Source organism: Enoplosus armatus, chromosome 2, assembly GCF_043641665.1.
Source record: "Enoplosus armatus isolate fEnoArm2 chromosome 2, fEnoArm2.hap1, whole genome shotgun sequence".
Taxonomy (NCBI): Eukaryota; Metazoa; Chordata; class Actinopteri; order Centrarchiformes; family Enoplosidae; genus Enoplosus; species Enoplosus armatus.
Genome location: NC_092181.1, coordinates 3,921,237 through 4,063,673, shown reverse-complemented (window position 1 = coordinate 4,063,673; position 142,437 = coordinate 3,921,237). Strand labels below are relative to the sequence as shown.

The following is a 142,437-nucleotide window of genomic DNA, read 5'->3' as shown; positions in this document are numbered from 1 at the left end:
TGTGAATACTTGGAAGGAATTGAATAAAAGGTATAAAGTGTATTTTTTGGCCAAATGGAAGTTATCACTATATTGATGATACACACTTGTGATTCCAGTGAATATAAATTGTTGAACTGATTAATGAAGGATTATCATGATATATTGGCTAAACAGGTACACATGTACTTGATTACTATGTAAAGGTGGATTCATATAGAATATAGCTACACAAAATGTGGTGCTTTTGTTTTCTCCCAGCAATTTTAGATGCAAAGCCTCTCTCTGAGCTGTACGTGAAACTCACTCACGGGATCACGGTGTCCATGTGTCCAATACACACAATAGACACGTGATTCTGATGACGCTCAAAATTCAGGATGAGGCAGGAAGTGAAAGGCAGAATGGACGAGATGGAGGAAAGCCTGTACTGTGCTCGTCATTGTGTTGTCCCAGTCAACATGTGTGTGAAATCTGGAATCACCCAATTCATTCTTAAATTATGGCAAAAAAAATCTATTTTGAGGTCACAATGACCTTTAAGTCAAAAGTGTCTCCTATTCAGTGTCCAACCAACTGTGAGATATGGTCACAATCTCCTCTTCTGTTCCTGAGTTATGGTGTTGAATAATGGCCAAAAAAAGTTTATGACGTCACAGTGAAGTTGACCTTTGACCTTTTGAGTAAAACCACCTCATCGTTGTATCCCATTAAACATCTTGTCGTAATCACCGCATCAATCCTTGAGTTATGGCTAAAAACATGGTTATGCGCCAGAGTTTTATCAATCTATTTGGAATTGATGTGGTTTCACTTGCTAATTTTATTTAGACAGAAGTTAACAATTATTAATTACACACTAATTTGTCAGTAATGAATAGCAATTAAGATATGGAGCTCTAATATTTGTTATGGCCATTTGGGAGCAGCATAAACAAGCTCTCTTCATATTTCCACGGTTGATATGACGAACAGTTGTCTATCTACACATCCAGCAGACATCATTCATTTTGAGTTATGCTTGAGGGAAATGTCTGGCTCTTTAGCTACACTATGTTCACCAGCTAGTCGCTAACTTTGTCTTCCCCGAAAACAGCCAGAGACAATGCTAGGAGAGCAGTGCGAGTGAACCAGAACAGTAAAGTCTATAAAAAAACAACAACAAATAGCTAAATAGACGAAAGACGCTAAATTGCTCCTAGTCCTGAGGGGAACTGCAAAGTTGGTAATAATTCTCTGTGGGTCTCTCAGCTCTTTCACTTTCACATAGTCATTTGATCCATGGTTCATGTAAAAATATTAATTAGGTTAATATGGGAGTTTCCCCTCACAATTTTACTGACTGATCAGTCTTGCAACATTAAATCCACTCACATCATTCAACTCTCAAATCAGAAATACTCCTGTATGTCCTGTAAAGCAATGTTGTAAAAAAACAAAACTCTGGAGGAAAGTACGCTGGGAGTGTTATGCCCCCTTTGTTTTTCCTGTAAAGAATGAATCACACGCATGAGTGCCAAATGAGAGCAAATCAAGCTGATGATGAATTCCATGTGAGGAAAGACCTGTGTGTTGCAGCAGGGTAAAAACTCACCACCACCATTTTCCACCACAGATAAATGAGGCTAAATGAGGATCGAGAGTCACTTGAATAGATGGTATTGATTGTCTGCATAATGTCTAAATGTTTTACTGTAACTGTGGAATGAAGGACTAGTTAGTGTGTTTTCTACAGAGGTAAGAAGAGAAGGAGGAAGACAGGGCTGTAATTTTCATTATCTTGCCACATAATACTCCTAATAACACCACATCTTATTTATAAAACTATTTGGCACTGCCACAGTAGGACATGTTCGTCTCTGGGCCATTTTAATCAATGCATATTTCTTTCAGGGAGTGGTTTTGGTTGCACAGATGAATTGGCTCAAAAGTGCAGATCAAGCTTCTTTTCTTTTTTTTCTCTCTCTCTCTACAACTGCGATTGATTTGTATTGACTGCAGTCCAATAACTGTTAACTGAAGAGAGGAATTTAACAAACAAAATCAATCATACTGCCCATTTTCATTTAAGAGGAAGCCATGTAAGCACTTGCAGTTGTTGTAGGTCATTTCTCAGGAACACGTGTGTATAGTTCAGGCTTTGGTTGCTTTGTTTCACTCACTGGAGAGGATAATACTGAGCTACCTACAGGATAACAAAACAGAATTTCTTAAATTAGCTGCCATGCCTAAATAGCCCACGGTTGCTTTTCTGCTTTGAGTTTAGAACACAACCTTTATACCAGCACATTAAGGCCAGAGAAATGATTTTCCCCTTTCCTCTCTGTCAGAACGGGAACAGGATTGATGATTGAGCAAAATAAAAACATTCTGTGGCATTAAATTGGAGGCATGAGACGGAGCCAGGGCAGATTGCTAGTCCATCCCAGTGCTAACACAGATGGACACATACAATATGACTCACATTCATATTCATGCTTGTGTGGAATATAGAGAGAAGGGACATGGCACAGCACCAAATTTCCTCTTTCAAGAAATAAGTGCTTGGCAAAAAAACACTATTATATATATAGAAAAATGCCACAGGAAGGGGAAAGCAGCAACTCTTTTATATGTAAGTAGTTTCAGGTGATTCTGTGTAGAATATAGAGACTCCAATCCACCTGACTTGTGGTCTAAGTATAGGCCCTATTTGTTGCGTCAAGTTGACCATATAAACACGTGTTGCCAGAAATATTGGGCCCCCTGACAACAGGTCCCTGCAGCTTTGACACAATAAATATCTTCTGTGTAATTCTGGACATTTTCCAGGCCCCCTGTCCAGCTCTGAGTCTTGGACTCCAGATGTATTCATGGTTTTCCTCCCCTCCACATTAACCACGCACAGTGTGAACGGGCCCATGGAGAATACTACATTTCAGATGAATGAACTGAGAGATCTTTGAAATTCAAAGCTAATCATCAACGTCCCTGAATTTCCATCCACTATAGTTCAGCCTTTCCTCCCCTCCCGACACCGTATCACCTTACATGAACCATTTTTAACTTGGTAAGATACTGTGACAGGACGCAGGCAGACACTGTAGCTCTGCTCATTACAGAGGAGCATCTTGGCCAAACAAAGTCTGCTCCAAACCAGAGTGGCTCCTGTAATGTGGGAAACAGTGTGCAATTAGGTGTAAGCCATGCAAAATGGATATTTCACTTCCAGTCCCAAAAACTGGGTCTATTTAGCGAGAGGTTTTATGTTACTGTCAGAAGAGATGAACCCATGTGCTTTGTTGACTTTGGCTTAACTTTCTCATTGTTTTGGGCCCTACAGAGCCCACTGCTGTATGTGTAAAAAATGATAATAATAATAATAATAATAATAATAATGGCAAAATCAACTTTTTAAAAATGTCTTCTGACCACAATATCTAGAAAAGATGAAAACTCATTCACAGATGAATAAATGTACAGTATGTTACCCTACATAGGGATGTTACTTCTGTGTTTGGGGTCATTTAAATCCTACAAAGGTCTAACATTTATAGACCACTTACATTTCCGATAAGACAACCCCAAATAGACTAATCTTGGATTTGAGAGGGGAAACAGTACTGTCAGCACCAATCACAGAGGTCTTCGATGAAATAAGGCAGGCTTTATTGATCCCACACAGGGGAATTAAGGGTCAAGTCGCAGAAGTACAATAACTGAGAAGTAACTCAAAAACCTTTAAAAACTACAATATTATATATTCTGAACATCTACTATATACAAATGAATGAAAATAAATGGTACAAAGTACTAGATAGACTGGCATAAAGAGTATTTATGAAGAGAACTATATAAAAAGAACTATAAAGCATATTAAGACAAAAATAGTCGCAAACAAAGTGACAAGACATGGAAGTTGCAATAAAAGACAAAAAATTACACTTGAGAGAATGAAATTGAAAGGTGGATAAAGTGTCTTGTGTCTGCAGATGTTAGCAGCTTTAAGTGTTAGCAGTGTTGTATGTGTATGTCTTATGATACAAGACAGCAGTTCTCCAGTCTGTTGAAAGCAGAGGGAGTAAAATAAGTCAAACTTGAGACAGCTGATGACACAATGAAATGCTGCAGATTTGTTTTTCCAGGTGATTTTCCAGGTTGGCCCGGCCTGTTCACGAGTATTTATATCTGGGTTGACATACAGTATGATGTCCTGCTATTTATACTTTGTAGATTAAAATCCACAGGGCTGTGTCGTGCACTGTGCCGCCTCTGCCTGTAACTGATGCAAACTGAGCTTCTTTTGACTCCACAGAAGCAGTGAACTCTACACACTGACTCAAGCAAGTGATGCAAGTAAATTCCAGGAAGGTACAGTACAGCTGGGGGCTGTGACTGTTAGACCTGATAGTTTTACCTCTTTCACTCATCAACACTTCTGTATGGTTCATCTGAGTCAGCAGAGAGACATACAGCCATTCGAGAAGGTCCAGACTCAGTCAATGAAAAGTGAGTCAGGCAGTGTAACAGTGACATACACACATGCTGTATATTGAGGTGAAGACCCAGCCTGAAATTTGATTGGTGCCTGAATGTTTAACTTGGAAAGTAAACACTTCATTATATTCAAAATGCAACACCCAATTTATTTACAAGTCAAATATAACAGAAACAGACAAACATCAGCACAGTGTTATGCTAATCCCATATTCTATACACGCCTTATACACCAGAAATACATGCAGCACTATTTATAACACATCAGATAACAGTCACCTTATGCGAAAGTTAGCATTAACCGTACTTTCCTGAATAATAACAACCTTGTGTGACATATTTGTAAGTCTCACGTAATTTGCTGCACAGAGCAGTGATAGTATACATTTGGGGTTTGCACAGAACATTCAGTGAGTCTTCATTGTGTCACATAAACACATGACTCGTCCGCGGTGCTGTGAGGCTCAGCAGGGCAGCGCAAGCTCCAAATATGGAACCAAAAATATTGGGGGAGCGACCAAAATCTCTAAAAGCTGGCTGTATGATTTTATTTGTGTGGTGTTTATACTGATGCCTCCCTCTGCAGCGAGCGTGGGCTGATGTAGCCGTCTGCCTCGTCCTGATCCCGCTGAGGGAACAAGCGGAGTTTGGCTCCCGAGCAGCGGTTGACTCATGTTGTTTCATAACGGATTGTTCCCTCTCCTCTTCGATTTGTCTCACCGCGTTCCACTTCTGCTCTCTGTGTGGCGATCGACCTCAGAAGGAGATCCTTAAAAATAAATGAAAGCGTGTTAAAGTTGACAACTTAACAACAGACACAATATGCTTTACGTTTGATGTATTTCTTCCGTTAACAGCTTTATTTTCCATTGCATGAGTAAACAAACCAATTGTGTAGCACTGAAACCAACACAGAGGGATGCTAATTCATACCATACATATCTCACTGCCACCAACTACACGATAAATCGTTTGAGGCCCCCAGAGGTTGCAGACGGACACTAATGACCTTTTCATGATGAATCTTGTTTACTCCAAGACATATTGGCAGACCTGTTGATGGAGTGTAATTTCCGTGCCTCAGTGGCAGATAAGAAACGGATCAATCTGAACAGACTTTGTTTTAACTGTGTGAAAGGGAGAAGAAACTGTATTCACAAACAAACAAGGTGGCAAACAGGCATTTTCTGTCAGTGTCACCGCAGTCACACACACTCCTCTGCCTGTGTGATGCGTCTTTAGCTGCTACCCTTCAAATCTCTCATGCGCTGTTTATAGACGGTCATGGAAGTCAGCCAGCAGACTCCACCCGCTCCCTTTGTGACCAGATGACACCAGTCCAGTAATCCAGTGTCCCCTCCACCCACAGTACACAGAGGTCAGTCAACACACCTCTATCATATCCTCGAGCTGGAAAGAACAGCCACCCCATTTCTGGCCTGCATATAGTGTCTAATGTATATAGTATATACTGTTTTTGATGTATGCTAAATTTGCTAGTGTAAATTTCACATAAATTCACACAATGGCCACTTCAGGACACGTTGCACCTCCCGACCTGCAAATGCTAAAAATATGGATGTGTAATGATTTATAAAAACTGACCCACCCAGACTAATTCCAGCAAGAACCCACAGAAAAAGAGAGAAAACATGATCTGAAATTGCCACACTGCAGATCTCATGTGGATTGCTAAAGAACAGAATAGAGAGTGCAGCCAATAAGTCGGACAAACCGCCAAAATGAATGTACTATACAAGAAGTCCATGATTTTCAGCTTCACAGCCACTGGATCAACCCTCCATGCAGTTTCTCGATTCTCATCACCCCTTTCACCTCTCTGCTTCCTTTTCCCTCTCCTTCTCTCCGTTCGGACCTGTGATTCATGGGTTCAAGCATTTCAGAAGCCCGTGGAGAGTCGAGGTCTAGGGTAAAGTCATCAATGTAGTTGAGCAATACAATGCTGTGCTGCTGCTGCCTCGGGGGTGAAATATTCTTGTTGAGATTACGGAGGACTGAAAATTCCCAGTAAGACAGAACAAAGTACATTCCATCCCTGTTGCACCTGCTGCTCATGTCAGTTCAACTGGAGTTGGGGTGTTTTCAGAAGGGGTTTGGGATCAAAAATGACTGTTCGCTAAGCCCTGCCCCCCTCACTTACCATTGCTACACCTCGCAAGGCCAATGAAAACAGTGGCAGATTATTTTAACATTGACAGGTAGACCAAAGCAGGCTTTTAATTTCTAGCTGGTGACAGTCAATATCAGCCGTAGCTAATTAAGCTAACATTAACGTGACATGTCCGGCTGACATGTTTCAAGCTGACTCAGTCCCATAAGTATGATAAGAAAAATAGTTATGATCAGAGTGGTGTTTTGTTCTAACATAACCAATGATAATGATGTGCTCCTTAGCCTTGGAAGTAATGCTGGGTTGCTTGTAAAGGTAGTAAGCATGTTTAATCTATTCCCCACAGTTTGGAGAGTGGGGGTAATGGGGGTATTGGGTGTCGAGTATCGATCTTATTACAGCCCAATGGACACCGCCTGAACATGTGGAGAAATTCAAAGCTGTCATTTAGCAAGTGTGCGTGCCTAGTTACAGTTTCTAAATTTGGATTGGACCTAACACTGTTTATGGGAGGGGTTTAGCAAACGGTCAGTTGCATAATGAGGATGGTTTAGGTATAGAAGGGCACATCTGTAATGATCTTTAACTTCTAGTTCAGTCTCAAAGGTTGTCAACACAGTCACCATGTGACAATTACTATATATCAGTAAGGATTTAGCATCTGATAGACTCATCATATAATATCTAATGGGTTTTCAAGGGTTTTGCAATAGTTTGGATATCCAGTAAATGTGAGCCAGAAACCAACTCCATTTCCTGATTGGTTGTAACTGCAGAGTCCAACAGTTGGTCCATTCATTTCTCAATTAGCTTCATTTGGATTCCAGATTTTCTTTTTAAATAAAACCAGACAGGCACAAGAAAATACAAAAATAGCCAGCATTAGCCCTACAGGTTATTTCCTGCTCTAATAGATGATTACTGGGAGGGTGATGGGTTTGCCCTCTGAGGCTTGTTTTTGTTTTTTCACACTCCATATGAACACCAGAGCAACAAGACGGGCCTGAGTTCAAAGGGAAAAGAATCTGGTAGGAAAGTAATGTAATGGTGTACAGATGCATATGACACAGCTGAGTTCAAAGGTCTGCCAAATGTCAAAGTCAACATTGTTCAGTTCGAGTTCTTGAGAATTATATTTTGTGTTTCTTTGGTGTTTATTTAAACACTGTCTTGACAGCAACCATAAACATATAAAGATGTGAACACATGAAGCCATTTGTTTTTAAAGTAGATTTCAAAAGAAAGTACTGGAAAAGGGCAGGGGGGGAAAAGGGTTGAGTGCAGTTTGTTGTTGCATGTTGACCTCCTCTACTGCACTGGCCTCCAATCATTTCTGTCTTCAGCCGTAATCGATTCAGCAGCATTTAATCAGCCACAGTGAATGACCTTCCACGCCAACACATTGTTCATTTAACGGGAACTCAGACTGGTTTGGCTCACCTGTGTCGAAAGGAGTATGTCAGCCCTTGACCTACTTCGGACTGGCCTGAACTTCACAGAGAATTGCAGACTGACAGCTGGCACAAAGGAACTATTAATCGCAACACCAAGATTCACCGAAGTGCTTTTACGAAAGACATTAGCATTTAATGTGATTACACTAATGGTAAAAACGGGCCCTCAATATTTCCAGGTTTTTGTTTGAAATGGAGCTGTCAACATGGGACTGATCATGTGCTCAGCAGCTCCAGGAAGACCTTGAGGACTCATCATAACCACACAGTTGGTTGGAATAACCCAAAATAATTTTAATAATAATAATAATAATAATTAATTAATTAATAATTTAAAATTCAAAAGTTTGACGTGAGCATCGTGCAGGATTTGATAAGGATCAAGATACTTAATTGTGATGTATCCACATAGTTTAAGTTTAAATGCAAAGAGTGTCTCTGCATGTGGAGAAAAGCTTGAGGCCATATAATTTGGGCTGCATCTTTTTTTCTGTTTGTTGTTGCAAATATTTTCCCTCCAAAAACCATTTGGCCTCCAGCATGAACACATTTCAGCATGACCAGATTCATTACAAATGCTAATTCAATAGCAGAGATGATAACAAGACCATTTATTATCATATTCTGGCAGAAAGTTGGCGTCTGTCGAGTCACTGGCCGTATCTGGTTTGGACTGCAACGTCTGAGTCAGCAGTACAGATGTGCTCTTTTCATCTGTTCTTGTTCTTTTGCACTTGTAGCCTGTTTTAAACAAAGAATCGATTTTATTTCTACATTTCCTTTGTACCACGTTCATTTTGGCAGGAAATATTTCAGCTAAGCATTAGGCATCCAATAATCGTGACAAATACGGTAATATAATCACAAACTTCAGCAATAATGTTGCAATCTACCAGTATGATTGAATCAGAATCAGAATCAGAATCAGAATCAGAAACTGTTTATTGCCAAGTAACATACATTACAAGGAATTTGCCGTGGTCTGATGGTGCTATTGTTTCGATAACAAATAAGTAGAATATAAAAGGTAAAATAAGAATAAAAATAAAAATAAGATAAATAACAAACAGTGCAGTGACCAGAATAAAGTAAAGTGTCCAGATAAAGTGTCCAGTAGGGGGTGGGTGCGTTAATGTAACGCAGTGGGGACAGGGGTGATGTACGTTAATATAACGTATAACTTGTGTTTGTGTTCTGGGGGGGGGGGTCAGTGTGAGTTTGTCAGGTTGACTGCAGAGGGGAAGAAACTGTTTTTGTGGCGGGAGGTTTTGGTCCTGATGGACCGCAGCCTCCTGCCAGAGGGGAGGGGGTCGAACAGATGGTGTCCGGGGTGGGAGGGGTCGGCAGCGATCTTCCCTGCTCTCCTCAGGGTCCTGGAGGAGTACAGGTCCTGAAGAGATGGGAGGTTGCAGCCGATCACCCTCTCTGCAGAGCGGATGATACGCTGCAGTCTGCGTCTGTCCTTGATGCTGATGTTCAGCTCCCACCGGAGGTCCTGGCTGATGATGGAGCCCAGGAAACGGAAGGACTCCACAGTGTCCACTGGAGAGTCACACAGGGTGATGGGGGCGGGTGGGGCTGCGCTCTTCCTAAAGTCAACAACCATCGCCACTGTCTTTGAAGCGTTAAGCTCCAGGTTGTTGCTGTTGCACCAGGTCACCAGATGGTCAATCTCCCACCTGTAGGCAGACTCATCCTCTCCAGAGATGAGTCCAATGAGGGCGGTGTCATCCGCGAACTTCAGGAGCTTGACAGACTGGTGACTGGAGGTGCAGCTGTTGGTGTAGAGGGAGAAGAGTAGAGGAGAAAGAACGCAGCCTTGAGGGGAGCCGGTGCTGACCGTTCGCGAGTCTGAGACGTGTTTCCCCAGCTTCACGTGCTGCCATGTGGCAGTAATGCCACCATTACTGACTTTCTTAAAACCTCTCCCAAAAAATATGAACCGTACACAGGGATGTAACTAAAGATTGTAATAAAGATTGGATTTTGCCTGCATTATAGCAACGATATGGATGGATGAAGGGAATGAGTAATGGGACTGGGGCAGTGAAATCCTAAAAGACCATTCAAAGCTGCAGGAAGGCCCCAGCCTCCAGTCAAAACAGCCAGAGGAAAGAAAGGTCCTCTCAGACTGAGTTAAAATACATTGCTGTGTTTTCCTTTGAAATGCTGCCAAATGGTACACAATACACACAGTACAAGGTGATGTAGAAAGGACAAATGGAGGTGGAGTGACAGTCACCTGATACACCACTCATCTTCATCATGGTTTGTGAATCAAGAAATGTCAAAGTTCATGTTGTGATTGTTTGACCTTTGTGACTGTGTTTGATCTACTATCCATTCTAATATGTATTTGTCTCTCACACCTGCTCACAGTATGTGTGAAATGTGAAAAATCTCAAATCTTGTCCAGATCTTGTAGGAACACGTAAGTGTTATTTGTTCCAGATGTTTTGAAGTCTGGATCACCGCTCTGTGCTTTGAACAACCTGGACCCGCAGCTTTGTGTGATTCAAAAAACACCTGTCATCCACTCAAATACTGTGTTTATCCTGACCTATGGGAAAAGGTATTTGGCGTAATTTAAGATTTACATTTTCTTAATTTGTTGCTTATTACAGTAATACCATCCTATGACTAACAGAGTTAATCTCTGCTGAAACAACTTCTTAACCTCATAAATTGTGCCTTGCACTACGCTTACATGGATATAGCAGTGATTGGCTCAGAGTTTGGTTGTGGTGAGCAGCAGGCTGTGCCGAGTGTGGTTTAGGTTTAGTGTGTGAGGATGCCAGGCCACACCGACATCCTCTAACTCTAACACAGACATATAGAGTACTAAACGCCCTACTGAAGTGTTCTTCACTGATATTTTACTGAGTTTAGTCTGCTGTTTTGAGTTCCCAGTGCAAGAAAGACAAAACGACTATCTAAACTTGACTTTCAAATGGATTAAGTGAAAATCAAAAAATGCACAAAGTCAAATCACTCTTCTCTTCTATGCTGACAAAATCTTACTGCCAGTGGATTTACATCTGGCAGCTGTTCTGTTTCTATTGCAAAGGCAATAATCGTTTTATTCTGCAATGGATGTGATTTTAAATGTACAAAATGTACTGTACGTATTAAAAGTACAATTACTGACTTTAAGATGCTATAAAGAAATAGTTTGACATTTTGGGAAATACACTTAACTTGCTTTCTTTCTGAGAGTTAGATGGGAAGATTGACACCACTCCCATGCCTGTATGGTAAATAAGAACCTACAGCCAGCAGCTGTTAGCTTAGCTTGGCATAAAGACTGGAAACAGGGGGAAACAGCTAGCCTGGCTAGCCAATGGACAGATATGTTGAACAATTGCTATAAAAAGTGCATAAAAGTTACTAATTTACAGAATCACAAGTGAATCTTTCAGTTTCATTAAACATACAACACAAACATAGTAACTTGCTCCATGTTTTCCATCAAGCTGCAGCCCTTGCATTCTTTACAGTAGGTATTGTAATAATTTGGCAGAGGCTGCTTCAGGCCACCTACACAGAACTGGCTACACTTTGCCAAAGTGATAATTACACACTGCAGCAAATTTACATCATTCAGACAAAGTAATGACAAAGTAATGGAACAAATGAGCTTTGAGCTATGCCAAAGCTCAATTTAAGAGTGTGTGGATGGATTTGTCTTTGAGTGTTTTTGTGAATTAATACATTGGTGTGTGTGTATGTGTGTGTGTGTTTGGTCAAACCCTGTATGCATGTGTGTGTATGTTCAAGAGCTTGCCAACAACAAAACATGTTTAGGTCCTTAAAGTTTAGGAGGTCCTAGCTGATATTTGGCCTTTTGTAGTTTTAGAACAGAGGACTATAAAACAGGATTATGTCAAAACAATGAGATGTATATTGGCATTTAAGAGTCAACAGTTTTTATGATGCCTAGATTTATTTACAGGTTAAATATTAGTGTTTTATCTCATCATTCCTAATTCCCTGCATGACATAATGTTCCTGCTGTAAAACCTTTTATAGAAACGTCTAACCACATTGTTTATCATCAGCTAAAGTGTCTCCTTTTGGCTCATAAAACCCTCTTTCATACAGATCTTGTTTTTTAGTTTTTTTATTTATTTTTTGACCCTGAAGTAACAAACTAAATTCAGAAAAAAATCAGTGGTTGGCTATGAAACTGTATGTCAGAAATCTCAAGCGGACACACCACTGGAAAAGCAGAAGCAAAAACTGCCACTTTTTTATTTCTTGGCTATTTAACAATGGCTGTATATGTTTTAATGGCTCTATATTACAATAAACATAACAAAATTGAATGTACAAATGAAACATGAATATACACCAAACAACAACAACAGAAATTGAATCACATCGTACCACATGCAATGAAGATGTTATCTAAAGGCAATGACAGCAACAACAAACAAGAGTTGAAACAAATTACTTAAAGTGTTTCCAAGGACACAACCAAGTTGAACTTCAGAAGATGTTTTTAGTCTCTTGTACATAAGCTACAGGGAACATGGAGCACTAACCGACCCAGTAAGTGAGTGTGTTGCACTACGTTGAAGATAAGACTGCAAAGTTTCTGGAAACAGATTCAGTCACATTCAACTGCGTTCCCCAAATCACACTCGAGGTCATGTTTATCTTTGTTACTTTTACTTCATTTGAACCCGAGGTGCCATCACGTCAGTTTGAGCCTGGAGTGCAGAGGTGCTGTCGGAACAAGGCTCAGCGATGAGCCTTTGATCCTCTCATGAAGCCTCAACAGGTTCCTGAAATAAGGGCAGCATGCTGACTGATTCTGTTCCTGTCGCTCTGGTACCACAAGAAAGGCTGAAACAGGATCCTCAGGCACCAGCAAGTAATGAGGAAACAGTATCACAGTTTTAGGTGGTTTATTCATGTATTTGTCAACAACTATAACTCCTATGAAGCATCCATAACTCATGTATAATTAGATGATGAATGATAGCTATAACTATAACACAGCTGTATTTATATAAAACATATTCATATCCATTATATTCATTAATGAAGCACTTGTTGTAATCATATATATATATATATATATATATATATACATATATATATATATATATATATTAATGAGGTATGTATTAGTTAATAGATACTTCTTCTCCATGTTATATGACAACTGAGCAAACATCCGCTGATAAAAGCCACAAGTCGAGAAATGTTGTATGCATATCTGTTTATAATTGTGTTATGGTGTGTTATGAACAATGTATTAATTGATTATATACTGCTTATTGATGCTAAATGGGGGTGATTTTATTTGTGCTATTAAGAATAATTGTCTCACTTTTTGGGTTGATTGAACTGATGATCTATTTTCACAAATGAAATGTGCCTCAATTTAGAGAATCAATTTTGACATTCGGTAGAGTCATTAGAGTTTCGAGCCTCTCTGTCAAATTGCCTAATAGAAAAAAAAAGTCCTTCATACTGTGAGTAGAGAAGGTCAGATTGGGAGTAAACACAGCATGATTACTATCGGCAGTATTACCAAAATCAGTGAGCTGGCATGTTACTTTCACTGTGTCACCACAGTACAGTATGTACCTTGAAGAGAACTATGCTGAGCAAGTTCAGTGTCGTGAACGCAGCAGAAGTTTTAAGGTCAGGAGTGTGAGTCTCCTGCAACGTCACACAGCTGTGTGCGGCCTGCACTAAATCAGTCATACAGTACTGTACACTCAGCCCTGCATAACCGTTCAGGCTGAAGACAGACGGAGGGGAAGTAACGGGAGGCAAGTGTCCAGCTTCTTATGCAAACCTTTTCCTAACCAGGCAAACCCCACTGGGCCATTTATTATTGAGTATGAGGAACATTTTACTGTTAGTGTTTGAGTTCAGTACGTTATGTGAGGAAGCACATTTTGATTTTTGAGGTATGATGAGAGCTGCTTCAATAACACTTGAGTCCAAATGAATCCCATTGATTTCAGCCCTCAAGCTGCAGAGTACCGCCACTGACATTTCATCATGGCTGTGAGACTGATGATGAAATGGAAATGAAATGGAGGGAGGGAGCTGGAGATGGATGGCTTCAAAATCCCAACCAGCCCACTGCTATAACTGCTCCCATTGTAGCTGGGTACGGTAAATCTTTTAGTGTGCAGAGCATTTTAAAGGAGTAACATCAACATTTAATTGTGGTGCTCCCTCAGTCTCTAAGGTTAATTGCTAGCTGATCAATAACCATCTGCCCGTCTTCAAACTGGTCACTTGTAACTATCCATAAACAGTGACCTGCCATTAAAATCAATCTAAACTGTGCTAAAGAGGTTCATTAAAGGTGCTACAGTGATGCTTAAATGGTAGGCATGGTTAGTTGTTTAAAACTCAATTTGATGCCTGCATAATCAGAGAGAACTGACAGCTTATATTTGTATCTTTTTTGTTTATATTTAGAAATAAGAAGAAAAATGAGAAAAAATGTGTGGTGCAACTGGCCACAGTATTGCTCCAAATTAAATGAGGGTGGTTGAAAATCATTTCTTTATCTGTCTGGTCACACATTTCCCACTGTTTGGTTTTGACAGATGAAAGATATGATGAGCATGAATTTAGCCAGAGATGGAGAAAAATCTGCTAACATTTGTGCGCTATTTAATGCCATTTAGCATTTTTTTTTTACAAGGCTGATGAGAGTTAAATGTTCCCACTTGCTTCAGTGGCACAAGTCAGAAATAGAAAAGAAAGAAGAAAACAGAGACTAATGGCCCTTGTTTCATTTCCTGGCATGGCTCACTACCATACAGCTCTGTGGATCCGCTAATGGTTTCAGTGTTTCGGGCTAGATACAGTTTGTCTTCATTAGATGTTGTTTCATGCTCTCTAAGCTTCTCCTGCACTTTTGAGCCCTCAATTAATAAATAACATGAACACCTGTCTGTGATCAATAACAACCTTCTCTGAGCAAATTGACAGCATTCTTTTTGAAAATACTACATAATAGCACTAAGTAAATCATATTAAATGGAATAAACAGTTTAATACTTTTTGTTTCTGAGGACATTTGAAACACAAGTTGGTGGTTCCAGGTTAACGCGTGTGACTGAATATGTGATGGAGTACTTTCCTGTTTGTGTGTGGGTTGATAGGTGGTTGGGTGCTTGTGTCACCATCTACTGTACTATTAATAACATCTCTGCTGATTTGATTAGCAGTCTGTGGTCCTTAAATCTTGCTCTGTCGCAGACCCACTTTAATTACCACTTCCCCTCTTTTATTCACACTGACAGGACCTCTCATTAATCACAACACAGAGGCGAGCCCTTCAGTTTTATTACCGCAGACATCAGCAAAGCAACTAAATGCACAACCCATGTGGGATGATGGTAGGCGCTGTCATGGATCCGATCGTTCCCCGTGCTCAGATATGTTGAGTCTCCCTGCAATGTTTCTGCTCATTTCTTCTAAACTGCCTAAACTGCATTGAAAATGTATTTGTCTTCCTGGAATGGGAATGTGGAAGTCACATTTGTCAAGTACCACAATAAAAGTAATACCCTTCAACCCAGAATTTATGTTTTTCATTGCCATTCGTCCATTTAAATTCTATGTCTAGGCAGATAACCATCCAATTTAAACCATTCAACAAGCCAAGCACAGCAGCCAGCACAGCTGGAGACCGTCAGAGCCCCCTTATAGATGTATTCAGATATTGACTAAACATGGGTTTAGTTTGGCTGAGGCAGTGTAGGGAGAATTTGATCTGATGTAGACCATTAAACACTGATATGGAAAATGGTCATTGGCTTTCACTATGAAAAAAAGATTTATGAGAAAAAAAACCCACAGGAATGTTACGGTTTTACTTTTTGCAAAGACGAGGAAGGAAGGAAGTTTTCATGAATTCCTCTTCTCAGGAGATCCTGTACTGGATGTATTTCCCGGCACCTGCAGACTTTCAAGTTGCTGAATTACATCATGTCATTGGATTGAAGGTTAACTACAAAAGGAAACACAGAAAGTCTTTTCTGTCTTTTTGAAAAAGGTCACAGCGTTCCTTCTGTGATCTTGGGGAATATACTGCGTGAACAATTAGCGAAATTAGAATCCCGAGATCTTCGACTGTTCTGTACATAAAGTTTCACTAGGCTGATGTTTGATTTTTTTTCTTGAGCTCCCAAATGTGTGTGACTTCCAAAGCATATTATCATATTCAGAAAAATAGTAGCACAAAGCTTTTGTCTAATATATTACAAATAGAGCAGTTGTGGGAATAAATGGAGGGCATAATAGAAGATGGTTTGTGACAGGGAAAGTGAATGGGAAAACTCTGTCTAAAGCAAGCCAAGCAGTAGAGACACTGCCAGTACTTGTACATGTGCTAAAACAGCATGCTTGTGTGTGCTTGGATAGCCACAGAGACAGGCGTCCTCAATCACTGTAATGTTTTACAGTTATTTCATGACACCACTTTGTTCTGCTGTCCTGACTGGAGCGCCCCTCTCCCTCCAGCTCCCTAAACCCCAACAATTAAATCCTGACACAGATCATATATTTTTACAAAATAGGCTCATCGTGTTTGTTTTGCTAGTATCCAGTTACTGTGACATACTGCTCCTTTTAGAAAGCCTTTTGTCAGTGGCATCCGCTCTGGAGGCAGTTATTGCAGATGCCTTGTGTTGAAGGTCCCATATTCTGCTCAATTCAGCTCTATATCTTTATTCTGGGACTCCACTAGAGTAGCTTTGCATGATTCACAGTTCAGAAAAGTCCTTATTTATCTTCTACTGGCCCTTCATGTAGCCCTCATGTAGTTCACCCTCTGTCTGAAACAAGCCGTTTTAGACAAGCTGAACAACCTCCAAAAACCTGAAGAGTAGTCCTGATCAGAGCGCTCCAATAACTTAGACAGACTGAGCGGGTGGATGCATGTCTCTGCACTTGGTGGGCGTGCTGTGATTGGAGCAGATGCCCTGCTGGGGGCGTGGCTTAGTGCAGTGACTGTATAGTTGTGGCATCACAACCTTACGGAAGTCCTGACGGCTCGTTTAAAGGCACAGTGTCTGAATAAGGGCTGTGTGCATTTCTCTGTGGACTGAGTGTCTTGATACTTTCACAGTATTTATACAGAACCTAGACCTGCTTTATAATCAAACGAGACATGGAAATCAAATTTTCTACAATATGGGACCTTTAAGTCACTGCCTTTGCTGTGCTGTTTTACTTTACTGGCCAGTGGGTCAAATTAATGTGGTAAAAGAAACAGAGATAAAGAAAGGAATTTTGTAATCTTGTATTACGGCCCAAGATCGTTTCAGAAAGACAAACAACACCACATGCATTTACATATTTCACTGCACACAATAAGTGTCAGCTCCTTAGGGAATCTTTAGGGACATGCAGTAGACCCAACATGGTGATGGACTTATAATAGAGGGAGAAAGCTGTCGTCAATCAAAAAGGAATTTAATTTGACCTCATACGCCTCATTTGACAGCTAAGTACTGAAAACAGAAAAAGATATCATTGATTTGCTTGTGAATATTGAGCCATGTGAACTTTAGAACCATTCTCCAATTACATATTATATGATGTAACAATATCTGATCGCAGCTATAAACAGAGAGATGTGTTTAACCTGAGAAAGATGCATCATCATTTCTATTTTGTGGCATTATGTTGTAGGTAGTTATCAATAGACACAGAAATCTGGCAGCCAAAGCGGTATCTATCTCTTGTTTACATCTCTGATAAAGTGACTGAGTAGATTCAACACCACTGACATATAAAAGAAGAAAATCTGTTGGTCTATCAATTGGTCAGTAAACAAGATGAAAGGTCTACAGCCACACTAGCGGCTTGTGAGGCTTAGTGCTTGGGCTCAGTGGTACTTTGAGCTAAATGCCAATGTTAGCATGCTAACACGCGCGCAGTGACAATGCTACATGCTGATGTTTAGCAGGTAATGTTCACCATGTTATGCCAAAAGTTTACAAAAGCACGCACATCCAAATTTGATGAATAGTAGTTTACGGACGGAAGTACATGTGAAAAAGAGTCCGCACACTGCATAATGCTCCCATGAACATTTATTACTGTAATACATGGTGGTATACTAATATTCACCATGTTGACCATCACGCTAATTAGCACTAAACACAAAGAACAGTTGAGGCTGATGGAAATGTCATCAGTTTGGCAGGTATTCGACCACCCAGCAGGAACTTCTGGTCCCCTTACAAAATGTTGTGCCAACCCATCAATCAGATGTTGAGATATTTCACTGTCAGTGGGCTTCTTAGGGAACATGAATGTCTTCCATGGCAATCCATACAATAGTTTTTATTATATTATATATATATTTCAGTCTGGAACAAAGTGGTGGACCAACTGACTGAAGTATATTGCCATCGGTAGAGAATGATATAAATAAAATGCAGATACTTTTGGTGTTATCATACATATCAGACATCTTTTAGTTTATTGTAGAAAACACTGACAAGGCCCTCCATCCCGAACAACTGTGGGAGAAATGATCTGTAATAGAGATGGATTAAAAGTTAAAGGCAGAATTTGGCTTTGCTTTTTGTAACATTTCACACCTGTCATTTGAGCATTTTCACACGAGAAGCAGAAAAGACAAAGTATCATGAGACAGTACATCATAGAACAGATCATCATAAGAAGAAAAATAACAGCATACATTTCTATTACACAACCAATCTTGTTCTCAGTCTCGTTTGTTGTGTTATTTCTTGCATTATTGTTATAGCTGTTGTACAATATTAACCAGTACTCAGAAGGCACAGCTAATGCCTAGAATGGATGACAGCTGTGAGTAATTGTTGATTTCACCATATCCAGATTTTGCTATTTCTCTTGGCACAGTGAGCACACCCTCCCATCTTTGTTTGCGACATACAGTAGGCAAAACAGTAACCGAATATTAGAAATGACCTCTGGGTCCCAGCCAGACAGTCAGACAGCAGTTTTTAAACAATTTGCACTACAAGGAGTGTGCGTTTCGTCAGAGAAAAGTGGCTGAACTTGTGTCTGTCTTTGACAGCATGTTTGTCTCCTCTTCTCTTGGCTGAATATTCTCATGCAAACATTCCTTTGTTTCATTTTTGGGCAGTAGTTTCTGCGGCGCCCAGACAGATAGCGTGTGGCTTTCCACTCATAATAGCCAGCATCTCCTTAAAATGTCAATGAGGAATGCACAAGCACGTGACCCCTTGGTTACCGTTGCCACACTGAATGCACTTACATGATGTCACATTGTTTGACTGACACTAGCACATTACAATTGTAAAAAAAATGAGTGCCATAGGCCTGACTTTCCTTGCTGTAAAAAGAAAAACATATTTCAATTTCATGCTACTAGCAAGCCAAACTCTTGACAGCTTCAAAGTTACTCAAATGGTAAGAAATACTCAATCTCTCTGACATACAGGCATGTGCTCTGCAGAAAGTTTTGGCAAAATGGGCGATGAGAAGAACCGTTGAACAGTTAGGAGTTTTGAGTCTTGAAGCCAAGATGGAATACTTTTGTACACATGCAGCAAGAAAACTCACTGCTTTTTCTTCAATATAACATTTCAAACTTCAAGAAAAGACAGAGATCTTGCTCTAAACCTTTCCAATCTGAAGAGCTCCTCCAACCTATAGTGCTTCAAAGATCATCAGGTATGCAGTCAGTGGGTTTTTTCACTCTGTGGTCAGTGGAAGGGGAAAGGGTGTAGAAGGAGCCTCAAACCCATAAACCCCAGACTTAGTATTGGAAAAGCCAGTGGGCTGCAGAGGCCAGATGGCACCATTTGTAAGAGAAAATAGGGGGAGAAAATGGGGGCAACAGGGTCTCCTTTCAGAGCTGGAGGAAAGACACACATGGCGGCCAAACTCTTGATTGTTGCGTTTACAGTCTAAATGGGCACTGAAAGGAAGTCAATCAGACATAAACGATTGACTCTTTAGTCCAAGACCAGCACACACTGAAACATGCCTACTCTGATGTGCTAATAAGACATATGAAGCCAACAAAAAAGAAAGAATTCAGCATTGACTTGCCAATATGCCGTGTCTACTCGATCCAAATTCACTTTTCTCCCAGCTGGATTATCGAGCACAGACATTCATGTTCCCCAGAGAATGAATCCTAATGACTTTGATGATTCTTTGACTTTCCTCTACCGCCACCAGATTTTTACCCAGTATTTTTTGGCATTTTATGCCTTCATTGGAGAGTGGACAGCAAGAGAGAGACATGGGGAACGACATGCAATCAAATTTGGGGGTTTTACTGAAATCCTTGATTGGACAGATAGCTGTGAAATTTGGTATAAGGTTGATGTTCCTCAGGATGAACTGTAATAACTATTGTCATCCCTTAACTTTTCACCCACCATCCAATCTGCAACACTCCCATCAGCCTCAGCTGTACTTTCTGTTTAGTGTTAGTTAGTAAATGTTGGCATGCTAATAATGGTGGACATGGTAAACATCATACCTGCTAAATGTTGATGTTAGCATTTAGCTCAAAGCTCTGCAGTACTCAAGTACAGCCTCGCAGAGCCACTAACATGGCTGTAGACTCTTGTTTAGTCAAAGTAAAGATCAGAAAAGTGGTTCAATGTCCAAACCAAATATGTTTTTTATTAAGTGTTGTGGTGAATCCCTGCGTGCCTCCTGCTGCAGTGTTTGTATTTCTCACCCCGTAAACCTCACTTTCAACTGAAGAGCTCTCACCTTACAAATGAACAATGTTTCCCTACTAGACAGTTTTGATATTTTGTCAGTTTAACATGCGGTCACATCCTATAATGTATCATCAAAAGACACCTGTCAGTTCACAGACTTATTACACTGCTGCCAACCAGTAGGACCTTTTCTCCAGGTGCCTCTCTTTAAAAAAACAAAACATTTAAACCAATTGATGTGTCAGTGCCCTCCTTTGCTCCCTTTCCTGTGAACCAGCAGCAAATTTGAGATGTTGCTTTTACCCTGTTTCCAAACCACAACTTGTGCAAGTATGTGTCCAGCTGGGTTGCCAGGTCCCTGTAAAATTAAAACAAACATGACCACCTGTCCGCAGTATGCAGCGAGAGGACCAACATCTGAAATACTTAATGCCTCCTCATAGTTTTCCCTCTCAGAGTGTCAAACAGAAGAAAATGTTATGTCAGGACTAACATCAGACTCCTTGAGGAACACCTGGATCTTTCATGAGGGCAAATATGACTTTTCCACATTGTTCCTACGACTTTCCATAACATCTAGGTATTTGGATCCAAAATACAAATGCAAAACCTCATCTTTTTATTTCAGTCTAAATGATAGACCTATACCTCCTTTGCACTGAGGTCATTTATTCAAGGAACTGAAATAGAAAACCCTGTCTCAGCAAACTGATAAACAGCACATCCACCAGATAACTGATAACTGATACCTCACAGGTTATTTTGAGCACAGAGCTGCTGCATTAAACAGCAAAAAAAAAAAAGTGGTCTATGACACTGAGTCCGTTCACATCGATCCAGGCTCCAGAAAACAAAAGGCTGAAACAGTGTCTTTACCACCACAACTGGTCACAAGTGAAATCCAGTCCTAACCTTGTGAACAGTTTCAGTCCGCACATTTAAATGTCCATCTAAGCAGCTTAGGTGTACATACTGTGCTGCCTGAAGATTAAAAAGACCTGTTTGGGATAATTTCTCAGAAATGTAGGTGACACACATAAAGTGAGTAACGACATTAAAGTGTGCTTACTGGCCGCACATTCAACGTAAACAGAAAGTGCAGCAGAGGGATGAGACGTGAACTTGACAGCAGCAGCAGAGACGCCCACTCAGACAGACTGAAGGACTGCAGGCTCTAAAAAACCGGGACCCGGTATTTGATCGTCAGTGGGGGATCCTTCACACCCTTCAAGACACCATGAAACAGCCACACGGACTCAGACATGGAAAATACTCCGCAAAGGACGTCGATTCCGTGGACTTTGTCAGAAGGAGACACGATTGCTGATCTTAAGAAGAACACATTTCTTCATCTGTTGGTGGACTTTGCTGAGATTCTTTAATAGACTTTGTCTGTGGAGTCTGTCTATCTTCTGGTTGCTCAGCTGAGAAGGATATCTGAACTATATAATGGTGAGATATTTCTTCATTTTAAATCTAATAATAAAAAAGAATGAAGTAGACCCCCGATAGATAGATAGATAGCCTAAATTTAAAATTTGAATAACATTTATATTGTTCTATCACTTGTTTTTAATTTTCCTCGTCATGCTTTTTTTACACTCTGCAAAACCGCACAACATTCTGCAAACGGATGCAAATCCACCATCTAGTGGCATTTCGTCCACAACTGACAAACTGTTCAGTGAGTTATAACTAGAAGACCTTACTCTGATATCTAGCTACAGATAACATGATCTGTTCAGGTACAGAAACTCAGCTACTAGGTTGATTTACATCACATTGGACTCCATGATAATCAGATCTGAAACGTCAGCAGTTGATATTCTCAAAAAAATCTGAACTCATTCAAGGAGAAAGCCCCGCAATTTATATGGGGATTCTTCATATTAAAAAAAAACGTATCTATATGGTTATGATAAAAGATATACCATATTGCTCCGCCATATTGCTCAGCCCTTGTGTGTTTAATTGCTTTTTGTTAGTGTGTTGTTGGGAGGACTGTCCTGTTTGTGACCTCTGTTTGACCTCCAGCCAAACTGAAGTCCACTCTCCATTATGGCGTCTAGACAGATCTTTAGTCACCTATGAAGAGTTTGTAATAGAGGAGTACGTGTATAACTCTTTTAGTTATTTGATGTCCCCAAGGAAACGTACATATGGGTTACAAATGAAATGAAAAGACAACATCAAGTTTCTTAGTATGATGTTGAGCCGCCACGAGCTGCCAGAACGGCTTCAGTGCTCCTTGTCACAACTTCTGCAAGTGTGTGGAGGGATTGAACACCATTCTTTCAAAAGATATTCCCTCATTTGGTGTTGTGATAATGGTGGTGGAGAGCGCTGTCCAACATGTTGCTCATAGCATGTGATTCATATCATTTTAATTTGCATCAAAGCATTCAGTGACCCCCTTGTGCCCTGTATGGAAACATCTGCATTCGTTATGTTTCTTCACTCATCAGTGAGGTTTTAGTGTGTGTTCAGCTGTATGTGTGTGTAACTTTTATTGTTTTGTCAAATCAACAGTGTTTGACTTATGGTGATCCGCAGCTCATCTGCTCTATACAAATTTCATCTTCTTTCTCTTGCAGCCTCCCCTAACTATGGACCTCATGAGCTTCAGGGTTCAGTGATGTTAGCGTTGAGCCACTACAACTCCTCAGCCTCCCCGCTCCTCCCTCGTTTCTCTAATGGTAGTGGAGGGAAGGTGGAGGCCAGTGTGACTGTTGAAGGGCTGTCGCAGCAGGGGAACCTCACCTTGGTGCAGCCCACCACCAGTGGCGTCATTGTCGTCGTGTTGTCCATGACACTGGGCATCATCTCCAACATCGTGGCCCTCTTCATCCTGGCCAATGCCTACTCCCTCCAGCGTCGGCGCACCAAAGCCACATTCCTTTTGTTTGCCACTTCACTGGTGGTGACAGACTTCATCGGCCACGTGATCCCTGGTGCCCTGGTTCTCCGACTCTACCTCTCCGGAGGTGTGCACCCCGAGGACTTCAACTCCTCTGACAGGATGTGTCAGTTCCTGGGTGGTAGCATGGTGTTCTTTGGGCTGTGCCCACTCTTTATGGGCTGTGCCATGGCTGCAGAGCGCTGCCTGGGTGTCACGAAGCCGCTGCTGCACTCATCCCTGGTCACCAAGACCCGCACAAAGATCTGCCTGTCTGTTATCTGGCTGGCAGCTCTGTGTGTGGCCATGCTGCCATGCTTTCAGCTGGGCTCTTACACCTATCAGGACCCAGGGACCTGGTGTTTCATTAAAGTTCTCAGTGACACAGAGGAGGTGGACGTGGCGTTTGTGGTGCTGTTCTCTGCACTAGGTCTGACCTCGCTAGCCGTGGCGCTGGTGTGTAACACCATCAGTGGACTGACGCTGGTGCTCGCTCGGCTCAGGAGGCAGCCCGGCTCCCATCACTCGGCCAAATCCCATGACATAGAGATGGTGGTGCAGCTGGTCGGCATCATGGTCACCTCATGTATCTGCTGGAGCCCTCTGCTGGTGAGTGTGAGGAAGTACAATGAGAGGGACACATGCAGTGTGGTCATAAAAAAGTATACCATTAGTACAGCCCAGCTATATTACAATTTTTACTTTCAGCACTTCCACATCAATAATTCACTCACACTGGGGTTTTCACTTATGTTGCCTGATTAGAGCTCTCCGCAGGACTGTGGGCTTGATTGACAGCTCCCTCTCTGTCTTGCCAGTTTTGTTGCACCTGTTAGGCATATAGTTTGGTGACAGCATGTAATTCCCAGCATGGCTCCACCCAACTCCAACCTGACCAGAGTTCAAATGAACCATATTTCTGGAGTGTTTTTTTTTTTCTTCATATGAATGTAAAATCAGCAACAGATTAAAAATATCAGAAACAGGTTTATTGGCAAATAGGTTTTCACGTACAAGGAAATTTGACTTGGTATTGTGGCGCATAACAGTCAACAATTACTGCAAAAGTCAAGTAAACAAAAATAGAAAATAGAAATGTACATTCAAAATATGTAATGTATGTATATTCTTAATTGAAAAGAGTTGTCAGTGTTGTGCAAAATTGTGTAATGTTACATGTAAGGTTAGGTGTGGAGACTTTACGTTAATGTAACGGGTCCACTGGGCAGGATAAGAGTCAGTGTCAGTGGGGGACCCGGGCCTTGTTGATGAGGTCAGCTGCAGTAAATCATCTGTTCTAATGAATGGCAGTTCAATAGGAAAACAGTAATAACGCTAACAAATATTGATAACTTAGACAAATAATGCATCCAGTGTACAGTCAACAGGAAGAGAGGGACTACTAACAAACACTGATGGCAGATTCTGCTGCATGCTCCTTCACACAGGGGTGGGCAGATCAATACCCACAGTATTAATGCTACCACAAAGTCCTCTTCTGAGTATCAGTTTTAGCTTCCATAAAAACTTGATCCATCTCACATTAGATCACCTTCTGGGCACATGAACACTCTCCTTGGTGCATGCACTCTTTACCTCTCTACAGCTGTTGTGTTTGCAGCGATCACCTCGTCAGTTCAGGGAATTCACACAATAAACACGGTGAAAAATGTCTTGTGTTTTAACATGCATACGAATGCAACAATAATATTTAATCTGATAATGCAAAAACAATATTGGTGTATTCACGTCACAAAGAATACCAAAATAAGAGTGTGTATCCAGAGCATTCATTTGTTGTGTTCTTATCAAATAAACAGGATCACTTTAAGAACAGTTTTTACTGCTAAGCTGTTCTTTTTTAGTTATTTTCAATGCAGTCGTTTTGCTCTTTCATCACGTAATAATTCCAAGCTTGTGTTTCATATCTGCAGATCTATGGCCTGATGTCCGTGATCCGCTCCTACACAGGATCTATTGGAGAGGACCTGTCCAACTACAAAACCCTAATGGTGATGGGCGTGAGGCTGGCCACCTGGAACCAGATCCTCGACCCCTGGGTCTACATTCTGCTGCGCCGCACCGTCCTCCGCAAGATCTACCTCATCGCTAAGTGCCAGGCGGGCCTGAGGGGTAACATAATAGGCCGCTGGGAGCCAACCTCTTTTCCCAGCTCAGAGAAGAAAGAAGTCAACCAAGTTTGAGCTGAGAGAATGTCTGATACAGTACTTTGTGTCACAAGGTCACTGAACACATGAAGAACTCGGCGTACAAGGACGTTTAGAAGGGGACATAGTAGCATGTGGAAGGAACTAACTGCCGATCAGAGTAGACATTTCTCGGCTGGTCCACTTTAGAAATGTTTAATGGATTCGATCAAAATATCTCGTCATACTCCATCAAAGTTTACCAGCGAGTTTCATTGTCTGACCTTACAAATGGAAGCTAGCTAATGCTATGATTTTGCACAAAATATAATACTCATAATAGGTGAACATTCCTTTGTTATTATTACATTCTCATTTGGGAAGTCATGGCCACAGTATTTGAACGCAGTGCTAACCACGCTCTGTCCTCAGAGACTTTGAGAGGTTTTCAGGACTGATACTTACAGAGGGACTAAGTATTATTTGGTTTTATTTCTCAACCTCATTTTCACTTTCGCTTTGAAAATAAATTGCACAGTGACTTGCTCCTCCATTAGACAAAGGTGGAAGAATTGAGCTGTGTCGGTATCACCATCAGAGGGAGCTCCAGAGTAAAAGTATTTAGACTGTATTCCTAATGTTAATTAATCTGCTGAATGTATTTCATAAAGGAATATTCAGATACTGTGGAGTTTACGTTTAAATATGCTTTCCATGTGTTTATATAGTGCTTTGTGTGAAATAATGTAAGATTGTATAAGTTAATACTTGAATTGTACCCTCAATTTACTGAGGATATGTAAAGAACTTTCAGTTGAATGTAAATAAAACAATGCAATGTGACCTTACTCTTAATGTTTGCGTTTCTGTTTGACTAATTGTCTCTTCAATGATTTTCCTAACAGCTAGGCCTGTATTGGGAAGGAGGTTATTTGTGTGGTTAATAAATATGCTACACTGCGTGCCGTGGTATAGATAGCAAACTGTTATATATATCATAGATTATTATATATGATTCTTCTAAACAGTGTACGTTGGACTCCTATAAACACTGGCTATTTGATCAGTTTTAGAGTGAAATTACAACAGACAGTTTTGTATTGCTGTACTTCAGTATTCTCTCAGAGCAGACCGCTATTCGTGATATACTGACTGAGACTGTGCTGTTAAGAATTTATCCTGAGGATGATGTGATCACTTTCCATAGATGACAAAGATGACAAATCGAAAAGCATTATCCACAAAGGTCATGCGGATAATAACATATTAAATCATGAAGGTTGTTGAGCAAATCTTTTTGATTCAGCTGCCATTTCCTGCGAGCTGCTTCTTTACTAGGGCAAGTGTCCAGGAAGGTAGTCTGGCTCTGATGTGAGTAAACTTAACATGAGGCGCAGTGCTTCAATGAAATACTATTATTACCAGCTTCCTATTTTATCTGATTCCTCCCCTGTATCAACTCTTTCCAACCACATTCATGTGGTCTCCAGCTGCAGCTCCAGCATTTTTTCCTTCTTATTTCACAGGCCTGCCCGATAATCCTTTCTGCCTGTGCTGGTCTGTAATCAGCACAAAAAAAACCTACATTATGTACACCATCTGAAATATGTAATAATAATAATAAATTACTACAATATAAATAAACAACTATATATGAAAAACATATAAGTGAGTAACTGACGACATCTATTACTTGCAGTCAGTTCCACCAGATGACATTAACTTCGGTCTTGATGATTAGTTCACGTAAAACGTAATGGCTCCTATTCTCTAAACCTTGTGCAGCAATGCTGGAATGTAACTAAGAACATTTACTCAAGTACTGTACATATGTACAAATTTGAGGTACTTTACTTGGGTCTTCATGCCAATTTCTACTTCTACTCCACTATATCTCAGAGGGAAATGTTGCACTTTTTCCTACACTACATTTATCTGACAGCTTCAGTTACTAGTTACTTTACAAATTAAGATTTTTGCATTCAAAACATATTAAGAGCTTATAAAATGCAATGTTTTGAAAATAACTTTAATCAATTGTTTTATAATTTTGAGGTTTGGACCGTTGGCTGGACAAAACAAGCATTGTGAAGGTGTCACTTTGGGCTCTGGGTAATAGTGACAGCATTTCTCACTATTTTCAAAATAATAGCTTTTATTGACAGATTTTCCCCCACATTTTTAAAGGTCGTGTAGTGACGTCATCTTCAGGGGACCCTTCGCTGGTTGTCAGGAAGAAGGTGGCTAACGGTACCGCGAAAAGGTCTACAGCTGTTTATTCGCTCGTTGACAAAGGTAAACCCTAACTGCACAGCCGAGACCTAGACAGAAGTCAGCGGTTTTGCGCGGAATCGACACCTCTAATGGCAAATGGACAAAAAACGGCAGTGGCATGCTGGCCAGCGTTAGCTAGCTCGCTAACATCAAGTGGGCCGGGTCAATGCTACAAACATCAACGTTAGCTAACCAGCTTAGCTAACTAGCTAGCTGTCACAGCTTATCGCAGTGCCTTCGCTCGACATAGGATGGGAGGGTAAATTACATGAACACTGGACAGCTGTATTAGTTCATGTGTGTTTAGTTGGCGCCGAACTCAATTACTAACACACACGCTGCTAATTTTGCAATCAGACGAGCTGTTTAACCTGCTGAGCAAGTTTCCTGCGTAACGTTAGCTCTCAGCTGTCAGCAGAGCATGCATGTTCTCAATCTTATTCATTACATTTGATTTGATTGGTCTTAAACTGCCAGTTCTCTGCCAGCTGTCTCACAGTGTTTTTTCCTTCTAAAACAGGTGGTAGCTTCGGTCGGGGAGTCGTGACAGCATGGCGGCCGCTGCAGCGCCAATGTGGGACGAGCACCAGGCGTATGAGGAGCTGCTGTACTGGGACAGCCTGATACAGCAGGGCCACCGGCTCCTCCCACATGATTTTGACAGGTACAGGTTAACTGCATAGTACTAAACGAAATCAAAGATAAAATGACACTGAGATAAAGGCAAGGCTATTTAATTTGTGTAGCACATTTCATTTTAAGTTAAAAAAGATGTAAAATGTACATTACATTCACACAACGTACAGTAGCATGTAGAATGCAACTAATATGTTTTAAAAGTTCAATAATAACAAAATAATAAAAAAATAAATAAAAAAAACACCGCAAACATATTCTACAGACACACATACAGAAATTCACCATATGCCATTTTGATAGACACTAGACATTTTGAATGTGTCTCACAGTTGTGACAGATCAGGTAAAGTAAGAGTTTGCCAGTGAGCTGATCAGTAAATGCTGCATTTCCCTTTCAGTGCTGAAATCACTTTTGTTGTCACAGCCTGTTGAATTAAATGTAGAATTATATCGTAAAGCACAGTGGGGAGATCATGCCTTATAGGAGCTTGCTAAATGTTCAAAGTGTCAATGAAAAACATTGCTTGTGGTGGTACTTGGCACTCCATTTCACACTTATGTCTTGTTGTAGCTCCTGTTTTCGACTTGCATGCTGGAGCTTGTCCTCACGGCTATCCTCATTTCCACCTTCCAGATACGAGGATCTGCGTTACTGGTATGACTGCCTGTGCTACGAGGAGGAGCTGAGACAATACCACGACTACATCGCTGCTATCGAGGAGATTGAGGATGAGCGGCATCATGAGGTTCTTGTTTCAGCAGCTAAATCATCCCCCAAAGACTTGATGATCCATAGACTTTTTCATTTGAGCCCTTTTTAAACCTGCTTCTTCAAGTCTCCGCATGACCTCTGAACATCTAATGTTTTCCGTCACCTTTTTGTTTCTTTTGTTCTTAAAAAAGATTTCTCTTCCTCTTTTACGAAAACTGTATCTGGTGCATGTGGATGTTTTTTTTTTAATCATGCACTTCCTGACTATTACTACTGATATTATACTTCCCAGTTCTATCTTTACTTTACACACTGAATGAGATTGCTATTTCACTGTAATACATCAAAGTAGCGATAAACTGGATGAGGAATGCAAGAACTGCTTTTAATTAATAATCTATTCATTACAAAACAGATTTATTAATATGTTATCACGCTATAAAAACTAAAGATGCATTTGGTCTCATTGACACTATGTTGTTCTTTTCTCCAACATAAACCTCAGTTTTTCTGATTTTCCCAATTAAGGAAGCTGCAGCCCCCCAGGTGCACACGGGGCCATATGATCGCCACGTAATGGCCAAACACTCTGAGGTGTATCCCTCACCAGAGGAGCTGGAGGCGGTGCAGACAATCGTCTCCCATGTGGAGTGTGCTCTTAAGATTGTGTCCGACCAGATAGATATTCCGAAAGATGACAAAGAAAACACAGAGGCAGCGAGGTAAGCGTCCAAATGGTCAGTTCTCCCAATGATTAAGAAGCATATCAAGTGGCTTTTAAAATTAGTCTTTTATCTCAATTGTTGTTATTATTCTTTTTTCCTCTTCACAATGCAAGTGGTACTTCACAAGAGCGTGTCCTGCGTGGGGTTATGAGGGTCGGCCTGGTGTCCAAGGGACTCCTGCTGAAGGGAGACAAGGACCTGGAGCTGGTGCTGCTTTGCTCGAACAAGCCCACTATCACTCTGCTTAAACAAGTGGCTGAAAAGTTGATTGCACAGTTAGAGGTAGAACTGAGTACCGACAGTTGCTTTACACGATTCTCCATAAAAACGACTCACAGGTTTTAGAATGAGGTTATTTTTGTGTCTTAGATATTAGGAGTCCCTCTTTGCCTTCCTAACGCTTTGTTCCTCTTTTTCATAGGCGAGTTCAGTGGGGACGTATGCAGTAAGCCAGTGTCCAGAGGACGCAGCCATTGTTGTAACAAGCACCAAGGAGTCAGTCCTGACCCTCACCATCCACCTGACTTCACCGCTCGTCAGGACGGAGCAAGAGAGTAAAACTGAAGAAGAAGAAGGTACGTATGTTGGTCCTGCCTCCAACTAGAGATCAGCTACCACAGGCCTGATCTGTGTGTTCTCAGTATGCAGACACTGTACTGCTCCACTGATCTGTAACTCTGCACTGACAGTTGAAACGCCACACACGTTGTCCATCTTCATCTCATTGAACCTCAGTGGAGCTTGTACAGTGACTGTCTCAGACCGATGCCAGTGAACAACCAATCACTGTTGGCTCTTCACTCGCTCGAGAGTCCTGTCGTCGTCTTGTGACAAACTGGCGTTTGCCAGCACTGTATTTACTCTGTAGTCACTGATACATTCTGCACATGTTGTTGAGTGCAATGCCAGTCATAAAAACAACTTTGTTTATTCTTGTTGAATTGTTTTCATGTTTTAAAGTGAAGGCTTTTCAAGAATAACAAGTTAAAGCGCGCATTGCATGTACTTGATGCTGAAGATGTGCATTTGGCACCAGCTGCAGCAAAACTGATCTGCAATAAGGACATTTCTGTGGCTTCTCTTAAGAGAGTTTAAATTCAACCAGACAGGGTTAAAAATCGAAACAACTAAGTCATTGTTTGTTTATAGATGAATGTGTTGGTTGGTGGAGTGTTGGTCGAGCTTCTGTGTTGATCAGCATGAGCTGTATTTACATGGGAGTCTAAAGTTTCAGTGAGTTCACTTAAAGGTCAGGGCCCCCCAAATACAGAACCATACCAGTCTCAGTGCAGTTTTAGTCCATCTTGTACACTGCACACTGGGGCTGCACAACTCATGATGTAATTACAGCAAATGATGTAATGATTGTGATTGTGATTTTACCTTCCATGATCATTCAGTCGATCAGGTGCAGTATTGACACTTGAAGGGCGTACTCTGGTGCATCGAATCAAGCACTCCCCAATCACTGTCTGACCAGTCAGGTGTTTGTTATGAGTAGTGTCCCACAGAAGAGCAGTTGATGGTACAAATACGTCTTTTGAATAAACCGTGTGAACTTATTGTCCTGTTAGCTCGAACAGCTTCATTTTCCCTCTTCAACAAAATGATGTGCAATGGAGAACAAAAGGCCAGGGGTCACCAAGCTTCTGCCCCAATGTGGCAGATACATATTTAATTAACATTGCAAATGAATAAAAATATTGGATCTTGATTGAGACATCCCTGATTTAGACAACTGTATCTGCATCTTCTGAATTAATAATGAATATTTGATAACTTTACATTACTCTGGTGACTTTGTTATTAGTATTTTTTAATTTAGCATTATTTAATCTAATTATATTTAGTGGTATGTTTTTTTCCTAAATAAGGATGCATATCCCAGATAATTATCATTTCAGTGAAATATTATTGTGATTGTAATTTTGGCTATTATCATGCAGCCCAGTTAGAAGCATACTTTACTGCTACATCAGTTCAGTTCTTAATCTGTCCTATCTTTCATGCAACCATTCATTGTGGCACAGCATGGAAATCAACATACAGAAGCCTAAAACTCGCTGGGGATTGATTAGTTGCATTGTGTTTGTAGTGTAGAAAATGAGCTAAACCCTGCACAAAGCTGGTATGGCCCTTTCGTGTTTGTGATCTTTCTGCTTAAGCCACTTTTGGGTCAGGGACTCCATCAGTTTTGCTGCAGTGTGGGGCAGACGTGAAGATTCTCTAAATGCTTGTGATTTACAACTGATTCCCTTTTAGTTTGTCAAGTTTTTTAGGATCGCTGGACCTTTGACCAACTGGACACACTGTCTCAGAAGGGGGGGAAAGCAGCAAACCCAAGCCGAGGGGCTGAGGGAAGGGGGCATTTATGGTTTACACACTGCATACATTAACAACATGCTATGCAATGTTGTAAACACTATTGTGTCTTTATGACAGTCTTTACCTCCACTTTCACACACTGTGGAAAAGTTAGCTTGGATCTGTGACAGGTGATTATTATGCTTGTTGGGACCAAAGATTTACACATTAGGTACTTGGAGACCCCCTTTCCCTGCTACTGGTGGTTTGGGGAAAGCTGCTACTCCCTGAGCTGCAAGACAGAGCCGACCCCCTTGGTCAAACTGTACCTTTTCTTCTTACCCCACCTCGTCAATAGAAACGCGAACAGTCAACGATCCGCCGGACGTTCTGGACAGGCAGAAATGCCTATCTGCCTTGGCGTCTCTCCGCCACGCCAAGTGGTTTCAGGTTTGCATTCACGTCCTTATTTGTACGTAAGGTTGAACTGTTTCTTTGAATGGTCTCTTTATTATTTTCTCTCCATTTAGAGACAGTAACACTTTTTAACTGTGCTCTCAGTTGTTGTTGATGTAGTCCATAATCTTATGAAAGGGGAAGGTGTGTCGGAAGTTTAAGAGTTCTACTTATTAACTCATGAAGAGCGACGTGCTGATCCATACCATTGACAGATTTGGATAAATCATTGGTATTGACACCAGCATATAATTTGATTGATCAAAATGTCCTCTGTCAATATGAACTCCACTACTGTTGTGAAAAGGGTTTGTTTTGAGCACAACAAACAGCACGTGGACATAAATGTGTAATAATGTGTATTAGTCTTGGCAGTTGTTGATTTGGAGTTGGCTCGGTTGTTCTGACCTTTCTGTGCTTTGTTTTTTCGGGTTCGTTTTGTGGAAACTCAGAGAGCACAGGGTTGAGGTGAGGTCAGAGGCAGCAGCTCCTCTGACTGAACTGGCTTTTGTTTGTGTCTCCAGGCCAAAGTCAACGACCTGAGTTCTGCCGTCGTCGTGATCCGGATCATGAGAGACTTGTGTAACCGCGTTCCTACCTGGACGCCACTCTCAGGATGGGTGAGGAAACCCTATTTCTTTTTTTAAATAGGGCAGCATCTTGATAAGTAGTGTCTATACTCTGTGCTTTCATCTCCGTACAGCCTCTTGAGCTGCTGGTAGAAAAGGCTATTGGTACATCTGAGAGACCAATGGGAGCAGGAGAGTCATTGCGCAGGGTTTTGGAGTGTGTTGCATCTGGAATCCTCTTGGAAGGTGAACCTTTTTATTGAGTTGTCAAAACAACATGGATGTTTATACACTGGAATTAACATTAATACTCTAATTTAACTGTATCTGTGTAAAGACGGTCCTGGAATGAAAGATCCATGCGAGAAGGAAAGTGTCGACGCCACTGCAAATCTGGCTCCGCAGCAGCGGGAAGACATCACGCAGAGTGCTCAGGTAAGATGAGGCTGCTAATACATCCAGGCACACTCGTGTTTTTGAACCCTGGAAATAGTACCTAACATTTATATTTTCCTTAGTTTGCCTTGAGGCTGTGTGCGTTTGGACAGATGCACAAGGTGTTGGGGATGGACTTCAAACCTATAAAGCCACGGAAATCAGTGGGAGCCAGCTGCAAAGATGGCACAGGTACCTTATGATCTGTGTCCTCTCCCCTTTCTGTGCAGTTCACTTTACACTTTCATGAAAGGATCTGTTCTCAGGCTTGTTTCTGTTGTTTCATGCAGCCCAGATACCACCTGCTGGACACTTCAGCCTGCCAGCTAAGAGACCTTACACTGAGGTGGAGACGGAAGAGGAGGAGCCCCATCTCAACAGCAAACAGAGGAAGTCTCTTAAGTTCCAGAAGCGCTTTCAGAGGAAATCATGTTAGTATGAATGTCAGAGGCCTTGTTATAGGCTGAGCCTTTTAACTGTTAACATGAACCACTTTAACTGTGGATACGTGACCTTGCGGACATAATGTAAATGTTTCATGAAAATGATTCTTATTGAAGTCTTTACCTTCAACTCCATGACAAAACATGAACCTGACATTGTAGAGCTGTTAATATACATATACATACACATATATAGGTTCCACTGGGATTCTTTAAAAGACACTGTGCTGTACGCTTTCTATCTTCCATCTAATTTAATGTTAATTGTGACACTTTTCACAAATACACCATATACATGCATCTACATGCACCGAGGTGCCAGTTCATTATGTACACGTTGCAAAATCTAAAGCAATCTAATACCTCTACCTAATAAAATGTCAAGATTACTGAAAAAAGTATTGCAGAGCAGTAGGTTTTTATATTTTTGTATTTTGTCAAGCAAATTGCTGAGAAGCCATCATCTAATGATTAGAGTTAATTATGCTTTTGTTGAAAAATTCCCCAAATTGTTGTAGTGTTGTTTTTCATTAAACCAAATCAGGAATATTTTGACTCTGCGAATAAAAAACTTGTATTAACACAAACCTATCTTCTGTAAATGTGCCTAAGAAATGTGGAGTTCAAGGTTACCAGTTTTGGGGAATACGAGTAATGAAATGAGAAAATGCTGCAAAATATTTTTGTTACTCATTTATTCAAATTGCTCATTTTCTCTTTCTGCCTTCTCTCTGCCCCTTCCTTTCCCCTGCAGTCACAGATGATTTTAGCATGAACGCTGTGATGCGTCTGAACCAGTACAGACCTGGCCTGGAGTACCGACTTACATCTCAGACCGGTCCAGTCCACGAGCCGGTCTTCACAATGGCTGTGGACTTGAATGGGAAGACCTACGAGGCAACGGGGCCCTCCAAACGAGCTGCCAAGCTTAATGTAGCCACCAAGGCAAGACTTTTGTATTGCTGTCTACATAAGTTTCCTTTAATTTGCTTTATTATAAAAGTGAGTCTCCTAAGTAGCCTGCATGGCTGCTCACTTATAGGCGACAGTGACAAACCCAAATCAACAGTTAACACTAAACTTATCTAAAACGTCTTTTGTCATTCACAGGTCCTGCAGGATCTCGGCCTTCCGACAGGCTTGGAGAATAAGCCAGAGTCCAGTGGTGACGTTGAAGGAACGCTGGAATCAGTAAAAGCTGCTTCCACGGCCTCTACTACATCAGAAGACGTATGTACCTCAGTCTCTCCCTCTGGAGTGGTGTATTATGTAACATATAAGTTTATAAGTGATATACAGTAACTCCTATACAGCAAAACCATGTCAACATTTGCTTTCCTCAGAGAGAAAAAAAAGTGATGTGAGATGTTTTTGAGTAAAGGGTTTATAGCCATGTATTTAACATTTGTCCACTTGCTATGAACAGAGCGGTCAGGGTCCTATCTTGACCAAAAATGGCAAGAACCCTGTGATGGAGCTGAATGAGAAGCGCCGCAGCCTGAAGTACGAGCTGTCTGCAGAGACGGGAGGCTCGCATGAAAAGTGCTTTGTCATGGAGGTGAGTCAGCAGTATCAAATGCAGAACACAAGAGTATCCTTTGCTTTCCGAATGATGTTCGCAGTTCTTGGATCTGCCCTGCATCACAGCTTTGATGTCTGATGTGCATCACAGCTTTCTATAGACCACTGTAGAGTCCACTAAAGATTTTCACATTTGTGTAGTGTAGTAAAGCTTGTGACTTTGCCAATTCCCAATGGTAGAATCACATAAGAATAAAGTTTTAAAAGGGCGAAAACTTTGATGTGTCATCTTTGTCCCGTGTATCAGGTGGAGGTTGATGGGCAGAAGTTCAAGGGGAGAGGCTCCAATAAGAAGGAGGCAAAGGCCTACGCTGCCCTCGCTGCTCTGGAGAAGCTGTTCCCAGAAGACAATGGAGTTTCAACCCCAAATAGAAATACTTCAAAGAAGAAGGTCACCTACACAGACATGGTAATTTATCTAGTTAATGAGCTGATCTATGATTTATCTAGTTAACATAGCTGACCTTGAAGACCCAAACCAGTCAGTGTACATTTCTATTCGAGTGTACATGCTCTGTATTTGGATGTGGACCATTTTTGGTGAAGATGGCTCCGTCACACATTTCCACTCTTGTAGCTGTTTTATTTGCAGAGCTGTTTTAGTGTAAGCACCTCCTTCAACTCAGTGTGGTACTGACACGTTTGTACAGCTTTTAAATGTATTAATTTGAATAAAACATTCAGTTCTTCAGTTGAATATCAAAATTGTCACACCCCTCAAGAATACATGCTCACTTAGAGATGCATTTATACATTTAGACAAAAAGTAACAACTCCCTGACACATTAGCTACTGCATGCACATCTCCTCAAAAGCATACCCTCTTGCCTAAAAGCGTATGTTCTTCTGCCATTTCCTGTTCCACAGCACATCCCAGGGTTCGGCACTATCCGTGGCATCCCTTCAGACTCTGGGTCTCGTGGCTGGGGTCCCAACAGAGGTCGAGGCAGGGGCAGAGGCAAACCGTTTCCTCCAGGACCCAGCTATAACAAGAGTAAGGGATTTTACACTCACTAGGAGTCGGCCTAGTGAATGAACAAGCACATCTCTGACAAACTCAACTAAATACTAATTTCTTTCCTTTATTTCAAAAGCTAACTACAGTTATGAAAGCAGCACTGGCACAGGCTATCGTAAGTATGCACTCTGTGCAGACTGACTTTAGATTGTTGTGGTGTTTTTGTTTTGCTACTGAGTAACACAAAATAGGAATCATTGCCATCTACAAATACATTATTCCTGTTTTATTTTGAAGAAGTTGAGTAAGTAAAACTTCCAATGGACTATACTTGGGGGGGCGGGGGGGGGGGCAATCCTTAAAGTCCAGGAGAAGCTTTACTTACTTTACAGAGGTGTTGAAATTCAAAACACACCTATATCCCTAAAAAGAAATACAGCTTGATTCCTTGTTGTCATCCTCATATACAAGAAAGAAAAAGTCAACATTTTTGTGCTTTTACGTGTCTCAAGTTATACTGCTGCCACTCCACTCGTGTTCATTTTAGTTTGTACCAAGCATGGGCTAGGGTTAGAAAAAGTGTTGGAAACAAATGATTTTACATAACCGTGATGTTGCTCTTGTTTCCACTGTCTTTTAGATAAACTGTATGGTAATAATGCAGCAAGCATCACAGCCAAAGGCACTGGCCCCACTGGATCAGGCAGCAGCATTGGCTACGGCACCTTTTACCCGGAGAGCGGCACCTACTCCTCCCCACCCATCTCCAGCTCCGACTCCAGTACCATGAAGGGAGAAAGCTACCAGACGATGCCTCCTCCCGCTGACCAGGAGAGCCCATACAGCTACGGGTATGGAGATGAGAAGAAGAAGATGCTGACCCAAGGTCAGAATGAGGGCCAAGGAGGAGACTACTCTATGTACAGCACAGCTTACCCTAGCTCGGTGACGGGTGGCCAAGTGTATAATAATTATGGTGAGTAAAGCCGTAGCAAATCCACCCCTGCAATCAAATAACAACTGCCCGTCTCTAGTGCTTTTTTTGATATTAATATACAGATGATCTCTTGCTGCATTTATGCCGCGTTTCAATATCCTGTTTTAAGAGAAAATGTACATAAAAGAAATAACACCTTCTGGTGTGATCTCACTCCACAGGCTGGGGAAACCAGCAGGGGTATGGCGTGTACCAGGGTTTCGGAGGAGAAAACCAGGGTTCATACTCTGGATACAGCGACATGAATTACTAATCATCACACATCGTGTACAGCCTTTCTCACCTCACCATGCCATCTTTTGACTCTGACTGTATCCACCCTCGATGATGATCCTGGGATACCACTTCTGAAAACGAAAAAAAAGTGCTTGTGTTTTCTTTGAAACTGGAATTTAGCTGTTTTTTATTTTTTATTTTGTTTTCACCTCACTTGTTAGTTCTCGGACATCTGGTAAAAACAATCGTCGGTGACAGATGCAGGCTTATCTTTTGATTAAAGTCTACCTGTTTTCTTTTTAACTACTACATGCCTCATCATGTCTGTGTTGACATGAGTGTAAAAAAAATACCTGGTTTATCATTTTGTCTTGTTTTTAGGGTTGTTGTATTCTTAAATCGAGTGTACTGGTTCTGTATCAGTATGTTATGGTTTTTATTCAAAGCTGCTTGTAGTTTTGAACAGAAGATTCATTTGTTTCTGTGTTACATAAAATGCTCTAATCTTTCTTGTAAAATAAATAACTTTTATTTTGGAGCAAAGTTTCAGACCATCAGTTTGCTGATTCACAGACAAGCACAACATTTAAGAACTTACGTTTTCAGTCACTGTGATGGAGGAAGCTCTGGTATTGAATGTGACAATTCAGGTCAGAGTTGGGCTACCATTTGTTGGAACATGAATTCTGCCTTCAAAGCCATTAAAACCGGTCAATTTGAGCTTCGCTTAAAAATACCAAAGATTCACTTCACTCCACTGTTACTGGGAATGTTTTGCAACAGCCACGAGTGCTGCGAATGGCCTCTGCAGGGCTTGCAGACGCTTCACAGTATCATGTAGCATACGAGGTCTGTTTGTACAGCTATATGGCTGCTAAAGATGAGACAAAGCCTCATTGACCCCTGTGAGGAAATTAGGTCACTGTAGTAAGTTACTCGGGTTCCCCAGGGAGAAACTAATGAGAGCACACCAATGTAATGTACAAATGGTAGGTGTAGAACAAGCTGTAATAAACATGTTAAAATACAGAAATGGTTTTGTGTAAACGCATACTGCCACTGTTTTCAGCAGTAAGTAATCTGAATGCAACTACACCAGAGCCCTAAAGCTTGCAAATCTGAATAAATATTTTAGATTGTGACACAGATTACAAAGCAACAAAGGCTGAGATATACTGACTTTTACTCCCTAGTAGAGCTCCAAAAACACTGGATCCTACATTTCCCATGATGCCTCTCGCCAGGCAGCTTTTGTTAGACTTTCCTGCCTAATGAACAAGCACATCTTTCAAACTCCCAGTTTGTAACCCAGGCTTTCGGATGAAAAAGTCCAATCTGAGATAACCCTGATGACAACATTATGACATCAGTTTATTTATTTATTCAAACTTTTAAAAGCTCCCTCCTGTTTACTGAGCTGTATAATAAAAAAAAGGTGGAGTGCCTCTTTAATCAGGCCTGCAAGTGTGAGCAGAAAAATAATGTGTAGATTTTGACCGCTGCTATCACCTGCATCTCACATGCTAGTTGCTCTTCATCTGGCCATGTAAAAATTGTCTTCTATTGATAGCTTGACTTAGGTCAGAAAAAAGCAAATTCACAGTTTATAATGCACTGACAATGGCCTTCTAGCTTTTCAACAGGCAATTGTGTGTTTGCATCAAAGTGAGAAGAGTGGAAATAGAGAAAGGGGCTGTGGAACCCAAGTTTAATAAGACAAAAAACAAAGTACAAGACAGCATTCTGTGAGACTATAATGTGGCCATGCCTTCAACGTTCATTGTGCTAGTAAATGTTTACTCAGTAGGCTACATTTCTTATTCCCAAATTATCTGAAAAGATGGAAGCACGGGGATGCAAAAACAAAATGAAGAAGGAAAATCAGTGATTAACACTGAAGTGGAAAAAGTGGTGTCTGGACACCAGCTATAATAACCATTGCAGATCACATGTGGCCCAGATGACCCTCCAGTCCTGAGACTGAGTCAGGGTGTGAGCAATGTTCATGCCCCTGCGGCGCGTGCGGAGGCTGGTCCTCCTGCAGCCTCTCCTCCGGGAATGCTGTTAAAAGGCGGGTAGGAAGAGCGCTGCGAGGACGGAGTGTCCCGTCAGGTCATCCTGAGCACACCTCACCAGTTATCAGCTGTGAGTGTTTTTTTTATCTTTGGGCTCTGACACTGTTATCTCTGCACGCTGACACCTACTCTTGACAAGTTGTTTTTCTTGTCAGGCAGCTTTGTTTTCTTTTTGATGGGAGAGCATTGAGGCATTAGATACTGTCTCTGCTGAGGCTGATGAAGGTCATTTGATCTGTGTGTTTCATAAACAGCAGAGTTTCTTATTTAAAAGAAGCAGAGATGCAATGATATGCTTTGAAAGACAAGAAATTGTGACCTTTGACCCTTGGAGCCTCATAGACATGGCTGCTTTCATTAGCTTCTATTAGCTCCAGCTGGGACATGTCAGCTTCAGGCTGCAGCCAATCACAAGTCGCCTTTAGGCATAAAAGCAAGAGATCATGTTGGTGTTTGGTGAGATAGGAGGGAGAGAGGAAGCATAGGCTTACATGGTGAGCAAGCAGCTGCAGTTGTGGTTTGTTATGTTCGTCATCTTCCTCTTCCGGGTTCTATGTGTAGGCGAGCGTTTACATTCACTTTTGGTTATGGCTAAATGTCATGTTCTCCTTTTGTGCTGTTTAGTTTCGCTGTTAACTGAAGATCTGATTGCTTGTTTTTGTTCTTTCTTTAAAGATGGCACTTGCTCTGCTATCCATCTTAATTGCTGCCGTCTCTGTGGCCTACTGCTATCCTACTGTCTTCCAAGACCTGGAGGAAACTAGCAGTAAGTGTCACTTCACTTGGGCTTTTATGGGCAACTTTCGGTTTGAGGTCTTGCTCCTCAGACTGTCGGCTCCAAAAAAAAAACCCAATGTATTTTGTTCTCTTACAGAAAACAGAACCTCCATTAAGTTCCTGGCTGTAGGAGACTGGGGGGGAGTGCCCTATCCCCCCTACATCACCGCCGTACAGAAGGCTACTGCTCGAGAAATGAGCAAAGTAGCAGAGCAGATGGGAGCTGACTTTGTTCTGGCCCTTGGCGACAACTTCTACTACAAAGGGGTGGACAGTGTGGATTCTCCTCGGTTTAAGGTCAGTCGAGTAAACTTGTGTTCTAAAATGACTAAATAAAAAAAAAAAATAATGTTAAAGCAACATTGTGGAAGTGAAAACCCTGGTTTCTCTACTGAATTTATCAGGACACTTTTGAGTCTGTGTACACTGCGAAGTCTCTCAAAGTCCCCTGGTATGTGCTTGCTGGGAATCATGACCATGGAGGGAATGTCAAAGCCCAGATCGACTACAGCCACAAATCTGACAGATGGTAAAGAGCAAATTAAAGTTGTATCTGAAGTTGAGCCATCCTTAAGTCTTAAACTGATGATAAACTTAGTCAAGACTTTGCTCTCTTCATTGTTAGGAAGTTCCCTTCATACTATTATGAGCTGAACTTCCACATCCCCAACACTGGGAAGACCTTGACCATCATCATGCTCGACACTGTAATGCTGTGTGGCAACTCTGACGACTACGTGGATGAGAAGCCCAGAGGCCCCCTGCGTGCGGTGGATGCCAACCGTCAGCTGGCGTGGCTGCAGGAGAGACTGGCCCGGTCAAAGGCAGACTTCCTGTTGGTGGCCGGCCACTACCCTGTGTGGTCCGTGTCTGAACACGGGCCCACAGAGTGTCTCCTGCACAGGCTTCATCCTCTGCTCATCAAATACAAGGCCACCGCTTACCTCTGCGGTCATGACCACAATCTGCAGGTTAGTTTGTGCAATATGTGAACACTTTCTGTATAAATCTGCAGGGCTGCTTTGCCTTCAATCCCTCCTTGTCTTTGTCCCCTTCAGTACATCGAAGAATCTGGTGTGGGCTATGTGGTGAGTGGCGCTGGAAACTTTCTGGATCCTGATGTCCGTCACTGGCACCATGTTCCCAAAGGTTCTGTGAAATTCTTCACTGGCAAAGCTTCAACACTGGGAGGCTTCGTACATGCAGAAGTCACAAAGAACAAGATGATCGTAACCTTCTTCCAGGCGAAAGGCACTTCTCTCTATCGCACTGTCCTCTCTCAAAGGAGCTTTGAGTAGACTCGCAACCACAGGAACAATCAAGTTTACATGCAGCATTAGTCTGCAGTGTAGCTTTGAGATCAAAGTAATGGCTGTTAATCCTGTGTTTTTAAAGTTTGGCATTAATATTTCAAAAGCAATTGTATGTTTTTAAAAGAATCAACTTGTTTTACATGTAAATTTATTGTGTGAGAAGAATAAATGGTTTGTAAAGAATGCTTCGTTAGACTTGTGGAACTAGGTTTCTACCACAGACTTTGCTGACAAATCATTTGCTTGATGTAGAAGGGTTAAAATCTTGGTTTTTTTTGTTGTTTTTTTTAAATGTGGTTTATGAAAGTGCTCAGTCTGTCTGAAAATGGATCTGCTTAGTGTGACTGAAGAAGCAGTTTCTGTGCAAAAATGAGGAAATTCCACATGAGGCAGGACTTCATGGCTTGTATACTAACAGTTTTGACCAATGCATTATCTTTCCTTACCAGGTCTGGTATGATTCACAAGCAACTTCAGCCTACATTCAGACCAGTCAGAAACACCCGGTAGCTGCACTTCCTGTCTCAAACGCTTAAGTTTGACTATAAATGCCTTCACATTTTTCAAGGTTACGGGCTAATCTAAGTTTGCGCTTCCTTATCTGAACTTGATACTCGGAACACTTAAAATGCTGCATGTACACACACTTCTCAGCAAAAACAAAACATTGCTGGATCCATAAAGAGGATGGAATGTGAAGTACATTTATTTGGGCCTAGTTTGCACACGAGGAGAATGTATGATAAGTTTGCAGTCTAGTCAGTAGCATTGGTCTACCAGTATTGTAAATATGACTGGACAAACAGTGGCTGCTTTGTTCTGTTCTTGGTCAATCAGGTGACTGCTTATTAATAAGCATATGCCATGAACTTGCAGTTATGCACATCTAAGTTGTTCAAATGCCTAAAGCTTGTATTCCCCAAGATTACTTGCTAATTCTGTAGTTGTACAACTTCATCTGGAGCAAGTAAATCACTAATTGGTTTAGAGTTGAGTAGACCTAATTGCAAGACTTATTATGGTGCAAAAATTTTCTTTCACTTTTATAGTATATGCTTACATTTATATGGTGTTAAAACCACCCATTCACTTGTTTTCTGACATTGCCTAATTTTCTTATGAATTAGTGAAAACCATGATGCAGGGGTGAGAAAGGCATGCTGTTATGAGAGCCGTATTTTAGAATTCACTTCAGTGTACACATTTTCATCGCTTCATTTGTCTTAAATACAAGAACTATTGTAACAAATTTGGATCCTACCTGGCAGCCCTGGCTGGCTGTTGCTGAAGGACAGCAGAGGTCAAGACTTCCACACCGCTCTTTGTCCGTCACAGAGAACCACCTGGCCTGCCAGCAGAGGATTAGGCTGAATGACGGCAGATTGGCAGCGGCTGCGACCAGGATAAACTCAGCCAACCAATGACAAGTAACCTGGGAGAGCAGGGAGCAGAGACCCAGAACAGATGGGTTCTTATTTTTTCTCCCTCCTTCTGCTGACATGTTAATTTGCTGAGCTTTATTGCCTTTAATGTCTGTATGATTTGGATCTCACCTTTTTATTCTGCATCAAGAAAATAAATGTATGTACAATTTATGCAAATTACCACTGTATGTTGGTTAATAGGTTCACAAATCCCAAAACAGGGCACGCTGTAATTATATAATCTTATCATATTATGTAATGAAATGCCATATGGATTTTTTCCTTGTGTTTTTCTTATCGTAACCTCCGTCTGGCTACTATAACGTTACTGACTCTTAAGCTGTGTTTTCATCAAACAGTCCACCAATGGTTATTTTTGTGTTTCCATTGACAAAAGTTGTAGATGGCGCCAATAGAAACACTCTGTTATGGGGTTTTTTTTCATTACCCCTCTGTTGAGGTACCTGGCACAGTGACCCAGGTGGAGCTAGAAACACTGCAGTCCATTGACTGGTCAACAGAATCGTCATTTCCTGCACAACAAAGGACTCAGTGCACAAATCCTCCATTTCTCTTGTTTTTTTTTTGCCTACCTACATTTAAGAGTACTGTCTGCCGTGGAAATGCAAAACAGATCTAGGGTTTAGGTACATGTAGGTATGGGTTAGGTAGGGGTTTCATCGGTAATATACTGAAAGTGTTTGGTGGAAACGCAGCTATAATGTGTGGTGTCCTGATCCAATTAGGAGTTACAGTCTGCTGATGTCATGCATCGTCAGACCGTGAGCTGGACTGACAGAACCGAGTCAATGCCAATATAAGAAACTGGCCAAGGATAAGCTGTCACCTGAGGATAAAGGACAGATAAGGATCACTTAACCCTGGCTGGCTTGCTTCAGAGTTAGGTCAGACAGACTGATGATTCGACACTATCCGAATTTACAGTATAGTGCAGTGCCGATTGAAAACTTGCCTGTTTGGAAAGGGCCGGTTGCTTCAAGACTGTGCTACAGTATAACGTCTCCAGTCTCTCGGTTTCTCTTTCCTCATCTGTTCTTGAATGTCCTGTAGCGAGCAACAGAGAGCGAGCTGTACCCAACATGCCGCTTGGTGGCGTAACAGTTAATAGGGGTCCCCTTAAAACACACTACACAGTATGTACTTCTGGCGGTAGTAAAGCATTACTTATAAATATGTCCTGTAGATCAGACAGACAGGGACTCTTTCCATTTTAGTTAGATTATGTGCATTTATGTGTTGATCTCTCACCTGCAGGGGTCCTCAGTGGGTGCCCCAAGAGGTTTGCAGCAAGTATGAAAAAACATTTATTCATGATTTAAACAGCTAAAATATGTATTTTTGTAATAACCACGTATCAAATGACAATGTGAAAAACACTTGAAAGGGGTCACTCATAGTGATGAGTCATGGCTTTATGGAGCTTTAGAGCGAGTTTCAGCTCATTGTTTAGCAGGAAGCTGTTTTCAGAGAAAAAGCTCTGAACACCCACTGAACACTACCTGCCCAGCACTAAACAGCAGACAGACACATTTAGAGACAAGCTGGTGAGCACAGTGGAGCATTCAGCATTTTAAGAGACAGATGTGTCCCTCAGCAGTTGGTGGAGACCAAAAACAGAGCTAAAAGAGAGTGAATATTGGGCTTACATTCAGGTGGCCAGACACACGACTCCAAATGAATGATAATGTTGCTCTGTAGCTGCTGGATTTGTAAGAATAAATGATAAAAAAGTTCACAGTCAACTTAGAAAGTGATGTGTCAGTGTTGTGTTCACAACTTGTTTCTGCTGCCCCCAAAGTTGCCCAAAAAATCAGGTTTAAATGTGAAAACTACTATCATAAAATAGCAGCAGTGTTTGCAATGGTTATTTAGCTACTTCATTTTTATGATCATCTATTTTGTTTATCCTCTGTAACTTAATCAGCTAATAATGCTGAATTTCTCAAATTTGGCTGATGCACTTTTTTTGTGACCATGTTTTTCAGCAGCGGCCAAACTCTCAGTCACAGGTGTAGATTCAGTTGATATGTAGCTACATGTTTTAGGTTTTCCCACCTGCCACCAAAAGTCCACAAGTGCAGCGTAGTAATCCTGGGCTCACATGTTCCACTTCAAATCCAGACAACAGCTAATCCTAAAATGTCTCTTGACAGTGGTGAGCAGGAATAAAAGGCTGATTTCACAAGCAGTTAGACTCCATGTTAATGTTCACATTTACTTGTTGATCAGACTGCTCATTACGCTGTCACACCACGTGGAGTTATTATTATTCCAGGATGGGATATATGCAGGATATATACAGGTAGGTCCTGAGCTTTGCTTGCTTTGATTTACCTCAATATAACCTCTTTCTAAACTCTGCACTCAACCCTAGGCAAGCATTGTGTCACATCATTTTCGGAAGGAAGCAGAACTTTCAAAAACCTGCAAGATTGCTTTTAATATGGAAAATGAAACATTTTAAACTAGGGTCAACAAGCACAGTGGGGAATCCTGCAACCCAAATACCCAGGGTCTGAAGCTACCCTTGAAATGAAATAAAAGTTGTGTGAAATGTGACATTATTACCCAGGTTTAAAGTCATACACCAGAGGGTCTGGAACCTTCTGGTGTGTCACTTCCTCACAGTCTGAACTTCTTTGAGTCTTAACTGGCTCCACCTTAAGCCCTAACTCCTTTGCGCCAATTAGAGAGCTCCTGTGCCACCATTGCATCTCCCACAGTGTCAATGTAGTTTAGAGTGCTCTAATCTAAAAGAAGAAAATAGGATTAGCAAACCTTCTATCTTCCCTCAAGTCAGAACTGAAAAGTTACATTTAAATTTGTAACTTGTTGATTTCCTAAGTAAGAACTAATGGGAGATTTATGGGAGAGTTATTGGTATTAAAGCCCCTGAAAACTGACTTTCAACAATCAAATTTAAAATTAGGGGAGAAAAAAACATCCTCCAGAGGCAGCCTTTCAACTGGTAGGAGTTTCAAAATGCTGCTAGTTTTATGAAAGTGGAGACAGGTTTACTTTTTCATAATTCTATTGATCTACACACCCTTTTCTAACTAAACCTTTTGTGTGAGTTTTCATTCTCCTGTGGTTTTATCTGTCACGGGTCGCGGCCCTCCTCCACCTGCTCCTTCTGTCTTTTTACGCTCCATCATGAGGCTGCATCCTTGCACCCCACAATTTGTACCACTGACTTTCAACTCTGCATCTGTGCATTTGTTTTCACCTCAGGTTGTTGCAAACATCAGCTCTTGCCCATCAGATAAAACAAGTTGGATGTCTCTGTCATACAGTGCTGCTGTTCCCCTTTGTTGACCAATCCCACCATGTGAAACACCAACACCAACATACAGACCTCTGCCCAGGCTGCAAATGCTGTTATGCAACACTCAAATCTCACACACAAGTCAATCGCACTGCCTTGGTCTTAAATCAGATCCACTCTGCTGCACTGAGCTCTTCCATCCCCATTCATCACGACTCCACACTTCCTTTCTCTTCACTCCCTTTTGAAACTCTATTGTTGGCTGTTTCTGCACACCCTGCATCCCATGAATCCTGTCACACAACCAGAATAATAATGTAAGTTTCTGAGGTTCGTCTAAGATTGGGCTGCTGTTGTCCGATTATCTAATTCCATGGCTCAAAAGTAATAAAAGGGATGTTGTATTAAAGGCTAAGCTGCTCATCTAATCTTCTCTCCCTAATCTCCATCCCTCACTCAATACAGGCACTCTGGGTTTCACAGATGGAGTGAGCAATGTTAACTCAATGAGAGTTGCCCAAAATGATCTAATATAAAAAAGACAATGTTAATACTGGTAAGTGCAGAGAGAGACCTCAAAGGTGGAATAATCTCCTTTTTAGAGAGAAAATGAGTAATGAATGAAAGGGCTGATACTGTGCAAATGTGTGTGTTTGTGATGTCACAGCCTTTGTGTGCCTTTAATATTTCTGCATCTCAGCCAGTATCCTGCTTAAAATGGACCCTGAAATCTGTCTGTTTGAGTTGTGTAACAGTGCGTGTGTTTAGTGATGCCAACAAGCAAAAATAGAGAGGGCTGTATGCCTTCTGCAGTTACACCCTAAACACATGCTATCAGTTTAACAGATATGACTGGAATGAATCATATACCCATGACATACATATGTCACACTTGTGCTACTTTGCATTTTTACCAATTTAACACCATTCACTTACAAGTACCCAGACTCTTAAAAATTTGGATTTTATTGCTGGATTTATTGTAGTTCTAATTACTTTGCTGAAATGTTTAAGTAGATATGATCACTCTATTTCTGAGGCTTCCAGTTTTCTTACGCATACCGCATATCGTTACAAGGTATCACGCAGTCACGTGAACATGGTCACCTCCACTAACTGAATTAACTTCACCCTATTAGTTAGTACATTAGGCCAATCCTCCTAGGGACCTGAAATATATTTAGAATCAGAATAAGATTGAGACACAAGTGTTAGCAAACATTACCTTAGTAGACACCAGTCTTAACCTTTATTTATTTATAACACCTGTCTCCCTGTTCATGGCCAAAACTAATTACACATTTGGATTATTTCATGTTGAACATGTTCACAAGCTCCTCACATCTCAGCTCCATTTGAAGTTTGCTGAATCACGTAAAGGGCCTACATAAAAACGAATGTAACAGCAGGGACTGATGTGACAAGTGAGTCTGGCAGGAGAAGGTAAATAGTCAAGAAGCTAGCTTGGCACAAATCCACAGGGAAGAGTGAAGGCCGTCCCACTGAGTGTCCCAGGCTCTGATCCTGAGAAAAATTGCTTGGTCAAGTAGACACACCAGTTAATCCGACAGAAGTAAATCCATGCGTCCAGGTTGGCCTTGATCACTGCTTGTGTGTGATTCCAGTCAGATGCGGAAAATATTAAAAAGTCTTAATGCATAGTTTGCATGTCTCTGCAGGTCAATACAATGTTGCTGGATTTGTAACACTCACTGATTTTCATGAGATCTTCCCTGAAATGGCTATTTGTTTGTAGATAGATTGGGGTAAAATATGTTTCAAAGGTGGAAACAAGGAGCTTAAAGAAGCTCATCTAAAGATGAAAAAAAAGCAAGAGGGGAGATGCACCATAAGAAAGGTGTCTTGGATCCTTTACGCTGCCTCATGCATCACTCTCCTTGGGGATTGGCTGATTGTAGGACGGGCTGTTATTGATGCTAAGGGAGGCGGGAAGAAATGAAGGTATGTACGGGATGACGGTCATCAGAGGGCTGGTCAGCGGGCTCCCATCTGGGTGAGTCATGGGGATGATGACGTCGTCCTGGTCCCACACATGGAAGGCATTTGGGTGGGAGAGGCTGAGGGCAGGCGGCATGTGCAGAGGGCTGCCTTTTTCCACCTCTCCCTCTTTCTTCAGGTCCTCATCGACTGGGCCCAGCAAACAGTCTGTGGACGCATGAAAGACGAGGGATGAGAACGCAACAATTTATTCCCACCTTGCCCATCCCAAAAAAAGTCCTTCAGTCTTTCATTTAATTTAAGCTCACTGTTGTAGAAATCCCACTAACACCACGTTTGCTTAATTACTGCTGCACTTTTGCTTAATCTCAGAGGGAAATTACTTATTGAAAAACTGCTTTCCAATAAGGAATTTCAAGGATTAATTACAAGGAAATATTTGGTATAGAGACATAATAATATATAGTAATTTATTAGGGGTATGATCCTCAAAATTGTCATATGAATTTTAACACAATGCACACATATTCACTGAAGCAAAATTAAAGAGTGCCTGATAACCTCCCCATATATACAGACGTCACATTTATTTAATAGTCAATGCCGATGTCTTGATGGTAGATGGTGGCTCAGATCACATTACCATACACCACAGCTCAACAAGTTTATTTTTTGCCCTCACTGGTTGGTCAAAAAGAGTTCTGACATACAATTAATGCTTAGACGGCTACCTCTAACAGATTTGAGTACCTGTTACGTCCAGCATGAGATCTTTGATGAGGTGACCCACTATAGCATAAGCCACAGCAACCACAACCAGAGCGGCCATCAGGATGTAGAGAACAGATTTAGGTAGCTGGATGAGGTCCCTGGGAGGAGGCTTGTACTCCTTGTACAGAGGCTCTGCATTATGAGCCAAGTACTGGAATGAAAGTCCACCACCTTCTGTGTAGTTAAAGCTGTCCATATTAACAGAGTAGGAGCCTCCACCTAGTCCAGCGAGTTGTATTATTCCATTATATTCAAAGTGAAAATGTTCCCAAGTTGATTTATCCACATGCTAGGGTGTCACACCCTAAAATGCAGAGAGGCAGAGTCAAAGTCTACTGCTTACAGTAAGTAAGCAATAATGTTAATATCTTACAGTTTAATTAACTTTAATATAAGGCAGATGGAAGAGTGAGATGCAAATATATTCAAATAGCCATATGAATTTACCTTTTTATTTACTTTTTAAGGTATAAAGTCTACTTTTAAGCAACCTTTTAACCAACATGAAAAAAAGGCCAGTGAATAAATTCACCCACCTGTCAAGACCAAGTTTTTGCAGCTTCCAGATTAAATTTGGATCTTTGGAGGGCCGTTTCACCAACATGTTCCACACAGCATTTAATTACTGCCATTAGTTTTCATGTTGTCATCACCAGTTCATCCTCCACCAGACATCAGGACATTCCAGATTTCAGACAGCCTCTGCGCCTCTCTGCTCTGTGCTGTGACCTCTGTGCTGAAATAATCCTGACTGTGGGCGGGGACTCAGAGAGGCAGAGAGAGAGTGAGAGAGAGAGAGAGGGATTACACGTCCTATCACAGCAGATCAATCAATCCCTCATCCCATCCTATCCTATCCCACACAGATTACTTCATCCGCCAGAAACAATCACACACACACACACACACACACACACACACACACACTTACATCCATACATCAACATACAACAAACATATTGACACCACCTTGGTCCAATGATAATTTACAAATGCCACCTTCAGTTCTCTACCACTGTATTGTCTAGCCATAGATTCATAATTGCATACAGTAGCATATTAGAAAAGAAATTACAACATGCAAATTGATAACTACTTTTAAAACCTTTTCAAAACAGTCCAAATTTACAGAAAAAAGCAATGTGGGTTTTAAATCGTTACTTTCAAATTAACTTGATAATAATTAGAGGCAAAATGATCAGCAGAGTTTTTATAGTGAAATGTGATCGCTAGGATCAAAGCTTCTGGGAAGAAGTTGCCAGCTCCACGTCAGATAAGTAAGGAACATGTTAATTAAAGTGTGTTCACTACAGCAGGTCTTGAGACATAAGATCCAAGGCCAGTGGTGGAAGAAGTACTCAGATCTTATACTCAAGTAAAAGCAGTAATACCACAGTGTAGGCATACTCGTAAAACATACAAGTAAAAGTCCTGCATTTAACATTTTACTCAATATAAAAGTACAAAAGTACTAGCATCAAAATATACTAAAAGTATACCAAAAGTAAAAAGTACTCGTTATGCAGAATGGCCCATTTCAGAAAAATGTATATTATATTATGCTATTATAATTATTAATGCATTCATATGTACATCACTTTAATATCGCAGCTGGTAAAGGTGGGGCTGGTGTTTTTACTATATGAACTCACTGGTAGCTTGAGAATTTCACCAAGGGATCAATAACGTTTACCTTTATCCATAATAACACATCATCATTTATCTGGTATGGCTAACCACATATTTGACAAACTAACAGCTTTGTCAGCTAACTACATGTTTCCACTGTGTGTCGCCCTTGGATTTCCATTTAGCTGCCATCTGCTGACAGAGACCATTAATCTGTTGCTGGACCTGCAGTTATATCATGAACATTTTTCATCAAGTTTAATTCAGTCCAATTCAACTTTTATTTATATAGCGCCAAATCACAACAGTAGTTATCTCCTGACACTTTCCCTATAGAGCAGGTCTAGACTATAATATTATTTACAGAGACCCAACAATTCCCACCATGAGGGGAAAACTTCCTTCTAACGGGCAGAAACCGGGCTCTCGGTGGGCGGCCATCTGCTTTGACCGGTTGTTGTGAAGTTTAACGACGATAAATAAGAATAAGAAAAAAATGCCATTAATCTAAAAATAATCTAATTCAGCGAAATTATGGAGAATAATTCGATCCAGTATGTTACAATAATTCAAAATGAGTGACGGAAATTATTGTAAAACCTGCTTCACATTAAATAATCTTTTTTTAAAAATCAAATGAATAAATAAATACTGTAAATACTGACGTTAATGGCGAGACGACGTTAGGATTCTATGGTTGCTATGGACTTCATATATAAATCGGAGGAGCTCTTCGTCGTCACCATGTCACTGCTGACCTTGACGAGAGACGCATCTACCCGACAGCATCAGAATTAAAAAGTGACTTGGCAACCTAAACGCTCAACAGAAGAAGCAGAACCCCTAAGAACCAGGCAGCTGACTGACTGAGTTTTTCTTAAGGCTTCTATATGGAATAAGTAAGAATATGAATCCCTTAAAACATTTTAAAACTTTTAAAGTAGCTAGCTAGTTAGCTAGTTAGTAGTTAGCTAGGTTGTTAGCTAACATTAGCCGATGACAGTCGAAAGTTTAAATTAATGGAAACAAGTATCAGATTTCAGTGTAAATAATTAAGATTGCCTTAGATAAAGTTAAGTCTTTCAAACCCTTTTAAAGTGTTTATGAGTCTTTTTATTCGACGTTGTGTGTGCCTTTGAAGCTAGAAAACTGGAGTTCAGAATTTAGTGCAGAAGTTAGCTAACTAAATAACTAGTTAGCTATAGTCATTTCACTTTAACTAGACCTTAAATAACTGAAATTTGACAAAAACAAAAATAACCATGCGAATTAATGAACTGAACAAGGAAACTGACTTTTGTAAACACTGTTTGGGGCAAAAAAAATTGAAGAGGAATAGACTGTGTAATACCATATATTTATAGAATATGTGCCTTGTAGTGTCTGGTGAGGACCAAAGGCAGGCAATCAGACAAGACAAACTGAGGGAGTGTGGGTACACCACTAAAGTAACTTACAAATTACAACGCGATTAGTTACTGCTCTGTTCTATATTGATGAGTTCAATTTGACACCAAACAAAGCTTTATCTACCTCTGCAGTCTGAAAGAGATTTAACTGAACATGGTTGACTTAATTCCTTCTTTTTTTCCCACTGTCCATCTCTCTAACAGGAAAACAACAAGAGGAAGAGGGAGCAGGAGAGGAGCTCCAGCCCCCAGCCTTCCACCTCTGGCTCACAGGTGACCCCTGTCCAGCCAGAGAGAAGTACCAGCCCCCAGCTATCCACCTCTGGACCACAAGATGAAAGACTGCAGGCCCTTGCCCAGCAGTGGGTGAGTAGTCCACCCCAAACACTGTACTGAAATATATACACACAGAGAACTAGCTTCTGGGGAGGTTGCCTATAGTAGTGTTGGAAAATACAGCAAATCCATAAGTGAAGAATCCCAGTAGTCATTTTGAGAGCACAGCATGTAACAATAAGAGAAAATGTAACTGACTTGTGAATGGTGTGGTGACCTCCATGATCTCCCTCAACCCAGGTGACCCCTGTGCAGCCAGAGAGGAGCCCCCAGCCATCCTCTTCTGGGTCACAGCGGGCAGGACTACAGGCCCTTTCCCAGCAGCGGGTGAGTAGTCCACTCCAAACACTGACAACTGACTTGTGAATGGTCGTTGTGTTTCTGTTGGCAGAGTGACCTCTACGATCTCCCTCAACCCAAATAACTTGTGTCATTCTTCTGACTGAACTAGTTTGACCTGTTTCTTCCTTTTTGTCCCCTGTCCATCTCTCCAACAGGCTCAGGAACGGCGGCGGTGGTGGAGGCAGAGGCAGCAGGAGGCGAGGCGCAGCTGTCTACGCGAGGGGTACTTCGCTGTGGAGGTCGTGTTCAGCGGACCCAGGCCCTCCGTTCGCATGCCCCGTTGGGTCCCACCTGCCACTGCCCTGGAGGCAATGGCAGAGGTGTTGGCATGGTGGGACAACTCTCCACTCAGCCCGGAGATGTAAGTATGACCCCTCACAGGTAAAGGGGCCGGGCTGAGCAGGTACAGTATAGTTAATGGCGATTCCACCGCCACTCACACACGTTCTAAATCTTTCTTTCCAACTCTCTCTTTTCCCTCTTTTGAAAAACTAAAAAAAAAAAAAACCTTTAGTGATAAGTTTAGCATATTGTTAAGTCATAAGTTTAGGTTATAGTTAAGTAGTATCAAGTTGAGTATATAGATAAGTAATTATAAGGCTTCTTCTCTTTTAAATTGCAAAAAGAAAAAAAAATGGTGTGTAGGCAAAGTATTGATTGAAGTAATAATAGGTCCACCACCTTTTAAAATGTATTTAAATAAGTAAATTTCGAAAATTGTAAAAGAAGTAAAGGGCTTTAAGAGCGTCTCAAGGAAATGTTCCATTCAAATAATTTTTTCCTGCTGTGTTTAGGTTTTGATGAGAGAGAAAAAATATGAATCTGTTTTCATTATTTGGTTATTTTATTAATTCATGTCTCAGTATATTAACTGATGAGCAGTTGAATTTAACTGCAAGATTTTATCGACCAGTGTTAGATTTCTTGTTAAATTAGTGTCTTATTATATCATTACATTGCAGTCTGAACAGCAGTTGGTCTTTTCTTGAGATCTGTTTACAGTAAGACAATACATATAATATCAGCAGGCTAATTATCTTAAAATATAAAACAAAGAGTTTAAATGAAGGAAAGGGCTTTAAGAGGGTCTTTTGGCAATGCTTTCAAATCCTGTTTAATTAGTATTAATGTCATTAAAATAAGTTCCCATTCTGCAGCAAACTGTAGTTGTGTGTGATACAATGTTAGACTGATTTCGGCCACAAGAGGTCAGGCATGCACTGGTCTAAAAGGTTGGTCTTATCTGAATGTATTAATGTCACAGTCTGCACTCAGCTTGTCAAAGTCTGAGCCAATCTTTCATTTCTAGCTGTTTTTAGTAGTGAGTGTCATCTGAGGCTCCAAGCATCGTCAACCCCAGTCATTATCACAGGTCAGTAGTTCAGACAGTGTAAGCAAACAAAACAGGAAGTCAGTCATCTAAACATTGCTCTATATAGTATAGTAAAATAAGGTGTACTATATGAACTATATGAAACATAATTAAAAGAGCATTATGAAGTAATGCAGAAAGTATCAAGAGTAGTGATATGAGCAGTGGCAGCAGTGAGATTAGCAGCAGTTGTGTCAGTAGTATTCAGCTGTAGCAGTAAAGTTAAAGAATCAAAAACAATCCAACTTTATTGTCCACTGACATGGAACATTGTCTTTGGCTCATCTAGCGGTTTATCAAAACATCCAAACACCCTCCTCCTCCCTCCTCTGCTTGGTTTGCTTGGTCTCTTTTTTCGTCCCCTCTCAGGAAGAAGCCGAGCAGAGTGGAGGGCGTCATGAAGGGAGGCTGCTGGGCTGGGAAGCCTTCAAACAGGGTTCATACAAAGTCTTGAAAGTTTGGAAAATCCTTACTTTTAACCAAGGTTAGGAATATGCTTGAATTTGAATATATTCCATGAAAAATCCTGGATTTTCAACATAATCTGGTGTTTCATCTACACTCTTTTAATATTTGAAATGAAACAATCCCTTCGTCATATTTGTTTGTTGTCTCTTAGGGGAGCAAGATTGACTGACTTGGGCGTCTTGTGTGAATATGGATATGGAATTTTACTCTTAAAAAGCTGTTTAAAGCCGGCCTACTCGGTCCCTCTCTCTTTCTCTCAACTAATGCATGGTCCCCTTTGTTTGTTTGGTGTGCTTTGATAGTTTTCAACATTCAACATCATCTTCAACAACTTCATCACTGAGGTTTCTGTAACTCCGTCAGCTGGGCCTCAGAAGCTACCTGCCCAAAGACAGCTGTACCCAAAGCCTCCAGCTGCAGGACCTGTCTTTGTCTACCCTCAGCCCTCCACTCTTGTCCCGACAGCCCCGTCCACATTCATGCTTCCAGCTTAATTTCTCCCCAAAGCCCCCTCTTCTGTCTCCTGTTCAGCAGTTCAGCATTGCACCTCTCTCCATTCACATTCAAAGTCATAGTTACAGTACAATTTCCCCCCGGGGATCAATAAAGTATTTCTGATTCTGATTCTGACAGTAGTAATGTAGCTGAAGCTGTTGTAGCAACAGGTGCAGGCGTTGGGGAAGCTGCTCTTTCAATGTAATAAAACAAATAATGTAATTCACAATTCTTCGTTATTTTGCCTTTTAGTCACAAATAATAAAATGTATTGATCCAAATACATACAGATGGATGACAACTTAAACACTTGTTTTTAGGGTCACTTGGTTTCCTATAATGTCCAAGAAAGGAACTGATATGTAACTAAATTCTTAGAAAAGTACTTGGTAAAGATTTTTAATAAATTTAGTCTTCATTGTAGAAAAAATTACAGAAATTGATGAGTTATGCACTTTAATTAATTAAATTATTTACTATTAATTTCTAGTCCTTTAGTCAGCCAAAAATGTAAAATGTGTCTACAGGCAAGCAAACAGTTACTATGTAGAGAATAGTTTCCAACTCTTCATGAACAATGATTGAATATTTACTTTTAAATGGAATGAAATATAAATGACTTACATCTCTAGTTACATTCAGTATTCTCCGGCTTTGATTGCAGCTCATACTTTTTGATTTGACTTTGAAACTTTGATGAGGTCTGTACAGTGTGTGCTTCTTACTAACAACACATGTTAGCTGGGCATGGAGACCCGCCCACTGACTCTGCATTAGCTGGATGTCATGTTATGTTCTCTGTAACTATTGGCTGAATTAAATCACTCAACGAGCCAAACAAAGTAAAATTAAAATACTCACTGTTATCTAATTGTATTTTCCAGTTGCAGTCGAGCATCGTGAGTACATTTATTTTAATTAACTTACTTTTTTTTCAACATCCCATTAACAATATACAAGCATTGTATCTGTATATAACAGTTAAACAGGAGTTTCTAAGCAGCAGTAAGCTAAGTAAATTGCACCTTTGCACCTACCCAACCAAATCTTATAATATAAACTATATTTAAAATAACATAAAACAACACTCTTAAAGTGGCTGTTAAGGGACTGCTTGATGAGCATTTATTCTGAAATACGAGACTTTTAATGTTACTCGTAATGGACACCTGACTGTAATTGTGTGGTGTTGCTAACATTAGCCAGGTGAGCAAACATCTCCTTTTAACCATAGACTGTATATAATATATTTACACACACACACACACACATATATATATATATATATATACATATATATAAAGAATATAAGAAGACTTGGCTCGTTTAACATAAACATAACAAGGAAACCAGGGACTAACGTTAGCTAACGAAATATAGTACGTTAGCATTTAACACAAGCTAGTAAGTGCAGATAGCTAACGTAATAGCTGACGCGCCAGCATTTGTTTGCAATATGCTATATACTGTAGCTACATAATTATATTCATTATGATGTTTGCAAGTGTGAAGATAAAGGTAATGTCACATTTTACAGTCAAGAGGAGGGGTTAGCTAAATCTAGGGATGGTCTGTAAGTTAGCTAGCTGTAAGTGAAAATTAAGCCATTTCCCTTTGCTAACATTACATTATACTCAGAAACGTAATTCTATTCAAATGTAAACGATGTTTTCAGTAACATTATATGTGTATTTTTAACAGTTGTGTCTTTTTATTCAATTCAAATTAAGCCCCTGCAGAAATGGATTGTTTCTTTGACGACCTACCATCCACCTCACAGTTCACTCCTGGAAGTGGACATGAAGATTCACAGATGGTAACATGGGATCATATAACGCTGGTATAATCATATAAGACCCCGGAGTCGCCAAATATTGTGACAGCAAGATATTAAGCTGTGTGATCTCAAATATTAAGCTGTGTGATCTCAATACTCCTGACAATAGTTTGTGTGAACAAGTTTCTACCTTCTGAGAACAGGATGTATGTTTTGTTTCAACCATAAAGGGATGTCATGATGACTAAAAATAGAAAAAAGAAAAATAGACCTTACAATAGAAACTTCACACAGCATTAACCAAGTTAACATTGTGATTAGAAGATTAAAATACATTTTTATGTGGACTGGTTGAAATAATATTTGTACAGTAAATGATGAATTATGAGTTAAGCTGTTTTTTCATTGTCCTTGGCCATGCAGGCAGAAGACACAGACCATGATTCATTAAGAGGGAAGTCCTCAAGTGAGAGCATGACGGAGGTTCAAGACCAGCAAACCAGGTACAGAATAACTTGTACAGTCCAATTCATTCACTGAAGTGATCGTTCGTGTAGTAGCTACTTTTTCCTGAGCAGTGCTGTCCACTTGCCCCAGGATGAACAGAACTATATAGTTCCACAATGAATAAGACGTTTAGGTTAAAGCCACAGTCAACCTGCGAGTATGTCAATGTCTGTTGTAGCTCAATCATAGATGACATCAGCAGGAGAGCACAGGATCTGGTAGAAAAGATTAACGACAGCCGCACCAGTGACCTGAAATTGATTGACAGCTTTCAAGAGAAGTTGATAGAGAAGGTACAAAATCGTGATTTAGTCCACCGCTATATACATACATACTCCTTTCATGATTTTTATGTTTGGCCTGAATGCACTTTGGATTGATACATATTTTCTGTTGTTCACTGTGTCCCTAGGTGACAGAGATGTGCCAGCAGATGAAGGAACACATGTACACGGTCTATGAAGAGAACAGTAATGTGATGCAGGTGACGCTGCAGGAGTTGTCAGAGGTGCTGGAGAGCTGCACTAAGCTCGACAAGGAGCTCATGGAGGCCAGCCAGGCGCTGGCAGGTCTCAGAGAGGCCCTGGCCATTAGCCAGACCTCAGAACCCTTATAAACTAGTTATTGTTCAACTATTTTGAACTAATTCATGTGTTTTTCTGAATCACTGTTCTTTTGTTTGTTATTATAGTGAGAATTCAGAATAGTTTACCTTGTTTAAATTATTCCTTTTGGTTTCCTCTTTTTCCAAGAACACACAGTAGACTGTGCCTTTGTTTTTAGGACAGTAGTTCAGGTTACAGCTCATGATTGCTGTCAAAAACAAGCTGAAGCCATGTTTTACTTATGCTCACTTTCAGTATTTGTTGATTCAATAAATAAAACTAACTAACAAGAACAATTGTGTCTGTAGTAACTGTATGTCACCAAAACTTATATGCGTCCGCACCGAGACGCAGTTCAGTAACTAACATATGATAACAATAGAAGATAATTTAATTTGAACTGGGCACACAGAATCTCAGCTACATTCGCTCATATCTTCCCACTCATTCAAATCTGTTTATTTACATTTTATTCAATTATCACAAAATAAACTGACTCATAATGCCACAACTTAAACATGCACCATGGCTGGTCAGTGGCTTACATATATTTTAGGCATCTTAACTGTGCAAATGTCATCACAGTTGGACCCAATGGTTTGTTAGGTTGACCTTGCATATTCACCAAAGATACCAAACAGAGGCAGTAATGGAGTGCTCCCATCACTATTCTGGAAACATAGAAATGTAATGAGGTATTAGTGATTTATCCCACCAGGCAAAGCTCCTGATGTGAGGCAGGTTGAGCGCACCTCGTGTCTCCACACATACAAGTGTTTTCTCAGAGGGCAGATGAACAGGTAGTACAGTACAAATCCACGTCAAGTCCTTTTCAAGAAGATGGTGGAGAACCTTTAATGTCCAACAGTGAAAGACTGCAGTCCAGTGATGGCTCTGCCCAGGATCAGGGCATGAATGTCATGAGTTCCTAAAAAGAACAATGAAAAAACATCATAAAATAGTTGTTTTCACATGAAGATAGTTTGAGTTGTCAGTAAAAAAAAAAAATTCTTGTCACAAGTTGATAGATTTGGCTAAATTAAAACAGGGTGGTTCATATTCACCTTAACCATGTGCTTTGCATGAATTTGATCACAAGTGGGCAGAGTTCTGAGAAGTGTATGTATATGTGTCAACCTGTAACAATCTGCTGACCTCTGGTGGTGGACGTACATAATTGCAGCTAACATTTTAAATCCTTTTCACTACAATACATACTCCCGTTGTTGACAATCAAGACTGGATGTATCCACTGGTGCGTGCCTACCCTCGTATGTGTTGACGGCCTCCAGGTTCATGACGTGACGGATAATGTGGTACTCATCTGCGATGCCATTTCCTCCCAGCATGTCTCTGGCTTGTCTGGCAATATCCAAAGCTTTGCCACAGCTATTCCTCTTTAGCAGGGAGATCATCTCTGGAGCGGATCTATCAGGATAAGAACACACACATTAAAGGGAAACTGTTTAAGCAGAAGAGGGCCGGTGGCTAACAGAGGCCAAAACAAACGTGAAAGAAAGACTGACTTCTTCTCATCAATCAGTCTTCCCAGGGCCAGACATGACTGCAGCCCAAGGGTGATCTCTGTCAGCATGTCGGCCATTTTCTTCTGCATCAGCTGGTTCCTGGCCAGTGGCACCCCAAACTGGATCCTGATTGGAGGGTAGAAAGACATGAAAACCAATCCTTCTCGAAAAAAGCTGAGGCTGGCATAACTCACAGAGACAATCTGGATAGTATAGACCGTGGTGATGCTAATGTTCACACTTTTTTCCACTGGATTTGGATTTTGTTATGTCTATAAAGGTCCTGTGACCTTGACTTTAGCGAACACACATACTGTAGACAGAATATCATGTACCTGTCCAGGGTGTACTGTCGGGCAGCGTGGAAGCAGAATTCAGCAGCTCCCAGAGCACCCCATGCAATGCCGTACCGGGCGTTGTTCAGACAGCCAAAGGGACCCTGGTCACAAAGGTCAACGACAAAAGAAATGTAAGATATTAGCATGCAGTAATATTCATGTTGTAAAATTAAAATGAAATTAATTTTGCTTCCTTAAGAGTTCAACTTGATCTTGATCTAAGTAAGCAGCCACTTACAGCTAGACCAGAGACGTTGGGCAGTAGGTTCTCCTGGGGAACTTCCACTTCATCCATCAGGATCATGCCAGTGGCGGACGCCCTCAGTGAGAACTTGCCCTCAATCTTGGGGGTGGCGAAACCCTTCATTCCACGCTCCAAGATGAAACCCCGCACCCTGCCATCTTCACACTTGGCCCACACCACTGCGATGTCTGCCACGGGGGAATTTGTGATCCTAGCGGAGGAAGGAGAGAGTGTAACAAGAAAAAGGAAGTTACAACATTATTATTAGTAGTATTCCACATAGGGCCTGACACTTGGTACAGACCCAAGTTTCATTTAAAGGACTGGGGTCAGTATCTTCATGTTTGTCTCATTCTACGTCAATGCTTTGTGTATGTGTCTGTCTACCTACCAGGTCTTGGCTCCACTGATGGAGAAGGTGCCACTGGCTGGGTTGTATTTGGCCTTGGTCTCCATACCGCTGGGATCACTGCCGTGGTTGGGCTCTGTCAAGCCAAAACAGCCCAGGATTTCTCCACGAGCTGCGAGACAAATGAAAATGAGAGGGACAATCTTGAGACCGGCCCTTTTGTCGTTTTTAAAATGTCATGTACAAGTGCAGAAAATGTCACTCTCACCAAGCCGGGGCAGGTACTTCTCCTTCTGGGCCTCTGTGCCGTAAGCATTGATGGGGTGCATGACCAGCGAAGACTGGACACTCATGACTGACCGATACCCACTGTCCACTCTCTCAACCTCCCTGGCAATCAAGCCGTATGCCACATAACTAGTGCCTGCACAGCCGTACCCTGCAGGGAAAGTAAAACAGTGTTAAATCCTACTAATCCTAATCCAAACATTTTGAAGAAGCTGGCAGAACAAAATGTCATAGAAAACACATGTCAAGGCACATAATGATCTTCAAAATACTGCAGAACAAAGGCTTCAATTAGGCTCACATTCTGTAGGACAAAACAGTGATCAAGCTGTCTTTGCTTCTGTTTACCTTTAATAGTTGGGCCTAAAACGCCCAACTCTCCCATCTCTGAGACAATCTCACGGTGGAAATCTGTAGCACAGTGCATGTTGGGAAAATAGAAAGTGACAATCAAATATTTATCAGACAATAAACACTTTGTGCAACATAACTAAACCGTTGAAACTCCAGATGTGAGTAAAAAGCCCAAAACTGAATTAGTCTGAGCTAAGTGATAATTTTCTGCATATTCTACATTATGAGAGATTTAATAAGACAGTAGACTACGCATAGTAAACAAAAGCTTCAGTTCGGGTTCTTGGAGCTAAACATAAGTTAGTCCATATAGTCCAACAGAGACATCGCTCCTCTGTGCGCTCTGATCGAGGGTGTGTGCCTTGCTTACGTTCATGTCTATTGGCCATGAGGATGCGGGGCATGAGTTTCTCCTGGCAGTAGTCGCGGAAGGAGTCCCGGATCATGATCTCCTCCTCAGTCAGCTGACCCTCCAGATTCAGAGCGTCCCGCCAGTTGAATGGCACCTTGGCTGAGGGTCAAAACATGTACACACACACACACAGTGGTTATGTCACTCTGGCATGTCGTAACAGAACGTGTGAAGAAATCTGAACAGACCAGGTTCTACTTCACTTACGTGCCTTCACCGGCTTTTCGATTTCAGCATCTAAAGGAAGAAAAATACCAGTGTTGATTCCTGATTACACATCATCTTACACCAACTTAAACAACGTATTTCGGTTTTCACCTTCTCAGTGTTCTTTTACTTTTTGGACAAAAATGAAGACGGTGTTCCCTACATCGAGGAACTTTAGGTATCACCCTAAAGACCGTCACTCCAAACTTCATCTTACTGATCTTTCTGAACGTTTAAAGAATTAATATCAAATTTGGAATGTACCTTTGGGAGCTGCAGCAGCTGTGCCCTGAGCTCTGGACACTGTGACGACAGCACATTTTTGGCTGTTTGAGAGCAGACGGGTGACAGCGCCTCTGAGAGCCATTTGTTTACTGAACATAGAGGAAAAAGAGATGAAATATATATTAAAGTTGTGATATTTCTAATATCTATAAACAGAGTGTAAGCACATTTCCCAGTTCATGACACATTGTTATGTAACAGTGTTGGAGGTCGAGTTGCCAGACCAGTAAAAATCAGGAAAGTTTGTCAAAATATAATACACATTACAATTTCCTTAATCACCTATGTAAAGTGCTTTTTAAAGGCCCATAAACACACCTTTTGTTTTTCTTATTATTGCATTATTATCACTCCATGCAGGACAGAATATAGTGGTCTGGGTACTGATTAAGCACTGGGTTAAAATACTATTTCAAAGGAAAAATAATTCTGTAGCCTGTTTATAATGTCTGACATTTATCAGAACGAAGTAGCATGCTGCCCCCTCATGAGCAATGTTACCTTAAATACCTTAAATCAACTTGTCTATGCAGCAATGTAAACATCTAGTGACTTGTTTTAGTCTAAACATCCAGTTGTACACTACCTTTTTTCCTCTCGGTGGGTTTATCTGATGATCCGATGACTTCTTCGCGGAGATGTGAGCGATAAAAGTTGCTTAAATAATATTTGGCCCGGTGCAACGTCACAGGGATACATAACGTCAAACATGGGAGCTCTTTTCCTCCATGACAGGTGAGGCAAGAGACGCGGAGCCACGCGCGACCAGGAGTTGCGCAACGCATGGAAGTCACGCAACCAGCCTGTAGCGGCAGAAACATGATGACGTTAAATACACTCGGGGGGGGGGGGGTTCGTCTGTTGGGACTGTTTGATGCTGCTTCCTGTGCAGTGTACAGCATGCTGTTGTAACTTCCAGAGGGTGTATGAATTATATTTGCGGCACATTTCCACACTCAAAATGGCGCTGACGGACTGCCGTGAGGCCGGAGTGTGTGGAGGGTGTCGGCCCACGCCCTTCCAGCTCATTGGCTGGTATAATAAGGAGCCATGTACAGAACGTGTGAGCGCCTAACTTTTATAAGTGACACTGCAGCTGGCTGAGGAGACAACAGGCAAATACAGCAGCAACTACATCAATAACAATCATATCTACGATCTTAATAATGGGGTTATTTACCCTTGATGTTCTGGTATTGTGAGGAAAATGTCCTGTAGGTCATATATTAAAGGAAGGAAAGAAACTCCCAAATCTGAAGTTTAGTCTCTAAAATGTAAAAAGAAAGAAAGAAAAGCAACCAGAGACCAAATGTTTTCAAAATGTTAAGTATGGCCATCAGCCTAATAGCCCCCCCTGGATTTTAAAGAGAAAAGGCAGATGGCCTTTTACAATGCAACCAGCTATTGTTGGTACTTTTCTGGATAAAAGATAAACCAGTTAAAATCAATTATTAACATTAAATCACTTGACTGTACCAGGAAAAATGTTACCAGGAAGCTTGGTAACATGTATGTATTTGTGCGTTGGACTGATTGTTTGTATTTTGGATGTGTAAAATGCTCTCATGCTTTTCTGATAACAGAAACCCGATAACATTTTATACCTTTAAATTATTCATTGATTTACCTGTGGACCTACACATGACACTTTTGTGGTCAAAGGTGTGGCAGAGCAGTGTCTCAGTTCACCTTCCAGACGGTTGAGTTATGTAAAAAAAAAAACTGTGTGTGTGTGTGATAGTCTCTTCTACATGTCTGTCTTTCAGAGGAATTTGTCAATTTTATAGGAATTGTCGTCAGAATGTTGCTGAGTTGTTTTTTTGCTTGGTTTTTGTACACCACAGAGTTGCTGTAGTGTCTGTAAGAGTTGAGTGGAGCAACACAGTAAACAGCAGGTCAGTCTTTTCTCTGCTATGGTCAGTTAAACCTCTCAAGAAACTTATAATGAAACTGTCTCTGTGATCAGCATTTGAATAATGTATTTGGTCAATACTGAGCCAATTTTGATTACATTATAAACTATATAATTGAATCTATAATAATGAGTCATATTTCATACACTGATCATTTGTTTTGTATGAAACAACTTTCACTAAACTGTAACTAAAGCTGCCACATAAATACAGTGTAGTAGAGAACAACATTTCCCTCTTGATTGTCGAGAAGTATAAAGTGGCATAAAAATACTAAAGTAAAGCACAAGTAGCTCTAAATTGTATTAAGTGCAGTAGTTGTGCTCTTTTATTTGGGTGTATTTCTCTCACACACGTGCACACATAAGGTGCAAATAAAACAATTAAAAATAACTCTCTCTGATTTGATGTCAATAATGAATCATTTCTTCATTTCAAGTATTTCTAAACGCATTATGTCCATTAGAAACACATTAGTCCTCGCAAATACATTCCGTTGAAGTAGCGGCGAGACAAATGTGTTTGTCCCGCTCAGCCGCACTCTGATTGGCTGTAGCAGCTGTCAGTTCCCAGGCTCTGCGCTCTCATTGGCTGGCTTCCCTCTCCGTTAGCCTGGAATGCGCCGTCCTTCAGTTCGGTTTGGGATGGTCTCTCTCTCTCCCTCTCTCTCTGTAGCTGGAGCAGCCAGCCACTATTATTGATGTTTTTTTCCTGGACATTTCCATGGTAACTGCCCTGTCTAAGGTCTGATCAGCCGCGAGGAGCCGAGCAGTGTGTGAGAATGGAGCTGGAGGAAAAAAACCCGGACCCTAAATACGGTAAGAACAGGTTTATGTGACTGCTTTCTCCTCGATCTTTGCTTTTTCTCGAAACGGGCGAAGAAATGGAAACAATGACTGCAAGGGATGGATGGGTGTGGACCTCATGGGTCTCATGCAGATCTGGAGTCATCCTCATCCTCCGCAGCCGGGTTATCAACTAGAGGAGTTCCTATCTTTGATCCCCCCCAAAATTACGTTGAATTAGTCTAATTTGTCATTTAACAATACACAGTGAATGAATGCAGCATGCTGTAAATGGGATGTTGTGTTTGGCTAGCTTGCCTTATTATTATAACAACCTGTATTACAAACCAAATATAGCTTCAAATGAAACCAAGACTACACAGCTCAACCTAGTTATTTATTGTTGGTAGGCTATATGGCTTACTGTTGGATGACAAAGAAAAGTAGGTTGCCATTCAAACAAGGCCTGTCTTGATAGGCTCATATTAAATTGGCTTCATATTCAGGTTATTCTGTACTGCAGGAACCCACAAAAACAGGCCACAGAGGAGAAGCAGATAGTATATATGATTTATTGGTTTTCCCTCTGGGCTCAAAAACCATTTGGCGTTCTGTACATTGACAAATGGTCATTTCATCCACAGATACTTCCACAAACATACAAACACATGCACTTCACAGATGTTAATTGCTTTTGTTCACGCTGATTTTTTTGCATTCACATATTATGGAAAAAATTCATCCTCCTATACCAGCCTAAGACATGACTCATCGCTGATTATTATGTGTGTCACACATGCATTTTGTCCACAGCAGCCCGGTGTGGTCTTCTTGCGTCTGGGCTGGGTTGTTGTTCATATGGACTGTTGAGTCATGAAGTTTTCGCAACCAGTGTTATTCTTGCGGTAATACCCCATGTCAGTACATGAGAGGATGGCCATAGACGGCTCAAAAGCAAACCGCAGTCCTCACAGTGGTATTCCACTGGGAAGACAACCCTAATGCTGTCTGACGGTTGAGTTGTTCCTTCTTTCACAATGTAAGATGCTCCCAACAGCACACACCCACAATGTTAAGTGCACATCCTCTCTAGTCAATCCATGGAGCTCCCTCTGTGGAGCATTTCCTTGTTGCTTTCCTGTTACCATGTAAACAGCTCTTCTTCCTCGGCTACCCTCCCCCATGAAGGCTAAAAGGTCAAAAACCACAGCCCTTTTAAACTGGAGATAAAGGTTTATACAATGCATACACACAATACACATTCCAGCTCCCCAGTACTCTTAAACAGCAGTTTTTATTAGCAGAGTTTGACCTGTGAGCAGTCCCTGGTTGCGTGCTACTGTTACTACTGCATTTTCCTTCTGACTAGGCCGGTGTGCATGCAGGCAGGCAGGCTGCAGCCTGCACTGCCTGGGCCGTGTTCAGCCTTGCCTGCTCTACACACTCAGCAGACACAGTCAAGAGGATTCCAGTCAATATCAAGCTGGCAGACACTCAGATGCATTACCACACACACTGCATGTACACACAGCTACCACTGCTAAATGTTTTACAATGAGCGCTTGTCATTTGGGTGACTGTCTGAAAATCAGACAAACTGTTGCTGTTTGATCCAAGCTGTTTCTGTGAGGAGTAGAGAGAGCATTTAGTTCTGCAAAAAGAGACTTTAATGAGTTTCCCTTTTAAGAGTATGTGGGCCAACAACCTCATTAGTAGCTGTCAATGGGGAGTGTTTTTGAAGCAGTAACAGCTTCTAAACACAGCAGTAGAACAGTTTCCCCTATATGAATCATTTTTCTCTACATGCCCTAAATAGAAAGATAAAATTGTCAGGAATAAGAGCAAAGGAGACCAAATGTACTTATGATGTCTCCTTGCATGTACAGCCTGCATCTACACACACATGCACAGCCACAGTGGCTACTAACCCATTAAGGTAGCCAGGGAAGGGCTCATTTGATAACCCCTCTGGGCCCATTAGTGAATCATACCGGTCATGACATCATCGCTTCCTTTAACACACACACGCACATGCACACGCGCACACACACACACACACACACACACACACATGCATACAATCGTGACTAGAAATAAATCATATTATCAGCAGATGCAGATTCAATTTAAAAAAAGAAACAATTTCATGATTTTACTGAATGCTGTTAAGATCAGTAAGGTTTGGCAGATGTTTTTAACTTCATAAGGACCTGAATGCAGACTGAGATCTGAGGTCTGGTAGGCCCTGTGGGTTTTCACCATCAGGGCCCCCGGAGTATGTAATGATCTACCTGAGGAACCCAGGCTACCCAAAATTAGGGAAAAAAACAACATAAAAATACATACACAACAAATCTGCTGGGATGCTTTTCAGCTCAATCAGAGATTGTTTTGTGGCACAAGGCCGGCAAAGAGCCGCCTGTTTCTCCAGCTGTAATGGAGCTGTGACTCTCACATTCGCAGATGGTCCTACAAATGAAAGGCTGATGGAAAAATCACTTTCAATGTTTAACTTCTTCAGTAAAGAGAAGGAGGAAATGTACACACAAAGTGATGGCTGTGAGGGAGAGTAAGACCAAACAGCAACAGCAAACCCTTTTAACGTTTTATATAAATACTATGCAAATAATTGGTAATAACCCGGTTTCTAACTGCAGCCAGGAAACTGAACACCACAGCACTCGGTACGCTGTTATTTCATGCAACTCTTATGTGCCAGAATTATTATGGTTAACAATAGTCACTCTCAATAATTGAAATCTATAACTGAACTGAAACACACAATATCCCATGACTTGAAAAACACATTTAGATCACAAAACATTTCTTAATGAAAAATATAGAAAATAAAAAATGAAAAATAGGCTACTGAACAGCTTCAGAAGTAACTGTACAGGCAATATTCTTGGCATGTTTTAAAACAACAACAAAAATTCCAAAACATGAATATCAATATAATTTTTTATAAGGAATAGTTTTGGGAAATATGCTTATTCATGTTCTTCTGTTTTCAGAGATGTTTGTAAAGATTAAACAAATGAGATATAACTTGTTAATTAGCAAGCTGGTAGGCTAATCTTGCTACCTTTGGACAGAGTCAGGCTAGCTGTTTCCCTCTGTTTCCAGCCTTTATGCTAAGCTAACTTAAGCTATACTGTCTCCTGGCTATAGCTTTATATTTAATGACAGATATGAGAGTGGTCTTAATCTTCTCATCCAACTCTCATCAGGAAAGCAAAGTAAGCCAATAAGCACCTTTCCCAAAATGTCTAACTGCTCCTTGTTGATATCAGCCTTAAAAATCCAGTATGTGTTGGGCTCCAATACAGGTTAAGGAAACTGTTTTTTTTTAAGAGGATCAAGGTTGAGTTTGTATGGGCAAGGACATGGCACTGTGTATGTAACAGGCACATGCATGAGGCCAACAGTTAGGGTTGTATTTCATGCTATGGCATGCTGTCAGTCCATCACATGGCAGCAGAAGTGGGCAGCCCAGCCCACAGTCATGTGACACCAGAGAACACATAGGGCGGTCTTATCTCTGATGTACAGACACACGCAATACTTCATAACCAAATCATTGTCTTAACAATACATGAAACCATTGTTTAGGAAGTAACGTTAGTACTGGGGGGGCGGTCTATGTGCTGTGACAAGCTGGAAAATACAGCTTAAAGTAGAAACAGGAAGCTGGGAAAACATTGACAGAGAGCCATTAATCTTACCGGATGAGGGTTAAAGAGAAAATTGTATAGAAGTAGTTTCATAGTACTATGTTTTTTTCAAAACCCATGTCAAGTGCTGTGAGAGTGATATTTCTTTGGTCATGTGACCAAGGTGCTCTGCATGCAGGTCCACACTGTAAAACAACTGTAACAAGGAAACAGTGACCGCAGTTTATCATGTTTATTCAGTGGATTGAGTTGAAGCCTAAAATAACTGCTACGATGCCAGAGTGAGAGGCTGTTTTGATTTCAGAACATGTCCCAATACTCAGATGTCTTTTTGTCAATTTTGGCAGCAGCAGGTTCACAGGCGCCACACGTCTTTGTTGCTTTTGCTGCTCCTCTCTCAATTCCCCCATCACTACTGTTTTTGTTGCAATTCCCCTGACAAGTGCTGAGCCAAGAGACCAAAGAGAGAAAGAGGAGACAGGAGGTGAAGGCAGAGCTTTGAGTACACCGAAAGAAGGAAGTGAAGAGGTTGAGGAGATACAGGAAGGACCTTAAGAAACAACTGCCACACATAGCACACTGAGAGAAATTTATAGAACTGTCCATGACAGGAATTGAGACAGAAACAACGACGGAATGACAAAATACGAAAGACAAGGTACTGTAACAGTCTGCCCTGGCTAGATTTATGATGAACCGAAGGTTAATTTGTTGCTGAATGTCTTATTGACATTATTTAAGCTTGTTAGATAGACTGCTGCTGCACTAACTAATGGCTCAAGTATAGTTTACTAATTGTGATGGTTAATGGACTGCTAGCTGTCCAGTGACGTCTTTGTGGTGGTGCCAGTTGTGCCTCTGCAATGTGTGGGCTCTGTGTGTGTGTGTGTGAGTGTGTGTATCCTGTGTATGTGTGTGTGAGTTTATCAGCAGCGGGTGGTGTAGCAGACATACTGTATATAAACACTAGGCACTGACAACAAGTAGCTGGGCTCGCCACTAACTCCCACTTTGCGTCTGTAACAGAGCATTTAAAGAACAGTTAAATGCTGCATCATCATGTGAATTATATTATTATTATTATTATTTTTATTATTATTAAGGCTGCGGCAGACACTTACAGTAATGTGACAGGACGTGCGACATCCCAGAGTCTGGTTATCTTACAAGAGGATGTTCTGCACAGGAGATTATGTTTCTTCTCCAAGCTGATTTCCTGTATAAAAACGCTTTTTGATGTGTAATTTAGACGTCAGAAAAATGGCCGATGAGCAAATTCATATTCATTGCTCTTTGGAAATGTTGACTGGCAGTGTTAGCTCATGATGATCTCACTGCAGGCGGAGTTGATTGGTTGATGTTTCTCCTCTGCCGTGTCTGAGGTGTTTCCATGGCGGCTGGCGATGTCCACGGGGAGCTCACTTTCGCCGGGGAGCCATTTTGTGGGTTGACAGGCAGAAGAATCCTTTTGTTCTGGAGGATGTCCTGTCTTTGTCAATACATGGGCTTACACTGCTATATTCTCCCATACGCAGAGCGCTCTTAATGTGCCTTACTGTACACACTAATAAAGTATGAATCACTTTAAATATAGTGTAAAATATTGGAAAAATAATCATAATAGCTCAGTTTTAGTTTTGATAAAACTATTAGTGATACATATATAGCCATATAGCACTTCAAAAGTACTAATTGAAAAACTATTGAACAATGTTTTCTTTTGGCATTTTGCCTTTTTTATATCTCAGTGACGGTACAGATACAGACAGGAAATGCAGGGAGAAAGAGAGGTGAACAACAAAGGTCCCCACAAAGAAACATTGTGTTCTTAACCACGAGCCCACCAGACACAATGTTAGTGAAACCTCAAGGGATGTTTGATGTTAGGGGAACCTTTCCCTTTGATTACCAAATAGTATTCAAATGACTACATACCTGTAATACTGTTTGGCGGGGATGATATGTAGAGACGTTGCAGATAAGTTAATTACAAGATAAACATTGTTCACAAAATGTACACTTACTGCGCTCATAATCCAGCAATGACATTTACAGTATACAGAGTATCCTTCATATTTTAGTGTATTTTTAGTTCTGCTTTGATGACATTGACTGATGGTCACAGAGAGAGTTTATTGGCCAAGAAGGACAGCAAAGACCATCCGCTGTTCCTATTAATATTGTGATATTAATTTCAATATCAGTTATCAGGCCAGTGTGACGGGTGACCTACATTTACAAAAGCAACTTTTTTACCAGCAGTTGGTGGTTAACAGGTTTGCATGTAGTGGTCAGTGGTTAGCCACTCAAATTCAATTTGTAGTTGGAGACAGTAACATGCTTGTTGTGTCTTTTTATCCCCAGGGGAGTCCAGGAAGTTTGACCCAAACTTCAAAGGGCCGATTTACAACAGGTGAGACGTGTGTTTAAACCTCTGATCATAATTCTATTTTGTAGTACAAGACAGCACTAACAATATTCTGCCTCTCCTCTCCTCTTGTCAGGGGCTGCACAGACATCCTCTGCTGTATTCTCTTCATCTTAGCCCTGTTGGGGTACTTTGCTGTTGGCATCCTCGGTGAGATTGATCTTCCATTACTACAATATGTACTGTTTCATTGCTTAGACACTTAAGCACTTAGACACATGATTTTAGAGAAACCTCACTTTTATTTTTGTGTATTATTTACTTATATATATGGTCTAAACAACTCTTCTCCAGTACAACATGGTTAATTCGCCACACAGTTTTGGCTATCTTGCCTTCGTCAGGTTGGTGTATAAGGCTGTTCCCAGATTCCCAGAGTAAATATTGTTTTTTGTAAAACTTTTAAAAACATGATTGTAATGTTGTATTGTATGTATACTTAATATCTATGGTGATCACTGATCAGTGGACTATACAGGAACAAGGACAACCTGAGACACCAGCCTGATGCAGGCCAGATCCCAAAAGATGGGACTGGTTAACTGGAGAAGAGTTATGCGACGTGTTTTATATTTTGATGGACCTGCATTGAAGGTCACACCGGTCTGCGCCTCACTGTGTGTGTGTGTGTGTGTTTTCAAAGTTAGAAATTGTTTACATATTTAAGACATAATGCTTTGTCTATCTGCTTTCCCAGAATGCAAACCTTTTTTACGTGCTGGAGTTTTATTTAGATGTTGCCAGCAAAGAGATAATTCATGAATCCGAAATCGCAAATGTGTCAGAAAACATATGCAAGAACAGTATGTGTGACTTCCCAGTTTTAATATTTATTGTTGTTTGATCTAATGTCCACTTTTGTTCTGAATGGTTTTAATGCTTCTCCATTCAGCCTGGTCTCAGGGTGACCCCAGGAAAGTGATCTATCCCACAGACAGCAGGGGGCAGTTCTGCGGACAAGCTGGAACACCTCTAGAGTAAGTCACCAGACAACATGAACATGATGTCTACAGTATATGTGTCCTTGGAAACCTTTCACATGCAGACTGTGTTGTGTATTTCAGATAATGATAGGTTACTCTAATCTGATACAGATATATAATACAGGCCAAATAATACTTACTTTACTGTTCTTACGCATCAGGAAGAAGCCTCTTCTGCTCTACTTCAACATCCTGAAATGTGCCAGTCCCCTGGTGCTGCTGGAGTTCCAGTGTCCCACCACTCAGGTCAGAAGTGATACCTGCTCATCTTTTATTGCAACATTTTTCTCCTGTGTAACAATCACGTTAATTGTCATGATTGTATACTGTTTGTGTCTAGTTATGTGTGGAGAGCTGTCCTGACAGGCATATGACATTGGTGAAAGCCAAGTTAGGCAGCAAAGAAGACCGTGAATACTACAAACAATACTGTAAGGAAGGAGTGGACTTCGGATTGGTACGTATTCAAATCATTTGATTATTGACATTTTATACATGCTTACGGTGAAATGTGCATTACAGTATGACAAAAAGTACATTGAAGGCTGTATGTCATGATTCAGAGTCCTGCTGAGATCCTGAGGGATGGCTTGTGTCCTGCCATGCTGATGCCCAGTAAAGCCTGTGAGTGAGAAGCATGTTCTTCACCTCCTAAACTCACTTAATTTTCACCCACACTACAAGCTGCTGTGTCTGTAGGCCGGATGTTTCTGTGTGAAACTGAACCAAATAGAAACAAATCATCTCCTCCCTCCGCAGTCACGCGTCGCTGCCTTCCTGCCTTGGGAACGTTGAAAGGGGGGGTGGTGGTGGTGGGCAATGAGACCTCTTTTGATGCTGGAGAGGGCACCAAAGTCAATGCCACAGATGTGCTGGAGGCATCCAAGTGAGTCCTTTTCACTGTATGGCAACAAACATGTACACAGAAAATATGCTGATATTTTTCATTTATATTACATTTCGCAACTCTTTCTGTTTGATCAGTGAACAATTTGATCAACACACTGGTACAATCATGTTATAATTGTAATTTGCTTGATAAATCAGCTGAATGCAATGGCCAGTAACCTTTTGAAGTTTGAAGTTATCACTTTGTGGTCTCTGAAGCTAAATGTCTTGTCTTCATTTTTTGACATTTTCAAATGATTCATTGAATAATCACATTTCTTTATTAGATTAATCAGTAAAAATGAAAGTAACCTTTGCTTTTAAGCTCAAGAGAAAATGCTGTTAGGATGGTTAATGAACCAGTTCAGACTCACACTCATCATACATCTTGCTATGCTGTGTCAGCTGACAGCCAGAATATCACGTCCCCATCATATCTCACTGCAGTAATTTGATGTCCTATTATGCTCTTGTTAACTCTGAACGCTGTGTCTGCCACAGTGGAGGCCTGCTTTGGTTCTGCTCTATTTGTATGCACCCTGGAGGGTCTTAACGTTATTCCCACTGGGGGAAGTAGCAATGCTTCCTGCATGTTATTTATCAAGATGATGAGTATTACAGGCTGTTATGTTGTATTCTTGCACCAGACAGCATCCCAGTGCTGAAGAGTATAAAGCCAATGTGACATGACTAGCCTAATAAATTAGTAACATAAAACATTATTTCTTTGTGGCGAGTCCTAAAGAATGAATTGCAAACTTGTATCTATTATGCAAATCAATGAATACGTTTCAAATTAAATGTCTAAATCTGCAATTGTCTCTTTTACCAGGTAACTCATTTTGTACAGCAATATCGAACAGCATTTTGTTCTGAAAAATGTATGTTAATTGTTAAATGTATGCTGGTGAAAGCTGGTTAGCGTTAGCTTGCAGACTAAATACTATAACTAACTGTTATACAGCCATGCTACAGCAGTATGCAGCATATCATTATTAACATTATTTTTTTGGACTTGAATGGTGATTTGTTTGTAATTCATTTACTTTCGTTACAGGAAATCAAATGTGGTTGTTGAAGCTCGCCAGGTGGCCATGAGAATCTTTGAGGACTACACTCAGTCTTGGCACTGGATATTGCTGTAAGTCTCTCCACTTTCTGGTTACAGTAACAGAACAGTGTTGTGTAGGACATCAGTACAACACAAGACAAAACGTCAATTATATACACTGGTAAAAAAACAAAACAAAACACATTATCTTTCTTATTTACACATTAACAGGTTATTATAGCCACTAAACAGATTCAGTCAGCCAACCTACTGTAGGTATCATGGCTGTTAAATGTTTTCACTTGGTATATGAAAAGGCCGACTTCAGCTGTGCATGACAAAATCAAAATCACAGGCAAAAACGCTGAAAGACTCTTGTGTTGTTAACTCTCAGTATGCTAAAGCGTGTGATGTGTCCACCCTCTCCAGTGGTCTGGTGATCGCCATGGTCGTCAGCTTGATTTTCATCGTCTTGCTTCGATTCTTGGCCGGCGTCATGGTGTGGGTCATGATCGTTTTGGTCATTCTCGTCATCGGATATGGTAAGTCTTCAGCCTCGGGAAATGATAAAGTTGCTATCTGCTTTGATTCAAATGAAAAACTTCTAAATGTTTGGATTATTTTTTTTCAGGGATTTTCCACTGTTACATGGAGTTTGCGAGTCTGAAGGGAGAGCCGGGCGCTGACGTCACCATCCGTGACCTGGGACTGCAGACGGACTTCTCTGTCTACCTGCAGATCAGACAGACTTGGCTGGCCTTCAGTACGCACGCACACACACACACACACACTTTCATTCTTTCATACATCTCTGTATGAAGTGTTTATTAATCCTGTTAATCTAATCTGCATGCACTGTTTTGCAGTGATCATCCTGGCTATTGTGGAGGTCATCATCATCCTGCTACTCATCTTCCTCAGGAAGAGAATCATGATTGCCATCGCCCTCATCAAAGAGGCCAGCAGGTCAGTCTGAGCTGGTTTTGAATCCCCGTCTGCCACTGTTCATCTTCTTTTCACAGCTGAGGTAGAACAGTGGCCAGACCTGCTCACATATTTTAAAGCTGCATTAATCAATATTTTTACAATGACAATGGATTAAATAACTATGTGTAATGTGAAAGGGGCCTCAGCAGGCAGCAGTTTTCATCACAAAGCTCGGATAAACCCACTATAGTCTACCTGCTCAGCACCAAACAGCAGACAGACACAGTTAGCGGCTAGCTACTGAAGATTGTGGAGCATCTAGCAGCTAAAAAGCCAGATATTTCCCTCAGGACTTGGTGGAGACCAAACAGAGCTAAAATGAAGCTGAATGTTGGACTAACACTCATAGTGGCCAGACACACAACTCCAAATGAATGTTGCTCTATGTCTGTGCTCTATGCTCTGTGTTTCTTTGTTTGGGAAACTCTCCTCCTCCATAATATTTGAGTATTGTATCTAAACTTGTCGACATAATGTTTCAATTGTTGTTTTCTTTTTCAGAGCTGTTGGGCACGTCATGTCTTCACTGTTCTACCCACTGCTGACCTTTGCCCTCCTGGCCGTGGTGATTTCTTACTGGGCCATCACTGCTGTGTATCCTTTCGTTTGTCCAGATGTTGATCAAAGATGGCCATATATGTGTGTGTATAGATAAATGTGGCAATTTATTGTTATTCTGTCATTTATTCTTTTAATTGCACAAATTAAATTTGGATACAATGAAATATACATGTAAAAGGAAGTAAATATTCTATGCCATTACTAAAAAGAGAGAAAAAAAAGAGATAAATACCTTAATTGATTAAATGGACAACCCGACAATTTTAACGATCATCTGTATTAATTAGTCAATTAATCCACCAGTTAAACATTTAGTCCATCACATTTACCGCTTCTCAAGACTGTATCCTTTGTATGTATGTATGTATCTTCCCAACTCTAAGCTATTTGTTTATTTTTTATTTTTGCCTACTGTATTAGGTGTTTATGACATGTTTCCATAAATGTATTAATAGATGCAGATGACTCCTGATTGTGACCTTTCCAGAGATCTCCCCCCTTTTGTTGACATAATCTCCTTGACTGAACTGACCAGTTTCTTGTCCACCTCTAATGAGCAGGTGTACAAAGTGTTCAACAACTCTGAGTGCGAGTACTCACGAGAGACCTGCGACCCCAAGGTATGCTATTAAATGCCACTGCCACATTAAATGAACTGGCTGAAGATGTGTGGGGGGGGTTCAGCCAAAAAAGCAAATGTTCTGCTCATACTTCACACCTTTTCATCATAGTTTACTGTGTACACTTCTCTCTTTCTCCAGACATTCAACATCTCCAACGCTTCAGCTCAGTGTCCTGATGCAGAGTGCCTGTTTGCCTTCTATGGTGGGGAGACCCTCTACCACAAATACCTCATCCTGTTCCAGTTCTACAACGTCTTCCTCTTCTTCTGGTGCGCCAACTTTGTGACGGCCCTGGGCCAGGTCACTCTGTCGGGGGCCTTCGCCTCATATTACTGGGCCTTCAAGAAGCCTGAAGATATTCCCGCCTACCCCATCTTCTCCTCGCTAGGACGGGCCCTCCGGTTAGAGGCTGAATTTGTATTTGTGTGTGCAATCTGTCTACTTATTTTTTTAAACGTGTGCAAGTGGAAGTGGGCGGGGTCACCCTACTTGTGTAACAGAGAAAAGAGTGCTTTATGCTCACAGTTGGCTTCTGTTCCCTCCTCCTGTCCAGATACCACACAGGCTCTCTGGCTTTTGGCTCTCTGATCCTGTCTATGGTCCAGGTCATCAGGGTCATTCTGGAGTACCTGGATCAAAAGTTGAAAGGTCAGAAGATTGAACTTCAGAACAAGATGACTGACTAAACGACTTGGTGTTGACTGTGTTTATAAGCATTTAGGATATTGTTGTTAAGCTGGTTAGTCTTGAATCCTGGTTTTGGATAGAAAGATGAGAATAATGCAGGTTATCTAATACTGCAATCATAAAAGACCTGGTTAAGATGCCTGGACACATTGATATTCAGTGTGTTACAGAGGAAAATCTTGTACAGTATTACTGCTATTGTTGGTGTCAACATTTATTTATTTCCCTCACCTACTTTACGTAGTTTGCACATTTCATACAGTTAACCTTTTCACATATTTCCACACCTTTTTTCACAAGGACACTTACAGGGTTTTTGAAGATGCATGTAACTCGGTTTAACCAAAGTTAGACCTGAACACAGGCAATAAGTAGATGATGCTGTGGTTGTAAACACATCCGGTCAGTCGTTCGTTGCTGTAATTGAAACATTCTCGCTCTCAACCTTCAGGTGCTCAGAACAAGTTTGCTAAATTCCTGCTAAGCTGCATGAAGTGCTGCTTCTGGTGTCTGGAGAAATGTATCAAGTTCCTTAACAGAAATGCCTACATCATGGTGAGTTCTTGTAACTGGACATATGATAGATGTTGGGCCTGCTCAGGTTTTAAAGTGGTAAATTGTTTTTTTTCTTCTCCAGATTGCCATCTATGGAAAAAGTTTCTGTCCCTCAGCTCGAGATGCCTTTTTCCTTCTCATGAGGAACATTATCAGGTGGGATTTCATTACATTAATATGTACGTTAAGATGTTCACATTTTAAGCTATTCTTAGCCTTGTTTAATTTGCTAATATACTCTCATATTCTCTACTGTGCAACACAGGGTGGCTGTTTTAGATAAAGTGACTGACTTCCTGCTGTTTCTTGGGAAGCTCCTCATCGTTGGAATTGTTGGTAGGAGAGCTTTTATTTTTAGATCAAAACTGGAGAGATATCTGGCTGGATCTCTACTTTAAATCCACGAATACACTTTTTTTTCCTGCACAGGGATCTTCTCTTTCTTCTTCTTCTCTGGAAGAATAAAAGCAGTAGAGGAGGCTGCTCCATCTCTGAACTACTATTGGGTGCCGATACTGGTGAGAGACATTATATTTGTATGATCCTTAGTTTTGAGCTCACCTCTGGGCTTTGATGCCACAGCAGAGACCTTGATGTATGTGATTTTCTTCACCTAGACGCTGGTAGTGGGATCCTACCTCATCGCCCATGGCTTCTTCAGCGTGTACGCCATGTGTGTGGACACACTGTTCCTCTGCTTCTGTGAGTAACTTTGTATTCAGCCAGATCTCCTGCAGATCAACTCTCTTCTGCCACTCATACAACTGTCTCAAGCTGAGATGCTGGTTTCTTCTTCCTGCCATGTTTCTGACTCTTCTTCTCTTTGTCTCATTCCTCCCTTTACTTTATTTTCACACACTCCCTTTATTTCATATTTTCATTTTCCCCTAATTTTCCATTAACCCAATCAAAAACACAAAATACGCATTCCCCACACACGCAAAAGGTGAGGACTTGGAAAGAAACGATGGCTCATCTGAAAGGCCTTACTTCATGTCCCCTGAGCTGCACGAGATCCTCTCCAAAACCAAGAGGCTGGAGGAAGATGGTGACGGCGTTGAGCAGGCAGATTCTGCCAAGCAAGCAGACGAGGTGAAACTGGAGGAGGAGACCCCTCTTCAGCAGCAACAAGACGGAGAGATCCAACTGAAACAGCAGACGGTGCTCAAGCAGGACAACGAGGAGGAGCAGCCTCTGCAGTCCAAGACGGATGCTGAAGAGCCAAAAGAGGAGAAAAATGAAGAACAAAAAGTCAGCGAGGCAGAGGAGGCTGAGAAGAAAGAAGTGGCTGAGAAGAAAGAAGAAGCAGAGGAGAAAGAAGTGGCCATAAAGCAGGAGTTGAAGCAGGAGGAAAAGGCAGAGGAGGTGCCGTCTCCAGCTATGCAGGCTGAGAAAGAGGAGACTGGTGAAAAGAAAGAGGAAAAAGAGGAACCGCAGGAAGAAAATCCTCCCTCTGCACCACAGGAGTAGACCTTAACAGTAATGTAAGGGCAAATAAAAGCAGGCTTGGTAAACCTCATAAAGCATAAAGAATGAAAGAACTGTACCTACAACTTTGTGATATGGACCTGTTAAATGTACGGCATACAACAAGCTAACATTTCCGATCGCCTTGCTATGTGAGTGATGTGACGTCCAGCTGGAGAAGGCTGTGGTCGACGTGTGAAGGTTGAAGCAGGTCAAAAGCCCAGTGCATCTCTGTAGCTTGAAAAAAAATGCTCTCTTGTGTTGGTTTTAGAACAGTGTTGGTTTTTATATTGTGAAGATCTGTAGAACCTCGTGAGTGCTGAACCTGTGCCTGATTACTGTCACTAATATTTGTTGTCTTAATCCTGTTAACGAATGCACTACAGAACCACTAAGTACCCTGTTTACAGTCAGAACAAACACATCTCATTCGATGGTGAATCTCTTTCACTGTTTACAATAATACCAGCTGACGCCAAAATGTTTCAGACATATTTGATATACTGTATAAATATTGGATCTTTTTTTTTCCTATGGAACTTGTATATATACAGTAGTGTCTATTATGTATTGTTTGGCTTCGGTCTTGTAGAGATCCTGGCCAAGATGGGATCCCATGTATTGTATTGCCACCTACTTGCCTTGGTATTTCGGTGCAGTGATTGTGTCGCCATGACGCAGCCATCGTGACCTCTCTACAGACCCCCCCTCCCCGAGTTGATTACTGATCCCACCGGCCTTGCTCTGTCCCCTCTCTCTGTCTCTCTCTCTAAGTGCTGCATGGTGTTGACATGGCCTTCTGAATGCTCGCAACTAACATCTAAAGTCTCTGGATGCTTTTGTACCTTTTTTTCTTGTTTGTCACCTTGTGAAAGCTGTAAGTTGATTTTCCACTGAAGTTACTGATGACATTCCATATTTATTGGATGTGAATCTCAATTAAAGGTGATTGTATTTAATCACAGTAGTTCTGTTATGGGTTTACACATGAGTTTCAAGGTGGTTTGGCATTTGGAAGCAGGTGAGTTTTCATGTCCAACAAAGTCAGCCAGGACTTTCAGGGGCACTCCAACAATTTTACATGTTAAAGTCACTTTACTGTTGTATCATGTTTTCTGCGGCTCTGCAGGGGGCTTTCATCAGTCTGAGGAAATTACTCTGTAGACATCACTTCATTAATCACAGGCTGGGATTGGGGACTTTAAATCTTTGACATAAAGCCTGTTACAAACTGGGGGCCCTGGAGTTTTAAAGGTGTGGGTATTTACTAACGAACAGATTGAGTTAGATTATGACTTTATGATTTAGAGCAGTGGCTTGTGACCCCTTAAAATTAAACAGTGTCTACTTGTGACCCCCAATCACAGGTTATGGACTTTGTTGATTTGTGAACAGTTTAGCCAAACAGCGAGCGGAGACAGACAAAAAGGGAAAATCTGTGAAAAGTCAGAAAAAAAAATCTTTGTAACAGAAATATGTTTTTTTTCTTCTTATCCCTTTAATCATCTCGTGGCCCCTGAGGAGTAACACCTCCTGAAAATATTTTTTTTGCTGACCTCTAGTGGTTTATCGTCTCACCATGCTGGAGTGATGTACAGGCGTACTCCAGGACACTGTGACACATGAAGTGCAATATTAAATTGCTGGAGTACCCCTCTGATTCTGAGCTGAAAGGCAAAACAGATAATAGATAGACAATGCATGAATACAAGAACAGTTAAATCACTGTTCACATGCTGTCAGGAAAAATGTTGTTCCTTAACTGCTTCTGTCCATGTCACAGTGGAGGATCTGGAGCGCAACGATGGATCAGCAGAGAGGCCGTATTTCATGTCGCAGAACCTGCTCACCCTCCTGAAGAAGTCCAATGAAGAGCCCAAATCTGTAGATTAAGTCACAACTTGGTGTGTGTGTGTGTGTGTGTGTGTGTGTGTGTGTGTGTGTGTGTGTGTGTTGTTTTTAAGAAGAAAGGGAGTGCCATTTCCTGTGCTACATTATATATGTACAGTATGTTTGTGCCTTGCTATCAAATGGGATTCATTCATGTTGTCTGTATAATATTATTGATCCTTTTGTATTTTGTTACAAAGCCTTAAGCCCATTGTTTCTCTGTACTTGCCCAACAAGAAGGAATAGGGGAGCTCCAGTTACAGATGATAACTAGTTCATTTAAGCCTTTAAAAACGAATGTTTTCCTTTTTCATTGTACATTTTGGTCTTTTTTTGCCGGTTTGATTTGAAGGGTCCAATATCTTTCAATGACATCTCCACTTTATGGCCGATGTAGCCTGTTGATACATGAGTAAAGCTGTGCTTTATCAGTTTAACTAAGCATACTGCACTGTTTGTTTGAAATCAGCTCACCAAAGCAAAGTTGCTAAACTGCAGGAGATTAAAAGCTTAGTATGATACGCAAAGCCTTTTGAGATTACACATGACCCAAGTGGTTTAACTTAGACTTGCAGTCTTTATTTTTTTAATAATGTGCGTGTACTTTTTTGTTCATACTCTCCACTGAATACAAAACATAGCCATGATTAATATGCAAATTTTGAGTTTGTAAAAGTTTGACATTACCTTTCAGTTTGTTGTCAACTAATTAAAGTTTGAGTTGCCATGTCAGTGTTAAAAACAAACAAACAACCTTCTTAGGTTTATTTGAGTACAATAACAAGTGGATTACTGTTTGCTTTTATCAGTGTTGTCCATCTTACGGGAAAATTGTTTGATAATGCTGACAAATAACATTTAAAATGTAAAATTAAGTCATTTTTGAAGAATAGTCAAAGGGATATGAAATAATAAGAGCTTTAGATATTTTAGATCTACTCAAGAGTCATGCATCTACAATTTATAAACATTCATAAATGAATATGTGTTGTGTAATTTCACATAACATATAGTTTCAGGTATGAAATCTGTCACGTGGTCATAATCAGGCAACGTAGGGCTAATAGCCATACAAAGTTCACAAATTGTATATTTCAGGTTGTATGCTTCCTGTAGTTATCTATATGGAAGCCTGTAGTTATTACCTTTTTTTTTTTTACAGGAGCTGCATACTTGGAAGTTTTTAACAGTTTGGTGATATTTCTAACAGAAAGAAACTGCATTTGGTGGTGGAATGAAATATTTAGTAACTAAGAACAGGAATTTGGACCTACATTAGTTAATGAATTAATGAATTTATTACATAAATACGCATTTTCATGGAAACAGATTCAGGTCACTGTTGCACTGTAATTGAGACTAAATGTCCACTCTGTATTTGTCACCATCGCAGTAGCTCGACAAGCACAGGGTTAATTTGACACTGAGCCTCACTTTGGTGCAAGTGTACAGGTTGCTAGGCAACAATGGAGACGAGGCTACAAGAGGTTTAGGTCAAGCTAACACTGACTGGGGGCGTACTTTTCTTTGATAACTGTGTTCAACAGTAACACAGCACAAAATGCCGTTCAGTGCCAACACAATTAAACCTCCGCTGCACGACCAGATAACGGAGATGCAGCGTAAAATCCAACTACTGGGTGAGTTTGTTTCAAAGGGGTCTGAGCGTTGATTTCAGTTCATGCTAAATGACGTTTACTTTGCTACAATTAGATAGCTTAGCTGCCATGTTTATGTCACATGTCACCAGCCACTGTAAACCCATAACTAAACCCAACAGAAACGGCAGTTAGCTAAGATAAAATATATTATTGGTGAATAATAAGACGCCCATGTATTATTGGTGTAACTATTAAATGTGTCCACCAGAGGGCGACAGAACTGCATACTATGAGAGCTCTCAGTCCACCATGAAGAGGAACAGTGAGTCCATCCGCCAGCTGAGGCAGGAGAACAAGAGGCTGTACAGAAAACTGGCAGAAGCTAATGCTGTAAGTCCCCATAAGATGCGTCTTATTTTTTTTTTGTCCTCACTTATCTTCAGTCAAATGAAGAATTACAATCTTGTTCCATTTGTTGTCTTGCTTCCCAGGGTGATGAAAATATCATCAAAGTGGCCTTTCACAACAGAGGGTTGGAGAAGGATGCCTACCGCAACATGACAGGGAAGGTGAGAGGAAGGAGCATAAATACTGTATGTTATTAAGGTTCATTGCAGCATTGTGTTGCTGTTCATTCTTACTATTAATATGAGGCATAGGCTTCACTTTTCCCAATGTTGACACATAGCAACACAATTTGAAATGGAAAAAGTCTACTGTCTGACTATTTAAGTGAAAGTTTGAAGACTGCTTGCAAGTATACAAGTCTATCTGTTTCCCCCTCACTGTCTGCATGTCTGTCTGTCTCTTGCTCACACACACTCTCCCTGTCGTTACCCTTCTCTCAGGCAGCCCTGACAAGGCTAGACCAGAGGGTGCTGTCCAAGGTGAAGCGTCTCAATGCCCTGAAACACACCACCCAGACCCACCAGCACCGCCTCGAAGAGCTGAAGATGGAGTACCAGACAGTGAAACCAGAGGGCAGCAGTGGAGCACAGTCTGCTGACGCTCGCACTCGTAAAAAGGAGGAAGATGCTACAGTAGTGACCCCTCAAGCTCATCTAGAGATATGCAAAACATGAAAAACTCTAATTTTATTTTTTCCTGGTGTTCACTCTTAATGACATAACATGACAAAATAGTACCTGCTCTGTAAACAATGTTGTGTGTGTGTGTGTGTGTCTTCAGAACCTGCGGGCGCTGGAGAACAGCCTGGAGAAGACCCAGTTTAAGTACAAGGAGGCAGAGAACATCATGACTAACTATCTGAAACTCAAAAGTCACCTGCAGGTTAGTCCAACATATACATTTTTAGCCTCAAAATAATGTTTTGTACTCACCATCACTTGCTTGACATGTTGCGGGTGTATTATTGACACACTCACTGTGCCGAGCTGCCCATTGTAGAAATATTTTTGCAATTTATGGAGTCTTTTTTTCTCTCATAAGTCATAATACATTAATAGAAGTACAAATACTGTACTCTGCCATCAGCGGCCGTATGAGAGTTATACTTCATCAGCTAATTTAGGTATCATGCACTCAAGAAATGGATGCTCATTGTGCTTTACAGGGTAATGGCCTGTGCTATGACACTGTGTTGAGACTCTGTTTGTGATATGTAAACATTGGTACAGTACTTCCTGTCCCAGGCCCCTTTACCTTTGTTTACACTTAACTTGACCTCCCTTTTTTATATTCAAAAAATGTCATCGTTGGTCACTTTACATTACAGTGCCAGACAATGCACTTCTCTTTACAGTTACAATTTATATTTTGGTTGATGTTGTTGTCCAGTGCAACCTAAGTGCTTTAATAGATCAAGCTTTAATTTCTAGATTCCAACCTAATGATTAGCCAGTAATATTTCATGCAGCGGTCCAGCTCATAGTGTTGCAATAGTCCTCTTCGACATTCTAAAACACTCGCTGCCACTCTCATTCTTTACAACCATGTTTCCTGTTTCTCTTTCTATCTCTCACTTTTCCACCGTCGCCACTTCAGGAGGAGAGTCTGACTTTCCAGGGCCAGTTGGACAGTCTGGAAGCAGAAATCCTGAAGCACAGAGAGGAGCTTCACAACATGCAGGCCATGAACAACAACGCCCAGCTCTCGAAAGAAGCTGCCAAGGTGACCCGCAACCTCCTCTGCTATGAGTTTACAGCATGTTTCAAGTGAAGGCGTCAGAGGGATGATTCACTCACCACTAACAATACAAGTTAAATGAGTCACAAGTAACGCTGCTACAACGTCTCACTCAGTGTTTATTTACCTGTGTCCTTTTCATTTTGATCATCAAATCAAATACATTCGGCAAACAGAATCCCCCCCCCCCCCCAAAATGTCTTTTTCTTTCTTCAAAATAAATATACAGCTGAAGATCATGATGGGTAAAGGTGCTGTGTCAATGAAAAGATATTTCTTGCATCTGAATTACAGTCACTACAAATTCCCTGCTGTCATACTAACATTTTGTTTGTCTCACTGTGTTGTCTGCCTTGTTTCTCTCCCTCCCTTTCCATCATCATCATCCTTCCCTTTCTTCTTCTTCTTCCTGCCAGGCTGAGTTACAGCAGCAGGAGGAATTGCTCTACAAGGAGCGCAAGGAGAGAGAGCGCATTATAGCCAGCTACAGGAAGAAGGTTGAGGAGCGCAAGGCCCAGGCTGAAAAAGTCGATAGAAGGGTGAGATACACATGGTGGTATATATATTTAGACTTTACTTTTATTTTTATTTTGATGTCTCTTTTGATAACCTACTTCCTCGCTGGCCATGCGCTCTTGCTAATCTAATCTAATCTAATCAAATTTTCTGGTAAAAATATAGTTTAATTCAAGCTATTTAATATAAGCTCTGCTACCTTTTGGCCCAGAGAACAGCTATGCAGCCAGATGAGCTGAGCAGTGAGGCCCAGCGCAGCACCCCCAGGATGGCAGGTGAAGAGGAAAAAGCCATCTCCACTTTTGAGGAGGCCTTCCAACGCATCAAGGAGGCCACTGGTGTCACAGATATACAGGTATAGATGTGGAAAGAGAAGTACATTTACGTGGTTACTATCAGTGTTTACATATTAGGTTTTTATTCATGTGTGTAGGAGATAGTGGAGCGCTTCATCTCACAGAAGAAGACACACCAACATCTGGAAAGGCTGAAGGGAGAGAATGAGAAGGTGCTGCAGCAGCTGAAGGAGCAGAAGGAGCTCCTGAGCCAACAGTTCCAGGATATGAAATATTCTGGAGAGGCTAAACTCTCCAGGTGAGACACTCAGACAGTAGTAGTGGATCAAAGGCACTGCGTATGCAGCGGTGTTATGCTTATTCTCAAGCCTCCACTGTTTCTCTGTGGTTTTATTAGTGACCAACAGATGCTGGAGGAGTGTGAGCAGCAACTGCAGGCTCAACAGCAGAGGTGTGATGCAAGTGAAGAGCGCCTGGATTGGCTTGTTAAAGCCCTCAGTACTGTCCGAGCCGGAGTGGAGCACCTCGCAGACAAACTTCAACACATCACGCTGGTAAATACGACCTCTAATAGTCCAACTAATTAATCGAATGGTCTGTCTCATTCCCTAATACGTGTCAATTTTCTTTTCTCCCATCAACACACCCATCTTTGGTTTTAATTCCTTTCCTCTCAAAATCTCTGGTAACAGTCAAGCTTATGTCCATTTCTGTCCAGAGTGAGGACACAGTGGCTGAGGTGTCCCCAGACTCAGATGAGTTTGTGGTGGAGCTGATGACCCAGTGTGAGCTGAAGCTGCAGCAACTGCACGATGAGTTTCAGGGGAAAGATATGGCTGCTATTATGAAGGAGATGGAAGAAGAGGAGGTGAGTCAAAGAGCTCCACTCACAACACTCATCCATCGTCACAGTGGTTTGAAATACAGGTTGTGGTTCTGGAAGACATTGAAAACTGTTTGGATGAGGCAGCTCAAGGTTTGTGCATGGATAGATGGATCTCATACACACATACACACTGTCCTCATTAACAGAGAATGTTGGCAAATGAGCGGCATTACACACGTGAATAAGAGTCTCTGATGAGATGCCTCATGGCGGTCATGTGACCAACATAGTCTGCCAATAATATCTCTGTATCTGATCACAGGACAGGATTTGGGAATGTCATTATAAACTAGTTTGTGTCCCTCCTTTAAGATCTGTGCGTCACCTTGAACTTTCAATGATAAATGCAGTTTTAGCAAAGGGCGTGTTGGGGCTCTTGTTTCAGCCTACATCGCACAGTGTGACGAATGAACACAGCATGGCTGAGCATGTATGCATGCATGCTGCTGTGCTTGCATAGCTTATCTGAATGGAAAGGCAGCCATTAGAGCCAGGTGAAGTGTTTGTTTGCGATTACTAACGCTCGGCAGCACCTTCTCTGTTTGAGAACAAAGGGTATCAGAGTGTACCATAGGAAACACGTAACATTGACTAATGACATTGACTATTTTACTCTGAGATCCATTTTTAGACTGCATTATCTTTGTAACTGACGTAACCCTGAGCTGATAATTTCAAAATCAGTCCAGCCCTGTTTGCGTGTCTGGTACTATTAGAAACTGCTCTTCTGTCCTGGTTAAACAACTTGCACCTCTCCCATAAAGAAGTGCATCAAGTCTGCGAGGGAAAAGACCTGCTGGTCATCATACCTGTTACATGATGAGAACATAGACTCAGACATCACTGTAGTACTCAATATTAACACTTATCATACATCAAACAATGGTTAGTGGTTTGTGTTATAGATTCTATAGATACATACATTTTCAAAATGACCCCGTCTCTCCCACAACTAACACTAATCACATTTCCTCATGAATAGGTCATTTTAGATAAATGGGAAATTAAGTTTATATTATAAGGCTTAAAAATAAAATAATAATAATAATAATAACATTAACGTTTATATAGTACCTTTCAAAACAAAGTTACAAAGTGGTTTAAAACAATAATACTGTAAAAACAATAATGAACATAGATTGAATCCAAAATATGAAATATAAACTTATGTATGAAATAATTCAACAATTACCATCAGTTAAGAAAAAGCTGTAAGATAAAAGTGAGATTTAAAAGATGTCACTGAGTCTGTCTGCCTCAGGCAGAAGGGCTCGGTCAGAAAAGGGCCAGATCACCTTTTGTGATTTTGGAGCCATTAGTCGGGCCCTGGTGGAGGATCTCAAGCAGTGATCTGGATGTGGTCGCTTCTCTTAGAACGTGTTAACATCCTGGCAGCAGCGTTTTGTAAAAACTGCAGTCTTGAGCAGTCTGGATGTTTCGCCTGCTGATACCACAATAAAGTGCGGTGCAATGGTGCAATGAGTCTGGAGGAGATAAAAGCATGGATGACCTTTTCTAGATCTGCGAATCAAAGAAATGACCTGATCTTGTTGCAACGTCAATATTGTCATTTACAAAGAATTGACTATTTTAGAATCACATTTCGTTCTGCTGTGAGCATGAAAAGACCTACATAAAGTCAGATTCTGTGGAAATAGAGGATTTTGTGGATTGATATTACATATAGAAAATAAACACTGGCAAAAATAGAAAATAGATGTTTCACTGGTGAGTCGCTGACTGTTTTCAATATGCGTCTTTTTGTTGCTCTGAGCAGTTCTATGTCAGGATTGAGGGGAAACTGCCAGCTTACAACACTCGTGTCAAGCTGCCTGAAGACCAAAGACTGGATCCCTTCAATGACGGTGAGTTGGGAGCCACACACACACACAAAGTCTATAACTATGTCTTTGTTTCAAACTGTCACTGTTTGTGTCTCAGAGGAGGAGAGTGAAGAGGACGAGGCCGACATCATCTCTCGGGAGGCGCTGAAGCGTCAGTCTCAGCTGATCATTGACTCCAAGTCCAAGAAGAAGCCCTGGAAGAAGAAGAAGGGCAAGTTCTGATCGAACACCTCAGTCTCAAGACTCAAGAAAAATAAATGCTCTGAACCAAAAACTGATATGAGTGTAAAATTAGCTCACTGTAAGTTGAGGACGAGCAGTTGCTGCAAAGAATCTTAGATTTTAGGTAAATTGTTGGCTCTGTATCTTTTTAGGCACGTTTAGAGATGAGCACAAGTGAACAGTTGATAGATGATGTATGTTAATGGATATGTTTGTGCCTTTGAAGCTGGTTACTTGTTGTGTTGGTGGCTTTGTTTTGACAACAGTAATGTTCTCTGTCAGGTGTCACTGTTGCACCAACACTCATTTCTCCGCCTCTTTTTCACAGTTCAGAGTTCCACCCTCTGCCTCATAGAAAGCTAATAAAAATCAAAACATTGCTTTCACTTTTTATCATGTATTTTATTCTCTCTGTCATTGTCCCGCTGATGGAAACCTATACATTGTGAATGCAATGGGTCCTATCTTACATACATGATGCTCTGCAGCCTGCGGTTCACTGAAAGCCAACGTCTGTGTTGAGTCCAGCCTTTGTTTAATGGATGAATCACATCAACACTGAAGATGCACATGTTTGTTCCAGTAGAAGATGCGATACGCCGCTGCCTGCTTGCAGACATGCAGCACCAACACCTGAACTATGTCTGCTATGTTCAGCATCTCAGAAATGGCTCTCGCTTCTTGGCTCAAATGCTTTGCTGGTGATGGAGCCGGCTCTTGGATGTTAGCTGGATTGTCTTGTTCTATGAGTTATGGGCACAACAATAATTTTTCATACCAAAGTGTCAGAGTGTCGCCTCAGTGACATTCTCCGTATTTAGTTGTCTAGCTGACATCTCATACGTGGTTACCACGGCAGCTGTGATTGAATCACTTACAGATGGTAACCAGACAGACAACTTTTGGCTGCAGACAAAATCTCTTTGACGGATGCATGGCAAGGTGTTCCTTTGTGTGTGTGTGTGTGTGTGTGTGTGTGTGTGCAGTTAAGTTCCAGGGAAGGTTAAAATAAGAGTATAAGGAGTATAAGCTCGTCTGCAGCAGGATTCATGTCGCATTCATTTCCTAAATTATTTAGTTTATAGTTTTGCTTGACTGTTTCCTGCTGTGTAAAATCATCAACAACATTTTTTTGTTATAGCACTTTTTAGCAATCAGTATGATGTTTTGAAGGTCAATATAGAGGCAGATATGTGATTTTATATAAATAAAAGATATTATATAGATAAAGTTGACTTAGACTGCTGTTGTTAATTAGCCCACATTCAAGATATTTCAATTTGACTGCTTCTTTGACCCCAAGAAACGACACTTATTCAATCAATGTTCAGACTTTAGGTTTTCTAATATGTATAAATAAATAGAATAAAGTGAGACAGTATTTAGATCAGTGGTTCCCAGCCATTCTGGCTTGTGAGCCCTTCTAATGAAGTGATGTCTATTTGCGACCCCAAATCACAGCTTATTGCCTTAATGTGGATGTGAGTTATGAGCTCTTCAACCAAAGAGTTTTTTGGGGGGTTTTTCGGATTGTTTCTTTTGAAGGTTTTTTTTCACAGTCCTGAAGAATGGTATGTGTTTTGTATTTGACATGAAGAAAAGCAAAGATCAGAGAAATTATTCTGTTCTTTTGGGACTGGATGACTGATTTCGACCATTATCAGACACTAAAGCTCTCCACCAGGGTGTCTTTGCAGATAACACCTATTGAGGAGCCGATGAAAAGTGAGGCTCTGCCATCAATACTTACGCACATCAAAGGTAATAATTCTAAAGTCAATGTCAAAATTAAATTAAATCAAAATTTATCTAAAAATGGGGGCCAATTCTTAGACATGCCCCTCACCTTAGGCCTTACAATGAAGAATTAATTTACAGGTGGCCTGTATAAAAATGTTCCCTTAAAGGAAGACATAAGATAGATAAATAGTTGAAAAGAATGAAATTTGATTGGATGACAAATGACACACAAATATTCACACACACAAAAAGAGAAGACGAAAAGCCAAACAAAAAACAAAAATAGCATAGAAATGTTGTATTTGATTCACACAAAAATAAAGTTCGATTGAATGTTCCACTGATTGGCTAATATACAGGCCAAATCTATCGGCAATCAATCAATATATCCGTGTTTATCTGTAGTAAGTGATCAGCATTAATTTTATTGGTCTTCTTTCTTTTTTTTCCAGCTGATCGACCAATCAGTGAGAGGAGGCGGGCCTGCGCGTCCTGGTGCAGATTTTGAATCGCGGCCAACAACGTGAGCGAGTTTCCTCACCATCTCCTGGCGGCTCGCTTCCAACCCAGCGTGTATCAGCGGCCCGAATAGGCTTTACATCGTGTCACGTTGTCACCATGCCTCAGCAGTGCACTGTCACAGGTAAGAAACATTTAAACCCGACAGCTGATCAGCAGTCTCTTACATATCATCTGCCTGTTGGGTTCAAATGAGCTAAAGTTATACACTGAACAGTGAATGAGGATGATTCTGCGTTTCTGTGCCCTTCCTTTTAAGCAGAATCAAACCATCCATATGTTTGCTTCCGTGTGTGTGTCTCACCCTGTGGTCAAGGTGGAAATGAGGGCAGAGAGGTTGTGCTTTATACTAATGAGGAGGCCAGTGGACTGGAATGATGGGATGTGAAATGCAATCAAAATGGGACGTGATTATATATCTCAGGGTAGAGCCAAACAGGGGGGAGGCCATTCCAACACACTCACACACTCACGCATAAACATGCGCGCGGTGCATCATCCACCCACAAACACAAAGAACAATCAGTCCTCAGTGATAAATGCCAGAGTCTCTTCCATCCAAGTTTCACACTGTCTCCACATGAATATTCTGGCCGGTCGAATGCAGCTCTGAACATGGTTTTCGTCAGGATTCAGGAGACGCAGATTCAAGAGGAGCAAGATTACGGTTAAGTACTTATTTTCTCAGGTTAATGGGTTTTTGATTGTGTTCAGAGTGTCTTTTCGATGCTAAAATATCCATATTTTACTTGCTTGGGGATGCTGCACAAGAGACATTGCTATATATATACTGTATGTCATCACAGTCTTCGTATTTTCATTAATTGTTTTCATGATGTGGCTGTTTTGATTGTATACAAATAGACTTAACATGATGGACACTATATAGAGCATATACGCCAGTATTGACATTTCAGTAGGAACAATACTGGCAGAGAGACAGTCATCTAGATGCTTTATTTTTTGGTAACACAGATTGTTGCCAGCTGTAAAGTTACATTGATTCAAGAGAAAATTGCTCATTCAGTTTGGACAAAATGACTTGTTATATGTCACTTTATGAAGGGAATTCCTTGAATTAAAGTAATTGTTATTGTGCTGTGCTGCTCCTCATGAATTAAGATGTTATGTTGATGAAATGTTAACCTAATTTCTGGATGGTAAATCTGCTCATGATTTTTATGCTCAAATTCCATAACCACTGACCCCGTTTTTTCACTGATCTCTGTGTGATGAAATTCAAAAGAGCTGGAAACAGGAGGTGTCAAAGTGTAACCTGCTACACGTTTCTTTAATGGTTGGAAAAAAACATTAAGATTGCAAGGGAACGAGGGAGCAAGGGACTGTGCCTAATGCTTCCACGCTCTGCTCCCTGACACAGATGAGGCAGCAGGTGTGGGAGAGATCTGACGAGGTGCGTGGGCCCGTAGCGTGACACAGAGTGGGAGATGAGGACCACTCTTCCTGTGCGTGGAGGCGGTGATGGAGGGGAGTCCCGCGGCCTCCGCAGCAGGGTGGGCAGGATGAAGAAGCTGCTGTGGCTCAGGCCGAGTAACTGCGTGGACGTCCACACGGACACGGAGCCCGGTGTGTGGCTGACGAGCTTCCAGTCGCTGGACACTGAAGGACAGTATGAGGTGAGTTGGAGGATTCGCCTGTTATGTTCCTGTGCTGCAGTTTACTGTCACAGCTGCTCTTTGTGTCCTAAAACCTCTAAATAAACCTAAAATATCTTGATATTTCAACTAAGTTCAGGGGTCGTGGAATATTTTCTTAAATCAAGGTCAGTTGCCCAATGTGGAAATAATGCAACAAAAAAAAAAATCAAAGTATTAATACACTTATCTCCACTGTAAACACCCAGTTTATTGTCCCAGGTTTGGTCCAATAGAGCATGATAGATGCCAAACACAAATAATTAAATGTAGGAGGGTTCATCAATGAAATATTAACATTTCACTGGTATTCCACATACAGCTCGGAGATGTTGATGTAATATTCACATTGTGATATGACCTTAAACGTTGCCTGGGAGTTTGGTTAATATAACATTAGGATTTATGGCTTACATTTTGTCCTTATTAGGCTGCAGGAGATTGATATTTACATGTCTGAAGCTATTTGGCTGATATAGTGTAGTGAAAAGACCAATTTTACACTTCTGTCTGTATGGCCATCATATCAGCATTAGTGAGGAGTCCACATCACCCACCTCTAGGGCTGCAAGTAATGAGTATTATATTTCCTTGTTGATTAATCTGTCAGTTCTTTTCCAGATTAACTGTTTGTCTATAAAATTTAACAAAATGATAAAATACACGTCCATTACAATTTCCCAGAGCCCAAAGCATCATCTTCAAGTTCCCTGTTTTGTCCAAACAACAGTCCAAAACCCAACACTTATGAAATGTACAGTGATGCAAAACAAAGTAAAGCAGCCAATCTTAACTTTTGCAATGCTAGATCAGCAAGTTGGGGCTGAAACTGATGATTATTTTCATTTAAGATGATTTTCTCAGTTAATCGTTTGATCTATAAAATGTCAGGAAATCGGGGAAAAAGGCCCATCACACGTTCTCAGAGCCCGTGTTGCAGTCCACAACTCAAAGGAGATTCATTTTACTTTCATAGAGAACTACGAAAGACAGATGCTCACATTCGAGAAGTGAGTTTTGTCATTTATGCTTAAAAAATATTTTTTTTATATTATTGAGTAAAAATTACAATTGAGCCAGTTTTCTGTCAGTCGACTAATTAGTTAATTGCCTAATTGTTTCAGCTGTACTGTACATATTTGCCACTTTTGCTTGATAATCGACTTAAACGAATCATATAATATTGATTGATTTCCCAGTCAGCTGCTTAATCGATTTATTGACAAATGATCATGTGTGTGTGACGAGGCTGTGTGTGTGTTTTGAAGTATGCTACCGTCCAATCTCCCATGAACCTTTTCAGTGAAGCAGTGGTGATATTTTAAATGGTTGACATCTCAGATGTAAGTGTTGTAGATTGAATTAATAAACCGTTTCCTAGATTAGACTGATTATTGTATTTAGTGTCCTCTGATAAGTGAATTATTAGGGGTAATTGGCCTGCTGGTGTAATCATACACACATCTGTGACGTGTGAACAGAACAGTTATTGTTTACGTCAGGTTTCTCCCTGGGAACTTCCACTGTTGTTCCCATTCAGCTCAACATTTTTGCACTTGGACCGTCATCAACACCAGCAGACATTTAGTGACACTGAGAGGGAACTACAGCAGACTCTCTCCAGGAAGTACATCATAGTCCTGTGAGTGTGCTGTGTAATTCCAGCTAAAACAAGCCTTTTAATCATGTGAGGTTTTGACGAAACAACTTCAACCAGCATGCCTCTGCTTCACCTTGCATGTATGCTTCCGCTTGTCGCTTGCCTGCCACCTCATCACCCGTTCATGGGTCTAATGAGTACTAATTGAGGTCTCTCCTGGCACTGGTTCTCTGCTCTTTTGTTCAGCCTCTGCAGAAAGAGGGTGGGTGGCATGGGCAAACATGGAAGAGCGATGGTAGATTTTCAGCTTGGAGAAAGACAGAAACTCATTAGAGAAACAAAAAGCTCATTAGTTTCTTTGAGCAGTGGACAGCCTGATTTAAAGACGCCCCATCTGCTCAGCCTCTCAGAATTACCATAATATGTTGTTGCTAGTTTGTCTCATAATAAAATGGAGTTTTTTCTTTTGTACTGATGCCTCTTCATGTGCACATTTCCCTGACTATGTGCTTCCTTGAAGTCACAAAGTTAAATATAGGTTTTAGGAGCAGAACAGACCTGTTTCTTGTGGTATGTGCCCACCACGCCCCTGACATCATGGGCAGGAACATAAGCTAGAGGCCGTCGAGAAAAACTGTCCTGACTGGATTCTTTACAGGCAGCGGCACTGAAATGCACTGATCCTCATATGTTGATGTTTGCCTGGAATCAGCTTCTCACCTCTGGCAGACAGAACATTTCCTTTTGCATCTTGCATTGAATCTCTTCCTGTAAAATGATCACTGGTGTTTCTATAAAACTTTAAACAAACATTTCCTGATGAGAACGCGGAGCGAATTTAAAGCTAGCGAACCTGTTCTTGATCCAGACGGAGAGCTTAAGGGACTCTAATTGAAAGTTAATCTTTTTTTGTTTGGCCACCAGATGTCACAGTATTGTTTCTGCCATTCATTTTTGTAAAGAAAAAAAAGTTCAGATATGTTCAGAAATGTCTACAATGATCAAATCTATGTGTCTTATACCAACAGTCATATGGCGTTGTAGACAGTCAGTCTCACAACAGCTCATAATCTCTTTCCCAGTTTTGCATGAAAGGTTTTAAGGATTCTTACAAACTTTATAGTGGTTATAATAAGTGAGCTTGTTGCTGCACTTTTTATTGTCTGCCTCAAGAAAAGTGAGGCCGTATTCATATCCAGCAAACGTTCTGTTATGTGACCCATCACACCATGATTTGATCCTGACACCAGAGCCCACAGCCTTATCTCTGCTGGCTCTGCTGGACCCACAAACACCACAGAGTTGGATGCCTTTTATTAATGACAAATTATCACAAGCCTTAGTATCAATGAATTGATACAGACCAGTATAACCTTTCATGCAAAATGTAGTAATGTGTCCCTATGGTGTCACTAATTTCTAATAAGTTGTTGTACTGCAAGACCTCATATTTTTTTATCTCACATTTTTATCCGCATCCCTTATTTAAGAATTTATAGGACTTTTGAACACTTTCCCCCCATTTGGCACATAGGTTGACCCACATGTGTATACCACTACCACTACCTATACTGTAAAGCCGTATAGAAGTAATAGGCAGCTGGTACTGCTTCTGCCACTGTTATAATAGTACTAGCTATATCTATAGTAAAACAACGGATAAAAACAATGATAAAATGAAAAGTTTGTGGAGATACAGTATATAATACTCCAGTCAATGTTCAACGCAACTATAGACTATTACACAATTCACATATTCAATTACATATATAATTCACAAACCACCTATATCTATTTAGTAGCAGAGTTTCTTTTACAGCATCCCCAAGAAAAATAAGTATAACTAAGCATTCAAAAGACACTCAATTCAATCTGAGAGCCATAAAGCAAAGAAAATATAAAATACCTAGCTGTAATTGAAATGATAGGGGCAAGATTTCAGGGAGCCCCCTAACTTTTTTTATTTTCTTTGATTTTTTAGGTAGCCCACTTCTTGTAGTAAACACTGTCATCACTATCAGTATCAGTTATTTCAGTCATTGCCTCATGTTTCAAATCTGCATAATAATATCTGATGCCTGTCATCCCGGTGTCCTCATTGGATCATTTACTTTAGCCCCGCCCATACCTGTCTCACTAGCCCCGCCCAGTCAGATACCACTCCCTCCCTGTCCTCCTCCGCAGTCTCTGAAACTAGTCCATCCACTCTCGCGCTGCCACTGTCTAACTCTGACGGTTTGACTCGATTCAACATTTTTTTTACTCTGTCGTACTTTGTTACATGAATGCGAAACAATGAAAGTGTCCGAAATAATTCAGACTGGAGTGGACTGTCGGAGGACGGAGCTAAATCCTTAGTTTGTGCGGTCCAGTCACCTGAAGCAAAGGGAGTTTGGGATTTCTTCACTCCAAGAGCAACACCAACATGGGGAAATGGCACCTATCGATGGTAGGTTCAATGAAATGTGCTCTGCCTTGTTTGTGAGGGACAATAACGAGTTGGAACAACTACGTGAGGTTGTCTGCACAGTGTCATTTTGTCAAGCTCGTCTGCATGTGTAGTCAGCTACATGTGAACCTCATTCTGTCCTTGTCTCTGGTCTCCAGGACAAACCTATAATAAGATATAATGGTGTCATTCAGAGTGTGTGTAGATCCACCAGTGTCTCATTGTGTCAGGGAGCACACTGTGTTTTTTTGTGTGAGTTTTTGTCATGTGATGTCAGGTGTTTTTAAACCTGGTCTGCTTCTGGTGCTACATATGTGCCACATAACATTGTCCATACAGGCTATATATGTAATCACAGTCATTCACAGATCAGTGACTTGTTGTTGAAGATGGGGTTACAGTCAGCATCACGCGTCATTTTGTCAACAGCCCCTGTATTTCAGTCTGGGTTCTAATGAAGTGATTCTAAAACACTTGCGACAGCATATATATTGTGGGGGCTACTGTGATCTGGTCTCCTGCAATTTAATCTTGATACTGTTCCAGTACTGCAAGACTTATTCTGCAGTTTTATTCAATGCTAATGCAGTATGAAATCCATTCTTTGTGATGTCTTTTTGATACATAGTAATTTATAGTTAGTCAGAGATCATGAGGGTTTCTTTGCTGTTACCTTCTTCCACTGAGTTGCCATGTAGTGCTGGGCCATAATTTAATATTATCTTTAATATAACTGTTTATCATCACTCCAAATATGACACCGTTCTCATCTGGAGGTATTAGTTTTGACAAAAATAGTAAGTTAAAATGTGTCAATATCGGTCACAAGCTAAGATATTCAATACTTGAGAATGTTCAGGTTGTTATTTGACAATAAGATGTTTGGTTAGTAAAATAGCATAAAACAATAGGGCTTAAGGAGATGTACTTTCAAAGAAAGACCTCCTGATCTCTTCTGGCCACTTTTTATTGTTTCTCCACAGTTTTGGAACAAGTGGTGTAGTGTGAGGGGGGAAAATATTGCTGTTCTGAACAGCGTACAAAGTTAGACTTAAATAAAGAAAAATCTGTGTCATAGTTCAGTACATTGTCCCTGTGTTTGCGGACATGTGCCAGTGAATGCTTCTTTGCCTGCTCATCAGTCACCAGGTGTCTGTCTGCGTCAGAGTTCAAGGCTGGGTCACAAGCAGAATCTCAAGAATGAGATCAATTGACGCTGAGATTTGACCTTTCTAAACAAAATGACTCAGTCTGAAGGCTTGTTGTGTTTTCAATATGTGAGATTGTCACAGAAATTCAGTGAAGCAGCCCGGGCAGAAAGAGCTCCATGACCATGACAACTTTCTTACTGTGTTTTTATACATTTCTCTTAAAGTTCAGTACATTATTGTATGTGTTTCTGTTTTCAAGTGCATCAAAGTCTGTATTATCTACCGTGTCATGAAGAAAGCAGCAGAACAGACGGCTGCATCGTGGGTTATTATTTGCCAGATCTTGATGACCTTGCATTCTCCTCTGCAGGACCCGGTGCAGGAGTGGGGGGAGGAGGAGGAGGACGGGGCCGTGTTTGGCATCACACTGCGCAGGGAGCCCGTCCTGCCGGGCTCAGAAGCGCCAGAGCTCCCTACAGCCTTCAGCTTCGTCCAGTACCACACGGTGAAGGTGCGCAGGCTGAAGGCCGCCACCCTGGAGCGGCTGGTCACCCACCTGCTGGACCCCGAGCACCAGGAACCCGACTTCATCCGGGTCTTCCTCTCTACCTACAGGGCCTTCACCTCCACCAGCACCCTCATCGAGCTGCTGTTTCAGAGGTGAGACACGGTCCCCACTGAGGCTCTGCAGACGTTTGTTGAGCTGAGACATTAAACCATGAGGGCTCAGTCAGCTGGTCTGCGAGCCCACATATATGTATATATTTTTTTTGATAGTTAGATTTTCTTGGAAATACACTTTCTTTCTTGCCAAGAGTTAGATGAGAAGATCGATACCTCTGTCAGAGAGGCGTGAGTGGTATCAATCTTCTCTGCTAACTCTCAGGAAGAAAGCTCCTAAATGTCAAACTATTCTTTTAAAGATAGTTGGCTTTAAAACTGCCTATATTTTGTGCTTGGCAAAATAAATTCCAAAGGTTCAATTAAAAGGCGGCTATTTAACACCCTCTGTACGTCGCCTCAGCTGTTCACAAAGCGAATCCCTTTTGACGCTGGCCAAGTTTCTATGACAGGTATTATCGTCATGAACTAAACAAAGCCGTCAGGAGCTTTGTTCCATTCCACAGTGGTCATGACTACACCCTCCACACCCAGCGGCGGTGCTTCTTCACCTGAAGCTCGGTCAACTCGCAGAAATTGAGTGAGGAATGTTCTTCTGCAGCTAATACATGTCAGGGTTTAACAAAAGTCTCTTTGGGAAATCTCCCTGGAAATGGCCTCTTAGGGAGCATTAAAAACCAAACATCTGGTTTAAGATAAAATGGGCTCAGGTCCAGTCCACAGAACTCGCCTGGTCTTTGGTCTCTCTCAGATCCTTACAGCTCACCTTTGCTGAATGTGCTGCCTGTGTGAAACTGTGGCCATTAGTGCTGTTCACTTGATATATTATTTGTCAAACAGTCGCCCTCATATCTGTGGTGCTGGTGGCAACAGGTTTCCTGCGAGCTTTATGTGAGGTCCGCCTCAGAACAGCCTGGGAAGTATGTTTTCCCTCCTTTGCCTTTCAGGATTTTGTACAGGATGTAACATTTTGTTGCTCTCATTAACTTGTAAACCACTTGTACTGTAAACGTGATAGCTGCTGTATAAATTACAATTTGTTTGCGCCTGAATGTGGTCTATTACTGTACTTCTTATTTTACTATTGTAATTCTATTTTTTTTTTTTCATTTTTGTGCCACAGTTTGATGTAAGAAAGAGAATGACCCTGTTATAAAACTTTGTTCCTACAAATGCGACAGCATGACAATATGCTTCAGTTATACTGCCTATATATTTTTATGATGCCATTATTGATCCCTGAGGGCGACATTGGTCTGTTTGCACTCGTCACTCTGTAACAAGGCCACAGTGTCTCTGCAGGCATGCAGAGTGTTGCAGGACATTTCCACAGGATGGACAGTTATAGAGGATCCATCCTGGGACCTTTGTTGTTTACAGGATGTTTTCTGTCACCATGTTGTCCCTCCATGTGGTCATTATCATTGAAACGCAGTTCTCAGCTGATAGATAATTGTGTTCATCTTTTTCACAGAGACGACTCAATCGCCAACCTGGATAACACTGTCTGCCCACGCAGGTGAGTGAGGCCCCTCCTCCATTAACAAAGATTAGTTCAGATTTACCATCAGTCTAAATTGAGTTTTGATAATTGTTTAAGGGAGTAAAATGAAAGCCTAACATTGTCCCACATTTTTTGTTCATCACAAATGATGCGCGTGTTGTCCAGGCCTCCCTTAATCTCAGTGAAGGATTAACTTTAACAAGTAAAGGACTGACATTATAATAACACTTGTTCCTTTCCCTGATCATCCCCTCAGTACCTTACCCCCGGTGATCCGGCTTTGGCTGGAAGACTACAGCGAGGACTTCCATGAGCCCCCTCGGTATCAGGCCCTCCGGCTGTTGTGTGTTCACTTGCGGCATCGCCTCTGCTTCAGACGCTTGGCTCAGACCGCCGAGACCCTCCTCAAGAGGCTCCAGGAACAAGGTACAGAGTGGGAGAGGGGGTGGCGTCTGTGTTCATGTGTACTGTAGATGTAGATGTGAACTGTGGACCATGTTCAGCACAGAACAAGGATTGTAGATTTGTTCCCATTGGACTGTAGGTAATATAAAATCCTTTTAGCGGCTGTTTCGTTGTCATTTATGATTTGGTGTGTTTGACAGATTGCAGCCGGTCTGCGTCAGAGCACAACAGTGAATCAATGCAGCAGGAGGACAGAGATCAGGAGGACGGAGGAGAGACTTCCATTAAGGAGGAAGACAAATACAACTTTATGGACTTCCCTGTGAGAGACGTGGCGGAGCAGCTGACCCGACTGGACGCTGTAGGTTTCATTGACAAATATCCCGGCGCTCATTTCTGTGTCACTGTGCATCGCTCACTCATGTTGTGTCTCCCTCAGGAGCTGTTTGTCAGAGCGGTGCCCTTCCACTGCCTGGGCTGCGTCTGGTCCCAGCGTGACAAGAAGGAAAACCGAAACCTGGCGCCCACCGTCCGCGCCACCATCTCGCAGTTCAACGCCGTCACCAACCGTGTCATCACCTCCCTCCTCTGCCCGCCCTCTCCCAGCCCTTCCACTTCCTCTCCCATCTCATCGCCCCGCTCCTCTAACTTCCTGTACCCCTCCACTGCCCCGAGCTCACCTCGCTGTGCGCACACCAGCCCCGCCCACAGAGCGTGCATCATCGAGAGGTGGATCGCTATTGCTCAGGTCAGTGAGGTTAAAGGTTTACAATCAAGGGACATAAATGAACATAACTTCTGTTAAAATGGCATGACAAAACTGCATTTCCTTGTGTTTTCTCTCTGCAGGAGTGCAGACAGCTGAAGAATTTCTCCTCTTTGAGGGCCATCCTTTCAGCCCTGCAGTCCAACGCTGTGTATCGCCTCAAGAAGACCTGGGCTGCTGTCAGCAGGTCAGCAAACAATTACAAGAAACTAAACTTACTTTACTCTTAACTTGTAAAATAAACCATTGAGATACTTTTTTCGGCCACAAAATGAAAAATAGCAGGTAAAATTAGCTGAGAATGAATAAAGAAAAAAGATCAATTCCACAGTAGGTTTCCCTGAATTATTTTTCTCTTTTAGACATGCAGCCTCGCTTTAGGTGAATATTGACTCTTGATATATTTTTATCTATTGACTCTATTGTCTTAACATACTGAATTTGTTTGGTTTTCAGGGAAAGCATGGCCACCTTTGACCACTTGTGTGAGACTTTCCCCGATGAGAACTGTGTGCTGACCAGCAGAGAGATCCTGGTGGAGGTAACTACATGTGTTTTTCACATAAACACAAATGTGTTGGGTGAACGTGGCTCTGCCTAATTAACGAGGGAAAGATCTGTGTAGTTGCCAGAGGCGTGGGTGGAGGGCTGTTTTCATGATTGAATTGGGTTCAATTGCACCGGCCCATTCCCTCCAGTACAATATGAATCACTGAACAAACTATTGAATGCACTGCAGTAAGAAAATAACAGGTTACTTCCTGTTATGCAGCACAGCAGCTTTGTTTGACTTCTTGATGCCTGTTTTTCCTTTCGACAGGGCCATTGGGGCTCTGCATGGTTAAAACAGTACATACTGTAATTCTTCATAGCTGTTTAGTTGATTGTTCAATTAGTTGATCAACAGAACATGAATTGGCAGCTATTTTGATAATCAATAATCATTTTAGTCGAAAACTCCAACCAGTCTCTGGTTGCAGCTTCTCCAATGTGAGGATTTGCTGCTTTTCTCTGAGTTATATCATTGTAAAATGACGGTCTTTTGGGTTTGTAGTCTTGGTAAGACAAAACAAGATATTCAAAGGGAATTTGTCACTATTCTCTGACATGTCAACAATTTATCAATGAATTCAAAAATGATCTACAGATTAAGCACTAATGAAAATAATAGCTAGTTGCAGCCTTAGTGTATTATGAACAGTGCTATACTTACATGTCAGCCTGTCAGTATGATTCGCAGGAAGGTTCTGCTTTAAACATCCAATAAAATAAATCCACTTACTGAATGTATTGTGTGCAAATGGCCTCTAATAGTTGATTAATTAGTTGTCCCATAAGACTGAATGAATGCTCCAGTTGACCTGCCCCTCTGTGTCCTTTGTTCCCTGTGAAAAACAATTGATATGAATGTGTATTTAGCGATATGGCTGTAATGAGCAGCCCAGTTCTATACAATAATGGAAAGGCCATTGTTAACAGCCAACACAAATGAAATCCCACTGTCAGGGTGCTGGTGAGTGTGGGAGGGTGCAGCAGGCGCTCAACCCTGAAAAGAACAATTATATAACGCGTCTGCTTTGTTGTCGTCTCACACCACCACAGCACTCTCGCATTAACACCCTGCATTTGAGCCATTTTTTAAAATCAGAGTTGACTGGACTGTTGTCTCTCTGTTCTGCAGGATGGGAGTCACTCAGATGGCAGCGCCACCCCGGGATCCAAATCACCCCGGCTCTGCTCAGCGTCCAGACAGATGGTGAGAAAAGAGTCATCATTTTGTTTGGAAGTGGCCTTGTAGTTCCTCCATTTTCAGGTTTGACCACCAAAATAAAGTGAATATGTCAGCGATGCCAGCCAGTAAAAAACGAAAGGCAGAGGTCTGTTTTTCTCTGCCTGGGTCATCAGTTCTACTTCCCTAAAAGTCATATGTTTTCATGCTGATATAATTAACTAAAATAGACACCAGAGTTCCAGTTCCCACTTCTTTTTAAATCTGTTCATCTGATGGAAAAGGTTTACACACTTACACACTCACATGTTAGTTTTCCCCCTTACGTAGGGAGGGATATAAAAGCTGACGTGTGTGCACTGTTTCCCACAGTTTAGCGATTTACTTACTGACAGTCTGGGTGGGGCTGTGTGTAAAATGTTTTATACCCCCACATTATCTCTGTTTGAATAGTAATGGTCTTGTGTTTTCAGTTATCTGTGTATATTTACATTACAGTGCAGTTACAGTACATTCTTTTATTTTCATTGATTACATTCAGTGAGCTCTTTTGTTCAAGTTTCTTACTCCTTTCTTAGTGCAAGCTAAGGAGGCTAAATTAACTGTATTTTTGTCATTTGTGCAGCCAAAATGTAAAAATGCTGCTTGGTTTGTGTCCTCAGAACTACAGCAGCGGCGTGGTGCCGTACCTCGGCACTTACCTGACTGTCCTCACCATGCTGGACACGGCACTGACTGACACCGTGGAGGTGAGTACACGTCACACCCACAAACCCACCTGATGTTTTACTTTTTTATGCTGCTTTAGTAGATTTATGAGGCCATATTTGTAACACAGTTCTTTTTTTTCTTTTTCGCAGGGTGGACTCATCAACTTTGAGAAGCGCAGACGGGTAGGTGTCGCCACCTAGTGGTGTCTTACATGAATGACTGTGATTGCTCTCATTTTAATAGCCAGTGCTGACTTACAGATATTCTTATGTTCTTCCTTATTCTTTTCTGTTCTATGAATTAACCTGTGCTCTGTGTTTATTTCTTTCTCTTGTAGGAGTTTGAGATTCTCTCTCAGATTCGGCAGCTTCAGGCTTCCTGTTCCCACTACAGCCTTCCAGTCAACTCTCTTATCACCACCTGGCTGCAGGCACATACACTGCTCACAGACCAGGAGAGGTGAGACGCACTCCGCCACTACTGCAACACAATACAAAGACAGTCAGGTGCGTTTCAATTTATCTTTTTTTATCTTTTTTTTCTTTTTTTTCGTCTCCTGAAGCTATGAGCTTTCTCGTGACCTGGAGCCTCCGGTTGACCCCTGTCCCAGCTCTCCCAACTCATGGAGCAGTCGTCTGCTCACTAAGAAACTCGCCTCGTAAGTCTGGAAAACCACCTCTGGCCTGTAACATATAACCACAGCTGCCCTGTGCTGACATCTGTTATTTTAATAGTAGAAAAAAATGTATAATTAAATCTTGATGTTGACGAAGTTTATGAGGAAATAACAAACATACTTTTAAAAGATTCTTGGATCTGTACCAAAAAGATACTTGCCCGACTTTTAAAAATCGATTTCACTTGCTGTTTCGTTAAGAGGTCCGTGTTTGTGTGTGCAGGTTGCGAACAGCCAGTGACAGCTCCCTCAGGAAGACCCACGCTGACCAGATCAGTGTGTCGTCCTCTGGCTCCAGCAGCTCGGACATGGAGGACCTCGCCGTCCCTCAGCCCTCCCCCCTCAGACTCAAACTCAAGGTATGAACGCTGGCTCCAGACTCCTGGGTTTGTGGTCAGAGTGTGTAGAGATCAGCAGGGGCATGGTTTGAAAACACAAAATAACTAAAGGCAATTTCACACGCTGCTTTCATTTGTTGCTTAAAATCCTCTCGTCTTCCCCTCTCTTCCCCTCAGTCTCTCTCGGGCTCCCTTCACAATGTTGCAGAGGATTTCTCCTCCGGCTCCATGTCCTCCTCCTCTCCCAGTCTTTCCAGCTCCTCCTGCAGCTCCTCACATCCAGACCTCAGCTCTTCTTCTCTGGTTCTGAACCCTGAGCCGTTGTCGTCGTCCGGCTGCTCTCCTCAGGCCGCGCTGCCCGTCTACAACAAACAGATTGCTGACTCGTGCATCATCAGGGTCAGCGTGGAGTGTGTCAGCAATGGAAACGTCTACAAGAGCATACTGGTAAGGACGGTGGTTTTGTAGTCATGTATTGCTGAGATCATCCAGCCTGTATTTGGTTGACTCGGTCTAACACTTTCTAAAAAAGGAAGCAAAAGAAAGTAGAAGAGTAAGGAGTTGGTGTTGCTTAATCATCTGTCTCAACCTCATTATGTTTCATTCAAGAGTATTTAAGAATAACACGAACATTTTGTGAATGATCAGAAATCTTAAAGTTTATGTTTTAGTGGCATTTGCAAAAGAGCTGCTGTGCCCAAGATTTATGACTGATGTTCAGTAACCAGAGCCAGACTTCCTTCACTGCCAAAATGTTCATTTCAGCAAATATCTGGAATAATAAATATTGATGAATGATAAAAACAATGAGCCGATTATCAAAAACTTACTTCATTGTATAAAGTAAGATCTCATTGGAGTCTCTGGTATCTCTGGCAATAAAATCACTCTATTAAAAGCAGGAATACCTTTTTTAAAGATGTGTTCTAAATAAAATGACTTTCAAATGAAAGTAATTGTCACGTTTAAGTACTCTGAGTAAGAGTTACAGTATTTTGACATCTGGCTGCCTGTTTTGTCTCCAGCTGACCAGCCAGGACCACACGCCTCAGGTGATTCAGAGGGCTCTTGAAAAACACCACATGGAGGACGTCAGCTGCCATGATTTCAGCCTCTGCCAGATGCTCAACAATGGAAAAGGTGACTTATCTTTCCCTCGGGCCTCTCCTCTAGCAGCCTCATGTTTTCTGAGTGCAGGTTTAACTTGCTCAGGATAACAGGATAAACTCTGACGCCTCCTTTTCTTCAGCAGGATTTTCTCCTTTTTGCCAGTAACTTGTGATCAAATACAAAAAGGCAGGCAAGACCACTAATGTAGTATTTGAAGTTGATTATATACTGAGTTACAAAGCTGCCAGTCAAGCAGCATCAGACCTGTGTTCAAACTGCCCAATAGGCAGGAGTCATTCTGGCTAAACTGGCAAATGTACACCAATATTTGACTTAATAGCAGAAAAGGTTTTTTTTTCCTTCACTGTCATTTCTTTTCATAACTAAAAGCTATAATGCAAATCAGTCGCAACACATTATGATATGAAGGGGTAAACAACTCTTGCTCTGTAACGTTTTCATTGCCTTCAATGATGCTATCATTCTGTCAAAGTACATTTGAAATGCCGACATTTCTGAAAATGACTCTGAGAAGTATCGGTGATCACTAACTGTAATAGAAGCAGATAAGGTAGATTAACGGAAAATATATTTCAGCTCTTCATCACTTCATAACTCTTTCTGCCTCAGAGCTCCAGATCCCAGACAAAGCCAATGTATTTTATGCCATGAGCACCTCCGCCAACTATGACTTTGTGCTGCGTCAGCGCTGGAGAAGCCACGGGAGACATCTGGGCTCCTCTTCCAGTCCTGGAGCTCAACCCAAGATCCGCCACGCCAAGTGAAGTGCATCTGTCCTGGCTGAATGTTAGGAGCTCATCTAGAAGACAGAGGAGCTGCTCAACGACACGTCTGTGGCCGTTTTGTATCTGCTCATCACCACGACGGCTGTCGCCGTGCAGCAGGTGTGAGCCGCTCCGCCATAGAGACTCCCGAGAAATCAGAGAGCTCCTCATCAAGACGTAGTGCAACACTGAAATGTGTTGCACCAAGAATTGTTCTGGACTGTTTTAAAGAGCAATGCCAGAAGAGAGAAATGTCCAAGTATACAGAAGAGAGACACAAAGATCCAGGACACCAATCTCTGGATAAATGAACCACAATTGGAATACACCCTTGTATTGTCGTGGACAAACGCACATTACATGTGTGGATTATTGCGCATCTTGAACTGCACAGCACTTCAGGTTTCACTGCAGCTAACACCAGGAACAGCTGGTCTTGGGAAACGGTCATGCGTCATGATTCTACAGGAGAAAATGTGGCTGCAGGATCAGGCTGGCAGACTCTGGGGCGGATTCTGGTCTGGGACTGGTTACAGCAGACGTGGGACTTTTCCTTCAGCCTGAGAAGGGATGCTCACTGATGAGTAAGCTTTCCGAACAGATTTGGGTCAAATGTGAAATCTGTCTGATTTCAGTCGTGCCGAGCGCTTTGAAGGAAAATGGGACTCTGGCCTGTTACTCCTGACAATGACATTTTATTTGTCCGGAGAGTCGGTAACAAGTATTCAGTCGTCGTCCAGTTGAGGATTTAAATGTTTTAATGTAACTTAATGTAATTTTATCTACTTAAATTATTTAATGCATTTCAGTATTCAGCTTTTGATGAAAATGTGTTCGTTTCTGTTTGTTGGTTTTCAGACATAAATGTACTTAAGTTGCTTTGGTATGTAATAAGCTCAAGTCAAGTTAGAATTGTTTTCAAAGCTGACTTTTTACTGTCTGCTGTTATTAAATGAAGGAGACATTGTATGTGAGCATAATGTGCACATGTTACAAATGTTTGTGCCCAGTGGTCTCGCCTGGACCTGTGGCCTTTATATCGGAGGGTTTAAGGAGGAGCTGACATAGAGGCATCTCTGTTGTGTTGTCCTCACTGATGATAGAGGTTGTGATTCAGGTGAGGCTGCTAGCCACTACGGTCCGTCATCCAGGGCTGTGAAAGAACAACAGGGCTTGTACGATGAGTGGTGTATAGCTCACTCCACCTTTGTGATGCTGTGAATGAGATTAATCTGAAGAAGGGTTCATGCATGTGAAAATGAAGTGTCCCAGTATGTGAATTTAATTTGACACATGAGAACATCTCAGTGACGTGAAATCCCCCACAAAACTAAAGTATTAAAAGCGAAAACTGGTTTGACGTTAAAGTTTTCAGTCATTGGATGGTGCACACACAGTGGGTTCACACCCCTGTTTTAAAATGAACAAAAAAAACACACTGGTGAAGTTTCTCCTCAGTTTTGTGCAGGATTTTGCATCTCTGGGTACAGCTTTAACGCTGTTTGTTTAGAGTCAGGTGAGAGGTTGGTAACAAAGGTCTGGCAGCTGCAATATATAGTATGAAGGAGTCTACAGCTCTGTCTGTCTGCCAGCTGTATTGTAGGCTTTCGGGTTACTGCTCTCTTTCATTATCTGTTTGAAAAGTAAGTGAAGTTGTCAACATTACTGTATGCAAGCCTACATGTCTTTGTTCTAATATTTTTAACAGATTCTTTACTTTTTATAGTTTAATCTAAGCACTTGCTCATTATAATTAGTATTAAACGTCCACTAATAAAGCCAATTTACTATTAATGTTGTTTTTCTTTATTGCATTGCTTACGACTTAAGAATTTCTTGGGTCCAGTAAAAGGGAGATGCTGATATTTGGGCTGTTGATATCAACATAAGGCCCACTATTGTGGTTAATATTACATTTCGGGTTCAGTTTATAATAATTATTTGTAACATTGATATGAACTCTGGCTTCGTAGGTCGGCCAGTGAAACTATAACTGAAACTCTGGATAAATGTAATGGTTATAGCCGACCACTAGGTGGAGCCAAACACAAATACTTTGTTTTGTGCTGCTTTGCGCTTCCTGGTTCCATTCAAAGACAAACAACTGGTTTATCCTTCAGTCAAACATCAAGTCTTTACAGGAGTGACCAACATTTTAAAGTAAACAAAGCGAGTGCAGATCAAATCTCTGTGGGGAAACAATGTTGTCGCAGCAGTTAAAGATGATTAGAAATTAAGGAATTAGATTGAGATGAGAATAAAACATAAGTACGAACACAAATCATCGAGACCAAAGAGCAGCAAAGGCGAATGAGGAGAGTCGGGTCAACAGGGTCGTTCTCCTGCCTCTGCACCCTGATGAAGCTCTAAACAATGTGGGAGGTCAGAGGTCACAGTGTCTGTGTGTCTGTGTGTGGGGTGTAGTGGGAGGTTGTGACCTGTCTGGCCTGCTCGTGTTGAAGGAGCTCGAATTTCCATATTTTGAACACATTTGTCTTTATTCACACTCATCTTAACATCTTAACTGTCAACATTAGGAGGGTTATTAGGGTTATTTTCAAGAGTTCAGTGCAAATGTTCTGATGTTGAGTCTGAATGACTTCCAGTGTGTGCGAGGCCAGATCAGGCCACTTTCCTGACATGAACTCACAAACCGTTCAATCAACCGACAGGCTGACTAATATTCAGTCAACTGGTACTATATCACTGGTATCGGAGCCAAATAAAAGTTTGTCTCAGTTCACCCCAGGTTGACTCTCAGATGATTCACTACGAGCTGCTGAATTTAGTTTTACATGATTTGTGTTTCGCAGAACGAAATGGCAGAAATTAGGCCTGCAGCAGAAATAAAATCGTCAGTAGTTTGGTTTCGTTGCAGCTCAGACTGTGATGTAAATAATAGTTTGTTTGGGATAAAGAAAAATTGAGATGTTACATATAAACATAGAAATGTTTGGTGAGCCTCAAATGCGAGACACAAAATGGCCGTAGTCTATTTGGAGTTACAAATAGCAGCTATTTACTGATAATGTTTCATATTAGAATATCTAAAGTTGTTTATTTGACATTCATTTATTACACTGAATAAACCATGCAACTATTAATAATGTAGTTTATTGCCAAGAACCAGGGCTTTAAGTTTTAACACATTCTTACACATTTAACAATTGTGCCCAAGTCTGCCCCCCCCCCCCCTTCAAAAGTTTCTAAACCTGCCCCAAACGGTGTCTCTCTCTCACACACACACACACACACACACACACACACACACACAGTGACATACTTTACACATACATTTAAACAAAATCCCTCCACACAGACAGCTGTGTCTGAAGTCACACGTCACTAAGTCCGCCTTGTCCTGTCAGTCCTGTACTGTATGAGTTGCATGTCTCCTGTTCACTCAACTGAGAATAATTACCAACGACTAATCACAAATTAGTGTGTGTGTGTGTGTGTGTGTTCATGCATGTGAGGCAGAGGTCACTGTGTGAGCGTGTCTACAGTAAAATGTTAGCATGTGATGTGAACAAGCGAGTTCAGTGTGTGTTGTGTGTCTGTCCAGTCACGCACTGATATGCAGTACAGTAGGACAGTGGGTGAAGATTTGCTCACATGCAATAGGTAAACATATTTCTAATGCCTCTTTTGTGTCTTCTCGTGTGTGTGTGTGTGTGTCTGTGTGTGCTCCCTGTGGTGGTTGTACAGTTGCAGGTCTGTGGCGTAACAGTAGACAGATGGGAGAAATGGCTGAGACTAATCTAAAGGGGTTAATCCACTTAATAACCACTACGAAGGCCTGCAGGTTACCTCACTCACCGCAGCTCCAACATGTTGTTTGTCTGTCGGGCTGCTGGAGCTCCAATAATGTTGGCTTACATAGAAAATGCCAACTGTGCATTATTCCTGATGAAACAGCATCAGCTGTGTGACTGTATCTGAAGGAGAGTGATGTGTATTATTTGATACTAATCATAAAAGTAGTCTTTTCAGAAAATGATATGCAGTACAAAGTTGCCATGTATGCAATGTTCCAGGTAAACAACTAGCAGACGTTGGGGTCCCATAAAGATAAGATGTGTTCCAGGAACACAACTAGCAGATGTTGGGGTCCCATAAAGATAAGATGTATTGTTGTTTAGTGGTCTTCTTTGGTATGTGAAAGGTCATTCTGAGAGGTCTCTTTTCCTGACCCCTCGACAGGAAACAGAACTTTACAGACTCATGTTTTGTAGTAGAACCCCATGTATGCTTAAAGGTATAAAAGACGAGCTTGAACAGTGTTCAGGGCAGCAGTACTGATTCGGCTACGGGTGCTGTACAGGTCAAGATGCGCATGCCTGTTGATCCTGATCTTTGATGCAAATAAAGAATATTATGTGAAAAGTCAGTATCAGCGGAGTTTCCTTCCATCATCAAATCATCGTCTACATCTGGGGAATGAAGAAGAAATTGACGACAAGAGCATCAACTTGGGATGGATTTGTATGTTGAGGATAGGATTTAAAACATCTACGTTTTCTCTGTAATCATTTGTCCTCTCCATACTCGCCCTGAAGAGTTCCCTTCCAAAAGTGATTTCAATGTCAGTGTTGGAGACAAAATCCAGAGTCTGGAGCTAATATGAGGCTTCATCACTCTGCGTTAGCCAAGTTGGTGTCTTTCAAATTTACTGGCCTTTTCGTACAAAATCCCCTCTTTGTCTTTCCTGTACAGTCTCCTTGCTGAGCAGAGGGGCAGAGAGAATTCATTTCTAGAAAGAGCATCATTTTGGAAGATACCCACTTGATTTGGAAAACCCAGACTGCTGAAGCCTCATATTAGCTTTGCTAGAACAAGGACTGTGGGTTTACACTGGCGATGGCTAGCAAGGCATCTCTACACATTAGCAGTGTGAACAGGTGGAATGATTAGTGGGCCATAACTCTTTCAACCTACATATGGCATGCAAGGATTGTACAAAGATAGACTTGGAAAAAAAATGGAACCCATCCTTTAACACTCCTTTCAGCCAAATGTAAATATTTTATAGTATATTTTTTTGTAATAATTTGACACGTTAGGACACTTGGGAGGTCAGAGGTCAGTGTCACAGAATGTCCCCATACTCATAATGGCACCTAGCTAGCTAACATGTAGCTTATTCCAAACTGAAAAACATAAAACCATTTAATTGCAAACTTAAGCTTAAGTAGAAAATGTCACTGTATGTCACTCTACACCAAAACAATAAGTTATATCAACATCAGACTCTCCTGATTGATGAAAGAAAGAGCTAAACGCAAAGCAGGCTACATTAACCTGGCAGCTGCAAGGTTTAACCATCAATAAATGCTTTATTAATATTGAATGAGTTTTCATTAGAAACAACGTATAAACCCTTATTGCCTTCCTGTTAAGTGTAACCAGAGTTTCTTATAAAGGCAGGTTGTCTACTTCCTCTCTGTGTTTAATTAACTTTATTGATCTCCAGTGACGGCAGCTTGGATTTGAAACTGTGTGCTGTGTGTGTGTTCAAGAGCCGCTGATGTCAGTAAAATATCTGTGTTGTACACATACAGCTCACAAATATGAGTCTTACTCACAACACCTGAGTCAGAGTTCTCCTACAGCTACGTGGGAAACGTGTGTGTCTGGACTGAATCAGTATCCATGATTACATCAGACTGCATGAAGCTGTTCTTTGGTTTTGTTTAGCTTTTGATTAGGCAGTTAGATTTTTAGAGCTTTTAAAGGAATAGTTTGACCGTTTGGGAAATACGTTTATTTGCTTTCATGCCGAGGTTGAGGTGAGAATATCAGTGCTACCGTCATGTCTGTGCGGTGAACATGTAGCTGGAGCTAGCATCTGCTTAGCTTAGCTTAGCATTAAGACTGGAAATCAGAATCAGAATCAGAATCAGAAATACTTTATTGATCCCGGGGGGAAAAACAGGGGGAAACAGCTAGCCTGTCTCTGTCCAAAGAACAAAATCCGCCCACCAGCAGCTATAAAGCTCACTAATTAACACATTATATCTTGTTTGTTAATTCCTACAATTACTGCCATTTCACCAATCCATGTTTTAGTTTGTTTTAAGTACTAAAATGTAACTTGTTTAAAATAGAAAATACCTTAAAAATCATTTTTAAAAAACTTGATAGGGAATTTGTTAACATCTATCATAATCATGAGTGTGTCTGATTTGATTTTGATCAAAAGTGGACTGAGATGATTCTGGAAAATCTTTCTCAAAAGGGATCCTGTCAAGATACCTTGATTACAAAAACAAAGAGCAGCTCCAAGAAGATTTTTCACAAAGCTGCCGGGCAGAAACAGCTTGAACACAAGTGAGGGGTCAGCAGGCTGACAAATGCAACAGGCACATGATGGATTGTTAAAGTCAGATGCCAAAAGGGTATCACTGTCCCTGTCCACACACACACACACACACACACACGCGCGCGCACACATGTACGCCAACAGGCTACATCCTGTAGCACAAGGGCACACGATATGGTAATGGGACCCAAGGGTGGTTTAGCATTGCATAACATGGAGCTGATTCATTTCTCACGCACACACACACACACACACTCACACGCATAGTTGTTCCTAGTGGCCTACTTTCATTTCAAAAGTGCATAACTTTCTTGTGGCCTATTTTTACGTTGTGATGTAAATGCATCCGTGTGTGTGTGTGTGTGTGCGTGCGTGTCATAGTGTGACACTGAAGTTGGCAGTCTTTAAATCATTGTTGTACACACATCTGTAGCAGCGCACACACACTCACACACAGACATGCACTGACCTATTTTACAGTGCTGTGTAGGACAGAGGCAGCAGGGATTGAATGGGTTATGGCAGGCAACATAACTCTCTCCTGAACCGCAGCCAACCAAGCATGTTCAGCAGAGGAGCTGTTTTTCTCCCTCGCTCCCTGTTTTCTCTTTCAGGCTTCCTGCAGGCGTGTACCCAATCTGAGCCCCATTTGTGGTGGTGGAAATCAAATATATTACTTTTATTAATTGCACTGATATCCGCCTGGCCAGTGGTACTGTATATACTTTTATTCACCACAGGAATGTTTGGCTTGATTTGGTTTATTTGAGACTTTGAAAGTGTTACCAAACTTCTAGGAATATGAAAATATACACTAAAACTAAACATACACTGCAAAAATATTCAGGGTTTTTAGGTGAAAAACATCAAAAATGTAAAAACTTGCAGCCTTGAAATTACAAATGCAGGCAGGAAAGACACAGAAAGTGATCCACAACATCACATGTTTATTCAATATTATATAAAAAAAGGGATGCACCTTAGGGTTATTAATAGCTCTAATAAACGTCACTGAGGGAACATGAGACTCTCGATTAGCACCATGTCCAGTCATTCTGCAAGGTGTTTAATAATTAATTGCATTCCAGAGTTATTTTTCTTTAACTGGAGAACTTCTCCGTGTCCATTGTTCATGTGTGTGAAACCCGTGTATAGTATTAGGATGACATCGGATTATTTTCGTCATTATTAACATTGTTCTGACTGACTGTGTTGACTGATTGTAAAAGCAAACATCGACTATATACACACTGAGTTAATGTTTAAAGCTGGCTCAGTTTAACCTGATTGCATAATGAGTTTCTACAGCATCGAGCTTCTGCTGATTTTTCCCTCTCAGCCTGTGAGTTTAAGTCTCCTTCAGCAGAGATTTCTGCAGTGAGTGATGCTATTTGACATCTGCTCAGCATGATATAAACTGTACATCGCCTGTGTGTGGACAACCGGCTAAAATGACTCAAAACCTGAAATACAGAGGTGTGAACACGTACCAACACACAGTCTAACACACTCCTCAGCCTCATCCTCCTTACCCCATCCCTGCCTCTCCCTGTGCTGCTGACCTACTTACTGCAGCATCCCAGTTACATAACCAGTCAGGGCTGTTGATCACCGCAGGCAGCGCAGGGCCAACACGCCCCTCTCACACACACACACACACACACACATACACACTCCTCGCTAGGACTTACAAGCTTTCGTTAACTTCCATATACTGTAGGTAGTTAAAATCCAGGGTCATACCTCCACTGCCGTGTGCACACCTGAAGAGGCAGATTGAAATCAAACAAAAATCCCAATTAGGTCAAACTAAAAGTAAATGAATGAACTAAAATCATTAGAATCAGGTTCAGTCTTTGATTAGAGCTCACTAAAACTGGACAGGAACCCATAAAAACAGTAATGATGATAAAAAAATAATGATCCACAGTTGTATGAAAATGTCACAGAGCTTTCTAATAGATAATCACATTAGCTCTGGTGTATTAATCAGCCTGTGTGTAATTTTTTATAAATGTCAGCTTGATGCAAACTGATACATTAGTGTAACCCAAGTATGTGTGTGTGTGTGTGTGTGTGCGCTACTGGCCTGCTCCCTAAGGCAGCAACAAGAGAGAGCTTCTTTGAGTAGTTTGCTCAAGTTTACACTGTAGAGGCATGTGACGTAACCCCCCCCCCCCCCTTTTTCCTCTCTCTCTCTCTCTCTCAACCCTTTCACTCTGAATAACCCCTCTCTCTCTCTCTCTCTCTCTCTCTCTCTCTCCTCACCCCCTCCTCCATCCTCTGCTATCCCTCCTCGTTGACCTACTTTTACTCTCCTGGCCCGCTTTCACAAACCTCCGCACAATACAAAGCAGGTTTTACAGCTCAAAGATGGGTTGGAGAAAAAAATGAGGGATGAGTAAGAGCGAGAACAAGATATACTGAGAGGAGGGGGGAGGAAGGGAAGAGGGGGGTGAGGTGTAGGAGAGAGAATGAGGAAAGGATAGTGCGCTACAAAGCCCTGCAGTTTCCTCTGGAATGTCACCTTGTTATAGCCGGCTGGTGGGTGGCATGGAGGGCAGAAGTGAAAACACATTAGTTATATAGAGGAGGTCTATCTGTGGTCCGCTGCTTCCACACATGTACTTCCTTCCTCTAACTATCCGAAACTGAGACGCAGGAACAAGCTACTGTTACTGTAGTCAAGCAAGTGCTGTGGATGCATTTCATTTGCGTCACAAAACGTCAAAATGTGAAGCACTCTGGTCGTAAACTGACAACAAGTGGTTCTTTGGTCCTTCTGTCTTTGTTGACATTTCCAGAGCAGAGCCGCTGTCCCGAGATTCTCAAGAAACTTGGGCGTTTCCTTGAAATTGCAACACCTCTGCATCGAATGGCCTCTCATTCCTGTAATGGCTCTTATGTAACCCTTGTCAGTGGCACGCTCTGCCCATGCCAACTTGTTGTTCACCGTCAGCAGCTATTGCTCCGTTAACAGCGGGGTCAGATGGAGGCTGCTACACTCTGTGTTCACAGTCTGACGCAGTTTTTCTCCCAAGACAGTTGTGTAACTTGTTTTTGCTTGTTGCACTCAGATATATTCTGCGATTTTCTCTCTTATTTTGTTCAACCAAAGCACATCTGTTAAAACATTGGTTCATGGCGTTGAGCAATTCTGGACTACATCAGAAAGCAAAATATGTGACCCTGCTCATGTGTAACTACCACTTGATGTAACCTGACTTAATGTGTGGCTTTAAAGGCTTGAGCTTTTCTTTCAGTTACTGAAAATGGAGCCATTTTGCTCTTGCTTTTATTTGAGATTGGTTTAATCAACTTCCTGATGATCTTGGATACACCTCAACTTCATCACCTTTTTTTTTTTTGTTTGTTGTTGTTGTTGTCAGGGCAGCAGAACAAGCTGTAAATGCAACATTGATAGATTATCACGTAAAGTTGTTGCAAAGGTGTTAGTAAACACTTGCTTATTTTAGCAGGTACGTAGCATTCAATTGGAGTTGTGTTTCTGGATCCATATCAAATTTAGGTCCAACATTCGCTCTCCTTTTACCTGCTAAATGCTACGCTATGCGTACAAAGGTAGAAGTTAACATTGTCTGCTGTACGGTGCAGGGCAGGTAGCGTACATTGGGTTTATCAGTTCCTTTGGCTGGAAACAAGGTTGATGGGAACAGCGAGAGTGAACCGAAACAGTAACGTTGCAGGCCATAAAACCAAAACAATGAGCTGAAAGATGCTAATAATGCTCTGAAGAGCTGAGGGGAACTGCAGAGTCGGTGATAATTCACTACAACTGACTCCTTTCACATTACACATCATAGTGATCCGTAGTGTCCATTTTGATTTCTACAGCTTTATGTTCCTTTACAAGACTATTCCTGTGTGACATTTGGGGAAGTTTATTTTTGCACTTTAACTTTAAATGTTCTTCTAATACATTTCTTTGCCTTATGCAAAGCTCTTTAAATTGACCTGTGACTTGCTTTGCCCTGCTCACAACCAGTTCAAGAAATGACTATTTATGTCATATTTTATTAAATAATAAAATAAATGAAGTTTTTATGTAATGTTGTATCTCCTGAATATACCCTTGTGAGCAGACAGCCTGTTTATAAAACATGAGGTGTACTTTTTATTGCAGTCATACGTGTCAGTATAAATATATTACATGAATATTCAGACTGAGGTCAAGTTCAGCCAACAGATTCCCTCCTGTATTGCTGCACCACACAGTCTGTGTGTTGCTCTGATTTATTTCATTTCAGTGAATCTCTGCCAGTAGGCGGCATTAAGTGATGACGTGGTGGACCAGTGAAGTTTTTCTGGCTGTGTCGGCTCACGCTGAGCTGTACTGGCAGACTGGGATGTTGCTGTCTGTGAGCTGTGATTCAGCAAGTTGGTCTTCTGCTAGAAAGGGGTCTGGCCTGGATGTGTGTGCTTATGTCACTTTCACCAAGAGCGACTCAAAAAGTTCAGAAGAGACTTATATTAATTCAACAACCTTTTATTTTTTCCCCATTTCAAATCTTTCACAATCAAAAATTAGTGTTTTTGAAACCATTTTGCATATCCACATGAAGTATAGCAATACATAATCACTTCTGGACAAGCCTTATTCAATTTTTTTTTTCATTTTCGAAAGCCTTTCGGCGAACAACAAAGGTTATACGGTAACACAGAGTACAAATGGTAACTGGGGCAAGGGACAGCATGGGTAAATACACAGCACAACCAGGAAGAGCATAGAGCAAAATGACACGACAGGATAACAGAAAAATACACATAATAATAACCGAATATAATAGAAAATAACAATATTAATAAAATAATAATAAAATAATGACAGCAGTATACAAGAGATAGAGAGACAACTTTACATTTATACATAGTGGCCAGAGGCAGGCACCAGGAAGTGAAACAGTTAAACTTGTACAGACTGTATGACCTACTATAGCTAAAACAAGTCAGTGCGGAGGTGAGTGGGATCGTTAAGACATTGGCCAAAGTGGGGACGAGGGACAACACAATAAAGAGGCACCTTATGAAGAGAGAGCAGCTTTGCTGGTTTTGCGACTGGAGAGCCATTTCATTTATTAGACAGACAAGTCTTGTCTGGAATGAAGATGTATTGATTTTTGTTGAACGGCTGGCAAACGAGGCTTGCCTTGTGCTTGTCAGGTTTTGCCGACAGCAATGTGTGACTGCATAGCCTTGACTGATATGCGGATAACTGGCCTTAACTGTTTTGACAGCTTTCTCAGAATACCTGAATGAGGCCCCCAATCTGATCCATAAATCTGAAAAAGAAGTGTACCGTTCTCTTTTTTTTTTTTTTTTTTAACAAGCTGTTGCTCATACTTTTAGTTAAAAGAAAATCTTGAGGCATTTTCTAGATAAAAAGAGGGACTGTACAAGGCGTCTCAACAAGAAAAAACTGATCACTTTTAAGTCTATGACTTCCGCATCCCACTGCTTTATTTTTTGTTGTTTTTGCCACACTTTTCTTCTTAAAATATATATTCCATATATGCAAATTTATATGTCACAGTAATATACAATCTAAGTGCTTCAGAAGTGAAGAGGACTTGTGTGCAGAGGGTGGAAGATCAAATGGTACAGATGTGTTCAGAGGGAGGAAGAATGTAACTCTTTGCCAAAAAGGGAGACACTAAAGGAAGGATGTGTAATCTTTGGTCAAAGGAATGTTCCCATAATGCCACAATATATGCTGGCCAGCCACCAAGGCAGTTTACAATGATGAATAATTGAACAATGTTTGAATCTTCCACAAGGGGAATATCCCAGACTCCAGCTCTGGAGAGTTTCATTCTGTTCCCTCCCTCATTAAGTGATCTATTGTTTTAATTGGAGGGATGGGTGGGAGGTAGGAGAGAGTAAAGGGAAGGGGAACAGGTGACACAGTGAAACTTGATGGTGAAATCACACCCCAACTACACCTCACACAGATCACTGGCTTCTTCTCTGTCTCGTAAGGTGCAGATGTGAGTCATTGTTGTAGTTGTCTGTCTGCTGTAGACAACAAAGAGGTGAGAGGAAAAGGCTCGATAGTCTCTTTTGAGCGCTTGAGCTGCTCTTATTTGTCCTTAATCTCGCCTCTTATTGCGCCCACCCCTGCTGCTGGATCCCTTTTTCCCTCCCTCCTTCTTAGCCTCCGCCCTCTCATTCACCTGAGGCTTGACCTCTTCCGCATACTCAGTCTCATTCTCCATCTCTTTGCTTTCCCCATGGGCCTGGGTGCTGTGAGGGTTGCTGGGAAGAGCTAAGTAAGGGTGCTGAGGCAAATTGGGAGACGGGGACATGGAGGTGTTGACTGGTCCTTCCAGACGCGCTCCTGCTGCCCCATTGGACAGAGCTCTGTACTTGAGGCGGAGCTTGTGGGGCAGGGCAGTGCCTTTGACCTCAGTTTGGCACTCACTGTGCAAACCGGCAGCTCCCGCCGCCTTCTGGTGGTAGCTGCTGATGTCTGAGGAGGACGAGGAGGGGGACTCGTCATCTGTGGAGCCCTCCTTGTCAGAGCTACGAGGGTCCCCATCACTGGATGAGGTGTCTTTAGCGGAGGAATTCTCCTGGTAGAAACCGTCTGCTCTTGGACCTCCCTCATAGGTGAGCACCGGGGGCTCTTCGTCCAGTGTGTTGAGGTAGCCATTGTGCTGTGGGAAGGAGGACTTGCCCTCCTCAGTGTTATGGATCAGATCAGGGGCAAAGGGGTTCTGGTGGTTTTCTGCATGCTGAAGACTGCTCTCCCGACCGTGGTAGCTGTAGTGCCTAGGCTGTTGTTGCGCGTTAGGATTGTACCTTTGTTGCAGCTCCTCTGCCGTCTCAGCATGACCATTAGTGTATTCATACTGAGGCGAATCCAAGGTCTTTGTCCTCTCCAGCTTCTCAGCGACCTCTGTGATGGTCACTGAGCAGTCAGAGAACTTGGAGGTCGAGATGTGCTGGCCGTGCTGCAGCAGTCTGCTCTGCTGGGACTGATGGTCCTCCGGCCTCTGGCTCTCCATGGGGTAGCAGCCACTGCTGGAGCGGTACAAGATGACACTTCTCTGTGCAGAGGTGGCCTGAGGAGTGGGGCTGGAGGCCTCCATGCGGCACTGCTGCTGCTGCTGCTGTTGATGGTGCTGGTACTCCATGGCACTTTCAGCCAATGGGGTGGTCTGCTGGTGAGGAGAAACCAGAGCTGTGTGGTTGCCATGGTAAGCCCCACTTGGCATACCATTGGGCATCCCGTTAGCGATCCCACTGGGAATCCCGTTACTTTCCAGTCTGGCCATCTCCATACTTGAGGGCTCCTTCTTGATGTTGTAGCCCATGGGTTCTGGGCTGTCTCTGGAGGAGCCGTCAGACATGTCAGAGATGGAGCCCCGAGGAGAGTAACTGTGGACGTGGCGCTCGCCACGGCTCGACTGTTCCGTCTCAGATGAGTCAGAATTCAGCATCACCTGGGATGCACTGGAGTAGCCGCTGCTTGAGAGGTAGTTACTATTTGGGGTGCCATTGGTGCTGCTCCCGTTGCTACTATTGTTGACAGCAGCAGCACTGTTGGAGATCTGCTGACTTTTCTCCATGTAGGAGGCTGTGCTGATGAGGCCAAAGCGCAACTTGAGCTGAAGGAGCTCCGTTTTTAGACGAACGTTCTCCTCATTCAGTGCCATGACCCGGTTCTCTAGCACCATGTCATTGAGGCGGCGCTTTTCCCTTGACCGCTTGGCTGCTTCATTGTTCTTCCTCCGTTTTTCCCAATAGGAAGCATCTTTCTTCTCATCAGAAATAAACTCTCGCTTGCGACGGCCAGACATATTAGGCTTGTTACCTTTAGACTGGCGGCTGATCCGCGCTCCACCTTCAGGAGTAGGGGATGGGAGGCTCCCGCTGTAAGAAGAAAAAGTGTCTACTTCCATGGCGTTTTTGTTGCTGGTGGATGGGAGGTGTAGACTCAGACTTTCCATTTTTCTTAGTTGGGGGCTAGAGTGTAACTCTAGCAAAGGGCAAAGGGGGGAAGGGAAAAGATGTAAAACTATATGATCCTTCTGCTTTGTCACTGAGGAGTTTGACCTATGTCGCAGGATTGGCAAAAACTTCTTGATGAGGTATTTGTGCTCCTTGAAGGGATAGCCTCATTGATTTCCGTTACTTATTTTTCAAGATGAAAACGTTCAAGTGTCCATATTAGCCAAGAAGATTAAAAAGAGGTGGAACTCCACAAAAACCTCAGACATTGAAATAGTGTTCTGAACGAGGAACCTCAAAAAAGAAACAAGTTTGTATTTTGAGCAAAGAGTCTTCCAGCTGTCTTGGCAAATAGTTCAAAGCAGCCTCTGGAGTCTCGCTGGAGGTGATTTTGAGTTTATCGGCGTCTTCCTCAATCTTCAGCAGAGCTGTGATGCCTGTCAGGCCACTGCACTGCTTCTCTCAGTGTCTTACAGAGGATGTAGGTCAGTCCGTCTACTTCGGGGCTCCCTGAGGATCCAGCTTCAGTGCTGCCGTTTGCTGACCACTAACTGTGTTATAGAGACAGGGAGAGAGAGAGAGAGAGAGAGGGAGGGGGAGAGAGGGAGAGAGAGCGTTAGATTAGCTGTAAAACCACTGCAGTTCATTGTGGCATGTATTTACATTTCAGTCAGGTCAAATTAGAGTGATGAACTATAGTACAAAGCTTTAATGTGGGTCCACTGAGTGTAACTTCTGAGACTTGAGATCAATACACAGTCTGTTTATCACAATTTCAACCTGCGCCAAAAACCTATGACATAACCCCCAAAGTTACACAATGTTTGTCTTTCTTGTCTTTGTTTCCTTGACTTCACAGAGAGGAGGAGGGTGGATGCAGAGTCTGAGTAGCAGCACACACATGAGTACAAGGGGGCTGTGGCCAGGACTAAACATACTGTATGTGCTGCTGCTGCTGCTACTGCAGAGACCTTGCGTAAGACAGGGCGCTGTCATAGTCACATAACAAGGACTGAGGCAGGCTGACCTGGTGCCAGCTCTGCAAAAACTGACAGATAAAGGGCTGAGGGAGGCAGGGAATGGACAGGGATACATTTTCTGTATCATCACACACACTCTATAATATATATATATAATTATAGTATGCTGTATGATGAAACAAATTATGCATAACTATAATTTCTGTTTTTCATTTGATTTTGTAAAATACAAAATGAGAGTCATGAATACTGTGGACACACATCTGTGTTGGGCTGTGTGAGTATGCATGTGTCTATGGGGGGAGGGGGAGATCTCTGTCACAGCGGGCAATGTCTCAGTTTCTCTGGTAGCCGTCACACTGTCTGAAATTACACAACACTCCAAGCTGCTGAACTTCCTTATGTGGTGTCAACATTTTAGCTCAACAGGAAGCCTTGCCCACCCAGCCTGTCTTGCGCCAAAAGAGTTAACAACAATGCAGAATGCAGCGCGGAGGACGGATGTTGACGGCAGTCCGGCGTTATGTAATAACTAGATCTGCTCGTATTAGGCCTGATTCCTCTTGTTCTCTCGCTACACAGCTTTACAGAATTTATATGCAGTAATTAATAACACATTATTACACTGAGCCCCGGAGTCCATTACAAACATGAAAACACACACACACCCAAAGAGGGAATGTAATAATCTAGGTCACTGTGCCTGTGGGTAACAATGACTCCTCTGGTGTCGGTTTTCATTTGCAACACTGGAATTCAACGTAACACAAATGTGTACTTTTATCATCACTTGTTTCCTCTATTTTTTCCGGCCACCCAATTTCAAATATTGAAAACTGTAATCTGTGAAGCACAATTACAGTTTAGTGGAGTTGTCTAAAGGAATCTCACCACCGTCCAGTCATTTTTAATTGCAAACAACGGACTTTCAAATCTTTATTGAAATCAAACAAGAAGCACAATCAGAATCAGAATCAGAAATACATTATTGATCTCGGGGGGGAAATTATACAAGTATGCAAGTATGCAAGTTTGCACAAGTATGCAAATAACATATTGCTACAGGTGTAATATTAAGAATTTGAATTATGCTACTAAAGCAGTAAAGATCGGATACCTACAGAACATTTTCTGTACCTTTTTCACTTCGTACCTAAAAAACCATCAGGTAAAGTGTCTTATCAGATTGTGTTACAGCTGCTATTGCTGTCAGTGCTGTTTGTTAACATCATGTAAGACAACAAAAGTAACCTTCTGTCAGTACAATTCATTTTGAGAGTTAAAACTTAGAAACTCTTGCATGCGAAGGTGAAGTCAGGCGGAGTCAAAGGTGCGGAGGAATTTCGTTCCTAATCCCTATTCATGCTCCCATATTTGTCTTATGTTCCTTCTGCATAGTGGTGCATAGTATGAGACACAAGCAGAGAAGGCGGAGCTGTACAGGCAGAGCTAAAGATCCTAAAGAGAGTAGAGCAAAAGTGCTCCAGTTGAGCAAAACTGACTCATTGACCCTCTTCTAACTATGCTGCAGTGTATTGTTCCCATATCACAAACCACTTACTTTGCATCACTGAGTCAATGCCACATAACTATTTAATCTAATGTGCGTCTTCTCCAGACTGGTTACAGCACTTCTCCGCTTCCGCCAGAGTCAATAGCCAGGTTACATAATCTCACATTAAAAAAACCTTGGAACAGCTTGACTACTGCTCTGAATAATTAACCATTTATTTACCCAGGGCTGTGATGTTGTAACTCAGGGGCTAAGTCTAGATATGCTGCAGGCTATTCTTCAAATTGAATTTTCCCTCCAGTGCCAAAACAAGGATTTTACTGTCTCTTGTTAGTCTCCTTCTCTCAAAGAACTGGAGTAAAACTGTGCTGAACAGAAATGGATTTGGACACAACCACCAACAGATGTGGAAAATGTAGGGTCAGCCCCCCCCTTCTCTCTCTCCCCCAACCCTTGAATAATTTTCATAAAGTCGTGCGTGTGTGGAGGGGTGGAGGGGGGGGGGGGGGGGGGGGCACGAAACAAAGGCGGGCGGGAAGGAAGCATGCATACGTCTGCTCTGTCCCACTGACCTAGAAACGACGCTAAGCAGTAAACACTCCTCCTGTCTTTGACGGTGCGCCATAAAATAGGTCAGTGGGACTGCAAGGGAGGGAGGGCAGGAGAGGGAAAGAGAGTATTAGAGTGCACTCTAAAAATAGAGCGACAGAAAGAGGTGAGGGAGGGAGGAAGCAGAAGAGGGATGGGGTGACAAGAGGAATTCAGTTGGTGGAAATGAGAGGAATTTTACAGAATCTGCAGCAGAAGGAATAAAAGAGACAAACTTGAATACGTCATCTGCCTGAAAATCAGATTACAAAAGCCCCGGTGATTTTCATGCAATATTAATTCCTGTTCGCTCTAGAAAACGCCGCCTTATGCAGCACATAACAATATGCATCAGTAGCAGATGAAAAACGATACTGAGAGATAGGGAGATGGCATTGACGTCAGAGCACACACCCATCTCTGCAGCCCAATTCACATATAACAGGCTCTCTCTCAGGACTGCATGGGGAGGGGCTGCTGTTGTTGCTCGTAACGTACGTGCTCTGAATTTCTCTTGTTGCGGAGCAAAGCTTGTGTAACACATGCATATTACATAGCAGCAGAAGCTACAGGTTACTGGTTGTGAATGCCCCGCAATCTCCCCTTTCACTATTCTCTCTGTGCATGTTGTGTTCAGAATAAAAGCCAAGACTAAAATAATAAAGAGATATTGGACATTGTGCAATTGGCTCTTTGCGAAAGGGCTAATTTCTCATTAAAAAAAGAATGATTCACTGCAGGTACTGTAAGCAGTTTGTTTTCAGTGCTTTTGGCAAACACAGCTCTGAAGTAGTTCCCAGGCACTTGCCGCTCAGGGAGGAATGCTTCACCTTTGACCTCCTCTGAGGCAAGTGTGAGTAAAACGCATGGCATCCTCTTCCCCTCCTCCATCTTTTAAGTGATCCAACACCACACACGTGGAGGGGCCCCAGCTAGGAGCCTCCATTTTAACCCACGGCTTTGTGTCAAGAAACAAAACTGGGAGACAGGAATCCAGACATTCCAGGTCAGTTAGTGAGACCTATGGCTGAGTGCCATTTAGCACTTCCTCTAAGTAATATGCGACTAAAACCCCTTCGACTTGTACTAATCATTGGTGGAATACTTCATCTTACACATAAATGCAAATTTTTTTTTTAAAGATTTGTTTGTTGAAGAGTGAATCAAATATTTGTTTCCAAATAAATAACCATCAATATATGCTTTCACATTTGCATAATGCCTTACTTAGTCAATTGGTGACATGTGACCTATATCTTTTAAAGTTCAATCTGATTTCCTACAACTGCAATGTTCACATCTTTACTTACAAGTCAAAGGTTTTAGCTACTTACAGTCAGCAGATTAAACAAAAAATTAACAAGCATTTGAATTAACAGACACTAAAGTAGGAAAACTGGGACAAGTAGTTGTAGTTACTAAAGTCTGCATGAATCTGTGGTCTCATATTCCTCAGACAGAGTGGCAAAAGTAGTCCACAGCTTGCCCTGTATACCTCATGTGTCTCCTCGCCCAGATACAGGTCTGACCTATATTCAGAGAGCCGGCTGGGACGGAGCAATGCAGACGCCTCTGAAACCAGACCAGCTGGCAGCAGGCGGACTAACTAAGAGCTCACCAGAACTCTGCCTGCTTTCGCCAGACAGGGGTTTCCATGCATTGCATCACATCCTGGATGGTCACTTGTTATTTTAATTTCACAACAAAGTCACACCAGGACCTCACCGGGATCTTGAGAAACAAGTTTTGTACCAAACAAAGAATATAGTTATATATGGTTCAACCTCACTTCTGCTTTTTGTCTGTTCCATGTAGTCTCTTGGAGGAGAAAGACTGAGCAAGTTAAAAATAGCTCACAGACATTGAGCAGCTGTGTTACATCATTGATGAAAGCCTATCTGAAATACCACTTCCACAAATGCGGACTTGCTAAATATCTATCTACTTTAGAAATAAAGATTTGGTGCTAATCTGGGTATGAATGATGGGAAGAAAGCTCAGGGTGTGAACGGGAATCAATTACAGGCCTTTCTGTCCCGGGAGAGAGCTGCTGTTTATTGCTTCTCCCTGCTGTGTGCTGGTTATGTCATACCCTCCAACTCCCACAAAGCAACGCTGTGTTTTACTTAACACACCTTGTGAGTAAAAAAAGAATCAGCCAGTGACTCACTTTGAATAAAAATCAGACATTTTGTGACCATTTTTTCTCCTTTGAACTTGAACATCTATAAATGTGGTTGTGATGTAACCTAGAAACAGAAGCAAAGGCTCTGCACATAAGGTTTTAAAGCCTCTAGAAACATAAGCATGAAAAATAAATGTTTTATTAATTTGTTAGTAGATTACTGTTGCATTACATGTGGTATCATTGTCATATTCCCATATTTTTAATAGAATATTAACACAAGCTATCTGTCCTGAAAACATTCAAATGTTAATTTATTTATTTATCATTTTTGCATATAATCTCTATTTAAATTTCCTAAATTTCATCTGCCTTTATTGAAAATGTGGCATTAGCAATACCCTTTATTTGAATTAGTATCCAAAAGGAAGTCATGCTTTAATCCAGACTAATGTTTCACCAGCCGAACAGCCAAAAACACGAATAAGTATCTACGCAACTAAACTGATCTAGTGACCTACATAAAGACAACATACACACACACACAAACAGCAACATGCCACGTGCAGGAGCCAATATAATACACTGCGTGTCTGCATTAACCAGACAACACAGACCGAGCACAGCAGCTGCCCCCATTCCCTGGAAAACACCACCATGAGGGGGAATAACCTCGCCTTGACATTGAGCACATAACGTGGGATATCTGGCCAACCACGTTTCCCCATCTATGCTACACGTTTCATGTTAATAACAAAGAGAGAGAGAAAAAAACGCAACAAATAGGGCAACAAAGCAGCGTATTAGTCTCTTGCGCGCCGTGTTTAATGTGACAAAAACAACCGCAAACGTCTCAAAGTCACGGGCGCGCGGATCTGCCGGCACAGCCGAGAGTCGCCATGTGAACAATAACCGGCCATAAGCATCATGTCCTCACCTCAACACACAGCTATATACCAAACCACACCGAGGGAAGAACATACAGAGGTACACATAGGCAAAGACAAAAGCCGAAAAAGCAGCCTTCCGGTCAGTCATAACATACCTTTCCATGTCCTGGAAGAGGGGGGGAAAAAGACTCAGGCTTCCCCGACACAAAAGCTGTCTCGCTCCCGTTTCCTCCTCTCCTTGTCCTTTTAGAAGAAACCTCCCCAGAAAAACCGAAAAGTTTTCCTCTCCGGTTCCTGTCGGTGCTCGGGTCAGTTGCGGTTGAGTCAGTGGGTCGGGTGGACGCTGTTTCTGTCTCTTGGCTCGGGCTGCCTGTGTGTTGCGCGATGTCGGACACTTTGCTCCAGTTTCTCCGGCTCCCTTTCTAGAAATATGTGTTAGTAGGTCAGCGGTTGCATAACAGCTCTTAGGCTGCCTAGTCACGTTTTTGTCCTCTATCCCTCCGCGCTCGAGTCTCTCTCTCTCTCTCTCTCTCTCTCTACTTGTGTTATAAGCCTCTCTATTTTTTCCTCCCTCTCCACCCCTCCATCTCTATCTCCATCTCTCCACCGCGATGTAAGGCCTTCTCCTTCACGGGAGTGGTTAAGTTTATAACAAGGGCATGAATGCGTTTACACAGACACCATGTTACCGAGGGGTCCATTAATAGCATGTAACAGCGTGTCCTTCCACTGAGGACAGTCACTGTTACATATGCTCTCATTAGTCATTATGAAATATTTTATCCTAGTGATACTTTATAGATGATTAAGCAAAGATAAAATTAATTTTATAAAAGATATAATGCGTCTTCCACCACTGCCTGCCAGACTTGAACTCAATGATGGTGTTTTCATATACTGAAAATACTGAATACTGTAGGCTACTATATTACTCTTTATAGCCCAAAATCTAATGATTTCTGTTTCAAAGTTCAAGCAACAGCCAACCTACAATTGTCCTACAATTTAGTGATGCCTCTGTTTTGATGTTGCCTCTGTGGAACTACAGGACAGCCCAGATTTTAATCTGTACATTTAAAAATCACATCAGAATGCAACAGATATTTGCATAAAAACATCATTTTTTGACACCTGTGTAACTAATAATATCAGTATAAATGAGTTATTAGGATATGTCACTTATTCATGCCTCATGTGTGGGGAAAATATAAGAATATCTGTTATGAATAATATAATATAATACAATATAATATTATGTAATAAGTGCAAGCCCAGGGACAGGATGCAGAGTGTATGTGACTAAACACCTTTCTGGGATAAATGTCCTCACCAGCCCACTTATATTCAACATGCTTTATTGTGTATGTGTAATAAGCTGTATTGTGAGGAAATATTTTTGCTTTTGACAGTCATTATCCTTTTCCTATTTATTTATTCTAGCGTAAGTCTCTCTCACACACACACGGGAGAGATGCATCCTGACCTTCAGACCACCAGTGTCTATCTGTTAGATCACAACATGGTAACTGGGTTGAACCCTTTCACATTAAGGCCTTCATTGTTTTATTATTCTAAAAACATTGGCTGTGATCTGCTACCTTTTGGTATTTTTTCCTGCTTAATATAAATTCCCTTTTTATTTTGCCATCCTATATATCCACTAAGATTTTCGCATAAGTGACAGAAAAAATATAAATGCTATGTTTTCTCTCTCATCTTGCTAGTGTTACCAAGTTGTTTTGAAATTATTGTTTTGAAAGAAAACAGTAAAAATACACTGAAATCACTATGACTATCCATGTTTGATAAGATGGGGAAGAAGAGGAAAAAATGTACCGTCTTTACTATGAACAAATGCATCATTGCATCATTATTTATTTATTTATTTATCATTTATTTTTCACCCTTCCATATTTGTGTCATTTTGGTTTTTTTTTTATTTGTCTTTGGAGCAAATGGGTGTGTACTATCTGCTTAGGAACGTTTCTATTATCCCACAAAACCCATATTTAATGAGCAGTTACGTCAGCCCTGTTTTGTATCAGACACACATCCACTTCCAACCCACTTTCTCACTCACATCCCTTCCCCCTGCTTTGTCTCGACAACACATGTGCACCCATTCACTCCACACACACACACACCATCACACACCATCACACACCATCATCACCACCATCCGACCATGTTGGGGAAATGGTGGCCTTGAACTTGTCTAGCTCCTCCCCCCACCAGTTTGTTATAACCACCAACCCCCAACACACTCCTCCATCTCTCCCGCTACCTCTGCATGCAGGCATTCCCTTGGCAACTGTGGTGTGGTGGTGCCTGCCTAGCAACCACAAGGCTCTCACTCCTTCCTATATAGCTCATGGCATGGGGGTTTGCAGACTGCGCTGGATGAAGATTGATTGCAGACAAAAGATCTCATGTGTATCTCATGTTGTTGCTGTCAGGGCCAAAGCCTGAAGAAGGGCTCTCTGCAGCTGCACACGTCTGATATTAACTGTTTAACATCACATTAAGATTCATTTGTATTGGTCATGTAAATGTAATTTTCGAGCTCCAGCCTAATTTTTGCATCTTGCTTTTTGATTGGAGATGGGTCATTTGAAGGTGGGAGTGCTTCCAACACAAAATGACATCCTTGCTTGTTCCGCATGTGCAGCATGTGGCACTACAGTATAAGCACAATGGAGGAGACGACCTCTGTAGTAACACTGCTGTGAATGACTGAATGAATGAATGAGAGTCAGTGATTCATGCTGATGAAGACACTTGGCGCCACCTGGTGTTGATAAAAGATGACTGAATCCTGAAAATGGAAATATTCAAGAATGTGTTGAATTCAAGAATAATGACATTCAGTCAGGTGAATCATATTCTCAGACAAAAAATAATAATAATCCAGTGTATGTATGGCGGCTTTCTGGCTCCCCACCGCTATCATAATGTATTTCCCAGCACCTCCACTGATGTTCATCTGCAGACTTTCCAGGTGTTAATGTATTCTGAACCTGTATCCTTCACTTCCATACGGGCCAATCGGTCTCCTCCGCAGCTGCTTCAGTGCTAAAAATAGCTTTCATACTGCTGACGTGATAGATGACTCATACAGAGTCTCGCTCCTCTCCCTACATCCGTACACCACCCCTCTCCCCCAGGCACTGTCCGACAGCCCGCTGTCCCACCTCGTTTCAGTGACCTCAGTTCAGTGAGGGTGGACTGACACCAGAGGGGTCTTTGAAAGCATTTATTAAAGGAAGGAAGGACAATGATATTTCAAATGAAATCAGTTCAGCTGACAATTACATTTAGACATTTCAGACTTGAAGCGCAGTGCACCTCCCCACTCCAGTGCCAAACCTACCACAGCTCTCTCTGCCTCAGCTGAGTTAGCTTTGTGTTTTTACCCCAGCCACTCCTGCCTGTGATGTAATGCAAAATGCAGTTTATAAAAGCAGGTTGCAGGGATGTTGATGGCTGTCTCTTAAAATATAAATGGCCTTTAGAACAAATAAAAAACGGCAATGTCTCTTATTATTACTAAGTTATTAGCAAGGGTTTTATTACTGTAACTGTCACACTCCTTTCTTCTGATGACCATTATTAGATACAGACATATTACCGTTACATAATCTCCATAGACAGTGTATACTGTGTGCTCTGCTACTGCAGTGAACCTGAATGCAGATTGTTTGAAATGTAAAATGTACTGAGAAAACCAGTCTTTTATATAAATATACTTTTATTTAAGTACAGTTCACTTCCATTGTAATTCTGAACAAAGATGAAGATGAAGTACACTCTTGTATGTTCCTTGCTGTCATGAGATAAACCAGATACAGAAAACAGCACACATGTGCTGCTTTTCAACACAGTATATTTAACACAAGGTAATACTGATGTACAGTGATTGTGTTAAAAAGTCCATATTAACTGCATGTTGTCCCAAAGACAACAAATGTGGCATTTGCACAGCTGTGTGCAATTGAACGTGGTGAAAGTGTGTGCTTTGTGTTGTATCGAACATGTTCTTCCAGTGTTTCTGACAGACCTGTTCAGTAAAGAATTCAGAAATGTAAAGCGTCCTTCAAATCTCAGGAAATCATAATCCAAGGGCATGTGATGACTCACACAGAGATCAGTTTTGGTTTGAAACAGGTGTCGTGCATAAGGTTTGTCTCTTCAGAGGTAGCTGTTTACACTGGGGCTATGCTGTCCTCTGTAAGATTGAGGGTTTGGAAAGCTAGTGTTGAAATCTGTCTAATAACTTTGGTCCAGACTTGATCCTCTCATGCTCAGGTTTTAAGCGATCTTGAGGAGCAGCTGCCGAGACAAGAGCCTCTTCAGCTGAGCCACTTCCTGAGACAAACAGCTGATCTGAGACCTGAGACTAACGTCCTCTGTCAAACACTTAGTGTCCTTGGAGTTCTGCAGAGAGGAGGAGTTATCATATCTAGAGGATGGACCCTGATACTGCTGCCCATCACAGGCCTCCTCCCTGGACCAAGGAGCCTGACTCTCTGTCCGACTGTCCCACCCCGCCTGCTGGTGGTTCCTCACCTGAATGTTTGGCCCCACTGTGGCTACAGGTGGTCCACTGTGTTTGGTCTCAGAGGATGGAGACATCTCCCCTCCATCACTGCAACCACCAGGGCCTTTGAAGCGGAGCTTGTGAGGGAGGCTTCTCAAACCATCGGGCGAGTCTTGTCTGTTTACATACTGACTCTCGTTGACCTCCTGGGGAGCAATGTGAGAGTCGTAGCACTGCTGCTCCTCCACCACCAGCCCCCTGTGAGAAGGCCCACCACGCTCACCCAGCGTCCCATCAAAAAACACAGGGCTGCCCACATTTGAGCTACATGAGATGGAGACCCCAGACTCCTCAGAGACACTATGACTTGACAGAGGCCCGACTCCCCTCGGTCCATAGATGGCACCCTGCTGCGGAGGGTGAGGGTGGAGGTGGAGGGTGTTGGCGCTTGGCTGTGTGTTGAGGTATGAGGCTCCATCAGTGTGAGGCTGGTAGAAATGTGCTGAACTGGGTGTTGGGTGAGCACAGAGGGGTGCAGACCGTGGCAGGATGGACACATCAGATGGGTCCCTGACCAGGCCGAAGCGAAATTTCAGGGCCAACAGCTCGGCCTTCAAGCGGGCGTTCTCCTCCAGCAGGCCCAGGACTCGCCTCTCCAGCACCATGTCATTGGCTCGCCGCTTCTCTCTGGACCGCTTGGCTGCCTCGTTGTTTTTTCTCCTCTTGTCCCAATAGCCTTCATCTTTCTTCTCGTCAAGGATGAACTCTCGTTTGCGGCGTGCGTTGTTGCCGTTGTCTTCATCGCAGCTGCTACCAGCCTTGGCTTCAGCGTTGGCAAGGCTCTCTTTGCGTTCGGGGGCAAAGGTGTGACCCAGGAGGGTTCGGGCCAGCTGTCTTGTGGAGGCCAGGATGGAAACAGCCTCATCAGTGAAGGACCCGGCCCCTCCCAGAGGCCTGGACTGCAGTCCCTCCACAGCCATCAGCGAGGGCACTGACAGGTCCTGGATGACGCCTCCCACAGTCTGACCCGTCATGTTCAAACTCTCACTTCAGGGAGCTGTGAGGTGTGTGAGGAACTTACTGAGGGTTGGTAGTTTGGGCTGAAGTGCGCTGTAATGGCACCACCTGGTGGTGAAAAAACACAAGTACATGTGGTGAGGTGTCGATTTGTTTACAAGGTTGCAAAACATTAAATCGACATAATATTGCTGCCAGTTGAATGTAGTAATTGATTTAGCAGGAAAGGTATACCTCTCATATTAAATAATTACTTACAGGAATTACAGTGAGATACAACTATATTAATATAGACTCATAATAACAATGGTCATATTTGATACAAAAACCAGTAACCACAACCTGGCATGTACAATTAGTGTTATTACTGATAATCACTACCAAAATGGTGTCATTAAACCCTAAATCCTGCATAGATGACTGATTAGGCCTGAATAGTTTATCGTTAACATAAAAGTAGTCTACATCTCATATAATCTCACTTGCTATTTCATCCGATATGGGACGATGAATTACTCAAATAATTCATACATTTTCTTTAAAACTATTTAACTACATACGACACATTGCCTCGCATAATAAAAACCAATTAAATCAGCGACAAAGCGCGCGTAAAATAAAGGACGTCTTACTTCAAACAGCTGCTGGAAGCTTTGATGAAAACCTCCTCAGTCAGAGAGAGGAGACATGTGGAGCTTCACAGGTCGTCTGGATGTTTCTGCTCCTCAAAAGCATCTCTCTCGCTTCTACCCCCGCTCACCGGTTCAGCCGGGGTCGGATCCTCACCCCGGGTGATCCCCCCCCCTCCCCTTCCTCCTCCTCCTCCTCCTCCTAACGGGAAGCCAGCTAAGTCGAACCAGCGGAGACACACAGATTAAACAGCAACAACACCGAGCTGCTTTCCAAATAAATTCGAACAGGTTGTTTAAATCATATTTTATGACTTTAGTACAGGGAAGTCGAACTGTAAGTCTAACCAACATGTCTCAAAATTTACAAATTCAACAAATAACGTAATAAGACTAGTATGTCATCGTTACATAATTAAAGAAAAAAACACTTTATATCACAGAAAAAACTGACAGACTGACAGAAAAGATACCAGCCTGCCACAGTAGCACTTTCATCCAAAAGGACACGTGATGTGTCAGATACTCAGCCAATGATTGATCAGTGGCCCCTGAAAATTCAACTCAGTCAACCCGCACTGAGATTTACACCAGTTACAACTAATGTCATTGTAAGCTACAAGCTACTAGGCTGTATCTAAGGTCATTTAAATTAGCCCCTCCTTTATCAGCTGCAACATTAAAGTGATGTAATGCACCAATAATAATATAAATGTAATCCAATAATGTGATATACAATACTCTGAAATAGGCCTTACTGCATGATGAGCACCTTTGGTACTTTAAAATTTGATCCTAATGTTTTTCTACTTCTTCCACCACTGAGTATGTATGATGTTGACCATTTACTGTGTCCCATCGTTTGCTTATTAACGCTAAACACAAAGCTGAGGTAGTAGTAGTTTTGCAGGTAGGCTATTTAGTCAAAAACCAAAGTAAGCTATTGGTCAAACTGAAATTTTGACCTGATGAAGAGAGGAAACATCAGGGGACCAAAGTTATTACAATACATTGTCTGGGCACCATGGAGATCTGTAACAAATTGTGTGCCAGTCCAACTAATAGTTGAGATATTTCAGCCAGTACCAGAGTGGACTGATGGACAGACTGATATTGTCTTCCCAGAGCCCCGAGCATGGCTAAAGTAGTTGCAGAAGATACATTTCTTTCTGGGCCTCCTGCACGACCCCACAGACATCTATGCCTACATGTCTTTGTTGTACCTGGAAGTCTTTAGTTTAGATTCTGACTGGCTTTATAGTGGCTGGACAAGTCGTTAAACCTGTTCTTCACTTATACAGTAAAACTACACACACACACACACACACACACACACAGGCCTGAAACTGGCCAAAGTGATTTTAGTAAATTACACAACATGTTTTAACAATTTTAACTGACTGAATTCTCAAACAAAATCAAGAACCAGGTGAACGTTCTCACTATTTATTGGGTGTGGGGGTTTGGAAGCAGAAAAAAAATTGTATTTCTTTATTTTTATTTTGTTAAGATCATTGCTCATCCATTTAACACTTAATGTAACGGGTCTCTGTTCTCTCCTTCACTTCTTTACATCACTGCGTTGGATCAAAGTCTTCCAGTCTACAAATGACAGCAGTCATGGTGGCTTGAGATGTCCTCATGTGCTCTTTGCAGGTGAGCCCCCATAACGAGAGGTTCAAGGTAATACAGTTACATGGAAAAATGTGTTGTGTACATGCCCTCTTTGTTTTCTCTACAAACACTTGCACAAATGGAACATATGATTATATATTTATGTTCATCAGAGCATTAGATTATCAGACATACCGGTTGTCACTGTCAAAGAACAGACATTGTGAGGATGTGTAATGTCGCTCACTCATTTTTTTTTTTTCCTTTTTCAGAGACTGTTGGCCTCACTGTGTAAGAACAAAACAAAGCTAATCACTGTGTTACTGCACCTGTAACTTAATCTATAAATTATATAACCTTCTATTGTTAATGAAGAATGTAAAGGCAGCCGCACAGAAAGAATGAGTCACTTGAATGCCTGTTAATAGTGTGAATGGAAAAGAGAGCTGTTATGCAATATACACACACACACACACACACACACACACACACACAGAGCATGTGAGGACTGCTCAGTGCTGGAAGTTCAGTTGGGGTGAGGTTGCACAGAAAAAAAGGAACATTGTTCCACGAGCGATCTGCTGGACAGTGATACTTCCTCCCTACACATGGATATGCTTCACAGTGGACCTCTCTGTCTCTGTGTCAATCTCAGCAGTTTCTCCAAAACAAGGCAACAGTTAACTTCTCATTCTTTAATTTATGCAGATCCTCTCTGGACCATTTGGTAACAACAATGTCACCATTGACCTGTTGCTATGATCTTGACAGATCGGTTTGATTATGTTGGTGCATGGCTGTGACATGCAGTGGTGTGCACAGCCTCAGAGAGGAGGTTGGGGTGAAACCCTGTGAAAAGAAAACTGTACTGCCGTCCCGAGGTTCAGCTGAACAAGCTGCAAACAAATTAGATTGAATTAAACATTTTGATTTCAGTTCCTGCCCCCTGTTTTCAAGGTTATCTCTTTTTGGAAAGCATTTTCCCGGAAATGCTAGCAGCCTACTGGAGCATGTTACAGCACAAAATAATAATCAATAAAAGTCTTTTTTGACTCCTAAAAATCAAAATTTCTTAAACAAGAAATCACTGCATGGCTGAGTGTCATCTGATGTGATTCTACTTGAGAAATACAGTTAGGCCCAGAAATATTTGGACAGTGACACAATCTTCATGATTTGGGCTCTGCAAGCCACCACATTGGATTTGAAATGAAACAACTAAGATGCAATTGAAGTGCAGACTTTCAGGTTTAATTCAAGGGGTTGAACAAAAATATCCTATGAAACATTTAGGAATTGTAACCATTTTTATACAAAGTCTCCTCATTTCAGGGGCTCAAAAGTAATTGGACAAATTAACATTACCATAAGTAAAATGTCCAAATTTGGCTGAATCTGAGCAGAAAGTATATCCCTGTACACTTCAGAATTCATCCGGCTGCTTCTGTCTTCTGTCACATCATCAATAAACACTAGTGACCCAGTGCCATTGGAAGCCATGCATGCCCATGCCATCACACTGCCTCCACCATGTTTTACAGAAGATGTGGTGTGCTTTGGATCATGAGCTGTTCCAATTCTTCTCCATACTTTCTTCTTCCCATCATTCTGGTACAGGTTGATCTTAGTCTCATCTGTCCAAAGAATGCTGTTCCAGAACTGGGCCGGCTTCTTCAGATATTTTTTGGCAAAGTCTAACCTGGCCTTTCTATTTTTGAGGCTGATTAATGGTTTGCACCTTGTGGTGAACCCTCTGTATTTACTCTCATTAAGTCTTCTCTTTATGGTAGACTTAGATACTGATACACTACTTCCTGGAGAGTGTTCTTCACTTGGGTGGATGTTGTGAAGGGGTTTTTCTTCACCATGGAAAGGATCCTGCAATCATCCACCACCGTTGTCTTCTGTGGACGTCCAGGCCTTTTTGAGTTCTCAAGCTCACCAGTGCGCTCTTTTTTTCTCAGAATGTACCAAACTGTTGATTTGGCCACTCCTAACATTTCTGCCATCTCTCTGATGGATTTCTTCTTTTTTTTCAGCCTAAGGATGGTCTGTTTCACTTCCATTGAGAGCTCCTTTGACCTCATGTCGTGGGTTCACAGCAACAGCTTCCAAATGCAAATGCCACACCTGGAATCAACTCCAGACCTTTTAACTGCTTAATTGATGACAGGTTAACGAGGGACAAGCCCATGCAGCCTTCTGAGTCAATTGTCCAATTACTTTTGGTCCCTTGAAAAAGAGGCAGCTACATATTAAAGAGTTGTAATTCCCAAACCCTTCCTCCAATTTGGATGTGAATACTCTCAAATTACAGCTGAGAGTCTGCACTTTAAGCCCATATTGATTATATAACTGTATCCTGAATATGTTTTCGCAAACAGCTAAAATAACAAAACTTGTGTCACTGTCCAAATATTTCTGGGCCTAACTGTATTTCTTCCAGGAATCACTTCTCAAAGATTCCTAGCGGCTCTGTGAGGCTGTACTTTGGCACACTGGTGCTTGGAGCTAAATGCTAACATCAGCTAACATGCTCACAATAAGAATGCTAACATGCTGAAGCTTAGCAGGTGTAATGTTCGCCGTGTTCAACATCTCTGTGTTGTGTGTCAACATGCTGACATTATCAGCCCGGCTGAGGCTGACATGAAAATGTTGACGTGACGATGGCACTAGATGAAAAGTCAGGGGATCACCAAAGTCATCCAGAGGGGGAAATGAATGTCTGTAACATTACCAAATTTAATATCAATCAATCCAATAGTTCAAGACATTTCACTCAAAACCAAAAATGTGAACCTGCTGGTGGCGCTAGAGGAAAACTTCATCGTCAGCAAACCATGAACATCTGTATGAAATTGAATGACAATCCATCCAGTGGTTGGGATATTTCAGTCTGGACCAAAGTGATGGATTTACCGACATTATGATCCCTAGAGCCACGCCACAAGTAGGCTGAGATTATTTCGCCTGTTACCAGTTTCAAATTATCTTCTTCAAACTAATGGATGATGACAACCGGACACAATCCATAACCATCCATAGCTTCAGTACCTAATAAGTCTGCCTATAGAGAATACATAGAGTGCTATCTCACCACAGTGTGTGTGTCTCAGGACAGTTACCACTCTACAGCAGGCAGAATAATTCATAGAGTTAAGTCATTATCTTTCTGCTACGATATGTTTGTATTTACAGACACTGAACGGACTCGTCTTTGGACATCAGCTCTGACCCTCCATGACTCTGATCATCGCCTCATGTGCTGTAACAGTCACACGATGGCTGCATCACTGGACACTTAAAGGTACCCAGTGGAGTTTTTACCACTTGTAGTGCTGTGGAGCAATGATTTTATGAGTGTGTTCCAGGGGGTGATGTAATACGGCTGGTTAACATGTGGTGGTAATGTGCCCACAAAGGCAGGGAAGAAGAAGACTGCAAGCTATTAAACATGGATGTAAAAAATGCGAGTTTCAAAATGCTAAAAAGAAATTGGCTTTACAAATGTTTAATGAGGACGAAAACACATTCAACATGTTCGTTACGACTTCAAGGATGCACACAATTAGTTATGGTGAGAAACACTAATGTAATGAATGAATTAATTAATTAATTAATTAATGTAAACAGAAACTTTGTTTACAAAAAATCCACAGGGCACCTTTAATACAAAATTTAAATTCACATTATCTTTCTTATAATGTCTTTAAGGCCAACTCACATCTAAACTGTAAGAACACTAGTAGTGGCTTTGTTTGCAAAAAGGAGCCATTTCATCATGGACAGTGTTGTAGCAGAAAGATGAATGATTGAGCAACAGTAAATCATTATAGTTTATTTATCTTTATTGCTTTAGGTGTGGATATTATAGGATACTTTATACCCTGGAGGCTGTATAATCCTCATATAGATTACATCAAAGGGTAGCATATGTTCAGAGCAGAGAAATGTGCGTACTCTTGTACTTCGGACACTCTGCTATAGGGTTAAGACTTGGTTAGAATAGGGTCAGGGATGAGGTTTATATTGAGGTTAATGTAAGTATTGCTGTGTTCTTGGGATAGTTAAAGGGGCACACCACACAAATGTCCACGTCAAAGTCAGTTTACCAGTCATGAGGAGACCGCGAAAACAGTTGTATAACATCTCATGGCTCTGGAGGAGTTTTGTCACGCCCAAGAAAATTAAATTACTGAAGTGACTTCACATCATTTGATTTTTTTAACAGAAAGTCTGTCTTATAAACTGGGCACACAAGGTTTGAGAGATGTTGGCGTTTACCAGTCAGGGAGGTTCTGACAAAAGACTATCAAGATGCTTTTATGGTGTCATTGCTTGACCCCGTACATAAATATCTCAGCTTCTGCAGCTTTGCATTTTGACCATTTTTATTTTAAACCGTCTCTTGTAACTCCCCCGAGGGGTAATAGTAAATCACTGGAGCACCCTTTCAGGTTAAGTTTAGGGGCTAGTGAATGTGTTATGTCAACAAGGGCACTCACAAGTACAAAATGTGTGTGCATGTGCATTCATGTGTATGTGAAGCTTCAGTAGACCCTGGAAAACGAAGGCAGAAAGTAACTGACTGCCTGAGCATAGAGCGGACAGTGGCCTTGTTTGACTTTGTGTGTGTGCGCTCAAGTTCAAATCAGGGGAATAAGCTCACCCCCTCCCTCCCTCTCCCCTTCTCTCTCTCTCTCTCTCTCGCCTTTTTACACCCCTCGATCTACTTTGGACTCACAGTCCCTCTGAACAGTCTCAGCACTGCAGCGGCTTTCACCACTCTAATCCTCATCCTGCTTTCAGACATCAGGCCAAGATTCCCATTATGTGAGGTTGCGTAAATCGCTAATAAACGGTGCTGTCAATACTTCCACACATCCATACCAAGTTACTATACATTAAATTAGTTAAGACAAGACACACACTCTTTCCACTGTACAAGTTTATCTGCATTTAGGAATCCTTACCTCTCCTACCACAAGGCGGGTTGCCAGTTTGGCTGTGTCTGTGTCTGCAGCCACTATAAAAATGCAAATGCAGATAGATATCTTAGTTTGAAGGATGGTATCAGTGCTGTCCAGAAAGTAGCAGGGTTTAATAATGCAGAGAAAAATCTATTTATAGAGGCTCACTGGAGAGGCAGAGCTCCTAAAATATTAACGCTACAATATACCGTGAATGGTGTCTAAGAGTGTGTTTCTCTGAGACTGTGTGTGTGTGTGTGTGTGCGCAGAAGTTTGTTTGGTGAACTGAAGTGGCTCCGCTGCGTCAAAGATGTCCCTGCCTCCTCTCAGGGACACCGTTGTCCTGCTGAGTTCACACAGTGTTACCATTCACTGGATGTTACAGCGTGTCTGTGCCTGCAGGACGAGGAAACAATGCAGTGTTTGAAGGAAGTGAAATGACAAGTGTAGAATTGACTGTCATGTTACGTTAGCTGAAAATGTTGCCTTCATTTTAAAATCCATGACGGCTGTAGTTATTGTTTAGATATGGAGTCTCAATGTCATTAGGTTTACATGCAATAATACAAATATGTTTTTAAGAGAGCTATTATATATGAGCTATTTTTATGACTTCTGACTGCACAGAGTTCAAGGAAAAGTAAACACAAAAAAGCTTGTTCTTCATGCAACAAGGAAATGAGGCTTTTCAAATTACATTTTCACTTTCCTATATCATTCATAAAGTTCTAAAAGCATTACATAGATGGATTATTAATGTCATTTTTATTCTTTTATCACCATTATTATTATTGTTATTAGTAGAAGGTATGCCCACCGACTCATCTCTGTTCACTCCCTCTCTGTCATTTGATCAAACGAGTGTCCTGAAATGTCCTCCGCATGGGCAAAAGTCACACATAGAGAGTGATCAATTTTCATTTCTCCACAGAGGAAAACAAGAAAGAGAGAGGGAATTTAATTACACATCGCTTCCCAGTAAACCTTCCATCAGCTGCTCAGCATTCAAGTTGTTCTTCTGTTCTTTTCCATGTTTATGCAACATGATTCTCCCCACTGGATCTGTGGGTGGCAGGGAAGAAGAAATACGATGCTTTCTCTCTTATGAAACAGTCACATTAAGTGATTTAATGTGCTTTTCCCTTTAATAATAGTCCATCTAGCAGTGGGGACTTACAGAAAATGAAACTTAACAACTCTACAGAGCAGTTGTCATTTGCTAATGGAAACCCAATGCATGCAAAAACTTGGCGTTATTGGAATTGTTTATTGCACATGGTATTCCGATTTTAAGCCTTGGCCTGCTCACAAGCATTATAATAATGACATTTGTCACCTTTGACCTGTTTAGCTGCTGGCCTCCGCTCAGACAGAAATATTTCATGTCTTCTTCATGCGTTTGTTTTGCAGACTGTTAACACTTGAATATTGCCATGAATGCATAATGCCTGCACAATACCTTCTATAGAAGTATATAACATGATGTAAACAGAGAAGGAGGAACTGGAAAGTGGAAGTAGAAAGGGGATTTGTTTAAGAGTTGGATTGTTTGCTCTTTTCAGGGCACCACAGGTCAGAACTCCGCCTCTGTCCTTGTGTTACTTCTAAATCCCAAATCGTGTACCTTTGAACGCTGCACTAAAATAAACTCATGCTGCAGATGGAGCCTCATGACCACCTCTAACCCGTTGGTGAAGTGTTGCGGTTTTATCTGCTGATTTGTAACATCTTGCTCTGCGAGTACAGTCTCGCGGTGGATAACATTATTCATGGCCAAGAAGTGTATCGGCCAGCTCTATAATTATCAGGATTACTTAAGCTGTGTGTATTTGGCAGTGAGTAGTAGGACATTAATGTGTTGGGGATGTGCGCAGTGTGGATGTTCACTTCTCCGTCCGTCTGCCATCAGGCCCTCTTGGATGAGCTGGTTTAAGGAGCCAATCATAGACATGATATCTCATTGCTGTGCCAAAAAAAAGATTAATGGCTACACCTTCAAACCAGTGTGTTTGTACCTACCTTCCTATTTCTTAAAGAGGTACTTTAGCATTATTAAAGTTGGGGGACTTGCAAGAGAAAGATAAAAAACTAATGGTCAGCATCGAGTGTGGATCAAGTTCCAAAAGACTCTGGACCCTACATTTCCCATAATGCAACATAAAAAGGCATCTTTCATTACGCCACGCTCACACAATATGGGACGGATGGCAGTGATGGGAAAGATGATCATGTTAACAACTTGTTAACTCAAGACGTTTGTATGACTATATTATACAACTGATTTTATTTAGTAATTCTCTTCATGATGAGTAAACTGAACTTAATGTGTAAAATTGGAGTGGAGAACCCCTTTACAGCCAGTGTACGTCATACAAACCACAAACAAATTGCCCTCTATCTTGTTTACCTGGTAGTCGAGGCAACGATATCAATGAAACGCTGACAAGACCAAATACAGCAGGATGTAATTTATCTGTGAGATTAAATGAATATGTGATCATCTTAAACAGACGTTTGTCTTATGTCCAAAGTATATCTTATCCACAAAAGGTTCATTCATTGGTCCTTTACAAAAACATCTGAAACTTTGTAATGTTTCACTTGTGATGTTTTGTGCAACTGAAATGACTCCGTTGATATTGATATTAGATATATATTGAGATATCACACCATGGATCACGCTCGATCTAAACAAATGTTATTCTCATTTTGTTTACAAGCACATGCAAATTCATTTCTCTGTGTGTGTGTGTGTGTGTGTGTGTGTGTGTGTGTGTGCGTGTGTATAAGTATGTGTTACAAATGCAGGTAAATGAGTGTGCAATTGTGTTTGCTGTGTATGCGTATGAGAGAGAGAGACAGAGACAGAGACAGAGAGAGGGGGAGAG

General features: G+C 41.5%; 9 protein-coding genes across 12 annotated transcripts; 6 read left to right on the top strand and 3 right to left on the bottom strand.

Annotated features, from left to right (window-relative positions):
* The first annotated feature begins 22,157 nt into the window (after window positions 1-22,157).
* Window positions 22,158-25,829, top strand: ptger1a (prostaglandin E receptor 1a (subtype EP1)). The gene is made up of 3 exons (XM_070925449.1): window positions 22,158-22,181; window positions 23,324-24,234; window positions 25,560-25,829. Exons 2-3 carry the CDS (start codon window positions 23,365-23,367, stop codon window positions 25,827-25,829), a joined length of 1,140 nt encoding a protein of 379 aa, XP_070781550.1. The 5' UTR covers window positions 22,158-22,181; window positions 23,324-23,364.
* A 2,758-nt stretch (window positions 25,830-28,587) lies between these two features.
* On the top strand, window positions 28,588-37,852 carry ilf3a (interleukin enhancer binding factor 3a). Its single transcript, XM_070913094.1, has 18 exons — window positions 28,588-28,710; window positions 29,320-29,431; window positions 29,926-30,119; window positions 30,236-30,404; window positions 30,544-30,697; window positions 32,785-32,876; window positions 33,407-33,502; window positions 33,586-33,697; window positions 33,789-33,886; window positions 33,970-34,078; window positions 34,177-34,317; window positions 35,084-35,274; window positions 35,440-35,559; window positions 35,756-35,887; window positions 36,158-36,319; window positions 36,778-36,904; window positions 37,005-37,043; window positions 37,509-37,852. The coding sequence occupies exons 1-18, from the start codon at window positions 28,598-28,600 to the stop codon at window positions 37,850-37,852; spliced, it is 2,505 nt and encodes an 834-aa protein (XP_070769195.1). The 5' UTR covers window positions 28,588-28,597.
* Window positions 37,853-40,626: 2,774 nt separating this feature from the next.
* Window positions 40,627-42,402, top strand: acp5a (acid phosphatase 5a, tartrate resistant). 2 transcript variants are annotated; one of them, XM_070921898.1, is made up of 6 exons: window positions 40,627-40,650; window positions 40,832-40,922; window positions 41,031-41,230; window positions 41,338-41,462; window positions 41,559-41,904; window positions 41,992-42,402. In XM_070921898.1, the coding sequence occupies exons 1-6, from the start codon at window positions 40,648-40,650 to the stop codon at window positions 42,229-42,231; spliced, it is 1,005 nt and encodes a 334-aa protein (XP_070777999.1). In that variant the 5' UTR covers window positions 40,627-40,647; the 3' UTR covers window positions 42,232-42,402. The 2 variants fall into 2 exon arrangements, with proteins under 2 accessions (XP_070777999.1, XP_070778010.1); XM_070921909.1 differs by lacking the exon at window positions 40,627-40,650.
* A 16,669-nt stretch (window positions 42,403-59,071) lies between these two features.
* Window positions 59,072-62,711, bottom strand: gcdha (glutaryl-CoA dehydrogenase a). Of its 2 annotated transcripts, XM_070920434.1 has the most exons (11): window positions 62,609-62,711; window positions 62,345-62,374; window positions 62,096-62,236; window positions 61,720-61,782; window positions 61,352-61,522; window positions 61,126-61,255; window positions 60,729-60,945; window positions 60,488-60,591; window positions 60,153-60,278; window positions 59,894-60,054; window positions 59,072-59,554 (listed from the first exon to the last, which is right to left on the bottom strand). In XM_070920434.1, the coding sequence occupies exons 1-11, from the start codon at window positions 62,709-62,711 to the stop codon at window positions 59,481-59,483; spliced, it is 1,320 nt and encodes a 439-aa protein (XP_070776535.1). In that variant the 3' UTR covers window positions 59,072-59,480. The 2 variants fall into 2 exon arrangements, with proteins under 2 accessions (XP_070776535.1, XP_070776543.1); XM_070920442.1 differs by lacking the exon at window positions 60,153-60,278.
* Window positions 62,712-65,323: 2,612 nt separating this feature from the next.
* slc44a2 (solute carrier family 44 member 2 (CTL2 blood group)) lies at window positions 65,324-81,874 on the top strand. 2 transcript variants are annotated; one of them, XM_070926806.1, is made up of 22 exons: window positions 65,324-65,360; window positions 71,366-71,414; window positions 71,506-71,579; window positions 72,322-72,406; window positions 72,574-72,658; window positions 72,753-72,854; window positions 72,976-73,036; window positions 73,172-73,298; window positions 74,358-74,441; window positions 74,781-74,893; window positions 74,983-75,114; window positions 75,218-75,317; window positions 75,840-75,932; window positions 76,435-76,519; window positions 76,661-76,923; window positions 77,076-77,170; window positions 77,661-77,764; window positions 77,847-77,920; window positions 78,030-78,100; window positions 78,194-78,282; window positions 78,382-78,466; window positions 81,015-81,874. In XM_070926806.1, the coding sequence occupies exons 1-22, from the start codon at window positions 65,324-65,326 to the stop codon at window positions 81,122-81,124; spliced, it is 2,118 nt and encodes a 705-aa protein (XP_070782907.1). In that variant the 3' UTR covers window positions 81,125-81,874. The 2 variants fall into 2 exon arrangements, with proteins under 2 accessions (XP_070782907.1, XP_070782898.1); XM_070926797.1 differs by lacking the exon at window positions 81,015-81,874 and adding an exon at window positions 78,711-79,264 and having other exon boundaries at window positions 72,753-72,869.
* Window positions 81,875-82,682: 808 nt separating this feature from the next.
* Window positions 82,683-89,000, top strand: odad3 (outer dynein arm docking complex subunit 3). The gene is made up of 13 exons (XM_070926816.1): window positions 82,683-82,761; window positions 82,991-83,103; window positions 83,214-83,291; window positions 83,571-83,762; window positions 83,911-84,012; window positions 84,727-84,852; window positions 85,284-85,417; window positions 85,600-85,738; window positions 85,817-85,977; window positions 86,077-86,233; window positions 86,398-86,547; window positions 88,343-88,430; window positions 88,507-89,000. Exons 1-13 carry the CDS (start codon window positions 82,683-82,685, stop codon window positions 88,629-88,631), a joined length of 1,644 nt encoding a protein of 547 aa, XP_070782917.1. The 3' UTR covers window positions 88,632-89,000.
* A 7,373-nt stretch (window positions 89,001-96,373) lies between these two features.
* On the top strand, window positions 96,374-108,184 carry rgl3a (ral guanine nucleotide dissociation stimulator-like 3a). Its single transcript, XM_070920285.1, has 17 exons — window positions 96,374-96,594; window positions 98,116-98,405; window positions 99,841-99,885; window positions 100,127-100,296; window positions 100,476-100,636; window positions 100,715-101,023; window positions 101,125-101,228; window positions 101,498-101,582; window positions 102,723-102,797; window positions 103,433-103,519; window positions 103,631-103,663; window positions 103,819-103,940; window positions 104,044-104,139; window positions 104,381-104,516; window positions 104,673-104,942; window positions 105,521-105,635; window positions 106,236-108,184. Exons 1-17 carry the CDS (start codon window positions 96,571-96,573, stop codon window positions 106,388-106,390), a joined length of 2,277 nt encoding a protein of 758 aa, XP_070776386.1. The 5' UTR covers window positions 96,374-96,570; the 3' UTR covers window positions 106,391-108,184.
* Window positions 108,185-117,204: 9,020 nt separating this feature from the next.
* nfil3-5 (nuclear factor, interleukin 3 regulated, member 5) lies at window positions 117,205-127,167 on the bottom strand. The gene is made up of 3 exons (XM_070919198.1): window positions 126,935-127,167; window positions 119,977-121,234; window positions 117,205-119,913 (listed from the first exon to the last, which is right to left on the bottom strand). Exons 2-3 carry the CDS (start codon window positions 120,680-120,682, stop codon window positions 118,820-118,822), a joined length of 1,800 nt encoding a protein of 599 aa, XP_070775299.1. The 5' UTR covers window positions 120,683-121,234; window positions 126,935-127,167; the 3' UTR covers window positions 117,205-118,819.
* Window positions 127,168-131,087: 3,920 nt separating this feature from the next.
* LOC139302278 (nuclear factor interleukin-3-regulated protein-like) lies at window positions 131,088-133,040 on the bottom strand. Its single transcript, XM_070925935.1, has 2 exons — window positions 132,966-133,040; window positions 131,088-132,441 (listed from the first exon to the last, which is right to left on the bottom strand). The coding sequence occupies exon 2, from the start codon at window positions 132,348-132,350 to the stop codon at window positions 131,088-131,090; it is 1,263 nt and encodes a 420-aa protein (XP_070782036.1). The 5' UTR covers window positions 132,351-132,441; window positions 132,966-133,040.
* Between the last annotated feature and the right edge of the window lie 9,397 nt (window positions 133,041-142,437).

Coding starts and splice junctions, on each gene's coding strand:
- gcdha (XM_070920434.1), bottom strand. CDS start 62,711: ATGGCTCTCAGAGGCGCTGTCACCCGTCTGCTCTCAAACAGCCAAAAA. Junction 61,523..61,719: donor TTTAGGCCCAACTATTAAAG/GTAAACAGAAGC, acceptor CTTTCCCTGCAG/GGTACGGCTGTGCAGGCACT. Junction 59,555..59,893: donor GGCCGTCAACACATACGAGG/GTAGGCACGCAC, acceptor TGTTCTTTTTAG/GAACTCATGACATTCATGCC.
- acp5a (XM_070921898.1), top strand. Junction 41,231..41,337: donor TGGATTCTCCTCGGTTTAAG/GTCAGTCGAGTA, acceptor TGAATTTATCAG/GACACTTTTGAGTCTGTGTA. Junction 41,463..41,558: donor AGCCACAAATCTGACAGATG/GTAAAGAGCAAA, acceptor CTTCATTGTTAG/GAAGTTCCCTTCATACTATT.
- slc44a2 (XM_070926797.1), top strand. CDS start 65,324: ATGGAGCTGGAGGAAAAAAACCCGGACCCTAAATACG. Junction 65,361..71,365: donor AAACCCGGACCCTAAATACG/GTAAGAACAGGT, acceptor TTTTATCCCCAG/GGGAGTCCAGGAAGTTTGAC. Junction 78,101..78,193: donor CCTCATCGTTGGAATTGTTG/GTAGGAGAGCTT, acceptor TTTCCTGCACAG/GGATCTTCTCTTTCTTCTTC.
- odad3 (XM_070926816.1), top strand. CDS start 82,683: ATGCCGTTCAGTGCCAACACAATTAAACCTCCGCTGCACGACCAGATA. Junction 83,763..83,910: donor AAAAGGAGGAAGATGCTACA/GTAGTGACCCCT, acceptor GTGTGTCTTCAG/AACCTGCGGGCGCTGGAGAA. Junction 84,013..84,726: donor AACTCAAAAGTCACCTGCAG/GTTAGTCCAACA, acceptor TCGCCACTTCAG/GAGGAGAGTCTGACTTTCCA.
- nfil3-5 (XM_070919198.1), bottom strand. CDS start 120,682: ATGGAAAGTCTGAGTCTACACCTCCCATCCACCAGCAACAAAAACGCC. Junction 119,914..119,976: donor GGAAAGTAACGGGATTCCCA/GTGGGATCGCTA, acceptor GCAACCACACAG/CTCTGGTTTCTCCTCACCAG.
- ptger1a (XM_070925449.1), top strand. CDS start 23,365: ATGTTAGCGTTGAGCCACTACAACTCCTCAGCCTCCCCGCTCCTCCCT. Junction 24,235..25,559: donor TCTGCTGGAGCCCTCTGCTG/GTGAGTGTGAGG, acceptor TCATATCTGCAG/ATCTATGGCCTGATGTCCGT.
- LOC139302278 (XM_070925935.1), bottom strand. CDS start 132,350: ATGACGGGTCAGACTGTGGGAGGCGTCATCCAGGACCTGTCAGTGCCC.
- ilf3a (XM_070913094.1), top strand. CDS start 28,598: ATGGCGGCCGCTGCAGCGCCAATGTGGGACGAGCACCAGGCGTATGAG. Junction 29,432..29,925: donor AGGATGAGCGGCATCATGAG/GTTCTTGTTTCA, acceptor TTCCCAATTAAG/GAAGCTGCAGCCCCCCAGGT. Junction 36,905..37,004: donor AGGACCCAGCTATAACAAGA/GTAAGGGATTTT, acceptor TTATTTCAAAAG/CTAACTACAGTTATGAAAGC.
- rgl3a (XM_070920285.1), top strand. CDS start 96,571: ATGGGGAAATGGCACCTATCGATG. Junction 99,886..100,126: donor AACACTGTCTGCCCACGCAG/GTGAGTGAGGCC, acceptor TCATCCCCTCAG/TACCTTACCCCCGGTGATCC. Junction 100,297..100,475: donor CAAGAGGCTCCAGGAACAAG/GTACAGAGTGGG, acceptor TGTGTTTGACAG/ATTGCAGCCGGTCTGCGTCA.